This window comes from Leuresthes tenuis, unplaced genomic scaffold (genome assembly GCF_036924035.1).
Source record: "Leuresthes tenuis unplaced genomic scaffold, fLeuTen1.0.hap1 SCAF_12, whole genome shotgun sequence".
Taxonomy (NCBI): Eukaryota; Metazoa; Chordata; class Actinopteri; order Atheriniformes; family Atherinopsidae; genus Leuresthes; species Leuresthes tenuis.
The window spans coordinates 26,152,703-26,296,881 of NW_027325366.1; the positions used below are offsets into that span (position 1 = coordinate 26,152,703).

At 38.4% G+C, this 144,179-nt stretch overlaps 5 protein-coding genes across 7 annotated transcripts; 1 reads left to right on the top strand and 4 right to left on the bottom strand.

The window, feature by feature from the left end:
• Positions 1–54,790: 54,790 nt before the first annotated feature.
• On the bottom strand, positions 54,791–62,172 carry gmppaa (GDP-mannose pyrophosphorylase Aa). The gene is made up of 12 exons (XM_072397288.1): positions 62,044–62,172; positions 61,413–61,510; positions 60,792–60,895; positions 60,455–60,647; positions 60,252–60,311; positions 60,036–60,166; positions 57,720–57,854; positions 57,398–57,495; positions 57,267–57,313; positions 56,993–57,085; positions 56,111–56,279; positions 54,791–55,345 (listed from the first exon to the last, which is right to left on the bottom strand). Exons 1-12 carry the CDS (start codon positions 62,081–62,083, stop codon positions 55,245–55,247), a joined length of 1,269 nt encoding a protein of 422 aa, XP_072253389.1. The 5' UTR covers positions 62,084–62,172; the 3' UTR covers positions 54,791–55,244.
• A 2,318-nt stretch (positions 62,173–64,490) lies between these two features.
• On the bottom strand, positions 64,491–71,119 carry pnkd (PNKD metallo-beta-lactamase domain containing). Its single transcript, XM_072397289.1, has 9 exons — positions 70,959–71,119; positions 70,439–70,554; positions 70,173–70,285; positions 69,594–69,652; positions 69,237–69,329; positions 68,264–68,427; positions 67,382–67,468; positions 67,079–67,194; positions 64,491–65,817 (listed from the first exon to the last, which is right to left on the bottom strand). The coding sequence occupies exons 1-9, from the start codon at positions 71,114–71,116 to the stop codon at positions 65,644–65,646; spliced, it is 1,080 nt and encodes a 359-aa protein (XP_072253390.1). The 5' UTR covers positions 71,117–71,119; the 3' UTR covers positions 64,491–65,643.
• A 637-nt stretch (positions 71,120–71,756) lies between these two features.
• Positions 71,757–77,241, top strand: LOC140319600 (protein lifeguard 3-like). 2 transcript variants are annotated; one of them, XM_072397296.1, is made up of 12 exons: positions 71,757–71,923; positions 72,291–72,567; positions 72,677–72,744; positions 72,863–72,927; positions 73,041–73,094; positions 73,231–73,281; positions 73,377–73,416; positions 73,607–73,644; positions 73,757–73,844; positions 74,195–74,290; positions 74,421–74,474; positions 76,415–77,241. In XM_072397296.1, the coding sequence occupies exons 2-12, from the start codon at positions 72,300–72,302 to the stop codon at positions 76,562–76,564; spliced, it is 972 nt and encodes a 323-aa protein (XP_072253397.1). In that variant the 5' UTR covers positions 71,757–71,923; positions 72,291–72,299; the 3' UTR covers positions 76,565–77,241. The 2 variants fall into 2 exon arrangements, with proteins under 2 accessions (XP_072253397.1, XP_072253396.1); XM_072397295.1 differs by having other exon boundaries at positions 71,757–72,567.
• On the bottom strand, positions 76,988–101,144 carry dars1 (aspartyl-tRNA synthetase 1). Its single transcript, XM_072397294.1, has 18 exons — positions 100,997–101,144; positions 99,223–99,325; positions 97,129–97,158; positions 96,743–96,800; positions 95,131–95,223; positions 93,845–93,947; positions 89,379–89,481; positions 88,634–88,714; positions 86,966–87,025; positions 83,501–83,612; positions 82,045–82,179; positions 80,872–81,019; positions 79,214–79,360; positions 78,873–78,915; positions 78,305–78,385; positions 77,866–77,977; positions 77,628–77,699; positions 76,988–77,510 (listed from the first exon to the last, which is right to left on the bottom strand). Exons 1-18 carry the CDS (start codon positions 101,017–101,019, stop codon positions 77,419–77,421), a joined length of 1,596 nt encoding a protein of 531 aa, XP_072253395.1. The 5' UTR covers positions 101,020–101,144; the 3' UTR covers positions 76,988–77,418.
• Positions 101,145–104,096: 2,952 nt separating this feature from the next.
• cxcr4b (chemokine (C-X-C motif), receptor 4b) lies at positions 104,097–105,987 on the bottom strand. 2 transcript variants are annotated; one of them, XM_072397290.1, is made up of 2 exons: positions 105,885–105,987; positions 104,097–105,715 (listed from the first exon to the last, which is right to left on the bottom strand). In XM_072397290.1, the coding sequence occupies exons 1-2, from the start codon at positions 105,891–105,893 to the stop codon at positions 104,582–104,584; spliced, it is 1,143 nt and encodes a 380-aa protein (XP_072253391.1). In that variant the 5' UTR covers positions 105,894–105,987; the 3' UTR covers positions 104,097–104,581. The 2 variants fall into 2 exon arrangements, with proteins under 2 accessions (XP_072253391.1, XP_072253392.1); XM_072397291.1 differs by having other exon boundaries at positions 104,097–105,660; positions 105,885–105,986.
• Positions 105,988–144,179: the final 38,192 nt, after the last annotated feature.

Sequence of the window (144,179 nt, forward strand, 5' to 3'; positions counted from 1 at the left end):
GAGGCCGCATTGCTTTAATATATGGAGTCAAATTTGCTTACAGACAAAATTAGGAGGAAGAAGAAAAACAAAAGTGGCCACCTTGGCCATATACATAATACAATTGGAAAAAAAGTCTTTAGATAGTGGTTTCAGGTGGGCACATTGTGATTTATCTCTCATGTCAGAGAATACTGGCTGTTTATACTCTGGTGGCAAGAAAAATTGTTCATGCATTCAGGCATATGATGTGTTCACTACACCAAGACCAATTCCATCTGCCATAATGGGTCCATCAACTTCTTTTTAGAATAAGATAAAAAACACCTCAAGCAACCTTAAAAATAAAGCACAACTTCAAAATGTGTAATGAAAAACAACTAGTGGCACCTCTAATTGGCTGCACACATGCTGTGGTTGTGTTTGTTGAGTTCATTGGAACAATTTAATGTAACCCATTAATTTAATAAATGGCAGCTCTTCTGTCACCATGTGGTAGGCTCTATTCAGTTGACATTTTTGCTCAAAGCTAAGGTTGGTGATGAATGTTCAGTTACCCCCGACATGTTTGTTATTGTTATTATTATCGCATTCCTTTTTGTTCTTTTTTTTGTTGCTAGCAACCTTGCTGTGGAGTGTCTGCTTTCACAGGGAAACATGTTGCTTGGGGAACACATTTCTGATAGTATCTCTCATCCCGTAGATCCAAAAGATTGCCGTAATCAACCATTTCTGAAGAACCAGGAAACATTAGAATGTGCATTTGATAAATAAAGTTTATCAATTAGAAATCTAAGTTTTATGCTCAAAGAGAAATGATTCAGTTTTGTATATCTGATAATTACACATTTTCATTTAAAGGTTTTTTTTTAATTTTTAATGTGCAAAATATATTAAAAGTGACTTCAGGACAGAGGTAAGAATTATGTCTGAATACCATAGAAAAACTATCAAAATGCATCTTGATTTTTTTCTTGGACAGCAAGTGTCTACTCTTGTTTGAGCAAGTAGCCTTTATAGCGAGACAGGGAGGATTTTGCCTCCAGGTAGTTAAGGCACTGGTGAATGAACAGGAGGCCCATCACACCATAGCTGCTCTCCTCTGCTTGTCTAAGAGGATTAACCATTGTTTATCCCCACTTCCACCAAGACAGCTTCCACAGCAAGTCAAGTGGCTCTGGGAGCACAGGGAGCATTAGCATACCCTCCTAAAGCCTCTGATTATCTTTCATCATCTCCATACGATGTTTTGTCTTTATAGTATTGTTGTATCGACCGACTGAAAGACTGTGCTGACAAACTTCAAAATAACTACTTTGAAGAAATTGACAACAACAAAGAGACTCAAATAGCCTACAGAAAGATTCAAATTTACGACAATGTGTCATAAAAAGATCAATATGTTGTGAATAAAAAAACTACCGTACACACAAAACTTAAACAAAAGCATTGTATGTCGGGATTTTGTGACTCTTTAGTGTTAAGGCATTTAGTCTGGCATTTTAAATGTCTATATCATGGGAAACATTCAGAATATTTTCTTGTCTGCAGGTAAGTTCTTTCAATCGTAGGATAACATTCAGTTTCTCAATAATCCTACGACTCATTAACAAAATGCTGAAATGGAAGGTATGCAACAATAATGACACCATATAACTTCAAAATATTCCCCAACATTGATGATGACCTCTTAAACTCTGTGTTCGAATGTGCGTTGTTGAAAACATCAATAAATACTTTGACTACTTTGGTAGTGTGTATCAATCCATTCGGAAGAACAGTTCATCCATTATAAATATACAAATCCGAAATGTTATACATCGCACTATGAAGGGATGTCAGCCATAACAACTTATCATATCTAAGGGCTTGTCTGATACAGACTCTGAATACGCTTTATGTCGGGGGAATTTTCAATAAATTAACCGGGAATATACATGAGGAGACAATTCTACTGAGGAAGCACATGTCTTTTAGCTCCAATCCGCTCTCTTTCCTATTAAGCTGTGATTTATGGCTTCATAATGGTAATTGCTGAAGGGCAGCTGCTCCACTGCATGATTCAACTGAGTTTTCAGGGTGTCAACTGCATCACCTGCTGTTCTGCTTGAATCTAGACTTCACAGGTAGCAGGGTTCTGATAAATAGCACCATGCATACAGTCAAGAAACCTGCAGTAAGAAATTACTTCAACTGATGGCAGAGATCACATATCTTCCTCTGTTGCGTGTTATTCATCTAATATGAATCCTGGCCCCCTTATTATTTAGAGACAAAATTAATCAAATTAATGTGTGAGTCCTAATAAGATGCAGGAGATGACTCCCTGCTGTGCAGTGTCATCTTAATACAGATGTACATTCAGAAATGTCTACTAAGACCTATGAAATGAAGTTTGCATTACCTTGCAAAATGCAAGCAAATCAACAGCCCTCATGCCTTAAAATGCTTGACTTGTTTTGCATTTCAAATGCAATCATGGATAATTCTGCTGCAATTTATTTGACTGACAGCATGACGTTGGAGTAATGACTGAGAAAAAGCAGTTCATCATGTCGTCATTTAAGATTCAAAACCAAACAGATAATCCAGAAACACACGATGTACCGGCTTACGTTTCCTTTTTTTCATCCCTGGTATTTTGGTAAGACATACTTTTGAGTGACTTCAACTTATAACCTAAATATGCAGCATTAAAAAATACCTATAAATAACAATAACAACTACCATAAAATGGTTATGTGAAAATATTTAGAGGACAAGTTATGAGATTGTAAGCAGCTACCCTGAAAGTAAAATTCCCTATGAACTCCTTAGTGTGAAACAGTTACGTTTAACTACTGCTCACAACTGACCTGCATTTGAGAGCTGATATCCCTTTTGGGTACAACTTCAGATCATTGCCACAAATTTCCCCCCTTGCAGAGCATTAAAAAAGAAGAGATAAGTGATAGTATAGGTTTTACAGGTCTTTGTAACAAAAAAAAAGTATCCCATGCCATCCCATACAATGTATACCATACAAGACCCGTAAATGTGGGTACTTTTAATTCTGTACATTTATTTCCACAAACACATTATGTGTGGAAACACACAAGAGTGTACAGTTGGCAGGTTATTAGGTGCAGTTAGTTAGTTTCTTTTTCTTTCATTAAATCACGGGGAAAGTGTGCATATTCAAACAGCTTGAAATTGAAATAGTTGCAGTCAGGTTCACTCATCCCAGCATGAGCGTATCAATGCTCTATACTTAGATTGTGACTAATAGCCATAGCTTTGCTTACACAGATTAAAAAGCATAAAGCCTCTGAGCATTAAAAAAAAAAAAAAAAAAGTATTCTGTGGTGAGCGAAAAAAATTCAAAATTTACCGGTGCAGCAGAGTTACGTGAACCAAACCCTGTGATTGCCCTGTCAGATTTTCTTTTCCACTAAATACAATAGATTTCTGAAGTCAACTATCCATTTTGTAATTTTGTATATGTGTATACATATATAAATATGTGTGTATGCATATATAGAAAAGCTTTAACATAATATATTGATTTCCAGACATTGAATAATTATCTTTACTAAAAAACTGACTCGATTCTTCACTGTGTTTCTATAATCATATATTGATGGTATATGCTCGTTTGACACAAAGTAAATCCACAATCTGAACAATGCTCATGCAGTATCCAACTCTTTTTTTTTGTTTCTGTATAGTTCTTCCCCCATATCATGTGTTGAAACTCTGATATTTTCTTGTTTAAAAATAACAATCATTTTGAATTTGATGCTGGCAGCGTGTTTCAAAAAGACACGTTGACAGGTGTATTTTCATCATTGTGTTGCCTCATCTCGCATCATGTCACTTGTTGGATGATTAACAAGAGGAATTGTATAGTAAAAATGAAGTATTTTCCCACTCTGTTTTGATTGACATGGGATTTGAGCTTCTCAACAGTTGGAAGCCTTGTTGTGTTTATTTATTTATTTATTTGTCTTGACACTTGGGCCAGAAAATACCCACTACGATTCATCTTTACATTAGTGTCTCCATCCTGTCTATCTCCATGCAAGGCTGTATATCATATAGGCTATGTGTTCATATGTTGTAAATAAAGTAGAAGTTGTTGGTCCTCAGCTTGTAGCTCTGTTGCTGTTTTATTTTTATTTTTATTTTGTTTGTAGTCCAACCACATCTTTTTTTTGTCTCTGCAGGGTCCTTTGCTTTGAAGTTAGAGTTGATCACTTCTGTTATTTTATCTCTATACAGTTTTTACTGTTTGCAATTCCAACACTGAGTTCACAAAATAAAACATTTATTTTTCTCTCCTTCCCAGACAGTATCGCATTCACTGAAGCTGTGCTTTTTCTACTTTCATTGTCATAACTACTTAGTGTTGGTTCAAATAATGTTTTACATACTATTGACTGGTTAGTTCTCATTCGTTTATGACTAATAATGGGCGTGAAAATCAGAAAGTCTTGAAACTAAACTCCACACTCTTGCACCTGGTCCCTGGACTCTTAGCATGGAGCCAAACTGCTGCAAGAAATACAGGATAGTGTTTGGCAATAGCTGAGTTCCATTGCTCCTCTCTCATTTCTTATTTGAATCTAAAAGAATTAAAAAAGATGAATGGAATTGGTAAGAAAAAAAAATGACTTGACAAAACATTTACACCCTTCTTTGGGGTGGTTTTTGACTGTTTGAAAGAAGAATTCATAGACGCGTCATCGAGGAATGGAAACATCGCCAATCACATCTGACCTGACAAAGATTGAACTGGTGTGACTCATTAGCTGCATCTGTCGTGAGCTTTCAAAAGATAAACTTGGGTGAATATTCCCAGAGATTAAAATAATACTTGTAGAATAACTTTCAGCATTTATCTTTTCTGTTTGTCCATCAGATCGGATGTTTTCCTCCTTGAAGTTTGTTTCCAGTGAAACAAATTTAATTATAACTACTAGCAGTGCAACCTTTAACCCTACCCTTTGATGAGATTATGAAGCCAAGTTTATGAGCTTCAATTCAGACAATGAAAACATGCCTTGTGCCTTTTTTGGAGAATTTCAAAGGATTGCCTCAGATGTGCCATGCTCGTGGATGGAAACCAGCTTCTGTCTTCCTGATATAACCTGCTGTCGTATTACAAATGCTAACTTTTGGACCATGTGCTGATAAACCTGCTCTTGCTTTGCCTGTATGATGCAGTATGATGCAGTATGATGAGTCCATGTGGGGTTTTGATTCATCAAGTACTGTCATCAGTTAAAACTGTCAACAAGTTAAAAACTTGTTGACAGTTTTTAACTTTCATGTCAACCCATTTCAAATTAGCTCCGGCCAAGAGACATGGCAGATATATAAGATCTTGTTTCCATACAATCTTCGATTTGCTTGATAAATTCCAACTTGCATTTGTGAATGCAGCCATTTCCTGTTTGCCTATATTTGTTTTCAGAAATTATCCTAATCCCACACAAAGATTTTCACCAAAGAATCATGTCTGTTTTTGAGGCAGTGTTGCCTGACAGCCCGGAGACCAAAGCCATTTGATATTGGTTTTCACCCTTCTGTTTTGTGTGCAGAACGTGCCTCTGGATTCTCTGAATATTTTATTTTACACTGAATATTGCATGTGATGAAATTTCAAAATTCTTTGCAATGAAAAATGAAATTCTTAAATTGTTGAAACAACATGCTTTTTAACCAGTGAAACAGTGGCTGATACCAAAATTTCATCACGTTACCTTATGCAAAGAGTCGTCTTATGATCATCTTGACTTGTTGTGTAAGTCCTTATATGTGAAAGCTGTTATGCGCTGTGTGAATGGTGCACTTGAAAAACAGGAAGGGCTAAAATGAAGGATGTAAAAGCAGATCCATCTCTGTGTGCTTCTGTACAGTTTCTAGTTTCTATGTCTCATTTTGAACTGCAGTCTACCTTAATGTAGGCCCTCTGATAGACTGTCGACCTGTCCAGGGTGTACCCTGCCTCTTGCCCAATGACAGCTGGGATAGGATCCAGCCACCCCGCCATTCCCTAAAGTGGATTAAGCAGGTAAAGAAAATGGATGGATGGATGGATAAAATAACGTAATTTGTCAATTGGTTTGAACCTTTATCAATAAATCAAATTGTTTTCAGAAAATCTGAACTAATCTACAGTTTGATGCCAACAACACACTCAAACTAAGAATGGAGAGAAACAAAGACAGAAAGAATACAAATAACAGTGTTCTGAAAGATTCTGAGGAGGTGAGGGTGTCAGTATTGGACATAAAAGGAGCATCTGTCTAAGGTATAATCTTTCCAAGCAATGATGGGTCATTGCTTGCTACTCAGTGACAAACAGTTAAAAAATAATATTTATCAAGGCAAAATTTCATTGAACTCAGCACTGCACGAGAAACCATCATGCCACCATGATCAATAAATCCACATGGGTTCAGAGGCACCTTGGAATACCATAGTCATTCGACACTGCATCCACAAATGTAACCTGAAAATGTATTATGCATTGATGAAGTCACTAAATTGAGTTGAAGTTAGTTACTGATGATGAAATAAACTTGGTTTCCTCTTCGACCCGGCTTCCAGAGGACACTCTTTTCAGTTGTGGCAACAGAACGCCATAATTTCCTGTGTATGGTCTAACACTGGAGAATGTACTACATCAAACTAGCAGATAGCCAGGTAATCTTCTTAAACACACATCCAAACTATTCCCAAACAACAGTGCAAACAGCCTGTCATGACCAGTGATGTGCCTGAAGATTTAAAAGGTATCAATGAACAGTTCATTTTATTTTTACACTTGTTCTTGGAATGCCCTTATCACTTAATTAGCAACTTGGACATCAACCCTTTTTTTCACTGCAGGTCAATGTGTTTAACTTTTGCTATCTAAGTACGCTTGATTTTGTGCCATTCTGTATTTGCACACATTCCTTAAATAAAGAGAAACCTTTAGATACCTAAAAACATGTTTGGCATTTTATTTTTGGTGATCAATTCTGAAACTAAGGACTATGTTCTGTGATACAGAATATATACAAAATATTTGCTTCTTTATTTTCTTCTGTCACAGATTACTGCACATGAGAGCGGCTTAACTTAAATAGGAAACATTTTTTAATGAGATCTGCCCTTTGTGGAGTTTAGCTCTGGGAATATCTGTTGATTATTGAACAGCACTGCAGTGGGGAAAAAAATTACTTTTCTGAGGGTAACCTCCTGAAATTCACTCAAAATGCTCGGATAGAGAAATTGACTCTGTATGTCTTCAGACAGGCTCGGTTCATTTAAAATCACACCAAAAGAAAATAAATAAGAAGTGTAGAACAATTTTTGTATCAGTTTGAAATACTCAATACATTCCATAATATTCACTGATGTAAGAAATGTTTGCAAAACAATCACATGTCCAGCCAGGCTCTCATATGAGACTTAGAGTATCAGGAATAGTTCATATTTAGAATGAATGACAATTGTGTTGCTAAATACGTTTCATTATTGACAGAACTACCGATTGGAAATTCTTTTACTGACAATATTTAGACACTCTTCCATCAATGCTGCTCATAAAAACATAGTGGAAGGATATTTGATACATTTAGATTCTATGGGATTAAACCAACACAAACTTACACTGAAAATGCACAATTTGTGTCCATCAGTATCAATCAAATCATGTTTGACCAGATGGATTGACATTTAGAAATTAATCTTTTTTTTTTTTTTAGGGTGTCTAATGATAATTTAACAGCCTGACAAGTACCATAGTGAGACAATGAACTCTTCTTTGGATAAAGTTTAACTCATTTAAATTAATTCGCCAACTTGTTTTTCTTCTTGTTTGCATACAATTAAATCACCAAAAAGTCATGTAAATTAAAAGACGGCTCTATTACTGGAAACAGTGTAAAATTACTCAGCATTTGCAGCCTGAAACTGGTGTCATTTTGGTAACATAAAAGCTAGTTTTTCTGCTGAAAAAACAACAAATTTTGCAACACAGCTGCTGTTTTGTTTTCTCATTTTCTTCTATGTTTGCTTTTGCTGTGTAATTTAAAGTTAGAATTTTCAACTCAATCTAAAGTTACCAGCCAGTTTGACTATCTTGCAGTGGAGCACAGTGCTGGCACCCTTTTGGAGTACCTTGTTAAAAACCTGTTAATTCAACTTCTTTATGATGTTTTATTTAACTTAGCAGGAGAAGAATTTGCATAGGGGGAAGTTGTTGTATTCAAACCTTGCAAAAAATACTTTCAGGGCTCAAATCCACTCTTAAGATCAATCAATTACAAATGAATCACAGTTTGATGTTGAGAACAGATGTAGAGGTGTGTATGCATCTGCTTGGATGGTCTTGTAGCTTATGTTCCAGTACTTGAACAGTACAGTACAGTACATATAAGAAGGAGAATTCAGAGTAAATGTGTATGTGGGAAATACCAGTGTTCACAATAAATGCATAACAAACTGGAGCAAATGCCGGATTTTTAAAAGCTGGAATAAAATTGTGAAAAAGTGATACACTTGAAGAGAAAATAAAAACCCTGACAGTTGCAGCTCATGGTGGATGGCAGCTGTGTAAAAGGAAAAAAAAATACTGTCAAACTGTGAATCTGTGTGTGACAACTCACTTGTCTGAAATAAAGAAATGTGAAACTAAAGTATTGAATTTTGGATGCATCATGTGTCTGTGATTGATTCATTCTTATGAATAATTATCGCAGTTGTGACACATCCGTAGTTTTCATGGTCAATAGATAGTTGTCGTAGGTTCCACAACTTTTTCTGAGTTTTAGGATGCATTTCTTGGTAACCATAAAACTTGACGTATACATAAAATGCAACTATTGAGCTACAGTTAAAAACTTCCATCGTCTCAAAAATATGTCACAGACATAAAGTCAATCTTTTTAGTTGTTTGTATTTATGAGCCAACATTGAAAAGCTGCAGGAAAAAAAAGGCATTTTACGTCATAGGATTTAAGTCATAGAAATGGCTACCAGGCTTAATTTAAAATGGCGTGAGATTTCACATACTTTTTATATATACAAAGAAGCTATATAACACACTGATAAATATGGAAAAGCCCAAGAGGCACAACATTGCCTCTTTAAAAGGAAGATGGGTTCAGAAAAGATTGGTGTAGGAAAAAGTAGAGTATACATGTGGCTTGTGGCTGCTTTTTCAATTTTACCACATGTAGTTTTACGGCATGCACATTTGTTTGAAACTGTGGAAAAAGCTAAATTAACAGATTAAAAAGAGTATTTCATCATGTTACAGGGCTACAGACAGCCCCCCCCCCCCCCCCCCCAAAAAAAAAAAATCACTTCTCTATGCCATACAATGTTAATAAAACGTGACTGCCCCTGACTTTTCTAATACAGAATTTAAGAGCACAGAGTTTGCATTCCTTTGAGATGCTCCCAATGGCATGTTTCCATGGCTTTGCCTTTGGTTGCCGCATTGGGGATTATTATGTGATTATTTACTGACGACCAGAGAGAACAGTCAACAACAACCTGCTCTTAGGAAGGACAAAACGTATCAAAGGAACTGCAAAAAGCAGCTGTTGGACTATGATTCAGGCAAGCTGTCAGGTCAACAACTGAGCAGAGTGACAGTCCCATGATTTTTTTAAATTTTTTGGTAGACTTCCTGTGAAATTGTTCTTAGAAATATGAGTCAAAACAAGCTTTTTTTTTCAGTTGTCAGGTTTGCAAATACTACCGAAAACATGTATGACTGCTTAAAATTCAATCGGATAAGCTAAAACTGTATAGTTATTTTTGTGGATGAATCATGTGCTTCCTCCCTTTCCTTCTATTCCTGTGGTGTAGGTTGAAGACTGCAGCAAGTCCAACGCCCCTCAAGCAGTATTAACAAGTATGGCACGGTGCTGATGTCACCATTTGCTCATGCAATAACAGATATGTCGAGCATAATCACCACGTAAATGTGATACACTTCATGTGTATCATGGGGAATTTATTTATCACCCAGCTCTGATAAAAGACTTTGTACAACCTAGCAGCACCATAGCAAGGGCTCAAATGCATACATACTCTCATGTGTGCTTTATGTCGGGATGGTTGTCCGTCTGTATGCGTCCGCGTATTTAACATTGAGCATAAATGAGACAGGCTATTCAGGAGGGAATTTTTTTAAATTGTATTCTGCCTGAAAAAAACCTATACAATGAACATTGCTTTGTGTTGCTTTGGTTGAGTTTCGTCTCTATTCATTTATTCATATCTTGAGTCATAATTTACCTTGTAAAGTACCAGCCAATTTCAACAAAAACTCATAAATAGAAAATGAGAATTACAATGAATGAATAAAATTTTTGAAAATACGTCACTGTTGTTATTGATGGTGATTACACGAGATGAGACGGAGAAGCTGAAGGTTGCAACCTTCATGCAGGCTACTTGCATTTTAATGTGAGTGTTTGAATGTGATCAAGATATTTACCACTATATTTCCTAACTAATATCCATTAATGATGACATTCAAATCTATAAAGTGGGCCATTTCTCTTACATAGTAAGACCGCCTGGACGAACTCTTTAGGAATCTACTTGTTTTGAGGTTGTTTTCATAGATTTGGTTGCCAATTTCTCTTACAAGATGTGGCAGCACTGCTTTTTATCAGTACCATTTTTACATCTGATTAGCCTGTCTATTTGAAAGGTTTGCTAATTTTCTATTTCGTAAAATAATGTGTTTGTACCTTCGCATGGCCATTTGCTAAATTAAAAAAATCTCCAAAAACATTTTAGGTGCAGCCTGTCAAACATTTGACTCAACTTCCTAATTCTGGTCCTTAAAATAAAATAAATAAAATAAAATAAAAATGGCAAAAAAGCAAGATTTTTACATAAATCATGCCTTGGTTAAGGCTTAAAACACAAGAGGTAATGAAAAAAACAACTAGACTTTATCTTACATATATATATATATATATATATAAAAATTGCTTATTTTGTTTAACTAACAGTAAAAAAAACAAAAAAAAAAACAAAGCTAATTATTTTGTATTAGACCAGGAGAAGACAAGTAGATAAATAAATACATGAATAGAATATAAAAAAACGCTCCAGAGAGAAGTCTTATGTTTCTCTGAGCTTGAAGCCACTGTGCTCTCAGAAAGCACATTCAAATTATACAATATTGAAAAGAAATTACACTTTTTATTGTTTAAATAGCAGAAATAAGAGTCTACTTCATGAAGGTTGTAGAAGTGAATTCAGGACTCGCTTCACCATTAAAATTCACAAGTAAGAAGATCGGCCTTGGGCTAACCTGCAAGCACCACTGGAGGTAAAACTGGGGCAAAGGGCCAGTGTGGTTTTATTGTTTTTCACTGATTCACTTATCATTAATTGAAGTTAAAAAAAATAATAATTTAGGCAAAATGTTGTTGGCTCAAAAGAGAGATCTAATTACTATTCTGTGAATCAGAGATGGATGATTTCCATGGCATAAAAGTTTCATATACAGCACAGCTTCACAAAGCAAAGCAGCAAAACATGAGTCCACCAGCAAAGTCCCAGGCAAAAAGTAGTGGTTATGAGCAGTTTTAGAAGTATCTGCAGTATCTTTGTACTTGGAAGACTGTTTTTGTTCAGTCGAAATCTCTGAGCTAACGACAACAATAGTCTCGTCTAAACCATCAACTTGAGAAGACTGCGCTGCAAAATTGCACCTGTAGAAATATATAACTGAACACAATTGTTATATTAATGCAAATTACAGGTTAGAAAGGAATAAGTAGAAGTCCAGGAGGAGAGCTGTAATGAGTGAGCATATGTCCGTACACGCACCGCTGCTCATGACGCGATCAGTAAAATTAAACTGCGAGTCAATAGACATGATCAAATTGTCTCTAAGCTGACAGGCTCATTTATCAATTAATGACAGGTTCCTTCCTGACATTGCCACCCTCTCAATCTGTTCTGCTGAGTTGCACTGACAGACAGACGTGAGTGTTGTTTAATGAAAGCATCAAGAATTTTCAGCTAGATATTAATAAAACTACATTTTGTCTTCCGTCCCCATGTGTGTAGGAAAGCAGTGATAAAGACAATACACAATACGAAATTCTGTATATTATTATTTTATCTATTTTATTTGTGATGACTGAGCATGAGCCAGTGTCTCAGCCCTTCTTGTTGGGTGTGCTGCAAAATATTAGAAGGGGCAAAATATCAATTAGTAAGCTAAACTGCAAAAGAGCTATGAATTATAGAACAGCCGTAATATTAATTTCTTCCACTTAAAGAAAATTAGATTACCTTCCACTGTGCATCCAGTTTGTACAGCCGAAATTAATTCCTAACCCAAACCAGGTGATGCACAGCTCCAAATAAACAATAGTTATCAAATAATTTACTTACACTCCTTATATCCTAATTAGGGATGTTTACTTTGGCAATAATCATTTTCAATTTCATGCCATTTTAACCTGAAGTTAATTAATACAAGGTTGTTCATTAGCTTGGCTCCAGACCCTACCCTAGCCACTGCACCTGCACTATAATGCAATGCAAATAGGTAGCAGAGGGAAGCATAAGTGCTTTCACATTTTCTTCAAGGAAGTCTCCAATGGAAAAGCCAGAATAGAAAAGACAAAGAAAAACAACCCATTAAAATGTCCACCAACCCACCATCCTTACTGATGGAAATATATAGAGGTATAAAATGTTTAGACGTCTTCTAAAGACAGTTTTCTTTTTTCCACTAAAGATGTCAATTTCAAATGCATCAGAGCATGAAAATGCAAATTTTCATGCTCCAATATTTCCAGACTCACCGCTTCCCCCCTGTGTTATAACATCTTGCAAGTCAAACACAGGTACAATCAGGTGCTTATCAACATTTTAAATTAAATACTCTCCAGAGGGCTGTGGTTGTCCCATGAAAAATAACCCAATTAAAAGAGGCTTGACAAATGACCTCTCTGAAGGTAAAAATAATGAGCAGAGTAGTGCCCTGTAAATAGTTCAACTGAGAAACATAAAAACACTAAGGTTCCATGACTTCAGGCAGCAGTCATCTTGGTTCTGCTCTCAGATGACAAACCAAGAGGTGATCTTACTCTTTCTTATGGCTTTGGCTGTTTTTGTTTCATGACAGATATTACAAGTACTGACAGCTTCAAAAGTGGAACAACATTTTTTGTGCAGACAGCGAGTGTCTCCTATTTTCTGATGGTTTATGCGGAGAGGTTAGAGAATTTTGTCATGCAGCAAAGTATATTTCTGTGAAATATATTTGCCAGGGCAGGTATATGTGGTCAGCAAAGAAAATCAGTTCTATTTTACCAATGATGTTTCTTTTTACATAAAAATTCAAAGAAGGAAATACTTCGTAGAATGCATCTCACCACAGAAAACCCTCATACAACCAGATCTGCTATAGACCCATATTGTCTTTTCTCAAGTAGAAAAATCGCTTCTGCAGAACTGACATTTTTACCCTTTATTGTTAAAAAAGTTGACAACATCAGAGCCCTAACAAGCAGTTTGCAGTTTATAACAACATCAAATTGGCCATGTATATGGCAAGTAGTTGTTCTTACAAGAAACTAACCTTGAGCTGGAAAAAAACAACTGCAGTGGACATCCACAATAGGGAAGTGGAGATAACTCCATGGGAGGATTTACTTCCATCACTGGGAATGTTTGTGATGTCTATATCTGGTAAGTGACATGATATGAATGTATTGTTAGCTAGCATAGGCTGGAAATATCTAGAGAGTCACATCATTCAATTCTTTGCCAGGTCAGACGTGATTCACGAAGTAGTTTACTTTTCACCTTATGTGTATTACATCCTCAAAAAAGGGCAAAAAAACCCTTAAACTTGAACTTTTTCTTCCAAAAATCAAATGTTTTATGGCAAGGTGCATGTTGTTTGCCACTCTGGTAAACAGTCAAGTGATGAGCCTCTTTTGTATGTTGCAGCCATGCATGTCATCAGGGTCTTCATTAACTGAGCAAAGGAGCCCTACTTCCCTTCAAGGCAAATCTTGTTCATAGTCTGAAGCGTGGGGGTGGGGGACCTGTGGTGTTTCACAACCCGTGGCTTCACAGACCATGCTCCCTGATTGATGTTTTTATAACTAAGACCTTGCACTGCTTTCCCCCTGGGCCTTGCCTATGCTTCCTGGCATCAATCACATATCATTTCCATTCTCTCGCCGTCGCCTGACAGAAATACTGTAAAGGTGATCTATGTGCATGTGTGTTAAGTAATTATTAAGTGTCCAGCTACACTAATAAATCACTCCCATCATACCAACACCTTCTTTCTGACCTCTCTCTCCTATGCCCCATTTCCCCCTTGGCACTTCACATTTTGTTCCCTGTTTACTGAAATAACATCAAATCACAATGTAGATACTGTGGCAGGGTCTGTTTCTCTTCCTCTGGAGTTTCAGTTTGTTTCCAGAGGGACATCTAATTACAATGCCTGTAAGCCAGAGAAGACATGTGTATTGGGCATGTTTGAAGGCCTTGGACTGCAGTGGTGTAAATGAAATGGCTGCTATCAATCAAGGCTGTTGTAGATGACTGTAAATAAGGATGTGAGGTGAGTGGTGACCGCTGGGCTCCTCGTCCATTTTAATCCTTCACATTTGCTCCATGACAACGTGTCAGTGTGACCGAGGTCAGGGTACGGGGCAACTCTGACAATGTCCTCATACCACAACATATCCCATTAGCCTTGTAGCTCTGGGTCTGGATCAGGTTGTACAAAGTGACCAGCAAGGGTGAAAAAAGAGATACTGAGACTGAGACTCATCCTGTGTGGAGGTGGCTGGAATAAAATTAGTTTGTGCTTCTTTGTGAAGAGGCTGAGAGTGCATTTGGTGTGGTTTGAATGGATTTCAATGGTGACCCAGTTTTATGGAGAAAAGAAATTAGTATGTCAGTAGAGGTTTCTCAAACTACTTCAGCAGCATAATCATCTTTCTGCTGACCAACTGTATCTTGACTTCAGCAGCAGTCACATTGAGGCTAAATTATGGAAAAGTATGCTCCTCCAGTTCATCTTAAACTTTTCAAACTCATAAGCATCCATACGTGCTTGCGTACATTACTGCTCATCCCTACACAGTGGTCCTTTATAAGTGTCTAACTATAGCAACCTACAATAAATCTCCAAATTACAAGGTTTTATGAATACACGCTCCCTTTGAATTTAACAAGCAATGTGTTTGGATGTACAAGAATGGTCAATGTCACGTCTGTTGATCCAGACCATTGTTTGAACATCTACTGATGGCCAGATTTAGGCAACAAATTACATCAAGAAAAGATCTTCAACAGGACAATTCATGGGCCTCCAGACCAAGAAGTAGTCAAGAAAAAACACTTAAACTGGTCAGAGTCTGGATGTCCATTGATTGTCAGCATTAGTAATGAAAATATATTTGATGAGTCCATAATCTGAACAACCATGGATGAATGTTAGTTTGTAAACGATAAAGGAAAAAATAAAACATGGCAGATAAGGCATATGTGTAAAAGTTCAATCAAAAAATGTGCCATGGCCACATAAATAGAGATAAGATGAGTTTATCAAACTAGTAAAAAAATGACTTCCTATTGTCTTTTTCTTAACCTCTTTTTCCTGACCTTGATGTAAAACATCATGGGGTTAAGGAAAGGTGATAGACTTAGGAAAAGATGCTGAAACAGGAATCTGACCACACTTACACTGAGCTGGGATGAGCACTAAAATATCTGTTCAGTAAATATTCAACAAAAAGTGCTTTAGATATGCTTCATCCAATTCAGTCTTATCATGCTGTTACACAGAGGCTATCTAATCAATAAGAGATAATACAATTTTTTCCTCATTATCAAGATTCGTGTCTAAAAAAACATTTACAAAAGTGAAAGATAAAGCTGTCACAGACTGCTCACTTTCACTGTCCTTTTCTCATATCTATACAAATCAGTTAGTCCTAATGGATGAAAATAATTGAGCATTGCTATTAAAAGGTTGCAGCTGCAAGGAACTGTGGGATGAAATTGTCTCATTTCTTTTATAGAGGATGGTGTGGTATATCCTATGCTAAAGAAGATTGAGGTTTCTTTCCTTTGCATTTAGAGAATTTGAACAGCTCTTGACATGGTTGCCACTTAGTTAAGTCCAGGTCAATTCACTTAGATCCTGTCTGTCCATCAGTCGCTCCATCCTGCCATCAGTCATGAACAAGATCCCAAAATACTTACATTCCTTTGCTTGTGGCAGACACCCATCCTCGACCTGAAAGAAGCATTATCCCTTTTGAAGTTAAGAATCATAGCCTCACACTTTTTGACAGTGCTCCATTCCTGGTTGGAAAATAATGTTTATATGTAAACTCAATCGTGATCTGTGTCTGGAAAAGGATCAGAGTAAAGTGAGCTGTAAAGATCCAGTTTTACGCTCTTCCTGTTAATAGACAGCAGGAGGAGGAGGTATATGGGCCAATGAGTTTGTTGACAGGTTAAAATCACTAAACAAATAGTATATGGTGTTCAACCGGCCTCCAAACTCACCAGACACAAATCTGTGTGATACATGCATAATAAGTTATTGTAATGCAGTTATAGTTGTGATAAAACAACCCTCTTAACTTGCTATGGGTTTTAATAATAACAACAACTTGGATTGTTATTTTGACACTTGCCACCAACCTACATACATTTTCAGACCAGTCACCTACTACGTGGCAACAACACTCCCATACAGTAGCAGCTTACCCCAGCGGGGGGGCTAATGGTTAACAAGTTGTATCTAGTGTAACTAGTCTCCCAACTCCTCAGATACCAATGTGATGGGATCTGAATGTATCTATTGGACGCAAGTCCAATCCACAAAGACCCTACATTAGATGTTCTCTGTCTACACCCTAACTGGGAATACTTATTTTGGCACTGAGGGGGGTGTACTCAGTTTTGATGGTCATAATATTTTGAATTATCATTGTTTCCATTAATATCGACTCCAGATTTATTTTTCTGGTGTTTGTTTCTCCATTTGATTGAAAGGGGAACAGGGGCTAACTAGGAGCCCTTGATAATTTAGGTATAGATCTTCATCACTTTATTGTTGGACTGGTCAGAATGCCCACTAGATTGTAACCACTTAGTTAAAAACATTTAAATTTTTTATTGATTTGTACAAATAAATGCATAAAAAATAATTAGCAGTTTATAGAGTCAGCCATTGGCTGAGCTCGTGTACATTTTGGTAAGCTGCAACGTAGAGACAATTTGTCAGTCTGTTTTTGTGACATTAACATTGCAAAAAGCTGTACAAATAAAGTTAAAAGGGTAGAAGCAAAATTACATGAAGCCTTGTCACCAGTTTGATGTGAGGCTGTGAAAAACAGTTCTGTCTTGCCAAATTCATTGTCAGTCCACAGGTTAGCCAGCCTACAGTTTACATCCCACTTCTCCAGATGGCCAATCTATCCCTGCTGTTGTATCATATCAGCCATAAATGTTTTTCTTGATAATGATGCATTTAAGGGTCTGAAACATTTTAAACATCAACTGAACTTTCTCATGCTATGGGTAGAATCTGAACGCATCTATAAAGTGGCAGAGTTTGTGGAGTCTGCAGTGGAGAGTACCTACTGATAGTCTGATAGTCATCATAGGAGGAACAAACTATGAACTGATGACAAGGTGTTGGGGCATGTGCTAGAAAGAATCTGATCAAGACTGCTCTAACATACAGGATTAAAGGGAGCTGCTGTCTCTAATGTCTCAGTGTTAGACACCACAGTTCTGAGTCACCGTGGCAGTGTGTTGGAGTTATTTTTGGCAGCACGGAAATAATCAGTATATGCAGCGGTGGTCATAATGTTTTCGCTCATCAGTGAATAACCTATATGGGGAAAGTTTATGCAAATATATTTAAATCATATTTAAATTAGATCATCTATTACCATTTTTAAATAAATGGTTCCAGTGCTGGCTCATAGCTGGTGCCAGAGCCAGTTCTAAGCTGATTTCATAAAGAATCAGTGGCCCGAGAGCCCCCACAGAGCCATGCCACGTTAAATGTTTCCTCCAATACACACTAACATCTTTATATCACGAGGCAGATGATGACATTCAAATACCCCAAAATTTTGTAAAAGTAGCTGTATAAATTCAGCTAAAATGGAGGCTGAATGCAGCTCTTTGCAATGCATTTAGTCGTGTTTTCACAGGCTGGACTGCCGATATTAAAACATTAAACAGAGGAACATTTTACAGCTTTTTATTGTTCTCTCTTGAATTGTGCAGATTAAATGCTACACCGGCTCTGGATTTTAAATATGGCAGTTCACAACATTTTAATTGGTCTGGTTGGCCTCCATATCCCTGCTCCCAATTCCCTAAAGAAGTGGTTATTTGTTCTTTTCCCAGTTTAGGGGGAGCTGGAGCCAGTGCTTTGGCAGTCACAACTGAAAGAATGGGTTCAAACTGAGGCTCTAGCTCTGAACCAGAACTTTAAACTCTTTGGTGGAAAAATAACCCTTGAGGTTTTAAGAGAAGTTGTTATGTTGTATTGTGTCTTCATGTCCAAACACATTTGTTATGTTATACATATATGTGCACTGAAAAGCAAGTTTAACAAAGCCACACTTTCTTCTTTACCAACCCAAACTTCTTTTCGGATTGACTTGAATAATACTTGAACAGCAAAAAGGGATTTTTAAAAGAAACATTCTGCGCTGTTATTTGTTGCAAAAGAGCTGAAGAAGCATTTTACTGAACACAGTTTGTTGTTTGATCACTATGTTATGTAGAAGATGTGCAGTGTCCACTATACTGAGCAAGAATTACTGCAAAATCAGTGCCTGTTGCCTGGCCACAATGGCAACTTTGATTCCACTCTAGACCTAAACCCATCACAAAGATCAGGGGGATAATCCTTTTACTCAGACCCCGAGCAACACACCCACCAAGCCTGAGGTAAATCAGACAAATGATTGTCAGGACAGGGAAAGAACAGACAGAGAGAGTCCACATGTCAAAGTGTCCTTGGGCAAGACACAGAATCTCATACTGCACCCAATGTTTTCGTCTGTGTGAGAGTGTATAGTGGTTGAGATAACACTGCTAAAAAAGACTATATGAATGTGTCTGAATGTCAAATGTGGCTTGTAGTGAGAAGCACTTTGAGTGGTCAACAAGACTTGTTGACAGTATACAAATACAGTCCGTTTACCATTTACAGGCAGACAGAAATTCCTTTATCTGTAAGTGGGATCACTATTATATGGTACATCGTACTATCTTACTGATAATGTATTTAAGAGGTTTCATAAATTACATATTTAAAAAAAAACTAAATAGAACTATAGCACGGATTTAACAGTTCAGATACTATTGGTTAATTAGCTATATATACATATTTTCACTTCATTTAATTGTTGATTAAAAAAAAAACACTTGCTCAACATTGCTTGTTCATCTGGACAGTCAGTTGAAATGGAGATAAGCAGCACGTATCAATTTACTTCCATGTTCCATATGTACAAAATCTTAAAAGAAGCATTTGAATAGATCTCTAAAGCTTCATAATCAAATCTTTTTCTTTTTCTTCCTCCAACAGTACATCAACTGTTCCCTAAGAGAATCACAAAGAAATTTTACAATGCTAGCTTTGCTTTAGTTTATAACTTTTGTAAAACTTCAACTTAAAAGCAAAAACAGAATGAAAGCTACTATGGAGGCCTGTCTCTGCAGTGAGTAAGTGCCATCAGTCATGATCTGACGCTGCAAACCATTTCCAGTCCATTATCTCTCTTGCTTACTGCTGCGACTACTAAGGCTACAGTCTCTACCTTGACTCACCTGAGAGGCCTGAACACCTAATCAAGGATATAAATCTACTTCCGAACTGTAGCAGACGAGGTGAACGAAGTGATACTAATAACTCGGAAGACTGAGAGAGCAGGTCATGGTGGAAAGAATGTCGAGCTTCATCTGTCTTATCTCCTGTTTTTGAAAGCTCAACTCAACTCAAAATTGCTCTGTTCTAAAAAAAACTTCCACTATTGATAGTAGAATGGATGGAAGAACTTGTAACATACTGAAATCACTTTGATCCTTTCTAACATTCTCAGTTTGCTTCTTCTATCTGCAAACCTGTAGCTGTAGCTTTCCACTCGCTCTTTGAGACTGGATACACTAAGATACAAGTAGTTGTGATATCAAGACAACACGAGCATCATTTGATCATCAATGTTCTGTACAGAATACAGTGATTTCCACAGCTTAAAAAGAATTGTGAGAAAAGTTTTATTAACACTTGTTAATGTTGTTTGTTTTTTTTTGGATAATTGAAAATTCATGCTGCACTTTGGAGGATTGTTAACATTTTTATGTAGAAATGGTACAACCCAATTATAACCCTTGCATTGAAAAAAAAAAAAAAAAAACAGAAAAAGTTAGTGTGTGGATGTGCTAAAAGAATTTCAAGTTACCATGATTGTACAGAAAAAAACAACTTAAGGAACAACATGAACCACTGAGATGTCAAGCACATATGACATTGTTTTTAATAACTTTAACACACTTAGGGTGTGAAGTTTGCAAATGTGTGCTGTAGGGAAATGCAAGCATCAGACTGAGACTTGCTTTGCTAATACTAAATCTTAAATTACTTTGATCAGTATTAGGGATGAAAAATCTCAATACTGACATCCATAGTAACAACTGGCGTTTGCTTAATTTTATGAAAAAATAGATTAAGATATTACTTCAACTACATATCTAAGAAATTATATGAAGTGCCTCAAGCTGACCAACAATCATCCCAAAATGTGTAATGTTCTGAAGATGCTTCATTACTTACAGTTCACTGTCCTGTGACACTTGAGACGGCATAACCAGAAGTCCTGTCCGTCCAATTACAAATCCAAAGCACTCATCCATTTCAGTTGTTTGGGAACTGTCTGACCCCTCACATGGCTCCTCTATTTCTGACAGTTGACAGATTTTTTAAATGGTTTCTTGTTCCAAATAAAGCAACTTCTTTTCAAGTTCCACAAGGGAGGACATGAAATGACAAGACAAGGGAGACTGGCTCCAAAACTTTGTTTGTGTGCTGTTTCTTCATTTATCACACTCTCTGATTTTCATTTTGCACAGGGAGAGGATGCCGCACACATATTGGGTTATTATATAATACCTAAAAATGGCCATTTTATCTAAGAAAAATGTGAGTTGTTAACATTTTCAGGTATGAACAAATCTGTGCTTGGCTCAGTTTGGGTTGATTTATCTGCTGTTTACTTTTATGGGTAAAAAGTAAGTAGAAGAGGGAAAATGAGAAATTATTATTAAAAAAAATACCATTCCATATACCTTAGCTGGTTATTGAATGTGGACAGGCAAGCATTTAAGCCTCAGAAACAGGCTGTGTTGCTTTTTTTCATGTGGCTCCAGGGTCACAGTTCAGACTTGGCCCCACTCACATAACTGTGCCTGTGTTGGGTTTGCTTTATGAACCATGTGGCTCTAAGTGAAGCCGACTCAGTGTGATCAGTGTGTACTATTTCTACAAGGTAGCTCCTGCTAATGTAGCCTTGGCTGCCTGTAATTGGCTCCTGCTTACTGCCACTGCCTCTACGACCCCTTTGTCTTCATTAACATGAAGAGGATAGCCACCTTTTACAACCAAATGCTATTTGTTCTTCACTTTGCATCCTCCTCTCCTCAACCTCTGTCTACAGAAAAAAAAAGAAAAGAGAACCATTGATTTTCTAAAGCCGCCATTTGATGTAGAATGATTTAGCAGCCCCCACGCCCCTCCCTTGGTATGAACTCTATGCTTGAGCCTGTCCAGAGCAGGGCAGGGCTGAATAACTCAGACTTGCTGATGGATCTGGATGAGACCTTGTCCGCCCTCCTGTCTCCATAGCAGCGGTAATGATGGCAGCAGCGCCAGTTATAGTGCACACCATTGCAGACAGCCATCCATATAGATAAGAGGAACAAATCATAGCTAGTGTCTTTCAGTATAAATGAATGCCCATCCCCTTGAATTACTGAGCCTTATCTACAATTATCAACACACCATGAATGCAAACTCAAACACGAGAAAACAACAGGACCGTCATCAAGTGAGTAATCTGATGCCATGTTGCAGAACATTTACCGGTGTTGGTGTTGCAAGTTTTACAGAGTTTATCACTGTTGATAAAGTCAAAATGATCTTAAGCTCATGAGGCTACAAGACGGAATAAATGTGTTTTGATAAACACGATGATGTAGGAAAAAAAAGAGGAAGGGAAAATATCATGGTCCCCCTGGACGTTAAAGCTGAGAGAGCTTTATCCCTTTTGCTGCTCACCAAACAGTTAAACATCAACTGAAGGTGGGTGCATGGTGATTTTCCAGTTTAAACACAAGGGAAAAGGGAGGAAGCCGTGGAAATAGGCTCTATTCTTTAGTTGTTTAACATTCTGAGCATGTAGCAGCACGGAGATGAGAGCAAGGGGCTCAGAAGATTCAGTTTGGGTTACAGAATGAAACAGCTTCACTGTGTGTATATATAGTAATATAAATGTTGAAGTTGCCCTGTAATAATTAGATAGAGGATGGTTCAGTAGGTTTAATAATATTTTCCAAATCAATTTAGCATGCCTATAAACGAAGCCGACTGCAAGACGGACAATAAGTCATGCAAACCTCATTAGGCTTTTCTTTTGTGAGGGTGCATATCTTGTAGTTATTCCATTTAACTACAACGCAGATTATGTGATAAGGGCTGATTAAAATTCAAAGTTCAGCATAGTCGTGGAAATTGATTTCAAGCAGGGAGCTATTTGCAACATTTAGGTATGCAAGACTTACTTAACTACATGACAAACAGAATCAGTGCACTGGATAAACCAAAATGAAATTCTTAGATTTTAGCCTTTCTTCTATTTTTTCTTTTTTGGACATGCCGTGTCCCCGATGGCTGTTGAATGTAGTGTCATTGGCCCAGTCTATGTATGTGTACTGTAAAGGAGCCGTTCATACATAGTGACTCAGTCTTTTCAGGGCTGAAAAATCTAATCATTGTTATCCCAAATATGACCTAAGGCTTTGTTTAAAAAAGCTTTCTAAAATTTTCTGCTAACCCGTTAAAGGATGATGTACAAAAACATTTTGTGATGATTCTGCTTACACTGTAAATGAATAACCACTATCCACATGTTTATTAACACATATATATGTAGTGATGTATTAGTAAATTTATGGATAGTGGACAGAATTTCGATAAAAATCCATAAAGTTGTCACTGGATTGATCTGTGAATGGCTTTTTTTTGGATCAATTTTTTTTTTTTGGATGAACTCATTCACAGCATAAATATTTTTTTTCAGCACTGAAATCTAAAACATCTCCTTCCTGAGCTCCATTCTTTTACTTTCTGCATCTTTCAGAGAGGTTAGTCTGTGAACTGCAACAAAGAGGAGCAACTTTAGATTGCTGTATGCTGTCCAAATCAGAAATATCTAATTACTGTTTAGTTCGTCAGGTAATGTGAAGGTATTTTTCCAAAGGCTTAAAGACCAAAAGTGCTCAACAAAAAGATATAATGTCAATGCAATTGAAGTTTTATCAAAATGGCATAAATTTGCACATAAAAGGTAAACAGGAAGCTTTTGAAAACTGTGCATGGCAATATTAATGAATGAGATCATCTGTACTTAGTTTTATAGTTTTTTCTGCACAATATTCTCTTGTATTGCCTCTTTCTAGATCTTTCTTATTTTGTATGGATAAGGGCATATAGTCAAAGAACAGTTTTCATAGTTTTGTCTTTAAACAAACTCTCCACTTTGAAAGCTTATTAACCATGGCATTTTATGCTCTTAGTTGTTTACGCAAAGTCTATGTCTGAAATACTCACTGACGATCGTATCTTTTTAACATTTTCTACAAAGTTTATTTCTTCTTTTTTGCCCCCCTTCTGTACTAGGTAGTTAAGATAGATGAGAAACAGATGAAAGCCGGTGTGAAGTTACACACTTTTAAGTAGAAGATGGTGCAACATGAAGTCTACCAGACTAAAGTTGGATCATCTTGTCCTCTTTGCCGCTGTCCTCCTCATCACCCGGAGACTGCTTAAATAAATCAGCTGTCGAAGCATAGCACACTTTGCTGAATCAACCTCTTAAGCCTTTTTTCTTTATTTTGGGCACCTTACTGCACCTTTGCCCACAGGTTTTCTCATTTTATCCATGTTTTAGAGACAAGCACCAGCTGCTTCACTGCAGCCATAATGACCAACTAAATATTTGTATATAAGCTATATAATGCCATTGTCTGTAGAGGGGAAAAACATCAAGAGCAGCCAACCAGGACAATTTCTTTATTGATTTTAGGCATGTCAGTGTCTTAACATCTGCACCCTCAATGCAAATGTTAAGACAATGATTCTCCTGAGGATTTGAGGGAACAGTGTCTTCCCCTCTATCTTTCTTTTTCGACTCTGCCATATGGAGGGGGGAAAAAAATCAAGCAAGCAAGCTCAGATGTAGTGACACACCAGTACGTCTCTGAGTTTGAACACTGTTTGATGTCATAGTGGCATGGAAAGCAGAGCTTTAGTCTGACATAAACATTCTTCTTCTCAATCTGTTCAAGGGTGGTGTGAATAAAAAGAGAAAGTTTGCGTTTGACTCTCAAAGCGCTCATTACTACAGGCAGTGGAACAGTTGGCCTATAATTGATGCAAAATGTGGTGCTGTATTGTTGGACTGGATACAGTCACAGCAATGGCTCTTAAAATAGTTAAATGAAATCTAATATAAAACAAGGACAATGTGTTATCAAAAAGGAATAAATTTAGTTGGCATGTAATTCCACAGAGGTCTTCGAATTTTAAAAACCTAACAAATCTCTATCTGTAAATTTCAAAGTATTGTTGGACAATTTGTTGAATGAAAACTTTTGCTGGGTTCAGTTTCAACATAGTTGATCAGTTGTCTCTTCATGACAGCTGATTTGAAAATACAAATGGGGCTACACAGTTGTTTGCCACCTGATTATCTCTATAAACTGAAATGTGGATCTTTTTTGAAGGACTGCATACACAACTAAATAAACCTCTGCAGTCTTGCAGGTCATATGTGTGGGAGGTTTGTTATCATCTTGGTTAATAACTATCTTACTCAAATCATGTCTTTTCTCTGAGGAACACATTTAAGGCTCTTATTCTGTCAGTGATTTCAGCTTAGATGAGGTCTTCTCAGACCATTACTCTTCCTGAGCTTCTGAATAAAGGCTAAGGAGCTGAAAGCCTCTTGTGCGCTGCCAGGTCTGCTAACTGTACATCTCACTCCATTAACTCTGTCAGCCTGTCCCTGTCTGATCACAGCCACGCACATATGCAGACACATAGATACACACACACACACATATGTATATATATATATATATATATATACACACATGTTGGAGGTTGGAGATGGGCTGTGTCATATAGCTTTGCTTCGCAAATAAGCCAAGGAGGACAACATCATGCCAAAGCAGCTCATTAAACACCATTAGCCTGTCATTTCATCTAAGTGAATCCCTTCTCGATTCCCCTGCTTTGCAAACAGCTTCGGGGTCACAGCTGAAGAAGAAGCAAAAAAAAAGACAAGCACATGAACCAGGGCCACTCAACCTAATGGTGCTTAGGGGACTGACATAGAGGATAATGTGTTGTCAGCGATCAGAGAGCAAGATTTCAATCTAATTATACACTGAGATGAGCAGTGGGCATTGAAGAACAAGTATCTCCTTGATTTAAAAAAAAAGTATTTAACTAAATTGCAATGCAAAATTGATGTGATTTAAGGTATGGAAATAAAAAAGATAGATTAATTTGAAAATAAATGTGTTGGATGAATGTGGTAGTTTAAAGGGAATAAAAACTCTGAGATAAGAAAGGAAGTCAGAGACATAGCACAGCTTGACTTATGCATAAAATATCCAGAGTATGAAGACATACACTGGATATTGAGAGAACTCATTACGTTTACTATGCACCAGGTAGATAAGAATAGGGATTTGTAATGAATGGAAAACATGAAGGTTGTGATGGCTACACAGCTTGAACAGAAATACATCTATAGACCCATATATGAACTTTGCTGATATCCATTTTCCCAGAGAAAAGGAAATTCTTCAATATTTTCCATTTTCTAAAATGACATATTTAAAAAATCCAATTAAGATCATTGGATTATGTTTCTTTCACTACCCACTGATGACTTTTAGGTGACTATAAACATTTCATTACTGTCTTGGTAATTATATCACATTTTTCAGGGATGAATAGACTCAATAAAGGAGACTCAAAATTACAACATTTTACTTGCATACTTAGCATTTATTTAGGCAATAACCTTATAAGGGAGCATTCTGACTCTTTCAAAGATTACAGTGAGGAAAAAGAAATATTCATTTGAGACAAAGTCCAAGTTCATGCTATGATTGCCATAGTTTTGAGCTCTGATACTAGCAAGGGCCAAAAAAGCAAGGTAGGCAAGATGCAAAGTTCTAATCTGAGGGGACTAAAAGGGAACAGTTACATTTGCCTTCTTTAATTCAAAGAATATGAAAATATGATCTGACTGCAATGAATAAAGAATTATAAAGAGCTGATATTCAACCACAATAACAAAACAGCAATTTGTTGGAATACAACATTATTATGTCAACAGAAAATTATGTTAGTTTGTTTTCTCGATGTGTAACTGTTTACTGTAGTAAGCTGTATAAAAAGCCGAATCACACTACATCTTACAGTTTGTTAGATATCGAGGCACTCATACAGGTATGCATAAAGTGTGGAGCACACACTGTAGGAAAACACTCACGGGTAACATGTACACAAATTTGTGCAAATGCCACATTTAGATTAAATCACCAGCTGCATCTACACATTTTGCATCTACACAGCATGTTTGTAATGCTTGTGTCTCTACTGTGTGTCTTAGGAAAGGTTTTGTGTTGTTAGTTTGGTTAAGGCTTAGCTATCTTTGATGGGCACAAGTGAGATATTTAGCATTGTACTTTGCATTTGTATGTACAGTGCATGCACCTCTACTGCTGTTTGTGCTAAATGAGCTTCTGCTGCAACTGGGAATGCCACAAGTGCAAGTTTGCTTCAGAAGGTTCTTATGACGCCATCTTTTCAACAGCAACAAAACTGTGTTGGATTCAGTCTTCACACTTTACAGGAATGTAGTTGAAATCAGTGTTGAATTAAAAAACAGATACTATCCAACTCATCATTACAGGGTTAAGTGCACCAGAAGAAAAGAGGGCCAGAGGCCTCATTCTACTTTACACCACTATGTCATACTGTGCTTTATTTGTTACTGTCCATGTGAGGGATCTTGATCTGCCAGATAAACAGATTTTTTTCTACAAAGTGATCTTAAAACTACTCGTCATCGTTGTTGGAATCCCATTGTAAGATGATGATTTCTTCCTTTGCATTACTACAGGTTTACTGTTTGCCTTGTACATCTTTCTGCTTGTGAAGATTGTTCATTACTCTTTTTCTAAATATACCTGCTTTGTCTTGTGCTTGGCTCCTTTTAACCTGAAACATTACTAAGGAAACTAAATGGATCCTGTATGACTCAGAGCAACACAGAAAATCCTTTGTGGTAAAGTTTATCACGTTGTTAGCATATTTATTTATTTACCTTGACAGACAAGATGAAATGGCACCATTCAAATTTATCTGAAAAGTTTTTGTCTGCTGGCTCATTGCAGACAGGTGTATAAATCAATGACTTCGCAAAGATGGACCAAAGCTTAAGTGGAGACTAAACAGATGATTAATATGCCGCAAGGTTTTTGTAAAGGTCAATTTGGTAAAAATATGCATCAGTTTGAAACAATTACCACCAGTGATCTGGCCCCTACTGCAGAATTATAGTTGCTATGGATACTTGCTGGAAAAGAAATGGTGAAGCTTACCCTGCATGACAACATTTTAAACAAATTCATTACCTGTCTATTTACCTGCAGGTGAAGTGAAATTGAATCCTCCTAAATATTCTGTTGTAGACATTTGTTAGATTGCAGTGTACTATATTTAGAATATATAGTGTCCATGTATATACAAAGAGATGGCTTTGATCCACCTAGTTCTGAAGGTGGGATGAAAATATATTTTTCAAAACAAAGCTAAGATGTATTAAAAACCAATGAGAACTTTTCTTATAATTTTTTAGTTGTAGAAGGCTCAATGACTTTTTGGAAAAGTGCAATATTGATGAGGTTGTAAATTCAACTACTGATTAGGTTTCATAGGGCTCCACAATTGAACTGTCTTGTTAAAGCAAGCCAAGCAAATGTGGAATGATTATGTGTAGCATTTTAATGGCAATTTACTTTTCAATTATGCTTGGAATATGTGAGCGGGAAAGCCAGCTGAGTGAGCTCAAGAGAGGAGGAGATAACCAGCGGGCTAAGAAGAGTTAAGACACCTTGACCTAAACCGTACCGTGAAGACATGGATGTTTTCGATACATCCATTATATCTTTTTATAGAATGAAAGAGATCTATGTAAACTGGAATATTGTAGCTGGTGCATGTGATCCCCATTCACATGTATGGTTCATAGTAGGACGAACAAGTATTTTACAGACTAAAAAACAGTCACGCTTTCATCTGAGTAACACAAAAGCAAAAAACAGACTAAATTGAACAAGAAATAGGTGTATTACTCATCGTAGAGTCATGTAATGGATTAGAGTCTGACATAGAACAGAGGATTGAACGGAGATAATTGCTGGCAGTGAGGGAGCTGAGCAGTGAGGGAGCTGGTGAGGAGGTTTTCATGAACCCATGCTTTGATTTCCACAAAAGATGTGTCTTTTTTTAATGTGATGCAGCCTGAGGGCCCAAAGACGACAACACTCAATATTGCTTTTTGGTTTTGTCCGCTAAATACAGGGATTTCTTCTTATTTGCTGAATCTTTAAAGATACGATTTTCTATAGATGATCCCAAAAGTCTTTTCAGTTTTACTTTGATAGGTTGGTGAAGTCCTCCCAATGTTTATTTATGAGCGACTCAGTCTCTCTGCTATGTTGTCTTTCTCACCTTAAATATTTTACATATTTGTACATTTTGTCATACAGACTTAAAAACATCTAAACTTTTTTTGGAAACATCTTTGTAAAGAATATTTTTGCCCTGTTGTTTCTGGTCTGGTAAACTGGAATGACAAAGAGTCTCTCTGCATTATTGCAAGAATTATTTGGATTTAGTTGGGGCGGATGATCCAAACAAGAGGGGAAAAGGTCACTGAGGATGAAGAGGAGCAATCGGCAACCGGTCTGGAGTCCAATGCTGCTTAGATCGAATAGCAGCCAGCCTGTGATGTGGAGCTGAAGTAAATGCATGAAAAATGAAAGTGCACGTGTACCATGGGAGCTGGTTGATACCATCTCTGACAAAAAAAAAAAAGGTCGGCTCGTTCCCAGAAGACATTAAAATCGTCTCTTAGAAACAGTTTGTGGAACAAACAGACTGGCTGTAGGCACTGGCTGCGGCTGACTGAGATGTTTAAAACCTAAGCCAATTGTAGGAGCAGGCCCTGAAATTATTTTATCTATTTATTTATTTATTCATTTTCAAAGAAAGCTTGAATCCTGTTTTAAAACTACAGGCTGCTATTTGGTGGTGCTGCATGTGCTAACACAAAAGATACACACGAAGAAGACACACCATCTTCTGTATAATGTATAAGATTGTAGCAGCAGACACGCAATGTATTTTTGCTTTAAAACGTCTGAAGACAGAATCTCTAATGTTCAGAGATGTTGGGGCCTGCAGTTGGGGGCTGCTTCACCTCTGCCGCCCACCAAAAGTCCTCTGTCTTTCATTGCAACCTCTCATCTTTATCACTTTCAGCTACTTCCTCAGTCAGCCAGACACTTTTGTTTTCCTTCATCCTTTGTGCTCTTCTGGTATATCAATGGCATGCATGCGTAAACATGGGTTACTGTGGAGACTAAAAACATTTGTGTGATCACATCTGCATTGTGAATACTCTTAATAAATGTCAAAATAATTACATCACCTTTCGAGAGGCAATTAGCACTTTCGGAGGTTAATCATCGGTGCAGAATAAAGAGGAGGAAATTATTCAAGCACATTATTTACTTTAGCTAAGGCTGTGCAGCCAATTTATTGCTCACAGACAGAGATCTCTGGAATCCTCTGAACTAGAACATAACGCTTACACCCTTTATATTTGATACTAAAGGGTATCTTAATTACTCCATGTCACTTGCAGGGAAGAATGTATTCTGTTTGATTGATAAATAGAGTGGCCTCTTACAGTATCTACAGAATCTACAAGTAAAAAAAAACCCTCACTACCTTACATACTTGAACATAGGATGTGCCATGCAACTTATTCCCCTCTAAGCTCAGGGCCACAGAACGTTCTTGAGCAAACCAGTCCTGTACAAGTTTCCCATCTTATTCTGAACACCCTATAGGGAGAAAGTCTTCAACTTATTAAAAAGTTCTAATTTGTCTGCATAATTGTATTAAAACCCATTAAGTGGTGTAGTAGACAAGGATCTCAGGGGTATTAGTACAACTCTTTGTGTATTTTACTGGAAAAATATTGGATGCAGCATTTTCTTAGAGCAATATTTCTAAGATATTTCTGTCATCAATATAATTTACTGCCACTGCTGTTGTCAGTTAAACAGATGTTAATGCAAGGTTGTGACAAACATAACAAAAGCTGGTCCTTTGAGTTGGACGTCCCAGTGCAGTGTCATTGCCTTCTGAGTGAATAGGGTTTTAATTAAACCTCTAGATACAGGAGCCATCAATAAAGTTTTCACAACTTAGTGGCTGCCATGAATTTGAAGAGATTGGTGGTGGTTATTTACACCTTGGGGGCAGAGTTAATCTACCTTGTTGCTTGCAGATCTCTAATCAAATAGAAATAGTTTGTAAATTCCACCGAATAATCCACCCAGCTTTTATGTTGAGGAGTCAGGTAGCGGCCAGAGTGTACACATAGAATAATTGATTAGATAGAGATACTAAGTGTTTCGTAAATAGGAAACTTTGAGTCTTAGTTATTTGATAATGGATGCTTTCAAACTATACATCTATATGTGTGTACATATATACAATGGTGATGCGGTCCTTCAAAATATCATGTCACAAAATAATTAGAAGTGTCATGGTGACTACATCTACTTCTTAAATACATTCAATGGCTACAGTATTTATGTTGGCAGTTAGCCATATTAGCTTAATCTATGCTACCACCACCAGAATGACAAACTTCATCTGTGGTTTGATATGTGAGTATAACCACATTTGTTAAAAACATTTGTTATGTAATTTCCAACAGACTTTTTTAGTGGAAATAGAAAATAGAGACCAAAACTAGAATTGTAAGAAAATTAAGATTTCAGAAGAATATGACTTTCATTGAAGATTTCCATTGAGTTCATGAGACCTTACTAAATCCTGACCATACACACCACATACATTTTGAAAATTAGTTTTTGATGTTTGTCCCTCTGAGCTAAATTTCATAGTCATTTTAATCATTTCAAAGCCTCCCCTATTGCTCATGTTATATTAGATTGAGTTGAAATGTGTACTGGATATCCCTTAAGAGTCATTTAAGAGCATTTCACAGTGATCACAGAAAATGTGAGACCATCTGTCTGACAGCTAAAGCTTAGCTGAAATTTGGCCTTGCTACAAGCTATTGAATAATAAGGTGTGCTGAAGTTTTTTTTCTTTTCAAACACACCCCCTCTGCATTTAAGTTTTTGTCTAACAGATCATAACACAGTGTAATATCTCATGTTGTTCTTAATTAATTTTAAGACCTGGTAAGGACCAAATAAATATATATATATATACATATACGAAAGCACACTCTTTTGGCAGCTGCTCATAATGTTATGGCTGATCGGGGTAAATATATGTATTGTGTTTTAAGATATTTTTTTTCTTTCCATGACTGTACGCAAAAGTAGAATTGTGTAGATATAATGATTAGAAAGCAAATATGGCAAATCTATCCAGTCATATGAACAATTTTTCTTCAATAAAGTTGCTACAGATTTACTCTGTTAATTTGGTGTGACTGAGCTATATCAATGAGTAGACTGAATAGGAGTTTACAGTAAGTTGCCACTCACACAAACATTGTATTGGAGTGGGAATCAGACTTTTCCAGAATGAACATACCCTTTATATGTACGATGAGCTTTAAATGCAAATTCATTTGGCATTTCAGTAATTCCAAGAAATATATTCCTCAGATATTCTACAATAAGATATGGTTATCAAACTATATATATGCTACTTTAATGTCTAGTTATTGTCTTTGTAAAATAAATTTAATACCCAGTTAGCTTCTTAAAAATGTGATTCACATGGTCTGTACTGACTGAGAAGCTACACTACACTACATTCATGCAAATAACATCATTGTCCTCTTGTGAAACCAATCACACCAGGTATAAAAAAAAATATATATATATATATATATATATATATATATATATATATATATGGGCAAAGTCTTTGATTCTTCAACAACGTGTGGTTTGTATGCATATTTCTTGGTTTATTCATATCTCCCAAACAACTGTGAGAGCCTTAAGGCCAAAACCTCTACAGAAGGGATTAAGTTCAAAGGGAACCGAGAAAATTACTCACAGACTCAAAGTCTTCAGCTGTGCAGTGGGCTTCTTAAAGCGACAAGACTTCATCATGTCCCACAGGCACAGAGCTGAACGGTCCTACAGACTTTTCCACCCAAACTGGCCACAGAATGGAAGCTCTGATTTTGTGCCATTGAAGTATTTGAAACTTCTCTTTTTCAATACGCAGCACTTGTGATTTTCTTTGTATGCTCTGCAGGTACATGCCAGATTTCCTAAAGATGTTCAATGTAACAATGAGGAAGATTTTCTGAGAGAATTTATGTTGCAAAAAGTTACAAGAGGAAAGGTATTTTTCAAATGCCACCTTTTCTTTAAGCTTGGTGATATGACAGAACTGAAAATAATACATCATCTTTCTAATGCTGTGGTAGACAAATGGGCTGAGATGCCCAATGAAGGCAAATGTCCAGAGGTTCCCTTGCTGACACAAGAAACGGACAATGTAGAGAGATCTGTTTGGCAAACTACTGCATATTATTTTCTTCGACAAGTGTGACAGTGGTTGATGCAGGGGGTTGACACTGGGTTAGTTTCACCCCAAGCCGCAAACAGATGAATGTGATGTTGTGCTGCTCATAATCATCTGACAAGACTGAAATGGAATAGTGCTTTTATCGGAAAGAGTGGGTGAAGGAGAAAACAAAGATGGAGGGCATTTCCATTTGAATATATTATCTATAAAACCCTAAAAAACCCTTTTTATCAACTATCCATCTCACACAAACAAGAAGCCAAGTTCAAGCCCATGTAGCCCATTATAAAACAAATAAAAGCAAAGTTTGTGCAAAATGGAAGTTAATGTAAGCTCCCATTAAAAGCTCTTCTTTACTTTGAGTGAGAGTGAGCAATCCCTAATGCAACTTGCACTTACTGGTGTTGATGAAGAGGCGATATAGATGTTCACACAATAGACAATTAAATTTAATCTCTTTGCCACAGTGGCAATAAATTTGAGAGGATTCAAAATGTAGTTTTTGAAAGCGCTGGAGCAAAACAAATTTGCATTGTAATTGTCTTCTCAAAAAAACAATGATGGTATAGCTTGTTTGAAATGACTAAAATATATCAGCACAAATCTACAAATGTCTATGTGCATGTGGACTCTATTTTATGGTACATACAGATAGATATGGGCATAATATATGTGCATGTTTATTCCCCAGAGCCAGAATTAGAGGAGTGTAGCGTACACTACACCTCAGTCACTTCTCTTGACAACTATTTTCTTCAACTTTCAAAGCATAAAAAACCCTCTATGGATACAACTATATAAATGAGGTGACCAAGATTGTTCTAGTCAATCAGAAGACCAATTAAAGAACACAGCTCTCATTATAAGTCTTCAGTCCAGAAGGTAATGACTTCACATTATTGTTGGGTTTGATGTTACGTTTTGTTCAGACTATTTTAGTTAGGCTATCCTCGATGTCATTTTGCAAATTGCTTTTGCAAAGCACCAGTTCTGCGTTTAGTTAGTATTTGCCTTATTCTCATGTCACTTAATTCATGTTTTATGTTAAAATTTGTACTATGGTTATCTTCACTTCCTGTTTTGTTTTGTATTTCTTTTTTGCTTTGTATGTTATCTGCCTGTTTATCTCAGCATGGTTTCTTGTTCTGTCAGCTTTATGGATTTAAGTTGGATATTTGTTTTACTGTGTTTGGATTTACATCATTTTTCTTTTGTAAGGCTCAAAGTATCCTTATTTCTAAAAGTGCCAGTCTCCTGCTTTGCCTTTTGTATGTATTTGGGTCCTCTCATAGCCTCAACCTCATGATAATGCATCAAACAGTTCAAGAGTTACTCCCATAAAACCAGATCAACAGGTTGTTCATTCTATGCAGAGTTTACATCTTCTTTAGAACGAAGTGTTACTCATGTCCTAAATTTAAAAAAAAAAAAAATTGGGAAAAATAATTTTATCTGAATATCTTAAACATCATATGTCAACTCTCCACTCACCTCGGACTAGAACTTTGAAGGAGATCCTATACATCTATTGTATTTTCTGGTTATCTGGTTTAACTAAAGCTAAGCTATTCCTATGCTGTGTTACAACTCTGGCAATTAATTCGGTAAGTAAACCCAAGTTTTGCAACTTTGGGTATGTGCATGTTCATGTAAAATGGGTAGAGTTGGCATCAGGTAACCAGTCACAATCATATATAATTGTAGCATGTTGAAAAACAGAGAAAAGAGTATTGAATGGTTTTCTCTAACTAGCTGTTAGCATTCACATGGCCTCTGTCCTCCCTTGCACTCATATTGCCTCCCTTCAGAGTGATCTAGATGCTAGGTCTGGGACCTAACTTGAACCAACTTGAACGTGATAGTTCTCCACCATGCAAAAACGCACCTTAGAGGGTTTTCGATGAGAGAAGTTCTCAAAAGCCCTGTTTGTGACGTAGGTGCTTCACATATCTGTGTCCTCCCCCACCTCTCTGAGCCTAGGCTTTTGTGGAGAATGTACTTTGACTCAGAGCTTTGGATGCAGTTACATTTTTATTTAATTTATCAAAATTTTGAATAAATATTTGCAACAGAGAATAAAGTGTGATGGATGAATTAAATACTAATGCTGCCTACTTCACTTGTTATTGTTGTAATGAAAGTCATCAACAGTAATTCAATGTACACAGACTTTTCCTATTCATTCTGAAATTCCCAAAAGCCCTCCATAATAACTTTTACAGTCCCTTTCAGTGGAAGCTGTTTAGCAGAATAAGTTCCCCTTGAATAATTTACTTTTAGAGCAGTTTAACTTGTGATGTTGCTCTTTAAACAGCACTTTCCATATTGTTAGCTGAGTTTAAAAATTCTCTTTGTTTAAATCATTCCCAATAAAAGGAAAGGATTAAAGGGAATCATGGCGTTATGACTGATTATTGATTTAAATTTCTCTTTAAAAGCATGTCCTTTAACATTTAAAAACCTTTTTTAAGTCAAATCAAGCAAGCGCGCAGGACAAACAGTTTAAAACTTAAACTAAAACTTAAAATAAGTAAAACTTAAAATAACTTGACTTCTGTATCACTTCCATGTTATTTTTTTTGTCCGTCAACTTCTTCACGAACATGGCTATCATATCATCATCTGAAAGATGTCAATCACATACGCTACATGTATTTGCAATGACAATACGTGCAGTTTCATTCTATCATATAATTCATTCAATGTCAAGCTATTAGTGGTTGTGAGCTGACACAGTGGCAGGGTCTGTTGGACAAAAACACAAAATGGAAGAAAATAATCATCTCTAATCTTCTTAGTGTTTGTTTATTACTGCTGTGCCATATGAAAATTAAACTCAGGGTGACAATAGACGTTCATTAAAGAGTGATAATGATTTTTTTTTTATCTCACTCAATTTGAGTTCATACATAATGCTCCAAATTACCCTGAACTAGCAGCAGAGGCAGTTACCTCTTATCATCCTAAACAGAGTAAAAAGAATGTTTTTCTATAATTATTTCACAAAATATTCTGATAGCCAATTAATATTTTCATGTCTGTTTACAATAATGTGCTGATGGATGCAAAACTTGGCTTAAATTACTATAAACCATGAAATATCAAAGGCTTTTTTTCAGAGAAGAGCTTTACTTGAAATTATATATTTATGAAAGTCTCTTAGGAAAAAGGCAACAGAAAGTCTAAGAATGTGAGGCAAGTCCAAATATACCCTTTCTCTAATATGCACAGTGGCAGATTTAAATATAAAATTAATCTTTTGTTTTTAAAAAATGTTGATACAACAATATGTTGAACACCCCTCATTTGCAATATAGCTTATTTTAGATAACAAAACAGTGGTGGAGTATGTGGAGATTTTGCATAGTAATGACATTCCTACCAGAGTATGTGATACTTTTTCATGGTGTGTATTGTAATCTGAGCTTCTCTGTTCTGTGTTGTAGAAGTTAGGCCAGCCTTGTATCAATGTCAGTGCATATCAATAACACCCATGAGTCTGGAGAGGGTAAACTTCCAGGTTTCCCTCCACTGAATAAGCCACATTCTTAAAAACCTTCCATAAAGGGAGGGATAACATCGAATCAACCTTGCACTGGTTTTAACAAGATAGAAAGACCTACAAGCTGTTTGAGGCGCTCCAAGTCAGGTTTTGATTTTATTTTGAGCTGGGATTCTACTACACAATAGTGGTACTGTGTTTAGGTCATATATTTTACCTTTAATATTATACTCATAATTTTTGTAACTTGTGAAGCTGTAATTAATAATATACTGGTATGTGTCCGTGGACACAATTTTGAATCTTCACAAAAATGGCTTTTTGTGAAACTGCCACAAAGAAGTTATTATCGGTTTTAACAAAGGAATATTCATGGTTGTTACACACATGACTGTCATCTACGACACCAAAGCTCATTTCTTTTTTTGGTTGATTAGGTTTGGGCATTAGAAGCTAACTGGTTAGGTTTGGGCATTAGAAGCTAACTGGTTAGGTTTGGCCATTAGAAGCTAACTGGTTAGGTTTGGCCATTAGAAGCTAACTGGTTAGGTTTGGCCATTAGAAACTCGTCAGTCAGGCTAGGCAGTGCAATAAAGACTTGTCTTTATTCACTGCCTAAATTCATCTCTCTGTCTTCAAGAATCAGAGGTCAACAAAGTTGGTCATTTATAAGTTCATTCTGCTGTGTAACTTTGGGCATGTTAGAAATATTTTCTCCTCTGTTATCAAGCTGACCACCAGGCAAAAAATTTGCCAATGGCTGATGGAGTTTTAAAAAAAGAATAGAAACGTTTTGAAACCGTGTTGGTGCTGTGCCACAGGATTACAAGACTGATGATATACAGTTGTTTGAATATACCTCACAAGACACTATTATCTTTTGTAATTTATATGCATACTTGTATTCACTACTACTTCAATACTAATCAGACATCTTACAAAGGAATGGTTACAAAAGACTCGAGTGCTTTTCCTCATTCACTCACCAACCCCACTGGACTTTCCCCTTCCATAATCACTGGAATCAGGCTTTGCAAAGATGACATATTCTTGAAAATGGCCATTCTTCCATAGAAACACAACTAATGAACAGAATGTAAATGTAAAAACACAGAGACCCTCAAAGGGCACTCATCAGCTATGCTTGACCTTGAAAGTCTGTGGCAGTCTAATTTAATCTCTGCATTGTTACCAATCAAGACTGATCGTGTGTCTCGATGTATTGTCGTTATTTGGGTAAACTGTAAATTAAACATAGATAGTGGGTTAAAAAATAACATGTTGACCAATAGTTGGTTACTCAGAAGGAAGCTGTAAGTCATGTAAGAAAAAAAAAAAGGCTACTTCTGGATTTTTCTCTGATGGATCACAGCACATGTAAATAAAGCTGAAATCAAAGAATGTCAACTTTACAGGTGTTGTTTCTGTCAGACAGTTCTGCATCTATCAGCGCAGAGCAGCAAGGAAATGCCTTGAAAGTAGCTGCAGGTTAATGTGTGGTCTTGATTAGCCATTTTTGGGCTGAATTTCAGACCCTTTTGACAACAGAAACAGAAAAATGTATGAATAGGAATGGGAACAGCTTTTTGGGGGAGTTCAGCTGCACACAGGAGTGGTGACAACAAACAGTAAGGAAACAGTACAGAAATGATGCTTTACTGTAGGGAAAAGTCAACATTAGATTGGCAGGAGAAAGTTACATTTGGATTGCTGTAGGTACATTTTTTTTCAACGGAAATACAAGCTTAGAATATATTCTCAACACAGACTTATTTATTTTAGTCCTCAAAAAAGAAAGGACTGTATGATTACAACCTGGTGTCATTTTGTGACTCTGTCAAAGAGGGGTTACCTATGGTGAACATCTAAATGCATTTCCCAAAATTTTTATTGTGTTAAAGGACTACATACTTCACATCAATACAAATGTAGCTCAGACATGAATTATCAACTTTAGAAAGGTATAATTAAGTTTAACTACAAAACCTCTGTTTCTTGATTATCTTTAAGTTTCACAAGCATTCAACTGCATTCTTGGAATTCTAGCTGCTCCCCTTTGTACAGTCAATGTGTTTGCTGTTGATTTAAAACTCATCTAATTAATTATTCAAGGGTATTATTTTCCACACTGAATCCATTTCCTGCATCAGCGGTGCCAGTAATGACTCCCAGAGGATTCTGGAGTGTCATACTTTCACCTCCTTTGCTTATAAGACAGTACCTTCATAATAGTGCAGCAAACAAATTCAAAACACAGATACTCACCTAAATTACCATTAAAACAATGGAGTATTACTATACTACTATTACGATATGAAATCCCATCCTTTGCAGAGTGTATGTTTGTCAGTGTTCAAGATAATTTGAAATAAAGACATGAGTATGACTGCAGTTTTGTGTGACTCATGGCATTCCCAATCCATTCTTAAAGGCTAACTTAGTTCAAGATTTACTTCAGGATCCACTGTATTTTGACTGTCCAGCAACCAATAATTGTTAATATTTGTCATCAATACTGATATCTTTCACTAAATGCCGAGGGATTTGTACTACATGAGCCATTTAACCTCAGGTGGATAGGCCAGAATCACATTAAATTACATTATTACAAGTTATGTGGACTTGTTACTTTATCTATGAGATCAACATCAAACAGAAGAGTTTTAACATCACACACATATAGACAGAGATCCCTTCATTGTAATAAATATATATTTCAAAACTAGTACTTTGAAAAAGTCCATGTGTCAGTATCAACTATTCTTTTATTTAAAAAAAAAACACTGTAAACACGTTTGAACAGTCACCAAAGGTAGAAGCGCCACAGTCATAGACTTAGCCTTAAATGACAAGGTGTGTTTATACTTTTTACTGAGCCACTTGTGGCACTTAATATAGCTCCTTAAGGAGACATTTAAAAATTATTATGGAGTTTGAGAGTGCTAATGTGAGAGTGCAAAAAATACAAATGACAGCTCTTGCTGATTAGCAAAATCATGAGCAATGATTCTGCCAAGCCCATAAAAAGCTTCATTGATATATTAAAATCAGCAGCATTCAGTCATTCAGACACTGGCCATATCAACACAATTTGGACATGCCTATTAAAGTGACAGAAAGAGCCACAATGCATTTACAATATTTATAATTTTTCGATAGATTAAGTTACATTTGACAGTACATCAAATGAAGTACAATGTCAAAGTCTTCATAGAGATAAAGTTTTTTCAAAACAATATAATATAGCCATAAAAGTTCATTATCATGCCAAACTCATTGTGATAATGTAAAACATAGCAGTGGTAAATGGAAACAGCCGAAAAAAATCAATCTATACATTTAAACCTGTTGAAAAGTGGAGGTAATTTTCATAAGTTTAAGTACTACTGTAACAACGTATCAATAATCAGCTCCATGAAATCTTGATTTTTTTTCGCTTTAGCTGAGTTAACAAAGAGTCAATAAAGGTCTGTTGCTTATCTCAAACTTTTTTCACATCAATATTGCTCTATTTGGCCCCTACGATGCTTCCATTATGCCACCATTGCTGACCAAAAAGCTGCAGCTTCGCTCTGTATAAGTAAGTGTTTTCAAATAGCACGCCATGCTTTATCATGCAGTCAGATGAGTGATATTAGCCTCAGTGTTTAGAGAGGTGTGATCCATCGGGCTGGCTCTACATAACACATATTTATTGATTTGGTTTTATGACTTTGATCCCCCCATACAAATAATTATACCTCAATACCTCGCAGACAGAACTGTGAGGTGTAAGAAAAACTCAACAGTCCCACCTGGAATGGTCAGTGACATCCATCTCCAAGCACGCTAAACCTTATAAAACTCAGGCGTCACAGCCTCACGGTGCATGATGTGATAGGTTATGGGTCAATAATTGTCTCTTGCCACTAATTATTTGGAAGCAAATCAACTATAAATTTTCTAATCAGTCAGTCAATCAGTCATATTGTGTATTGCAAGCAATAGAACAACCTACATAGTTGGTAGACTACCATATAGCAGCTGTTGTCTGACTACGTAAAGCCTAAACTTACTTTAAGTATTTTGATTTTCAATTTTCTATTACAGTCAATCAATCAATCAATCAGACTTTATTTATATAGCACTTTTCATACAAGAAAAATGTAGCACAAAGTGTTTTACAAGATAAAAGCAAATAAAACAAAGCAATGAAACCCAAGGCCATATTATACACCAACATATATATGTACAAGTATACATATGCACAGACATACACATACACACATGCATGTATATATATATATATATACATACACACACAAACACGCACACACACACTGACACAGACTGTGTAAAACCAGATAAAGGAATGGAACTAAAAATAAGTAACACAAATAAATAAATAGCAGACTAAAAATAAATAAAAACAAAAACTAAAAGATGTTAATAAAACAAAAAAAGATCAATTCAAAAATAAAAATTTAGAATAAAAAATTTGCACAATCATAAAGACATCAACAACTAAAATTCTACAGTAAATACGCTAAATACACAAACAGACAGAAAATTAAAACATATGACTAAAAGGATAAAATATAATAAAATTATTAATAAATTAATCAAAAGCCAGGCTAAAAAGGTGGGTCTTAAGTTTGCTTTTAAAAGTGTCCACACTTGCAGCTGCTCTCAGGTCTTCAGGAAGGCTGTTCCACAGGCGGGCATCATAATAATGAAAAGCTGATTCACCATGAGTTTTTGATCTAACTTTAGGAATTAATAAAAGATCTCTATCTGAAGACCGGAGAATTCTGGATGGCTCATAAGTTAAAAGCAAATCTGAAAAATCAGAAGGACTAAGACCATTAAGAGCTTTAAAAACCAGTAAAAGAGTTTTAAAATCAATCCTGAAGCACACAGGTAACCAGTGCAGAGACTTTAAAACCGGTGTAACGTGCGCTCTCTTTCTGGTCAGTACCATCTGGTCAGTACTGGTGCAGCTGAGTTTTGAAGTAGCTGTAGTGGTGCAATAGTCTTTTTTGGAAGACCAGAAAGAAGAGCATTGCAGTAGTCAATCCTACAGGTAATAAAAGCATGAATCAATGTCTCTGTGTTGGCTTTAGATAAAAATGAATGCACTTTGGCAATGTCTTTAAGATGATAAAAACCGTTCTTGGTGATTTGTCTAATGTGGTGTTCAAAGGATAGGTCTGAATCGAAGACCACACCTAGATTCTTAACCTTATCTGATGGTTTTAGTGCTAGTGTTTCCAGTTTAAAATTCAGTTTTTCCCTTAGTGCTTCAGGACCAATAACCAGTATCTCCGTTTTGTCCTGGTTGAGCTGTAAAACGTTTTGTGATACTTAATATCCTGAATACAATTAAAAAGGGCATCTATTGGCCCTGTGTTATCACGAGACACGACAACATAAAGCTGTTTATCATCCGCATAACTGTGGAAATTTATGCCATGTCTCCTGATGACATCACCAAGTGGCAGTATGTAGAGGTTAAAAATAAGTGGGTCTAAAATTGAGCCTTGGGGGACACCACAATTCAGTTTATAGCTCATAGATGAACATTCATTAAAACAAAAAACTCTCTGTTGGTGAGATATGATTGAAACCAATTAAAAACAGTACCAGATATACCAAATAGGCTGTGGAGATGATTTAAAAGTATTCCATGGTCAGAAATATCAAAAGCTGCACTTAAGTCTAATAGAACAAGGACTGCAAGTTTTCTCATGTCGAGGGTATGTCTAAGGTCATTCACAACCTTAACAGGTGCAGTCTCTGTATTATGTTTAGCTCTAAAACCAGACTGGAATTTCTCATGGATATTTTTGGAGATAATAAAATCATTCAGCTGATTAAAAACAAGTTTCTCTAAAATCTTACTTAAAAAAGGCAAATTGGATATTGGTCTGTAACTATTGGCGTCTAAAACATCCAAGCCATTTCGCTTCAGAAGGGGCTTTACCAACGCGGCCTTAAAAGGTGAAGGAAAAACACCCATCTGAAGATAATAGTTTTACGATGGTCAATAAATGTCCATCCAGAGAGGCATAAACTGATTTAAAAAAGGGGGTTGGAATGGGATCTAAAAAGCAGGTTGATGGTTTTAGTTGTGGACAAAACTTTCTAGTGTTTCCTCACATACAGACACATGCTCTGAGACCAGGTTCTGGACTGACTGGTGCTGAACGAGATCTGATATGATATTGTTGATTTTGTCTCTGAAATGTACTGCAAATTCCCCACACCTCTCAATGGACGAAAAATTATTTAAATGATGAAAAATAGGATTAACAAGACGGTCGATGGTTGAAAACATCATTTTAGGGTTGATGCTGTTGTTATTGATCAGAACTGAAAAGTAGGACTGCCTTGCATGTTTGATTGCCTTGTTACAGGTGATTAGTTGTTCACGGAAAATTTGATAATGAATGGTTAAGTTAGTCTTTCTCCATTTCCGATCTGCTATACGGCATTTCCTCTTTAGTTGTTTAATTATTTGATCTTTCCAGGGAGGTGTTGGATTTGATTTAATCTTTTTAATGTTTAGTGGGGCAACCGTATCAAGGATTGATTTAAGTTTACTTTTAAATCGCAGGAAGCAGGTAAAATGCTGGATGGGGTATCGTGTAAAAGATTAATAAAATTTGCAGTTACTTCAGGAGTAAGATAGCGCTTCCTCACTATTCCTTCTGCAATATTTTCCTGATTAAAACCATTGACATAAAAAAAGATACAAGAATGATCAGAGATACCTACATCCACAACTGAAGAGATACTGGCATTGAGACCATGAGTTATGATTAAATCTAAAATATGACCTTTGTTATGAGTAGGTTGAGTTACATGTTGGATAAAATTCATACAATTTAGCATATTTGAAAATTCTGAGGCAAGTGAGTCTGATTGATTGTCAATGTAATTAACTGTACTAAACAATAAAATATCTATAGTATGAAAGTTTTTTTTTAATCAGACACACATCATATATGGAAGTATTTACTTAAACTGGATTTCTCACCTGAAGAACCAATCTTCTGAGAAACGCATCAGCTGGCGATGTCTTGATTTTAATCACATGTGCGTTTGTACTGTACGTCTCCCCTCCTGTAGTTCTAAAAAGGCAAAGATGTAAAATTACATCGAAAGCAGCATAACAAACAAAGGGCTTATTTTCACAGACATTTTAAATATGTGATAAGTGAGTCTTTACAAGGCAGAAACACTTCTTACAGTGGTGGATGGTCACCTAACTTCCAATGGTAGATTACTGGGTATTGCATAGGTTCCTGCCGGGAAGAGCAGCTTGGTTATGTTTGCAGATGGGAAGACAAAAGCTGCAGAACTGTAATGTTATCATTGGGTCACTGTCCAACAGGCCTGGTGACAGCAGGCTGTACATGATCAGAGAACAGACAGCAGGACTCTTATATGGGCAAATGGTATGGGTAAGTAACCAGGCAGGGACATGCTGACATTTACTCAGATTGTAGTCACCCACTTTCTGACTTCAGCTAAATTCAATCTAAGTGTGCATCATTAGCCCACATTTACCTGTGCAACCTTTTCTGTTCAACAAAGTACATTGGGCACTAGTTAAGATGATGCTGTCCTCTCAGTCCCTTTGTGTTGTTACATGAAAGAAATAAAAAATAACTGTTTCTTCAACCAGTTAAAAGGCTCACGAAACAAATGCCAACATCAATTTTCTGTCACATTCACAGTCTGCTCACCATGTGAACCCTTGCAGACTTGGGTGGAGAGAACTGACTTCATTATGCTTACAGCTCTCCATGCGATCATCACTAAGCGTAAACTATGATTTGGCCTCTAGCAGTGGGCACTCAAGTTCAGAAAAAAGTTATTAAATAAATAAAACTCTATGCCACTGGAGTACTTTGAAGCCTTCCAACACTGCTCCTTGGTAATTTCTTTGCTAAAGAACTGAGACAATCAAACATTTGCATATGGTGATTAAGTGAGAAAATTAGGTGATTTAATCAGATGCTCTAAACCCAGAAAATCCTCACTCATACACTAAATATTTTTATGAATATAAACAGTAAATCGTTTATTTTGCTACCAATTTAAGGAATGAGCGTGGGTTTGACTTGATAGAAAAACAACTTCAGGTTGATCTCAGCAATGTGATGCAAAATAATACTGCCAACTTGATGTGCCTTTCTCCTGCCAATTGTCTGATATCCAGTTTGTCCTCAGTCCCTTGTCACATGCAGAGTAATCTAACTTGTGAAAGCAAGTATTTTTCTCTCAAGACTGACAATAATTGCAGTGAAGAGGACAATTAACAGCAATGTCAGTTTTGCCACAAATAATGTCTTACACAGATAAACTCCTATTCATTTGAATGAATACGCTCAGTAAATCCACAGTCTTATTACTGCTTGCTGATAATTTTGAGTGTTTTATAAACAATGTTCTGTAAAGCCAGGAGCATAACAGAATGTGCACAGCTGTACCCAGCACCGTGGCACTTTTTTCCCCCAAAATCAACAAGCTTCAGCATGACAAGTCATTACAGAGCAAATATATTTCTATAATTGAGGCAGGATTATAAAAATAGAAAAAAAAGAGAAGACTGGGGAGACACCAGTAATTAAAAACCAGCATGCCTGGATACATGTACTGTCATGGAAGTAGCAGGAGATGGTATAAGTAAAAAAAGAGGTGTGTAAAATGAAAGATAAAACAGGTCTTTCTGCACACAAAGGATCCAGAGCATTCACTAATACCACTGACTCTATTTCCTATTCAGATACCATTATAAAGACTGTGAGGAAATTGGTTGTGGAGACTCAACTATAAGATTTTAAAACGCTCTTCTTCTCTGATGTATCAATTCTCATTTACATCACAGTGGGTAAAATTATGTTATTCATTCAACACACACATGGACTATATCAATGTTGGTATCTATTCCTGCAAATCACTGCATATTGTCAGATATAAGACTCTTTGTATTCTACCCATGAATATTTCACAAAGTTAAGGATCTGCTTTTAGGCTTACGCATGTATGGATTCCAACTTTCTGATCCTCAGCAAAGGTTTAAAGCATCAATAAAAAATGTGCTGTAAATAGTCGTGTGTGTTTTGCTGACCTTACAGCGGTAGAGGCAACATTAGAAGTGCAAAATATCCCCAAATGCTACCCTGCTGCTTATTTACCGAGTGTCACAAAGTCAAACAAATACTGCACAGCTTTTCTCAACACTGTAATCACTGGGGTGGTCACACACACAGACACACAAGACATGGCAGGCTTCAGTGAATACCCACAGTGCCCTCTACTGGGGACACAGAAATGAACCTTTCCCATTCATCTCTTGTCAGGAGTGATATTGAACAGGAGTCCCAGTTTTTGGATGCCATTCATGTCAATAAAAGAAGTAAATTTTCTTATCTGTGATTGAACTGCCTTTTGCCTCAGTCACACTTTAATATAACTACTGTGAAACTGTTAAAATGTCTCATGAATCTCGTTCCCTCTTAAAATCTTTGAATGCTCCTACATTTGGAACATGCATTTTGAAATACTGGATTTTGGGGTTTGTTGTGAATCCGTTTTGAACATGAGGGGGAAAAAAAGAGCACATCAAACACTGCACAGATGTTCTGACTTCACAATGTGTGCTCCAATCTAGCTGAGTATCCAGCTCACTCAGAGCAAAGGATGCTGATGTGTTTGTGAACATAACTATACTTTGACAAGACATCAATATACATAAGACTGTTTTAATGCAGGAGCTGTCTGGCAGCTACTGCCAGCGCAGCAGAAGCAAATACCCCACCCCCTTAGGTCAGGGTATTTCTCAGATGCTTTAATCTTAGATGTACAGAATGTGCAGAATTATGATCTTATGGAAATGATGCAAATAATCACACTGCCGTTCTCCATTAGTATGTGACAGCCTTGCATTATACTATGTTATGCATAGTGTTCTGTCCACCCACCACTAGTGCATTCAGAAAGCAGAGTGATGGTGTGCATGTCTAATAAATATTGCAGGAGGATACATTTGGTCCATCTACCTAACTGCATAAATCAAGAAGCTTTCCAGCCAAACATATTGGGGAGGCTTCACTTGGCTGCATGGCTGCTTGGCCCCTCTCTCCAGAAACTCTCAGTGGTTACCCATAAACATCTGTACCCATAAGTATACCCACATGTTTGTTCACTCCTTCTATGGATTGATCTCTCTGCCACACAACATAAAGGCCAATGAGAAGTAGTAATTGTGGATCTGGTGATTTTCAAATAGCAAACCTGGAAATTTGTGTGGTTTGCAGTCGTGCTCTGTGCCCTCAAATCCCATTATGGATGCTGTTTGAGTAGAGCATTACATTTACATTCTATCATAAAAAGTAGACAGCAATATGAAGAGAAATCAGAAGTATAGCAAAATGCACATAATGCTTTTCTACAATTTAGTCAGGTGAAACATGGTAGAAGCAAAACTATTGCTTTACACTGTACAATTAAAGAACAGACCAATTTCTATTCTGTATTCCTGTTCATTATTTGCTACTTTATAGCTGTAGACTTTAAGTACAATTGGGCTTCTTGAGTATAATTAACATGAGGGCAGGTTCAGAATTTAGTACTCTGTTGGCTTCCTAGCAGCAGTAGATATAGCTGATATCTGCTATCTTTTTATATATATATATATCTGAAGTCTCCACTGGCTAATTTGGACAAAGTCTTAATGCACATGATATATTCTTATGTTTGTCTGTTAGCCAAAACACACGATAAATCAATACGGGAGTAGTTCTGTTCAGTTCTCCTGACTGTGTTTAAAAGACAAATGTGTCCTCTTGCTCTGCTTGCTTTCTTTCTTATAGTGAGCAGAGGGCAACAAATGTGGTTGCAAAAAAACATAGAAATAGATAAATGGAAAAGTCTATAAGAAAAAGGGCTTACTTTTAAGTTGATGTATTAGGATAATGGTCTTAACTATGGTTTCAAGTAAACAGGATTCATTTTATGCCAAGTCCACAAAACAATGAGTGATGCCATTGTTTCATCAATTGAATGTATACAGCCAATGAAGACCCTGAAACCCTTTTGTCCAAACAGTATTGCTGAACTGTAGTCAGATGACACTGAACAGGTGAGTATTAAGATTTGCTGTGGCTGTAGGGAAAGACAGCAGCTTTGTACAATGTTGAAAAATAGCTTTATCTTTGTAAGTTACTATATCATTTACAGCATAAAATCCAAAACACTTCCAGACACCAGCTGTACTCTTACAGCTTTGTTCGCTAATTTCCTCATTTTCGTTGAGCTGATACTAGATCACCGTTTTCTGAGAGTTAAACTGTTTCTAACGGTCCACATCCGCCCATACCACCTGTTTTCTGAAGCACTTGCAGACAGTAATTTGAATGCTAAATTAAAAAAGGTTACTGACAAACAGATGTTCGAACACTGAAGGAAAACAACTGCTCTAATTCTGAAGTAGTCATCCTTCATTTGTTTTTCTAATTACCGCGGCCTACTACTTCCACCATCAGCAAAACAGTTCCAGAGCATCATACTACCACCACCACATAACTGTTGCATTGGACTTCTAAGGGGTTGGATGCCCCACCTCTTACAGTCTATGGTAATTCAAAGCTTAACAGACTACAGACCGTTTGACTGTCAACAGCCTGGTGAGTTTTACATCACTTCCAGTTTGTGGCAAACCTGTATTTTTTATTGTTCCTGGGTCGCTCCTGGCATGCAAACTAACTTCCTCTCAGCTGAGGGTGACAGATTAGGTCTTCTTCCAGACTTTGGCAAAAGTGTCTACAACTTCCCAATGACTTGTAATCACAAACAGTTTCTTTAATTGCAAACTTAGAATCTTAGGCCTTGTTATCAATGGCTCTAATAGATTTTCTTTCCTACATTCCTCTAAATTCCTCTCAGCACCATTATTTAAACGACCATAAATTAAACATATGTTGTAAATGACTCTACCTCAGAAAAAGAAAAGTTCCAACAAATCATTAAGCCTAAATTTAGGGAGCCCAATATTGTCATACCATTTATGTCAATCATGAGTGTGAGAAAAACCTGTGACTAAAACTTTAACTAACTGCTGTTTTGGATTTGACCTGGCACTTCCTGTTATACATAGGCTTTTCGACATTAGCTTGAACGTTTTTTTATTCCTATTCCAGATTTCTCTGACCACCAGCTTTCCTTTCAAAAGTAGCGGGTGATTCAATATTTGATAAAAAACTATACAGTACTCTTATGTTATGGCATTCTGTAGTGTGAAGTAAAGGTAAGAGCTCAAGCACTTAAAGAGCTCCACATTTGCTGTCTTCTTTTCATTCCAGACATTGGGTTTAATCTTGTATTAATAAGTATTTGACTAAAAAGAGAGCAGCAGAGTTTATGGAAGTTCAGTCTACTGAGAAGTGGAACTAAGACTGTTTTCAGTGTAGATATTCTGACTTGGCTGAGCCAATCTGAATTAGACTTGCCAAAATATATAGAGAAAAACAAGTGGAGGTAAAAGACCTTTTACTTTTTATTTTTAAAATTCAGCCACTTGGCATTCATCTCCAGAGCTGTAACTAATGCTACATTTAAAGCCCAATGAAAAGGGTTAACTGTAAAAGTGCGGTCTCAATGACAGCACACAGACTTTTTTTTAATGCTGGTGTCTAGTGGCATGAAGGCATGAATCACAGCAATATTAGTCAAATGTGTGCAAAAATATATAAGCTTTGTCTTCATTTTGCAAAACATTGACTCAATAAGTATGCCCTGCAGAGGTTGAAATGAGCAGTTTGAGATTACACAATGGTGCAAAAATGTACTGTCATACATTATCTGGATAAAAAAAAAAAGTGGTGATTTTTCAACAAACTCAAGCTTTTTCAGTATTAATAGTCAGGTTCAAGAATGGAAAATAGATTCTATTTCAAACATCGTAAAAAAAGTGAAAATATATCTTCTAATTTTGGGGGGTTTTGGATTGCATTGCATTTATCAGTATAAAGTCAGCAAGCAACAGCTCTAACCTCACATTCCAACAGCACACCACATCTGCTGAGTAGGAACAAAATCTCCTGCTTTACACCTCTATGGGGATCTGGCATGCTTTGATGTTGCAGAGTGCAGTTTAGCAAAACATTAGCATTCACTGGTGATGCATGACAGTTGAATGTTATTTTTCCGCACTGCATGAATTTGAGCTGTGAAAGATGTCAGGTTCTATTTGACAGCTCATTTGTCACTCCTGCAGGCTTTTGTTAGTCATCATCCTTTCACTGTCCAAACCAGCAAACGCTCCACCTGCCTGCTAAGGTGGAAACATCCTTGGACCTTCACTTATAGTCTGTCATGCCTCTGCTGCAAGAGCTCCTACACACACTCACAGCAAACAAATTCCACAAGAGCAGATTTTCTTTAATTTCCTCTTTATAATGAATAGAATAATAGATAAATATAATTCTATCAAATAATAAGAACAATTCATTGTGAGGTTAGAGGCAAAATTATAGCTTTCTACTTTACAACAACTGTGTAGACCTGTTTCTGTTCTGCATCCCTGTTTCATGTTTGCTACTTTATAGCTGTAAACTTTAAGTAAAAGTGGGCTATTTGAGTATCATTACCATGAGGGCAGGCTCAGACTTTTGGTAGATTTGGCAGCAGTAGATTCAGCTGATTCAGCTGAGTCTGCTTTCTTGTCTTTTACTCTAACTATATATATATATATATATATATATATATATATATATATATATATATATATATATATGTACAGTATATATGAAGTCTCCACTGGCTAATTTGGACTACAATGTCTTAATGTACATAATATAATCTTGTTTACTTGTTACTAGCCAAACCTCATGACGGCTTAGTCTGGGCATATGGGAATACAGTATGTGCAGTGGGTTAGTTTAATCAAATTCCCAAAGTTCAGTTTGCCTGATTTTAGAGTGCATTTAAAAGACACGTGTGTCCTCTAGCTCTGCCTGCTTTCATTTTGATAGTGAGCAGAGGGACAAGTAAAATGAGAGGAATGCCCCTTTAATTAATCTTAGAGTATATATGTACTGATACCTTAGTGCACCACTGTTTTACTGTTGTACAGGAGTCACGTGGAAAATAAAGAATCTCATGCCTTTATAAACTGACAATTAAAACATCATATGTACAAGCGTGATTCGTCATTAGGTTTATAATTACAGACATAGTCTTATTATAAGAGGCTAAATCATTTAAAAAAGAACAGATCATTTAATTAGCATACAGTAAGTTTGAAAAGCATTTCACACCAACACCATTTTTTTTCTCTGGAAATTACTACTTATTACTAAGATTACCATACTGAACGAGATTAGTTTGCAAAACATTTTTCTTGATGGAAGAAGGTGTAATAAACTGATAACAGAGTTCTGATCACCTCTCATTGCTTATCTTTTTTCCATCATATCTCAGATTAGAGTATCACAAGTGGGGCTGCTGGAGGAGATGCGTTTTGCTTGTGCTCAGAAAAGCCAAGCATTGTTTTCTATGACCGATTCATGGATGACTGGCGAACTGAGAGCACTGAGGACCTCATCACATTAAAACTCCACAGCAATTTAATGGAAGCTTTATGTATTTAGAGTTATCTCAGAAAGATATTTGAAAACAGAAATAATTTGGATGTTTAGCTTAACTACAAAGAAGCTTTTAGTCTCAAAATACAAATACTGCTCATTTTATACAGTCACACAGCACAGTGAATGAATGATTAATGTCGCATTTTCAAAAGGCCTTCTGAAAGCCTTGACAGTCAAGGCTTATGCTCAAGTTTTCCAGGGGTCAATGGCAATAAAAAAAAAGGCTGAACATTGCTCAGTGGCCAGAAATCTGAAGCATATGAGCAGCAAGCTGGACCCACATGACCGTGACCTTAATGTTGCTGGAGGTGAGGCCACATAACTGGATGTCACCCGACAGCAGATCAATGGCTGCTCAACGGATCTCGATAAGTACACAATAAAAAGCTGGGCTCTGACAAAAAGCCCATCATAGAACTCTTTATAGAGAGCATCAGCTGCCAAAATAGATGGAATTTAGAGTATTGAATCCGTATTAATTTATTCAGTAAATGTCATTTCTTTTTCTTTTTTTAATTCATCACTGTTCTGTGAAAAATGTAAATTAGTAAATTGTTGATTAAAATGATTTACTTTTCCCCATCCATTGTTATTCCTTTGTGACAAACATAAACATGTGTGAGGGGTGTTCAGAAGTATTCACTTGGGAGCTTGCTACTTAGCATGTCTGTGCATACTTTGACAGAGTTCATGTAAGCATGACGAGAGGATTTCACCAGCATCAGTTCTGTGCCCTCATTTATTTTTCTCACTGTAGGTTACTTGCTGCGTCTCTGTTTACTGCCCTCGGATCACCTCATCCCTAACAGCTCACTGGAGGCTATTGTTGTAAACAACTACATTCTGGAAACTTTTCAAAGCCTAATGGATTCATTTAGACTTTAGTCATGTTTCATTCACTTGTTGCGCTTTGCTGACTTCCCACTGTTGGGCACGTTCTGTATCACAGCAGTGATTTGTCCCAGGGTGGAATTTGTTTTATAAATGGCTGAAATGGAAATATGTAATGAAAATAAAGGTGGTGAGCACCTACAACATATGCAGTCCAATAGAACAGTTGCTCAAGAAAAACTAGTGTGTGTTAACATTATTTTAAATGGGGGTACACCTGCTAAAGCAAGATGATTGAATCCTTTCCAAGTTGTGTATTTACCCCTCATGCTCCAGGGGCTACAACGAACACAGAACTGGAGTTACATCCAGAAACATCACTGCCACCCAGGGATAAGCAAGCAACGACAACATAAAGGGGGCCATTACAGTGTATCATGCGAGCTAAATTGGACCACAGTTAAGCAAAATGTAGTTTTTGACTGGACTGCTGAGGTTAGTGGCACACAGCAGGACTGACACAGAGCTGCCACCTGCCTTGTGGACATTAAAACTGAGTAATCTCTTCTCTTTTTCTGTTACTTTCAGTGCTTCCAGGTGACATCGCAGTCATCAAACACTACACACGATACAAGGACATGCCCAGTGAAAAGCCAATGTTTGCTCAACCACTAGAATGTCAGTTGTGGCAGCTGTTAGGATTCCAGTGGTGAGTGGCAGGGTTAATGATCTCCCAAACACACAGCAATCAGAATTAAACCACTTCAAGACAAAAAGATTCGGTTTTTTTTCCTCTTCTCAGGGGTCTGGTAGCTGGCACAGACGAACTTACAGCAGTTTTTGTTATACAGCGATCAAGGGTCATTCTTGATAGATCGCGAGTCTTTTCACAAACAAGGGATGTGGGGATACTTAGTGTTACGGAAGTTTTCTTCTACACAATTCTCTGTTTTTTTTTTCTATTCGTTTGATTTAGGTCCTACCCATCAAGAACCAGTTTGAGCCTGACAAACTGGTTCTTGATGGTTAAAGGTTTGCAAAAGCCACTGTCCTCTTCTTTCATTGGGTCTCCAATTTATACTTCAAATGCATTATAAATTCACATGTTAATTTTACATCACTTCTGATCAACCTTTACCTTCTTTTTTCATGATCTCTTTAACCATCCATCACCATATTAGGATGAGACTGCCAGCTTCACATAACTAATAGCAAACACCTGAAAGTAAATTGAAGGTCATCAACAAAATCAAAAATATGTATAGGTATCCTTGTATTGTGTTTAACAATAACTTATTAAACAGCTGTTAACATTGTAAATAAGAGGGCTGTGCCTGCTCTCGCAGCACTCTCATTGAAGATGAGTGTGCACCTGGAGGTTATGTTCCCATCAATGCCAGCGAGGGCCAGAGCGGATAAATACATGGCGGCCACTGCAGTTTCATTTGAAGGGGGAATGAATACAGCTTTAAAAACTTCCACACTGCACTCAAATGGCTGACATTTATACGGTAGATGTTAATGTTTTTTTGTTTTTTTTCACCAGTGTAAAAAGTGCTTAAGTGATATACAAATGGGTGTACTTAAACACTGTGAAAGGGCAGCTTTTTGTTATGCGTTTTCATACTGTTGTGAAGACTAATTTGGCATTTGTCTGTTTTTTAGAAAAATAATTAAGAAAATAATTAAAATAAAACAGTAAGAAACACTGCTCATCTTGTTAGAATATCCCTCTGAGGGACCTACAACCTGGAAGTCATGTTGATATTACTTAGCAATCTACCTAAACATATTTGCAGATATGTCTTTCCACCCATCCGACCCTTATTGGCTTGTCTCGTCATCGTTTACTTTGCCCCGTATATTTGTGAACTTTGCTCCTCAGCAAATCTGCTCAGATTTAAACAGTAACTAATTTCTCTATGAAGCAGAAGGAAAAAAAAACTGGATAATCTTTCAACAACATGTTATTCGGTGACTAAAAACTGACCTGCAAGTTGTAGCCCCACTGTGAACAGTCCTCGTATACATAAATGCTACGTCATTATTGTCATGGTAGGGGAAGGCCTATTTGATCTAATTAATCTTAGGACAATAAGTCTTAGACTTGCTGGCGAGTATCCCACCAAGGGTACAAAAACACTGTAATGGGGGCCTCCAGCAAAGCACCTGAATCTACTCCGAAGAGCACAGTTACATTTAAAGCCTCATATAAACCCACAATAAAGACAAACATTAACATGTTGAGAGACATGATTAAAACACATTATGCAGCTGCTCTATTATAACAATTTACATCACTTCTTAAGAGACACTCTTGTGGCAATAATTTCGACGAAAGTACTGAAGTGATCATGAGTGCTCGAGGGCTTAATAAGCAAATGTTAATCTGCTGTCTAAATAAATTGGAACAGCTTCTCCAGTGATTGCGAGAACACAATTTTAGCATGTACGTCTTGGGGGGGAGGTGGGGGGCACGTTCACGTTTTTTTTTTAAAGGCAACTTTATTTGATTGCAGTATAAATCTGAACCCTGCTGATTTATTTTGATGGTGTTAAATTTTTGAGACCAACAATGAAGCTGCTAAAAGCTTTCAATCAGAGCTCCATAGAAATGATCGTGTGTTAAAATTAACTGCAGTCGTCAACCAGTGATTTTTTATTTTCCAATTACTCCTCTCGTGTTTAAGTAACAAGTCAAGACTGCCGAGAATAACCTTGAAAAGCAGAGCATAGTTGTATAGAAACTTTTTTTTAATAAACATTAGATCCAGCTACATATATTACACTCGTGTCCGCTGTCATTTTACAGTTGAGTTAAGTTGATAAGAGAGAGGAAAAAAACCTCAGGCATAACAGCACTTCAAGGTGAACCAACATGGATGATTAGCTATGCTCTAATGTTGTTGACACCCAATGTTGAATCTAGGCCTGAGGACAAATATATAAAAATTTGTCATTCAAAACAATTTAATGAAGGTTCCATATATTCATTTTTGACATCTTATATACAGTAACTCTGAGGCAGTGCCAGGGATTGGACAGCAGCATCCTTCATCAGTGACAGTTGGAAGACAAACTAGAGAATAATTTGGTTTTTAAAGCTGCGGTTCAGGTCTTTGTGTGGAAGTACAATTGAGTTTAGTATGATCACTTCAGATGGGATGGTCACATTACAACCTGAGGAGAGAAAACAAAGCAGCATTATATGTTGCTGTAATGTATAACTGTACCAATGACAAAGACTTTATGTCTGTTTTAACACTCCCTCTCATTCATGACATACAGGATTATATATATTTATGGTTTGTTAAGAACGAAAAAAAAAGAGTTGTAAAAGCATCAGAACAACAAACATGTTACAAAGAGAAAACTCTGAGTCGTAGACACATTAGGTAACTATGCGAATACATGCGGTAGACCGATTCCAGCATTGGTCTAAAGGAAATCCTTGACTAAACCAAAACACAAGCTCATCAAGTGTACTGTGACACCTCACATACACACATAGATGAAGTGCCAGTTCAGATCCAATTTACTGAGTTAACGCCAGTGTACACGTGAAAAACTACAGCTGCAACTGAAACATACTTGTAGAAAGAGGTATGCAATGCATGCGCACAATGAATCAAGCCTGACATTTGTGCGCTGGGTGCATGGTCTCTGACAAAAAGTCTCACACTCTCTCTCACACACACACACACACACACACACACGAGACGATATTTACTTCACACAAACACGCAGCTTTTTTTCCCCAAACTGGGTAAATTCTGAGTGGGCATTTCCATTTTATGGAACATTAAATTCTATCATTTGAGAGCCCAAAGATTATGTCACATTCCTCCATGACCTCATAATGATGCAAAGAAATTCATAGAACCTGTGACCGTGGGTCCATGCACACGTTTTAAACAGGCACACCGTTTCACAAACAGAGCTTACCAAGAATAGTAATAGAAGGTGTGAGTTTTCCTTCTCTGAAAAGTGTCTCGCTGTCAATCTTTGCAAAGGGATCATTTGGATTTGGGTCACTCGGAGTACCTTCTACTCTGGCCCACTTGCCAATGGTACTGTCCCAGCCAACAATGCTGTTCAAAACGCAGGAATGATCCTGAAAGAAAAACAATATCACAAATATCTTGTGTTAAAGGGCTGCAAAGAATTTATTATCAGATAATTGTGCGATGATTTGTTTCAGATATCCAGTCTGCCCTATAAAATGCTGTTCTAACATCTGAATACGTACTGCACTTTACAACAGCAAGAGCTTTTTTTAAAGTAAGCTCATCTAGGAAAATGTCCTTGCAGTCTTTATGCAATAAAAACCAATAAATCATCAGAAGCATAAATTCATTTTAAATGACCCCCGTCCTCATTCTCACTGGAGAAAAAGGATTAAATCAGACCAGCTTCAAAATCATTTAAACTGACATCTGTGTGCGGTAGAAAGGCGTTTCTGGTAAGACAGATGTGTGATTTCAGTGCTGAACTACTGATAATGTTACAAATGAAATGCAAAGGTGCCACTGAAAGTGAACCGGCAGATCAAATCACCTTCTACTGAATCAGTGTGAGGCTCACTCACTGTGGGCGGAGCTCAGAATTTCCTCCAAGATTGCTCTGATGTAATTCATGATCTAAATCTTGAGGTCTACGATTCAAATTAGTTCGCTTGGTAATGTGGTAAGCAAATGTGTGGCAACACATCAAAATACCAGACAAGAACATGTAATGGAAAAGAACACATACAGATTTACACATACTGCACTGTCCTGTAAGTGATGGGAGAACTTTTTTCCTGTATGAGGTAAATGTTAACCTCACCTGTAGAGTTGCACCGTGGAGAATGATGGATTCTCGAACTCTGACCCCAGCCCCAATAGTAACTCCCGTGCCAATGGAGACATTTGGTCCCAACTACAGAGAAAAAAATAAATAAACACATCAAAATGACAATTAACACACTTCGAATAAACTTGAACCTTCCATTCAGGTGTTAGAACAACTGGTCGACAGCTACCAGTTACACTGTGTAAAGATATCAACAAATGGCGCAACTGCTTTTATTAGTATGACCAAAACATGGAAGAGCTCTTACCATAGCAGTGGAATCAATGTTGGCCGTGGGATGTATATAGACATTACCTAAACAAGAGGAAAGTGGGCATGAACACGCTTGTTTGTGTCACTATGAGAAAGGAGCACAGCTGCAGAGGTTTAATAAACTACCGCTTATTTTGGGTCCTCCCTCCTTATTGGTGGCCAGTCTTTCAGGATGAGTTGTATGATACTGATTGAGGTACAATCGACTGGCATAAATTGCAGACCTGTAAAAAAAGAACAAATATTAACAAAAACACACAATAAAGGACATTCATTATAATCAAAGCAATGATTGACAGTTTGTCTAAATTGGGATGCAACAAGTGAGGCTACGCTCACACGGTGCATCAGACTTTAATGGATTAAGCATTTAGGCAAATACGAATTTAATCAAATGTCTCCCCTCTTCTTCTAGTTGACAGACAAATGCAGAAAGTATTTCACTCACCCTGCAGATTTAATCTGGCTCCAGAAGCTGAGGGTTTTGTACACATAGAGTTTGCCCTGACCTGCTAGGGCAGTGAAAATATCCTGCTCCAACCTGATGGCCTCTGCTCGGTGCCAGCCATTGGTTGGCTCCTCGCTGCAAGAAAAAAATTAAATAAAAAAATAAATAATCAGCCGGTGAACTATGCTGCAAACCTGATCTAGCAAATTCAAATATTGTACAAAATGTGACAGGTTTGAGTGCCTTAATTGTCCACACTGTAGCAGCTGAGGTGATCAAAGTTGGTGTTTGCATTTCTTCTTTTTAAATTTTCTTTTCAAACATTTAAAAAAAACAAAAAAAAAAAACAGATTTGGTCTCCATTTAACATTGTGGTCCATGAGCCATGTGGCTGACATACCACATGATTAAATATGAGCATGTCGGTGATGTCCCTCTGCCATCATGTAACCTCACAACGCCTGCAAGCCTGAGCTGTAATCTCAACCAAACATACATATTTGTATGCAACATCGCTGTTCTTCATGACCTTGTTAACTTTGTGAATACCTTAGTGTTGCTTTTTTTTTTTATTACTCATTAAAAAAAAAAAAACTTTTCCCTGAGCAGCTTCAGTTGCAAGTCAGTTGTGCAAAACAAACAAAGAAAAAACCCGGTAAGAATAATAATAATAATAATGATGCCTTACTATCCAGAATTTGGATTGAGAAAGGAGAGCTAAAAAGCAGATACAGACTTTGATGGTGTCAGTGCAGGGTTGAGACCAAAGATGATTACTTAGTATTAATCCAAAACTTAAGTAGAAGAGTATACATGTTCCATATTAATCAGGGTCTCTGGCATGGTGTATTGTAAGAGCCTAGAGATGAAACAGCATTTTAAATATTGATGAAAAGAATATCTTAAAAGCTTGCACCCATAACCGAAGTTTCACCAAAAAAGGAGGGGATGTGGTTAGAGGCAAAGTAGTCCCTGAGAGACTGCAGTAAAAGTCTTCTCATTTCTATCAAGTATCTCTGATGGGTTCCAGAGTTTCGCTGAATCAGCACCCAGCTGGAATTAAGTGCTATTGATGTTAGCAGGTGAATTATGCATAGCGTGGTTTGTCGTTTTGTAACATATTTAAGGTGTCCTTGGTGTGCTAATTGTGAGGTCAGCTACTCTAAGGTAAGAGTTAAAATACATAAGAAGTGTCGGAGATAGCTTTTGAAAAAATAAATCCATATATCGATCCACTGTGCTGTTTTTAGCTTCTGTGTGAGGCTGCTGGGACTGTGCACATGCATATTTTTTTCTAAGATTCAAAAGAACATCTGGATGTGCAAAGCAAGCAGTTGTGATTTTCAGGACTAACAATTCTCACTGGCTTCTAATGTACAAAGTGTGACAAACTAAATTCTATCCAGTTAAGTTGCTAAAGTTCTGATTATCTTTAACAATAAGAACAGACAAATGTAAAATTCAACAGAACAAGGCACAATATATACACATTTTCCAAGGAGAGAGCTGTATGAGAAGATCACCACACTTAAATATGAGCTGGCAGCCATCGAGCTTAACTGGGAGAGGACTGGAAACTGAACAGACACTAGCTTGAGTGCATCTCACAAACTGCACAATAGCTTAAGTGTAAAATGGGAAATGAATGAATTTTGGACCGTTTCTTAGTTCTAATCGTTTATCCAAAACATCATTGGTTAGATAAATGACGTTTCTGCTGTTTATTGTCCGAACAGATTAATCAAATGAGTCATTTTTGTGTGGAATTTGTCCCCTTAGGACAGAGCCAGGCTAGTTGTTCTGCCCATTTCCAGTCTTGATGTAAAGCAACACTATCAATTTCATGGCTGTAGCTTCATTTTTTAAATCAAACACATATAGGAGATCTGCTCCTCTAACTCAGACACAAAAAGTGAAAATGCATATTGCTCAAAAAGTCAAGCCAGCTAATTAGCCAGAAACTTAATTCTGAAAAAAAAAAAGAAAAAAGAAGAGGTGCATTTGGTGAGAATGAGCATACAAAGAGGACAAAGGACAGGACACATTCACACAGAAGCCTATGCCATCTCACCTTCATCATGGACAATATGGCTACAGCGCACATTATATGCCAAGTGCTCTACAACCACACCGTGCAGCCTAAATGTACCAACTTACCCATCATATGGATATCTGATGATTATATGAGGAAACAGAAAACATGGCATGGAGGAGAAGGGAAGGAAAAAAGACAAATGAAGGAACCAAAGAAATAAGCAAATGGTATTCACATGCATTCCCAGTCATGGACCCCAATGAGGGAGTGAGACAACTTACAGCAACATGTCCTGTTGATTTTTCTGAAAGACGGTTCCGATGTGCTGGAAGATCTCAGGGCTAAAGAGATAAATGCCGCAGTTGATGATGTCACTCACAAACGTGCTCGGCTTTTCCACATAATGCAAGACCTGCACAAAGAGAGGAGCTTTCTATTATGTTAAGGTTCAATAGTAATGAGCGACTATGCATGGAGACAAGAAAATTGTTAAATGCCTCGTTTGTGTCCTCGTTTTCCACAATACAGCCATAATTCATGGACTGCTTCCTGTTCGCCTGAGAAGGAAGGAAAGGTGGAATGATGTTTAAATATCAAAGATCTAATACAGCGGCTTTAATCACTCTAACGGACTAAACAAAACCTTTAACATTTACGACATTTCACAAGCTCTTGACAGTGGCTGCTCCTTAAATCTCACCGTTGTTCCAAGGATGACAAAGCTGTTGGGTTCTCCGTGTTCTTTCTGGAAGCTGAGCATCTCAGTGAGGGGAAATGCCGAACAAACGTCTGCATTCAGGACAAAGAAAGCCTCTGGACTCCCAGAGACAATCTGATCTCTGAAGTGATAGATGCCCCCTCCAGTACCCAGGGCTGCATACTCCTGTAAATATCTGCAGTGAAGAGTCAAGAAGAGTGGCATACCTGAGGTCATTCTGCAAAGTTTGTGCAGAGAAGCAGGGAAAGTGCTTCTCCAGGCACAGGTGACACTTAACTTCAAAGGAGTAAAAACAGCCATTGTTACTCATTTGTAGTACCTGATGGAAATTTTGAACTCCTGCTGTGCATTTAACAGGAACCTGTTCAGTTCTTCGTTTGGCTGATAAAAGCCGATGAGCAAAATCTCCTTCAGATTCGGTACCTGTAAAAAGTTGTCACTTATTAGACTGATCTCATCAGAGGCTGCTGTCTGCAACGGGGAAAAAGATTACCAACTTAGACGATAAGCTGTTTACCATTTCAGCCCACAACTGACTTAATTAAATCACACTTGAAACCAAGCCAAAAAGCATTTGCAGAAAAACATGAGACCACAAAACATAATAATAGTTTGCAATAATTAAGATAGATAAATCTAGAGCTTTTCATTAACATTGAGAATACTTAGTATATAACCATAGAGTGTTTTACTCGTGTTTTGCCATGATTACACAAACTATGCAGCACTGCAAAATTAAGTCTACCACTCTGCAGAGGTATGTTGTTGCTGACCATTTGACGGTTTGTTTTTCTGGTCCAAAAACTGTGAAGGTGGATTGTTTTCTGAGGAGCAGCCCTATACATTCTGATGATGAGGAGGATTGCTTTCTTTAAAATCACAAAACAAGGCTGTACTTGTGTAAACTGTCATTTTACTTTTGCATATTAGTACAACTCACCTTGGCACACGCTTCAATGTGGTGTTGAAGCATGGGAACACCAGCTACTGGAAACAAGGGTTTGGGCACTTCAAATGACAATGGCCTGAACCTCGTGCCTGAAAAGCAATGCAGCAGATTATTCACAAATCAGATTACAATGTGAATCACCCCTTCTCAGGTATCTACTAGTTCCAGCAGAACCCTTTTCTAGATTATATGAGATGTCTTTACAGTATACAATACCTCTGTCTTTAAAAAAAAAAGAAAAAGAAAAGGCATCTAAATGTTTTGTTTTTTTTCAAAGCACTATATGGAGAACTTCCAGCATTTCCCCTCAAAGCATAATGAATAAAGGTGCCATTTAGTTGTTCGGGAGAACATTACATTATTCAAATTATAAGATACTAAATCAAGTGCAACGTATTCCTAAAACTGTTCAGTACATATGCAGAGCTGTTATCAATCCGTTTTCAACATTGGATAAAGCTGTGTTGTTAATTCTTTGTAAGGTGTCCTCGCATTACCGTTGCGCCACGTCAGTCATATAAACAAGTTCAGTCAGTTTGTTAGCATTAGCAGCCTAGCTTCGCTTTAACAACAAACCCATAACTGACTACAGAAACAAAATGACGGTGACATTATTTCTCACCTTTCTGGGGGCCTCCAATTAAAATGACCGCCTTCAACATCTTGTTTGAGAACCTGTTTTTATTACAGAGGAGGCACCAGATAACCACCTGCAGCAGCTGTGTTATATTTTCACATCCACTTCCTACTCGTGACGTCAACGAGATTATCGTAAAAACACGGAGGAAAGATCATTCGGGAGCGGAGTGGAATAAAGGTTCTATCGTTTTTTGTTTGTACGTTGTTGTTTTTTTAGCTTTTAGCAAGAGCACGGACGCTAAATTGCAATTAAATGCACTATGAAGGAAAAATATCGAGTTATAAATTGTTCTTTGAGTTCAAGCTATCAATAAAAAAAAAGTAATTTGGCAGTACTTTTGAGATTACTAGTATGAAAAGTATTGTCAGTATTAACTTTAATGGAAGCCAAACAGATGAAAACCCTAATATCTCATTTCATGGCATTTGGTGGCTTTTTTCATTTTAAAAACTTCCAGGCCTCTAGGCTGTCCAGGGAGGACAATTTTTTGTGTAATTAACACATCATGAGATGACAGCAAAAAGGGATTGCCACCTTGTGAGAATAGCTCAGATTATTCTTTTGCTTTGTTGTTGCCTTGGAGGTGGACATTTTCAAGAGATTAAAAAAAAGAAGGATTTAAAAGGATCTATCAGAAACAAATTAAAACGCACCACCAAGGAACATATTAAACAACATTGATCCATAAACCAAATTAGATAGCTGACATTTATGCTCACATTCTTGTACATAAAAAATATATTTTATAGTTATTTGAAAATTCTATCTTATCTTTATTAATTTTCAGAGGATGGATATGTTATTGTTATGTCCAGAAGAAATGGACTGGCAGTTAAGTATGTAAGCTCCTAACCAGCAAAAGTTATTATGCCTCTGACTGTGTTCAGTGACCTAAAGACCTCACACTAGTATATTAATGTTGTTAGCAAAAGAAAGAACATCGATATTAACTTCACCTTTACCTCTGTTTTGTTCTGAAAAAAGAAGAAGACATTAATCAGAACACAAAGGTTGTGATCCCAGAGCTTTATGTAATGTTTTATTACTGTGCTTTGTCAAGTGAAGCCTCGGTTCATCTCTTTTCCTTCAGAGTATTTTCTGCATCTGCATGAAGTAGTTTATGCTTCTATTTGAACTGAGGAAAGTTATAGTGGTGGGGAAAAATAACTCAGCTGTCAGTTGAGAACACTCATAAAGACAACAAATAACGCAAACACAGCCCTGCCTTCATATTTTCTCATTATAACGTAACCTGAAGTAAAATAGTCTCCTGTGTGGTGATATTCATAACTCAAACATATGCAAATAAGGTGCAGATCTGCATCAAACAGAATAACATTTTAGTCAACAATCACCAAGGGAGAGTGTTTTCCGTTACAGACTCCTGTGCAGGAGTGACAGAGGAGTCTGAGGAGCTTTCAAACCTTTGCCAAAGTATAAACATTTATTTCTTCTTCATTCTTTTCTTTCTGGCCCTTCATCGTCTAAACAGAGGGAGCAGTCTTTTATAGCATCTTTGAACCGCTGTGTTTTTCTCTATCGTATTAGTATATTGATAGGCATGGTTTAGAAACATGCGTATTTACAAAGACCTTTTTTCAAGCATGTAGTTTGAATTCAATCCTAGATTTGTTTGTCTTCTGAACACAGAAGTCAGTGAAAATGATTTATTTTTGCACTTACATTTGTTAAAGACTCAGGTAAATTGAGAAATTACAAGTACAAGTACTTACCTTTTAGTACTTGCTGATACTGAGTACCGATATGAGTACTAATGAAGGCCATTACAGTTCTTACAATTAAACACACTTTATTTTCTTTAGGCACATTCAACCCAAATACAACTGCCCTTTGTGCATTTTATTAATATAAAACTACTCTTACTGCAACATATTGTTTTAACATTTTAACTTTTTTTTAAACACATTGCAGGAAAATTAAGCTCCTGTCACACTATTATCGGTTCTGTAGTGTCGGAACACTTTAATGAATATTGAGTACGAGTCACGCACACATGGTATCGGTGCATCCCTTCTTGGAAGGTTTTGTTAGACCTTTGTAGAAGAAAAAAAATAAGTCCAAATGTTTCTTGAAATGGGGTCTGTAAATGAATCTATAATATAATTGACACACGTGTTTATCTCTGTGCTTAACTGACAGGTTAAAACATACAACAACAAGACAACCATCTTGAAAATTAGACGCGCTGCTTGAGAGTAGCTGATTAATAATCAACCTGTGTGCGTGACGATGAGAAGCCTAAAGATCATGTTTCCCTCATGATCACAATGAGTTCAAAATAAAGTTTCAAAGACTGGTCTTAAAGTTTCAGGGCGTCATGCAAACCATGGGGCTCATCCAAAAAAAAATAAGATGCCAGTCTTTATCACGGCTGAGAATGTCCTTTAATAAGTTGATAATATGCGGAATTTTGGTTTTACAGTTTTTACAGTGGTCATAAAAACATTCCATGAAAATTAATTCCAGTCCGTGCCGTACAGTGTCATGTATTTAAAAGAAAACCAAGTTTCATCACAATCTCACCATCTTTCAACCTCTGCTAGAATTGGAATTCTAAAGGCCACCATAATAGTCCCTTCAACAGCAGTTCAGTTATGTTTAATACATCGCAGCACATTACCAGTCAAAACCTGCACATTTTTTTCAGTTCACATTCTTGTAACAAATTGGAAAAAAAACAACTTAATTATACATGGAAGTGATATCAGATGGCACAAAATTTTAGTTGAGAGGCACAGCAAAGTTCTTTACTTGAAAATATGTTTAGATGTACTGACCCACTTGATAGTTTTCTTTTTGTAAACTATAACACAAATATACATCTATATATCTATAAAGTCTTTTTATTTTAAAACATTCTCATTAACTTCATGCAAAAAGTTTGTTTTTTTTCATAAACTGTGGTACATCCACAAAAAGTATCCAAGAGGATTTTGCGATTATTGTTACCATGACTCTTAAAAATAATAATAAAAAAATTCTAAATCAAACGTTCCAAACATTCGGTCTCTGCTGTCAAAGCATTTTTACAACTATTCAGCAGCCCTGCAAATGTGAAACCAGCCCAGAAATAAAGCCCGCGTACCATAGATTGTCCAAAAAAAGGCTTTTGAAAAGCATTTCCTACTTGACCTAAGAATTTAAACCGTAGAGCAAACTGTACAGTACCAACAGGTTGAACTACTGAAAGTAGAGCGTTGGCTCCTTTTCTCCCTGGGTTTCACAACCCAGAATGAAAAATGTGATTGTACCTATTTGTAAAATAACCCCAAATCATTATCATGAATACTGTAAATCACTAAGGTGCACTACTTTGTACATAAACACAATATCACAGACAACTACAGTACCTGGAGAGGCAAGTGGACTTTTAGTAATGGTATCGAGAAATAATGCAGACGTAATTATCCTCCTAGTGGTCACATTAAGTTGAAAAGAGCTAAAAAATGTCCTAATGCTGATCAGCTTAATATTCAGCTGAGGATTACTCATTCACATCATGGTCCACTGCAGGCGAACCCTCGCCCCGGATCCCTGCTGCTAGTGCAATTCTCTGTACTACTATCTCCTGTTGTACAGGTCTTTGCGTTTCCGTAGCTCTTCCAACACCCGTGCCCTGAACTGGGTCCAGTCCTCATCCTGGAATTGCTGGATCCCCAGAGCCTGATGGAGCTCCACAGACTGGCTCCGCAGGAAAGGGTTATACTGCTTCTCTTCCCCAACAGTGGAGGGACACTGAAAACAGAGTGCCAATGAAGTCAAAAACGGGGCCTTGCTCAAAACCGATGGGCTCAGTCTCTCTTAAGAATATTTTTTTTACATCGTTCATCCAATGGCAGAGAGGCATTATCTGTAGTTAGTTACTCATGCGTCTTATATCAATACAGCTTTGAGCTTCTGCACGTTTCACCCAATTCAGCAGCAAAACACCTCGTTGATGAGAAATCACCCATTACTTCCCCTTTTAAATGCAATTACTTCAATACCGTCTGCAGTGATTGACAAAAAGGATTTATGCAACTCTCCTTTTGAACCACAAAGCTTATTCAAATATGTAGGTAATGAGTATCTATCCACAGTGGAATGTTCAGCAGCAGAGACTGAATGAATGATGAGCCTTTAAACAGCAGACATGTCACGATAGGACGAGCGCAGGCGTAAACGGAAAATATGAATGAGCTCGGAGTGCCATTTAGCTGCTTCAGTTTCAGCTTCAGAGTGCTGGCACTGTGCATGCTGGCTTACCACCACACTGTCACAGCTTACTGGGACACTCTGATACAATGAAGCCATAGTTAATCTTATTAGTAACACCTGTGGTTTCCCTGCTACGGAAAGCCAAAATGTCTGTCTGAAGTGAGATCTGCTTTCCTCTTCCAACAACACTCCCAGAATATAAGCCAGTGATGTTTGGGAAGAAATGTATTGTTTTAAAGCTTCCCTTTTTGGGGATTAAAAACTGGAAATACTTGAAACACAAAACACACACGTCTCTGACAGCAGAAACCAGCTTTAATGGTAGAGATTTACTTATTTTATTTTTTTTAAAACCACAAAGCATTACCTGACCAAGCGGTTAATGGCAGATCAGCTCTAAACTCCTTTCTCACAATGGATCTCTTACTAAAACGCTGTTTGTATTCTTGTTTTTTCTTTTAATGAAAGCATGCACTCTATGCAGAGGAAACAATACTGTTAATCATTTCATACGTTTCGGGAATGGAAGGAGGGCACAAATTTTAAAAACAGCCTCTCGAGTCATTCCGTATTGATAAGAGATAAAAAACTATCTAAATTCTGGATAAGTCCTTCACTGACCTGAGAACCTCTGCACTGTTGCAAACTGTATCTCTGATGAAAGTTGACAGGAAGATGAAGAAGTAAGGGGTAAGAGGGGCTTAGGCTGTGATAAGCCCGTCTTCCCTGGCGCAGGGCAACACGTATCCTTTCTGAGATGGCGTGAGAGGCCCTAACAGCAGTGCTTTATCATTCTTACCGTACAAAGCTTCTGGCCTCGCTGCTGCAGCACCCACTGATATTTGTTTTCTCGGGTAGCGTTGCGTGGCTCAACCTCAGCAGCAAACAGCAAGTTGTCCTCTGCATACTCATGACCTGTCGGATAGAAAAAGAACATAAGAAAGCCCATGAGTACTACTAAAACTAAAAGCTTATACTCATTCAACTCCTTCTTGTGTTTTGACCATAAAGTGATGCATTACAAACTTAAGGTAAAAAAAAAAACAAGCAAAGGAATGAGTATTTAAATCAAACTGAATCACAGCTGAAAAGATTTTCCCACCAGGCCATAAGAGGGTATCGTCACTTAGGGAGCCAACGGTGTCCAGAGATGAAAGCATTGTTGTGGCGGTGCCCTCAAACATCCTCCCTAAAACAATAAGAACAGATTAACAAGTTATTCCAACTGCAAAACAGGTCATCTATGGGTTTTAGATGGTGCCTTATCTGCAAGTCCAGTCTTACATCTTCAAGGGCTTTTTAACTGCTCCTAAGAATTCAATTAAACAGTTTATTTTTTTATTTATTCTTTTTAAATCTGTCCAGTTGGTGGGAAAAAAAATAACACATTTCACACTGTATAGCTGTCTCAAGGGGTAGTATTCCAGTAAAAAGGGAGATAGAAAAAAGGACTTTCAGCTGCATTTGTAAATATGGTTTGATGATTCTATCATTTTGTACACAAAGAACACAAATCACACAAAACAAGGAATTTAAAGACTGTGTTGGAAAAACTTTCAAATGATTTTGTAGTAAATTCTCAAAACCTGTTACTCAAAATCTCTGACAAATAAAGCATTAGAAACCATAACTGCATATCAGTAAAAGTATGGAAGCAATCTGATTACAGTGTATGTTACAGAAATGCTCAACAGTTGAAAAAAAGTTGAAACACTGGAACATGTAAAGAAAAGCAGGAAGCAGTGACTTACAAAACATGCACATTTTGACTTCTCAATTAAGGTTTTGGCCAGTCGCCAATTTTTTCCTCATAAAATAACGCATGTAGATGGTAGACAATAGCTAGTCTCCACAGTATGCAAATAAAAGCCTGCGAAGCCTGACTGTAACCATTCTCATTTCTTAGTTTGACGTTGACAGAAAAACAAAGATTGTTCATACACAAACAAATTGGCACTGTTCACAATTCTACTGCCTAACCCACCACATCCTGAGAGGAACACCAGGTCACCGGAGAAGAGGCTGGAGGGGGCACCGACTGCCTGGCCATCCAGGAGGTAGATCATGTGGCCCACTGTATGTCCAGGAGTGAACAGGGCCTTAAAGTGCATTCGACCAACTGCTACTAAGTCCTTGTGTGAGAGAGGGCTGGGAAGGAAGAAATAAATAAATAAATAAACCAAACTGATCTTAGACCAGTTACAGAGTTTCACAGTACATTGGACATTTGTAGCCGGACCATAAAAAAGGATCTGAAGTTGGTTCAGTTGGTCAGGTCCAGGTGCAGCAATGAAATGTGTCCAAATACTTAGACCAGCTGCCTATTTGAATATTCTGAATAACCTTTCTTTGGTCTAATCAATAGATTTTTTTTCTTCCCTGACAGGATAGGTATATTCCAAGATGACAAGAGGATCCATGGAGCTCAAATTATGAAAGAGAAGTTCAGGAAGCATAGCATTTTCACACAAAGAGTCCAGACCATAACCCCACTGGGAATCTTTGACATTTGCTGGCAAAATACTGGAGCGTGTGATCTTATTTTGGCCCAGTAGTTTATAACCCAGTATAAATAAAAACTACACAAGGGTGAGACAATTACAGAGTAAAAGGAAGAAAGATTAAGAAGTAATAATCATATGTAAAGCCACTGGATTTACTGTGGCAAAACAAATAGTGATTAAATAAAAAAAACATATCTCTTAAAAATTCATTTATCTACTCTAAAACATAAGAGAGTTTTCTGGTAAATTAGTCAACACCAATAAAATGGCTTCCAGCGACCATAGGATGACCCTCGATCTTAGGTCACGATCCCCCGAGACAACACTGAAGTTTATCATACCACGGTAATTTACTGTGAAGTCAGCTGCTATGAGTGCTGACAGAAGGGAACAACACAGGACTCAGTACAGCAAGAGGGAAACTGTGCGTAAGGCTGCACTGCTGGGACTTACTGTGTGAGACCAGGAATGTTATCAGCTGCGTTTCCATACACTCGGCATGAGCTGTGAAGCCTTTTCAGCCACTTGTTTCCCCCACTATGGTCCCTGTGAACCGAACAAAAGGCAGAGGAAAGATGCAGTGATTAATTAAGAACATACACACATTTGAAGCTGACATAAACTTAATACTTCTAAAAAGAGGGCAAAAATGTCTTACATTTAAGATGTCAAACATTCTTACCCACACGGACTTGATCGCATGAAAGAGTTTTACAATCATTTGGCATCTGTAGCCCTACATAAAATCTTAAACACAAACCACACCATAAAAATAAAACAGCAAAGCTATAAGAAATCGATTAAACTCACCAATGCTTGTGTGTGCACAAGATAGCTTCTAACAGAACTCCCTCTTCTTCAAGGGCTGACTGAAAAGTTTCAGTGAGAGCCGTTTAATTTTCAATCACCATTCAAAATCAACAGCTCAGCATACCGGGCTGCAAAACACGGATTGTCGACGCAGCAAAATACTGACGTACTCATTTTTTAGTACCGAGACAATGATTGGCAGTCCATAGACCATAGGAGCTGCGGATAAGTTAGCATGGCACCCAACACTATCCACAACTTTCCTGTCGATATCCACAAAATGTGTATTTGAGTATGGATGAGAGTGGAAAACAACGTAGAGGCCAGCAGCAACAAATACTATTAGCAAATGTGATTAGCACACTTTTGTTTGCCAAGGATATTATAGACATTTACCTGTTCTTTTCATATATATATATATATATATATATATATATATATATATATATATATATATATATATATATATAAAGTCTAATTTGGACATGCACAAGACTTTAAACTACTTTAAACGACATTCTCACATCTAGAGTGCAGATGCGCCTGATTTTACACCAAAGTGACAGCAAAGGCCCTTACCTGAACTATTTGAGGGTCTGCAGGGTCAACTACAACTGCAACACTGGAGGCTGTGTCAATAATAAGGTAGCTGTAGTTGTCAGACAACACTGAAATGGGGATTATTTTTATACCTGTGAACAGACACAGAATATATATATATATATGTATACATTTTCAATAATGTCAATTATTTCAAGATGAGCCACTCAGGACATCAAGGCCTTGCGTGAAAAAATTAACTGATGAATACTGAATAATAAAACCCATGCTTGTGTGCTGCATACCATTGAACTCAACAGGACAAGATATGGAATGTCCGGCAGGGTAATGTTCCCTGGCTTTCCTCATTTGCCTCTTGTAGTACATGTACCCAAGTCTTGTTCGGGTGTAGAGTGTGTACCTGGGAGGAAAACCATCAGGCATGGAATTACTCTGTTTGATAAGATTATTGAGGCTACATGTATCATATTCTGAGGAACACTGAGGTCACTTAAAATGAAGCAGGTCATCTGTTTATTCAATCAAAACAAAACAAAAAAAAGTATTTAAGTCAATATAACTAGCCTTTAGCATACAAAACAAATAAAGCAATAGCCATGATCGGTTTAGGAAAGAATCACTCTCAAGAGTGATGTTTCTGTCTACTACTTTACACACTTTTAAATCACATCTGCTGAATTAGATTTGGTGGGACTGCCCCCAATACAAAAAAAAAGCTATATGTGGCTAAGCTTAGCTTGGGAATTGCTGGTAACACCAAAATTTGTTAGGTTTGTTATTCAAAGCAAGTCATGCTATACTCACGCGATTCGGAACAACGGCTTCTCTGTGCGAGCCATTATCTTACAAAAGAATTTCCTCGAAAATAGCTGTGCGGTTCGCCTGTAGCGTACAAGCAAACATATGAAACAGAAGAGGGATGCAGTGGCCAACAGTGTTACCATCCAGTCAGGAAGCGCCATAGCCACTGAGCAGAGCGTAATGACGTATTCAGCCATATGCCAAACCCGGAAGCGAGATGTTCGCACAAGATTGGATCAGAGGGTGACAGAGGTCTCTTTTGCCGGGTCGTCTTTCAGATTGGATCAACTGGAGGAACACAGCTTCTATTGGCTGTTAGGTTGTTTCCCCAGCAGCCGACTGCCGCACTCGAGTTAACAACCAACTATGAATTTCTATTTTCTGAATAAAAATAAAAAAATATATAAAACAGAAAAAATAAATATTTTCCATTACTTAAGTTATCGATTCTTAAATATCTAAACGTTATTCCTTGGGGTTACAGGTTTATATCTTTTACACAGACAAACATACTACATACATGTACTTTTTTTTAGACTGACTATTTCACCTTTAATAAGCATTTATATTCTCATTTTTGGATTCACATGAGGGTTGTGCATTCTTAAAATGATTCTGTCATGCCCATCTTTAGAATTGGTGTAATAACAGGCTTCTTAAAGTTGATTATATTGTTTTAACAGCATGTATTTGCAAATTATACTGGCCATTTAGATTTTTTATTTATGATAAGTGCTAGACCAACTGAATGTTGATATATGGTAACATATGAACCCAGCATTGTGTTTGTAGGAGACTGAACGGGAGCCAAAGCAACTAGTCTGCATGCTCTCTGAGAAAGAGTAGTGTGAGTTTCAGTGAACATATCCAGTTACAAAGATGACATCTTCCTGTACTGCAAGTCTGCAAACCTCTGAGGAATCAGGACTGAGGTGCACTGTTCTGTCATCGTTGGCTAGAGCCACAAAGTAAGTAACCCTTTCTGGCTGTTTATGTTTAATTTTTTCATGCATGAATTCGGATTGGTTTATAACATGAATTTGAGCCACTGTTCTTATGCGGCCTGCTCTCATTATGTGCTATATTTACAGAACTACACACACAAGACTTTTCAGAGGAAATTATAAACATAACTTTGTTTGAAAAGTGTGTTGTAGCTTTCCCATTAGAATATAAGAACAAGATATTGTTCTGTAATTGAGAAAGAAATGCACAATAATTAGAAGATGGCTAGTCACCATATCCTCTTGTCAACATGTGTCACTTAGCCTCCCATACAATACATATGGAATATAATTCTGATGTAACTGTTTATCTCATCCTCTCTTTATGGAGTCCAGAAAAATGACTTCTAAAACTGACAGTCCTCCGTCTTATGAGGACGCGCTGCATCAACCTAAGTCTGGTAATGACCCCTACCAGCCACAGCATGGCGCCCCTCTTCCTCCTCCTCCTTCTTACAGTCCCAGTCCTGGCATGTGCCACGGCCCGCCTGGCTACTGGGGCCAGGGGGCCGTCTACCCGCAAGCCAGCATGAATCCAGGCCCTGGCTTCTGCCCAACTGGGATGCCCATACCCACTTTGTCTGCAGGAATGTCTGCGTCCAACCCAGGTTTAGAGGACTTTTCACAGGCTTCAATCAATCACTCCATTATTATTATTATATTGTCTGCTAGATCTTATAAAGTTAAAGTATCACTTTGGTAATCCAAATTCTGCAGGAGACATGGATGATTTTTTCAGCACCCAGTGGGAAAACACATCTGTTCGGCATGCCTTCATCAGAAAGGTAAGTGAATTGATCATTCCTGATGCCACATTCAAAGGCACACACACAACGTTGTTCTGTTTCTGAGTGCCACTCTTTCTGTTTGCTCATCTCACCTTTTTGATTTGTTTGTGGACAGGTTTACATGATTTTGACTGTTCAGCTTGCTGTCACTTTTTCGGTTGTTGCGGTCTTTACATTTGTGTAAGTCTCCCTATTCACACCAGTACAACATCCATCTTGCTCCTGAAAATATTCGATGAAGGGCGAGAAGCTATGTACTCCTCAGTGATCAATTATTAACTGTCCTTACACAGTGACCCAGTGAGGCTGTTTGTCATCAAATACCCTGGCATCTACTGGGCATCTTTGTGAGTAACTCTTGAGTAACAACAACTAAATTTAGATAATACAAAGTCATGTTACAAGAAAAAACAGCATCTATCCAGTGCTACTCGTGGCTGTTATATTATACAATGACATTGATGGTGATTTATTTCCCTGTAGGGTGGTTTATTTTTTGGTGTACTGCATCCTCGTCTGCTGCAAAGAGCCAAGGTAAGCAAGGCCTGGCTCTGGATAAGTTTACTGTATAAACATAGATAATTCTCTTATTCACTCATATTAACACATTCCTCTTAAACTTTCTTTAGGAGACGCTTTCCATTGAATCTTGTGCTGCTGGGAATATTTGTAAGTATTGGTCATTGATGTGTGAGTTAAGTGAGGGTCCAGTTAGGGGTCCATGTGGCAACATTAGGTGACGAGTTAGTATTTGAGATGAAGATTGGCAAAGTAAAACAAAATAAAAGCGGCCAGTCAAAAAAAAGGTTAAACAAACTGTTATTTAAGACACTGATTGTTTCTATGTTCTATCCTACAGACTCTTGCCTTGTCTTACATGGCTGGAACCATTTCGAGGTTTGTTTCTGGCTCACATTCAGCGCATTACTAATCTCATACATATATACAGTCTTGATAAGATATGTGTGCATCTCTGTTGCTTTAATCACACGATATGTGTCTCTTACAGCTATTATGAAACAAAAGCAGTGTTTCTTGCCATGGGAATAACAGCGGTAGTGTGCATTGCGGTGACAATCTTCTGCTTCCAAACGAAGGTAGATGGAGATGTAAAGTGTTTCGCTGCAGCTCAGTAGCCTGTGGCTTGTCAGAGGATGTCTTTGTTGTCAGTGTAAAAGAACTCCTTTGTCTCGCATTACAATGGGGCACTGAGTTCCTTTAAATATTTATAACATTTTGGGATAAGATGTGACTCCATCTTCTCTGGCTGATGCAACTCGAGATACATAGTTACATTCTTGGCTTGTACATGACAAATCCAACCCATTTAATTTTTACTTTAAACCTTACTCTGATCCTCTCTCAGCGTCCCCTCATTGCTCCTTCATGTAGCTTGAAGCGTATTAACTTCCCTTTCATCCTGTTAATGGCTTGTTTCTCATCACAGGTGGACTTCACCTCCTGCGGAGGATTTCTCTGTATCGCTGCTGTTTTGCTCATGATCATTGGGATTGTTACAGCCATCGTGCTTTCCTTCCAATATGTGAGAACTCTTTTGTCAAATCCTTTAATTCAGTCTCTCTGTTCATGGTGTGAGCAGCAGCAGCAGCTTTGAAGGGTGTATCTGAGAGAGCAATTTCACATTCAGAAGCCTTTCTTCTGTCACTCAACAGGTCCCTTGGCTGCATATGCTATACGCTGCAATTGGAGCCATCGTTTACACTCTGGTGAGTCTACTCGGACAAAAAAATTAAGGAGAGCATTTCAGCTGGCTATTACAAGGGTGTTGAAAAACAAAAGGGCTAATAGTCTTGAATTACAGAGTAATTTGGAAGACTTGAATAGCATGCTGATAACTTGCTGTTTCTAGCCACAGGCAAGGCGATGCGGAAGACGCTTTATCCACGTTTTTGTTTATGATTTCCCTTTCTTGTCAGCCTCAGATGTACTGTGCTTGGTGTTTTTTATTAGCTTTACAAATCCATACCAGATTAATGAGACAGATGCCAAAGCCAGTTATTAGCACATTTAGGAAAATGAAAAGAAAGAAAAAAGAAAAGTACACTTTCTTTTTCTATAATACATATTCTATAAACCATTTCTATAATACATATGTATATTCTGGCCATTCCCTGGTCCTGACATGAGGTAAATGCAATCTCAGATTAACAACTACCAATGACCTATTAAACAGTTAATATTCATTTCACAAAAACTGAGCCAACATTCAAAAACAGTGTGTGAAAAGCTAAAGTCCACTTTTTTTAATGTTTCTCTAGGAATTAGGAGGGAAAATAGCAGCCAGATGCTAATTTCACAAATCAGTGAATGAGGAACCACAAAAAACCCTGGAGCTATGTCTCAGACTCTACCAGTCTCAGCTTAGGTTTTTCAAGTTGCATCTGAAGAAGACTTCTGGAACAATGTGCTTTAGACAGATGTGGAGATGTTTGATCATAAAGTACAGCACCACCTTTAGAGAAAACCAAACACAGCACATCAGCACAAACACCTCATACCAACTGTTAAGCACAGTGGTGGATGGCTGATGACTTGGGCTTGTGTTGTAGTCACAGTAACTGGACACCAGTCGACTGTAAACTCCTCTGTATACCAAAGTATTCTAGAGTCAAATGTGAGGTCACGTGTTCAGCTAAAACTCGACAGGAAATGATTCATGCAACAGGACAATGATCTCAAACACAGCAGCAAATCTACAAGAGGGTGTCTGAAAAAGAAACGACTCAGTGTGTTGCAGTGGTCCAGTCAAAGTTCAGGCTTCAACCTGATCGAAATGATGTGGTGGGACTTTAAGAGAGCTGTCCATAAACCTCAATGAACTGAAGTAACGTTGTAAAGAAGAGTAGACCAAATTTTCCTCCACAATAATGTGAAAGACTGATAACGTCAGACAGAAATGAATTATTTTAAATTATTGCTAACAAAGATAAGGTGGCCCTACAAGTTATTGCATAATGGGGTGTACTTAGATTTTTACATCGCTTAGAAGACTTTGTTCAATGAATAACAGTGTAATATCACATGATGGGGCCACTTTGGTGACATTTCCACTTCATGTTTAGTTTGAAAAAGAAAGTTTCTCACTGCAGTATTTTTCACACCACATAGTGGCTCACGCCTGTATATCTGAGCTCAACCAATACCTGCTGACAATATACTGATCCAAATTTCGTTAGCAAATGTCAATACAGTAATTATTTAGTAATGGACTGTATCGTATTGAACAGTGCTTAGGGTCCAATCAGCTGTAGCGACCACTCACTGCAGAGCGTCTATCCTGCTTAGTCGCAGTCTCGCAACCCCTTCTGGCACAGACCTGAGCTGAGACGGTGAACATAGACCTCCGTGTCAAAGAACTGCTCAGCCTCACAGTGTCACAGGTCCAGATACAGGTAGAATATATGAACGTATAAAGCTTCATTGAGTTTGTCTCAGTCATATAAAATCCATATTAAATGTCAGGGCAGTAGTTCAGCCAAGTTATGAAGTCAATTTGACCAAACTGATCAAAGACAAACGCAAAGTCACAGATCTGCAGTGTTTAGTTTGAGGATAAGAAGACGGAAAGTATTTCAAGGAGAAGTCAGCTTTTCTGTTTCGTGCCGCCGTGATACAATGAGCTTATTGTCTTTTCACTTTGTTTTAGTTTTTAGTGTACAACACTCAGCTTCTTATTGGGAATCGGGAGCTGGCCATCAGCCCAGAGGAGTACATCTATGGAGCGCTTTCTCTCTACGTTGATATTGTTCAAATCTTCCTCTTTATCCTTCAAATCAGTGGAACCGTAACAGAGTAGACCAGTGCTTAGAAGGCATTTTCTTATCTTAAAGTTGGATTTACAGTAAAGTGCATTAACTAAGAGCAATGTTACACGTGTAAACAAGTGTTTAAAGTCTGAATGCATCCATATCATCAGTGTTGAGATTTTTAACTGTTAATTATTGTATATAGTCTTATTTGTATGTCAGTAACACTGGAGCACTTTGACTGAAGCAGGGTTGTATTTTTTTATGTACCCAAGTATGAATGAGAGAGACACTTCAGCTTTGCGTTATATTTGTGATTTACTATTCGTGTGCATGTTAAGCAATGTAGGAATCTGAACAATAACTTTTACTAAAACTTAACCATAAATGCATCAATTTACAGAGTTATTCCTATGAGTAAAACCTTTTGACCTCATCCCCTCCCAAAATATGAAAACAAAGCATACAAAGTGTTTACTGTCAGTTTTTTTATTTTATTAATTACTTACAAAACAAGTGTAGTTGCAGGCATACTGCTGGACACCACAATCATTAGTCCAACGTCAGTGCTGGTAGTAGGAGGGACTCTGATCTGTATTAATCTATTTTTAATCTCCCTATGTTAAAAACCTCAGACAAACACTGACTCACTGATCAGAAGGTGAATTAGATGTGTTCAGCTTTCCCAAGAACATGAATAACGGCTAATTTCTTCTCTTTATTGTATCTGTTTCGATCAATAAAGTACATCATGCTGTTTCAACTGCTTCGCTCTTATTGGTTAACATCTGGTGGCACTAGCTCCTACACTCTATCTTTCTTGATTGTGGATAAGTAATTTTTTTCCGTGGCCATTATCTGTGTTTGTCCAGTGGGGACCGACTTCGTCCACATAAAGGTCTGCTCAAGGTGTTAGGCGCTTGGGGTCACGTGGGAACATGGAGGTCTGGCGCACATTGTGGAGACCCAGGTAGAGCATGCAGACTCTCTCCAGTCCTATGAAGGATAAGTTTACTCACTTAACGTACTTTTAAAAAGTGATCATTTTTCAAAGGAGTTTCTGTTATTGCACTGCTGTAAGAAACAACAACATGTGACAGATGTATTACTTACCAATGCCACCGCCACCATGTGGAGGAGCTCCAAAGCGGAAGGAGTCGATATATGACTTGATCTTCTCCAAATCTAGTGTTATAAAAGAAAAGTTCACTTATCACTTAGGGCTTTTTGCTTGTTTCTACCAACATTAACAATCAGTGTGCTGCTGTTACAGGTGCCACTCCTCACCCATAGAGAGAGACAAATCCCTAAATTCACTCAGTGCCTTCATGTGAAAACCACTTCATCTTACCAATCTGGTGATGAATGGCTCTTTCGGTCAGCAGCTGAGCATCGTGGACTCTCTGAGCTCCAGACAGGATCTCTTCCCCCCTCATGAACATATCGTAAGAGTTGGAGTATTTCTGCATGAAAAAAAGAAAAGAAAAAAGTTTAAGTATAAGATCATCCTCACATCTGTTTATAAAAGGAGGAAAAAATGTGACTCTGACACAGATTTAGATAGTTAACTTAGATAGTTAACATATCACTACAGCAGCACGTTTTCTTAGGACTTCACAGCTAACTGTGTTCCTAATTAAGTTAAATCTTTCACGTATTCATGTAGCTGCGACACAAGTTACCAGGTCAACCATAAATTAATCTGTAAAAATTCTTCTTACATTCTTCACTTTTATTCTGTCGCTGTGATTGAGAGTTCATGTGTGTTTACGGGTAACTGAGAAACTTACAGGGTTGTTTGGATCGGGCATCGTGTAGAAGGGTCTAACAGACAGTGGGTATTTATCCAGCACGTAGAAGTCAGTATCATACTGTTAAAAAGAACAAAAGATTGATCAACAAACAAGCGCTGTGTCACTGCGTGGACCAATGAAGACACAGGAGCAACAAGCAGCAACGGGCTTAAATAATAATAAAGCACTTTTCCTGTGGATGTAGGCTGCTGTGTGTTGTGCACTACAACTACAGCTCACGGATACATGATTTGACGAGTTTTCTGTTTCTCCTGAAAAGGCCTTGATGACTACAGCAGGGTGTTTTTGCTGCGTGCTGTAATAACAATAAAGGCTATATGGTAGTAGTTTCAGTTCAACGGAGAGAAACATTAAGTCAAAAATTCCCGGTGCCTGATGACTTTATAATGACATCACAGGCGGGCTTTTTGAGAACTCTGCTGAAGCTAAGAAAGAGGCTTTTGTCAACTTTAAACTGACACATTTCCTGCAGTCAACAATGCATCAAGTAATTATCAAATCATTACAATCTGACCTTCAACGACGGAAACATATCTGAACGTACCTTTTCCTTGACAAGACGACCCAGCAGTTTTTCATTGGGTGTACTGCAAAACAAAAACAAGACAGACTTTAAAATAACTCCACTAAAGACACATCTATCATCTCTTTTCTTTAACTGAATGTTGTACATTTCTTTCATGATCTGACCTTTCACACTACGAACACCTCTATTCATGCACCAGCCGTGCTGTAAATTTAAGGAGAACCCCTTTGATCACAAGAATTATTTTCTTATGTGTTAACATCCTCCCTTGACAAACTGTTGACAAAACAAACTTCTGCTTTTATCAGATGAAACCATCTGACAAGATTCAAGCCAAAGCTTGTGTGGTGTATTCTGACCTGAGGTCATCCTCGTCACCCATCTCCACCCCGGCCTCATGCAGCATGGCCACGGCCTCAGTGTACTCCAGCCTCAGAGTAGGCTCCAGGAATTTGAAAGGTTCACTTGGGAACTGCTTGTTCACTGTCTGAATCTCTGTCTGGAAGCTGAAGAAGGAGCGCACACACACATACACACACGTGTCTGTTTGAGAGGACATTACACGGACTTCAGTTCATTACTGCAAACTTAGTACAATCATCCATTTTTCAACAATAATACAATGTCGTTCTGATCTTAGAAGTAGTCCAAACCTTAAAGTTGGTGGAGTTAAATAATGGGGTTTCACTTTTTGTAACAGAGTTCTCACAATTTGAGTTACAAGCAAACACACACTACAACTCGTGGTTTAATGAGAATCACTGTAATGAGAAACAGTCTTACAATAAATGCAGAAGTCTCATAATTTATACTATATAAAAAAAAAAGTCTAATATTCACGATTTTGATATGTTGAATATTGTAACAACAACAGGAGACGATGTGAGATGAAATAAATGCCAGGTCATGCGTGCCTTCGGTGCTGGAACATCAGACAACAGCCCATTCAAAATAGTTTATAAGTCAAAGGGAACAGTCTGGAAAGTCATGAGATGAGAACTGTCAATGTACCCTGATAAAGAGGAACTGCTGTCACAAGCTGAAACTAACCCACCACAGGCATGTGTACAGTATTAGTGGTATATTCACTTTAAAGGAGCTGGTATATAACCTTATTCAGTCCACTGATTCAACTGTGCTCAGGATATTTGCTCTAGATGACGTTAAAGGTCTTTCTTCGTGCCCAGGGAGTTGCAAGAGTTTGAGTTGTTCTCGTCAGTCCAACGCAAAGCCCCTGCTTCTTTTCTCACTGGTGCAGCAAAGCCTAAATATCACTGTCATGCATAGATATGTGAAGCCAGAATTGCTTCAGGCTCCATACATAAAAAGATTCACCCAGCTCCCACAGTATTCAGTCATTAGCTACTGAGGGGCTTCATGCTTGCTGTACTAATTTCCACCACTAGGAGGCAATAAAGCTCCACCATACCATTTTCCCTAAACAGAGTAAGTGCAATTATTTGTTAATCAGTAAAGTGAATACTTAAGGTGAAACGCTAGAGGCAAAACCATGTTTTTGTCATTTTGTCTGACTTCAATAACACATGTTCTTTCAGATTAAAAAAGTTGCACAAAATACACCATTTGGCATTTATTTGACTAGGTTTTGTCAATAGGAGATTCCTTAAATCACCACATATTTCATGAAACGTGTCCTATCAATATACCACATGCAATTTCAGAAAACCTGTCATGCTTGTCTTTGAAAAGAGGCTTGAGAAAATATAGGGAACTTTACAACAAGAATTCTTAAAGGCTGCTTTCTAAAATGATTAGTTTCTATACTAAGTAAGTTTTTACTGATAGATGTTTATCTCTAATATATAAACAAAATGAAAAGATAATTTTGACACGACTTTGTACATTGTCCAGATTTTTGTTCTTATCATTTATAAATAATATGTGCATACTTTGATAGACATCCACCATCTATCATGTAATCACCAGCAGTTTGTCACCCTGACTCAAAGTTTCAGTGCAACTTTGTACGTTTTAAGCTTTACTCTATAAATCTCACTTGTCTCTCAAGCCCTTGAAGATCTGCACCATGGTGTCGGTGATGGAGTCTATCACTTCGTGGTAATGATAGTTGAAGGCCATCTCAATATCCAGACCCACAAACTCCGTCAGGTGACGGTGGGTGTTGGAGTCCTCTGCCCTGAAAACTGACAGGTCAAAACAAGGTAAACAGGAGCAGAAGGGAGGCAGAAGAAAGGTTTCAACACAGCTTTTGGTGAAATGGCTACTCATACAGTGGAACTGTAGTCTGCAGTCCTAGGTGCGCAGCCTGGAAAAAGCATGAAGTGTGCTATTACGGGCACTAGTTTAGTTTTTCAGAGGGTATACATTTGCCTTTCTGCTTTTGTATGGAAACACACAAAGTTTTTATCTGAAACCTCTTGCATCTGACCTTTACATACATTTAAACAAAGTGGGAAAAAAATAAATAATCACGCAACCACATTTCTTCTTTTGTGAAAACGAACAGTTCCCAGGTGGAACGTTACTGGACTCTTTCATATACTGGTTCCATGGATGCGGACTTTAAACAGTCGAGCTTGTGGCTGCAGGGATTTTGAGCTGATCCCAGTTCTCCTGACATACTGAAATCATGTGACTGTAACTAAGGCAGCAATGGTAAGTACAACGGTGCCCAAGAAGCAGCAATTATCTTAAGCCCTTTCATTTCTCTGGTGAAGCTATACAGAAGCAAATAAAACACCTCAGTTTAGTCAATAGGATACTAAATGTGAATCCTTCTTCCAAAAATGTAATTCTATCACAGGTGACAATCACATGCCAGCTATGAATTAGACAATGTGGCAGTTTAAAAAGGATGGCACCGCATAGGAAAACTGCATTAAGTATACAATGATGAAGGCGTTTGCCTAGCTAATCAGATGGTGGCAGTATTTGCTCAGCTGAAGAGCTGGTGGCTCTCTTATTTCAGCATATAAAGCCTTTTACAAGTCCCATTGTGTCACTAACAAATGAAGCTAAGACCACAGTAAAAGCAACAGAGAGAAGTCTGTTAAGCTTTAACAACCTTAAACATATTTGGAGCCATTTTTAAATGTGTCACCTCAGTTAATAGGGTCTCCATTTTTCATTATGCCCAAGCTGCTCATTTTGCTGTCTTGCTGTAAGTACTTTGCCAACATATGAAGGGACAGATGGGAGACATCCTTACCTGGACCCACACAAAAGACCTTGTCAAAGTCAGCACAGATGCACATCTGCTTGTAGAGCTGAGGGGACTGGGCCAGGTAGGCGCTGGTTTTAAAGTAAGACACCGTGAAGACGTTTGCACCACCTTCACTGGCAGCTGGAAGAGGACAAAGACCACTTTTAGGAATGATGGGATATATCACTGCCCCAAAGCACAAACTCACATTTACAGCTAAGAATGTTCAGAAATAGGTTTAAAAACCTTGGCCCATCCCACACATCACCTGTTCATTAGAAGTTTGGGGTGTTTGGTCAGTTTAACCAACAAACAGTCACTCTTTATTTGCACAATAAAGACAGAAATCGTTGTCTTTAACCTTCATCAGTTGCGTACTGACGGTTTATGAGAGCAGACAAAAACAGATCACATCATTAAATAGGAGGGAGTGGTCTTGCGTGACACATCTGCAGTTCCCTTTTTGACACACGTCATCAGGGTTATATCTGATATTCTCATGTCAGGGTGGGGGTTCACGCGCTTCACAATGTATACACTGTGGGGTGGGTGTTGGCATGCAGGAAGATGTGGTTTTACAAAAAGTACACAATGTTGTTTCACAGTTTCCGCCTGAAGAAAAAGAGCGGCACTTTTAAATCTCGCTGAAGCCACGATCATTGGTTCCTTCGGAAAAGAGGAAGTGAGAAAGACACTGTTCTTTTCAAAAATGACGACCACGTGGGAGCCTGAAGACTGCAGTATGTGACTTATGTGCTTTAACATCATATTAACACAGTACTGATTGTTTGAAAATGAGTTCAAACGAATAATTTTAGATCTAATTTTGTTCCTATTATACATTTAACAATGTATCCATCATCAGCAACAGCTAGTTCAATGAGATTGCTCTAGGCCTGGAACAGTACATTTCAGCAGAGGTTGATTAATTCTCACTCTAAAGCGGTCTCTTTTTGCACCCCATGTAGAGAAAGTAACAGCAGGAAAAGAGACACGATTCAAGGAAAAAGAACCCTGAACAGCATTGGGAAGATTTCTTTTATCTGAATTGTAAGTTTTTCTTTTAATTTCCTTCTTCAGTAAAGTGAGCTGAGCTCTTTTGGAATAATCTCAAGGAAAGCCTGTGGGAATGTCAAAGCACAGTAGCTGATGAGAGAGCTGGTGAATTTGCCGAACTCCCAGTGGGCTGGATTATTGACTCTGACTACGTATTGGTTTTAAACCATTTGTGAGCTTCAAATGAACTTCAAATTCGTGATATGAATTTGTAGTCCAGAACCACGCCTGTAGAGGAAGTCAGCCTTACAACTGTCACACAGTGACTCACAGGACAGCTGTGAGGGGGCAGAATGGGGGAAAAAAAAAGAATAAATTGGGCCTCTACCGAAACCTCTTATATATATAAAGAAAAAAAGAAATAGTCTCACATAAAAGGAACAACGTGACAGCAAGTATGTTTTACCTGATATTATTTTAGGCGTCTGGATCTCCACAAAACCCTTTTTGGTGAGAGTGTCTCTGAAAAGCTGGCACACTCCTGACTGCAGACGAAAGATGGCCTGGCTGGTGGTTGTCTTAGTGAGGAAACACACACACAAACACAGAAGGCCATCACCACACATGGAGTGATTCATTAGATTCATTTCACAATCCTAACAGATGTGCAAAAACAAGACTGACAGTTTGTTTTGATTCTTTTTTTCACGCACCTCCCGTCTGCACGAAGGCTGAAACATTTATTTGCTGGCAAGGGCGAGACACACATTCAAGCCCAGCAAGAGCCCCAGGAACTTAAAACCCGTCATTATCAATGTAAATGCTGAAGGCAATGCAGGGAGTAAAATGTCTCAAAGTGAATCAGGAGATCACAGTAAAAACCAAACTCCAAAGAAAAAAAAAGCCCAGAAGTGTAATGGTTAGGCGACAAAGCATGTCGAAAAATTAAAAACATCTTGTCAAAATTCTACTGACTCATTTCCAAAGTTTTTCACAGTTTACCAGTTTTTACCTCCAGTTATTATGCATCAAAATGACGACAGAGCTTGATCTCTCTGTCCCATTTATACTGCTTCACCAATGCTAAAGAGGCTTTGCCTGATTAACTGCTGGCAGAAGGGAGAAGTGATAAACACTGGAAAGCTTGGTACTCGGCAGACAATGCTCCAGGGCTGTCTGGCTGTAATCTGAATCTTCAACAAAAAGAAGAAGTGATAAAAATTCTAAAAATTTTCCCTATCAAGAACACTTTTACCAACACCTCTGCAAATCTTTCGACCACAACATCTATGACTCATTGGTATCAGGCATTGCACATTGGGCTGTGCCCCATGTTATACCTGGGAAAATCAGCTCAAAGTGAGTCGGAGTAAGATAGTGTACAAAGCTTCGAAAGCACTTCCTGTTTACAGCACGTCTGCTATGAGTAGGTGTGATGGAGGATGGGTAGGTAGCTGAAACTGGCATGTCTTTTGATGGTTTGGTCCTATAACGTATACCTGATCATGGCATAGCTGTCAGCCGCAAACTGCCATGCTTTGAAAGTCACCTGCGGTGATGATACACCACAGTCAGGTTTCAAATCCCCTTAAAGTTGAATTTTTTTGCCAGGGCTCGATTGACACACCTATATAACCAAAAAGGGGTTTAGTCGTAGCTGATCATGGAATGTTGGGAAATTAAAAACATTTTTTAACGACGTAAACAAGAAATATGAGATTACAGCAGAGATAAAGTTGAACGGATTAATCTCCTCAACTGCTTTTCAAGGATACACGTCTCATTTCTGATGAATTACTTCATCGGCACTCAAGAAATGCAGAATACTTGAGCTAGTCGTGATGTGCACATCAGGTGGATGGCCGGAGTATCTGTCCTGAGCACTTTGTATGACTACATTACTATGTACATGTTTATGTTTATGTTCATCCACTTCCTGACACCTCAAAGCAAAAATATTGCACCCTGAACTTCACTACTTTTATTTGACATCTTTGGATAAGAGGAAATGTCTTTTTACGCCCGTTCTTTTTGCCCATCTTCAGAATAATTTCACTTCAGCTTTTATCTATTTATAGTCTCAACTCAGAGGCTTCACCCGTTTCATTTCAACTGTCTGACCACCCCTCAGACTTGTCTGGTGAACCTGTACATTTCTCAGAATTGACCAGAGTAGAAACAAAAAAAAAATGAGAGGTTAAACCTCCAGCTTTTGTTGGAAAATGATTGATCTTGCACATGCTGTCCCAGGGATGAAAAAGAGATGCCTCCATATGCTGCATCAGGTCTGAATGGCCTAATAATAGCCTGAAGAGGTCTTTAGCATAGCATCAAGCAGGGGGACCAACACTTTTACTTTCATATTAAAACTGTTAGCTTCTTTTTGAAGAGTAGAATTTTGGGGGGAGTTTACATTACAGTACTGCTCCATCTTCAGCAAAGAGTATGAATGCTTCTACCACTGGAAACCTGCCTGTTACACATCATACTTCTTTGCATTTGTCCAGTTGGCTCCAATTTTCAAGCTCGACTTTAAGCTTGCACTTTCCCAATTCATTTGATTGAAGATATTTTAATCAAGTTACAGAACATAGACACTGATAAAACATTTCAGAAGAACGGAGACAAAGAAACACAAACCCATCTATGTCACAGCAGCTGAAAAACAGCAGCTGAACCACTTTAAGTTCCTCAGAATCGATAAGAAAAATTTTGAAAAGTTCAACTCCCCAAGAACAATAGAAAAGATCTTAACTGAAAGCATCACTCACTGACATGAGATGTGCCCGACCAAGACAGAAAAACTCTGCAACAGGGGATTAAACCTCATCATCAACATCATCTCACAGTGATAGCACTGAGGCGAAATGTCTGTGTGAGAGAGTATAAAAAACCCTGCTGCTATCCGAAGTCCTACTGATGTGTCCGCTTCAGTATCACTAGAAAACAGAGCAGTCTATATCCCCAGGCTGTGAGAAGAAATAGTAGTGGAATGTTCTGAGATTATTCTGAACATCCCAACAATGATTCTTTAATTCAATCCTCAATTGTCTCGATCAACAAATGTCCAGATGTTTTGCAAAAACTAAATGAGCACATGTGAACTGTTCCACTGGGTCTTTGTGTGGAGCACCTGATGTTTAAGTATGGTATAAGGGGAGTTTCATAGGAACTAAATTATTATTAGAGGGATTTTATAGGTCCCTCTTGGAGTGTTTGTCTGCCAGTGTGGGAACCACTTTATAGCTTCAGTGGACTCTTAAGTGCAAAGCTGATGACAGACCCTCATCTGGGAGCTCAAAGTGCACTGTGCTCCAGAAGCAGGTGTTGTTGTGGGGCTTGTGAGCTTCGTGGACCTGTGCTGTGGTGTTTGGTGCCTTCCTGTCAGCCACATCACCCATATATATGAAAACAAAGACACACTTTGTGGCTCTGTACCTTCTGCTGCTCGCATAGGTTTAGCACATCTCCCACACAGTAACAGCTCCCTAAATCACAGACACTTTCACTTCATGAGTCGCAGGCCTTTGTTCTGTTTATCTTCTTTTTTTTTGTTTTAAGGCTGTCTGCTTTCTGTTTAATGTAAAACAAAAATACTTTCCATTCCTCCTGCAATTGCTTCATCTTTTCTTTTGTGAAACCCTGAAATACACTGCATAAAGAAGTTGCAAAAGTTTCCTATTTTAACATAATGGAACATTGAGACATTAAGTTATTTTTATCAAGGTATTTGAAAACTTGTTTTGCATTACATATGTCAATCTTTCGATAAACCTGTGAATACGTGATCAGTTTAAACAGGTAAGGCTTCAAATATTTAAACTAAGAGTTTTTTGCCCTCATAATGTGTAACTGAAAACAGGAGATAAATAAAATGCAGGCTCTGATCCACACGCCCACATGGTTTTCTAAAGCTCTGCTGGCAACTTACCCTGAGATCAATCACCCTGTTGTCCAGTTTGGTGTCCTGGTTAACAGTGGCTCTGCCTTCCTGAGAGAAAACCAAGAACATCCTCACATCACCAAAAAATTCTAACACCAGGACATTTTTTCAAAAGATTTTAACTGCTCATCTGCTGTTCTTTAAACATCTCTGAAATCTTTCCAAATCTCACAAAGCAAGAAAATATAACATAAGGTGCATTTCTGAGTGGTGCAATTTGCAAATATGCTATTTCACAAAGGTGTCACACTGCTAACAGCTGTTCCACGCAGTAACAATTACAGAGTCAGCTGCCGCAAGATAAACAACAAAACATCTGGATTCTGAGACAACAGGGACCCAGTAAAGAAAAGAGGGGGAAAAAAACAAAAGAAATGAAAAAGTAAATGTTTCATCACAGGAGGAACCACTGCTTCCAGGGTCATGGATGTCAGGCTTCCTTGGAGGATCCACTGGGGTTTGAGCTAATAGCCTGCTTAGCCACATCCTGCTCCAAACAGCCCCATGCAGAGGGACAAAATGTTAGACTGGCAGACGGTTAAATAGACAGGGCTGTTGAGGCTTGTGTCTCTGGGGATGGCAGGTGCTACTACAAGTGTGTGACTGGCATGCTGAATCCCCCCCAGAAAACACCTGAGTTGCTGCTGCAGCTGCAGAGATGAGCATACAGACAAACACAGGCGGGCTGACAGGGATATGGCGAGATTTGTATTTTCTCATTAGAAGTAATATGATAATATATAAACGGGATACGCTGGCTGGGAACCTGTCCTGGGAGAACTGTGCTTCTCGTCCCACGTCAACAGGCTTCAGCCTCCTGTGACCCTCTACAAGACAAGGCGATGAAGGCTGAAGAAAACACATGCAGCTACAGCTGAAGAAAAATAACTGTTGGCAGGTGACATTTCACTTACTGGATCCTTTACACATTAACAATAACACGACTAAAGCAGGAGCACCTTCCAGAAAGTTCCTTCTGACATAAAGACATAAAGTCTTCTGAAGTAGCTTTACAGAAAAGAATAAAGGAAATAGTAAAGAATAAACTCTTAAACTGAACAATCGATCGCACCCTTATTGAAGTGAATTGCTGCTAAGGCAACGATTTACACCCAACAACAGAAGCCTCAACCGCTAATAACACTTTAACTGTGGCTGGGGAAAAAAAAATTGCTTTTTAAATGCTTCATGATTCTCTAAAATGACTCCGCATCAGAGCTCGATTCTTTCATTTTAAAGAACTCCCAAAACGCTGGCTCCGATAAACAGGGTGTGATGAAATAACCATCTGCATTGAGAGGGGTGAGTAGAACGAGGAATTTAGATTTAATTACTCGATCTGCGAGTCTGCCAAAAACACAGATCTCTGTTGCCCTTAGTATTCAGATCAAGTAGGACTTGACTGTTTATCATTTAATTGTCACAGCATGTTCAGACCAAACATATCTGCGAATACTCACCACATCCTCAAACCCAGTGACAGTCAGCCAATGTTACTCTTCATTTTTAAGTTAAGCAAACTGCACAGTCATGTTTTGGTGAGCTGATCTTGAGCCGTCTGGGCTGAGCTCTCAATCACCAAACGAATGCTCAACATGTCCCTCAATCTTTGTATTTAGGAACTTGGATGACACGTGCCCTCTTCTCCATCCTCACCTCTTCTCCTTCTCCATCAGGCCTGACAGCATCCTCCAGCTGCAGGGGGAGACGAGGCTCTGCCTGGCTGATGACGAAAATCTGACCGGAGAAAAAACAAAAAGAACACCAAAATCAAACGTGTGACAATAGTTTCTTATTAGACATTCAGATAACGGAAACTTCTCAGACTCCACATACAGATAAAGTCAAAGTGAAAGAGAGTGAGCTTCATCTGTTAAAGCCCCACCTGGATGTGAGACACTGTCTGTAACTGACAACAACGTCAATCTGTCAAGTTTCTGTGCTGCTGCTAACAATCATGTACATTTGCTGTTTCTCATGTTGCTGGTATTTTAGCAGGTTTATGGTGAAAGTAGACTGCCTGATATTTGATATGTCACATTTTTTGTCTAGCACCTATAACATTGGATGAATTTTATACAATGAACACAGCAAGTACAGAGTCAGCAGCCCATAAATGATCACAACCTCTGTTGAGCAAAGAGCCTAAAGGAGGAATGAAATGTTAAGTGCATTGTGATGCAGAAGTTTGTCTGTCTGCATGGGACCCGTGTGTTTCCCATGAGAGCAGACGTGTACCTGCCTGAAAGATATGAATTGTGGATGCCCCAGCATCTGGACGTTTAAGTGGAGCCAGGCAAAAAGCACAACTTTGTATCTTTATTTATGCATAAAAGGGAATTGTGGTTCATTAGAAGGGAGTGTTTAATCTTCTGTGTGATGCTGGTGAAGGTAAGCTAACCCTCTCAACATGGAGCTCCACGTCCTGCTGGGAACAGCTCTCGATCTTCTGCCCCACTTTCCTCACCACCGCCTCCACGTCTATGATGCTCTCCTTGGTGATGCTGAAAGAGTGTAAGCAACAAACAGCACTTAGCAAACAAACTCATACGTTTGCATCAAAACCCCATCCCAGTTCAACTCTGATCCACGCTCACAGGCAAGCTTTTACATTTTTCATGGCGTAATGTGCAGAGGCCGGCGTAGCATATGGGTGAGGGATTTTTGAATGGGTGCTTTTTCAGTTAGCCCAAAAATAACAGTGATGCAATCACATTTGCTGACAGAGGAAAGGGGTTAGTCGAGGTTTTCAGAACAAAACCACTATCCTGTTTTCCCTGCTCCAATCAACAGGCTGCAACAAAATGTCTTACAATTTTCACACGTTATTTTAGAAGAGCTATCACGGAGTTGCAACTGCCAAGTCTGAGAAAGAAAGAAAGAAATACACAATTACACTACAATTCTAGCCATTCCAAATGATTCTTTAAAGGGTGCTTATTTCACTTTTTGTTTTAAGAAAAATATCATCTCGTTGGACGTAAGTACGAAAGCTCCTATTTGATTACACCCGTGAATCAGAAACAACTAATGTAGAGGTAAATGAGAGGATTCGTCATGGTAATTTGCATAACCACAATTTCCAGATTGGTTTTACTGTTTTCTATCAGTCCCAAAGGGTGTATTAAACAGAAGCAGTTGAGCTTTAGGTGTATTTGTGAGCTTTGAGAAAACACTGCATCACGCTGCAGCTCGTGGGAAGTACCCAACTCTACAGCAATAACCGATAGTGACAGCAGTGGTGAGAATTTCCCCCAACACATTAAAATGAAAGTAAACTAAAGAATACGCAGGGGAAATGTTTTTAATTTCATTACCACAGGCTTTAAAAAGAATGCACCCTTTCTCTAGTCAGGCTCCAAGCTGAAACTCTGAGTATCACCCAGGATGAGAGGAACACCACCCACTGCCAAACAGTGCAAGGCCAGATGGGAAGCCTGCTGTAATCCGTCACTCATCCTCATTAAAAAGCAGTAATGAGGGACTGAACAGCGAGACACTGCTGCCCCTTCAGCCCCACGACAGCTGCCACCACAGTCCTTCCCATCTAATAGATCAGTAAAATAAATAAATCTACACATTAATAACCACCGATGCTGGGCCCCAAAGACGGCTGGTGACAACACATTGAGCTCACACTGAGAGAAAGACACTGAAATTTGACAATATCACTAGAAGATGAGACATATGAGACAGAGAGAGGAGAGTGACAGTCAGTGACCCAGGAAAAACACGATGGTGATATCAGCAGCCCTGCATCCAAAGTGGTCTTCATTTGTGTCAAATATAAAAGTGTTTAAAAGTTCAAATATGACTGTAATAAAGTGCCTAAACCACAGGGTCTCGACCGGTTAACATAGGAAACAGGTAGTCGAAAGGATTAGATCAGGTTTTTCAAAGATATAATGAATGCTTTCCCCTACACTGTTGATTTCAGCCCAAGATGTTCACAATCATAAACTACAGTGATCATATAATAGACAAAACATTTGCCTAAACCAGCCTCTGAATATAAAATCTATACGACTTCTGACAGACTGCTCACTAATCAATAAAACTAATAAAGCTCACTTAGCAAAACTAAGTAAGCAGAACTCATGTGCAGTAAGGTTCAATCAACCTTTCATGAGTCATAGAGGCGCTGTGGTTTGGAGCAGAATAACTCGATGAATGACAACGGTTTTACACAAACTGCACGTCAAACCCAGTCCTCTCAGAAACTCAAGCAGAATGAAGGTTGAAGAATGATCACTTCAACTGTGTGTGAGAAGAGGAGGATTTGGACATACTATACAAAAAAGCAGACTTCCCCCAACATATCATCTCTGTCTTCAACATGATTAAGAGAGGATTTCCTCTTAATCCAGGGCCTCACTCAGCTTGTCAATCATTGCACTAAAGTGTGTGAAACTAGATGAGGGACACCAAGCCACAGGAACTGGGGGTGTCACCTGTTCTTACTGATAAATACAAAAAGACATTTTGACAACAGCAACTATGTGCGTTACACTATGTTAACTGCAGCGTGACTTTGTTGTTTTTTAGTTTTGATATAGGACAGTGTTGTCTTGGCAACCGTGACATCACTTTCACTTGATCTGTCGTTAGGTGTAAAGTTTTGCAATGCAATGTAACTGCCCTGTTGCAAGATTTAACAAGCAGATTGAGGAACTGCTGTCCATATAAGATGTGAGCTCAGGTGGCTGTAGCTCAGGAGGAAGAGCAGTTGCCCACCAATCGGAAGGTCTGTGGTTCGACTCTGGCTTCCTTGGGCAAGACACTGAACCCCACGTTGCCTCCCGATGTATCCATCGGGGTACGAATGTGTGTATGAATGATTAGAGCACGTAGTTATTTTTTAAGACGTGAGTGGGTGAATGTGGCATGTAGTGTTAGAAGCGCTTTGAGTGGTCAGTTAGACTAGAAAAGCGCTATACAAGTACAAGTCCATTTACCATTTACCCACCAGCTCTTATTAGGTGAGAAACTTAACACATAGCTATGTGTTAAGTGCAATTTTGCAGCAATACAGCTGAACCTGAAAAAGAGGAACTGTGCCACAGTGAACGGTTTGGGACAAACAGGGGTCAGGTTGTTCAGGCAGTTAAGGTCAAGAGTCTACTGACCCGCTGTGGCCTCGACATCAGTAGAAACATGTTTGCTTTTGGGACAAGTTTCCTGAAAACTTGAAAATACTGCAACAATCTACCATGAAGCACCTGCAGGGTTTAACATGAACATGATATGATATATACAGACGTGGGCAGTCAAACACTTTTTACAGACCCGTTTTACACTGAAGCCAAAAATAGCCATGTTTGATATTTCAGCTGTTTAGCAAAACAGGTTCATGTTACAGTTATCTAAGATTATCTAAGATACGGTCTAAGATTTATGGGTTATTTGTGCAGTATATACATTTTCATAAGCCATCTGTACGGTGAGGTGTTGTCCAATCCAATCTGCTGCACTTGGCTGAGTCAGTTTACCCATAAACAAACACTAGTAATGCAGTGCCATTGGAAACCATACATGCCCAAACCATTACACCACCTCCAAGTGTTTTTACAGATTACAGTAAACAAAGTTTTTCTAGTGCCGGTTAATCTCAACGTCATATGACCAAAAGAAGCTTCTGTGCTTTAATTCCTTGTTCATTTTACAACTTTTAAGTTGAATACACTTTGGTAAAAAGATAAAGCAAAAATTGTGTCAGCAGCCACGTATTTCCAGCCGTAACTGTGTCTACAACACAGACAGGAGGGAGCATCGGCATTAACTTTCTTCCAAGTCTTGCATTTTCAAAAAAGCACAGACATCGACATTTTTCTTTTCATGCATTATATATTCTTTGAAATAAAACAGGCTGTTTTTGGAAACACTATTTTGCTGCTCATTTCAAAGCAGACAGGGGAGCTGGGGAGAGAGGCACAGGTTAGAGTTAAGGTTTCAGGGCCTGCTGAGTGTGTGAAGCAACTATCTGGAACAGATATGGAGACTAACACATTTCAAAACCCTGCTCTGTTTGTACCAGAGCGTTCAGTCAAATCATTTTCTGTCAACTTTTCATAGGATTTTCCTGAAGAATGGCAAAACATGCAAAGCTTGGGAGACATTTACGAGCCCCTAACAGTGTGTGCCACTGAGCAGTTTCAAACTGCACTCATTGCTGAAATCTCTGCATTGCTTAAGCTCAGGACTAACTGCCGTTTTGGTGTGGCCGATTACAGTTGTGGGCGTTACCTTCGCCTAATTTGGCAACATCGACAGAGAATCCATTTAATGCATGATAATTACGGTATTCCACGTTTAATTCACTAAACACTGGGTGTACTGCAAAACAAATGCTTGTTTTGAAATCAGTGCTCTGCATATTTCATGCATTGCATCATAACGTTTTTCTATGTCAATTTAAACTCCCATTAGAGTTCCTTAAAAAAAAAACGAGGTCTCTTGTGAACATTTAATGTCGGCCTAAAGCAGCATTATTTATATTATTATATTTATTTATTATATAGCACCTCTCCATTCCCTTTAATATAGAGCATATCAGCAGAAAGTTGCATTCATTTATAGACTGCCATATAGCTGCTAACATGACTAATGATGCTTGGCACTTAAGTATGCCCTCCTCCTCCGATCCGTGCTGCTGTATCTGCCATCTCCACAGGAAGTGCTCCATTAAAACACTGCTGTATTCCACCCTGTTAAAAGCCAGCTTTGGCTGTCAAGAGAAAAATGATTGATTTGCCCTCCCTCCCCCTTTCCTCAGAATGTGTGAAAATGGATCAGTGGACGATTAGGGCACTGCTTTTTCCCACCATTGTTTTTGCTACGTCTGACAGGAAAAACAGTCTCTGTACTCACTTTGCTGCAAACTTGACCATCTGCTTGCTGGCACGATCTCCCACTGCGACCAGCGCTTGCACGTTGAACTGCTGCTGACGCAGGACCAAGAAGCATTGCTTCCCTGGAAGCAAAGCAGCAACAATAGATAGTGCACGCTTAAGAAGTTTGTCACAACAAAACCCTGGGCACTCTGTTTGAAGCAAAGTTTTTGAGCAACTTCACATGAAGAAGGTGTCCTGCAGCTGCAAGGATCAGGTAGTGTCAAACATTTGTGAACAGAGCCTTGTGTTTGAAGAGCACTGTGTGGAGAAGGTGTGATTGTTACCTTCCTATCAAACACGTTAACACACACACACACCTAGGAGGAGTGTAAACAAGCAAGCCAACAAAAACTCAGAGCAGCAGATAGCAGGACCACCCAGATACTTTGAAGTTTGCTGCCTGTGAGAATGAGGAGGATGGTCGAGATAATAGCAATGCCAAAATCCCACCAACAGATGCACCTCATCCCACACCAAATCAGGATGTTGTTCTGCTCTCACGGACATCCTACAGCGAGCACAGAGAATGAAAACACAAGTAAATAGGAAGTGACTCTTGACTCTGGAAGTTATCCTGAGAGGAAATGGCAAAAAGACTATTATTGTTAGGGCCTCAGTTTATTTGTAATTACAGTTTTACCACAGTAGACAAAAATGTGAGGTGTTTCAGTAGAGGTGTAATAATCAGGCAAAGCTCAGTGGGGTCTTTGTATTCAAACAGAGAGGCTTCATGGCTGCCAGAAGCTGGAACCGAGAGAGGACAGGTTACCTGATCTTCCAGTTGGCAGTGACATGCCAGCTTGATAATGATATGAGAAACACCCCTGGGTTGTCAAAACTGCTTGACAAGGAGACACTGAAAAAAACTGCTTTGCAAGTGCACTCAATCCTAAAATGTGGTTAAGTCGCTTATCAAATTCTACTTTTTTCTGGGTCTGTTTGGTGTATGATGTAACAATCGCAGTATCCAGTTCTTTTTTTTTTTTACAGTGCTGGACAAAAAGAGAGTGATGTCACTTATTGAAATCTTAAGAAGTCCATCGACACCAAGTCAGAGTCAGCTGGTGGTGCTGTTTGATCTTTAAGTGGAAGGAGAGTGGGGGAGAAATGGCCCAAAGGCAGATGTTTTAGACTGTTGAGTGTAGCACATCAGGGATTAGAACAGAGGGCATCTCATCTTGGCCGTTTGTATCGTTCACAGAGCAGAAAGTCTCTATAAGACAAAAAAAGTGAACAAAAGGCTTGGGGGTTGGATGATCTCACCTTTGGCTCGGCTGGTGTGGACTCGAGCACGCAACCAGATCAGCTGGTCAGCTTTCTCAGGAGTCAGGTCTTGGACCCGCACCAACATCCTGTCTGGCTCACACAGACACAAACACACACACACACACACACACACGCACACAAATATTTACAATTATTTCAAAGAACTTTCTTCCCCCATTTCCCCACTTGTGAGCCTTATTATCTTCCCCTCGTACTCCCAAAGGCAGAGAGAAACAAGAATAAGCACGAATGTGCTTGCGTAGAAGCAAGCACAATAAAATGATCAAATTACAGGCATGCCTAATAAATAAGACACACTAGGAGGCCTGCTGAAAGCTGTCTAAAACTCAGCTATTCTCTTTGGGCTTTATGACAAATTGACTTTAGTTTCACCTGTATCACTCTGAGGCATGCTTACTTCTTATTATCAGCAGGCAGGAGAGGCAGACACAGAGGCTACACTGGAGAAAACAGAGACGCCCCTTTGGCTGAGTATTCTCTGTCAACCCACATGAAAGAGCTCAAAGTCCCCCCCCCCATCCCATCCCTGTGGCTGAGCTTGGCATGCAGGTAAGGGAGGCCCCACTTTGTCTGCTGCCACTGGAGCTGAAAGAGTAAACGCGACAGATGGACGACATCAACAGGTCCGTCTGCTGCCTTACTCATCGGGGAGTTCTGAAACATTACTAGTTAGAGCAATTATCACTGACATCTGTGAATTTATGACGAAAGGTAACAACAAAAGAATCTTTCGTGATACTAATCAGTTGTAATCGTGTTGAATCTGAACTTTTGACAGCCAGACCATGGATATCTTCCTGTACTAAAACAGGTTTCACTGTAAATAAGTCTTAACTAATTGTACAAATGCATGCTCAACCTGTTTTTTACAACAACCACTCTAAACCATGTGCGACGGTATCGAAATTGCTGACGTACTGTTTTCTCATGTCTAAAAGCAATACGAGGAAAGTGTGCAGCTTAGATGTGATCTCCTGGGGCGATCTAGAACTTTCTCACCATACTATGGCACCCAACGTCTTTTTAAACACTGGTCCCGTTAAATAATTCCCTAATCCATCAGCACTTCTGATACACTTCTGAATAACAAATGCATAAAAATTAAAATACACTGCAGTATGTTTCAGCAAAGATATCAACGTCTTGCAAGCATCACGATTGACAGGAAGCCGAGCGTTCTGCAGAATGCAGATAAGACTTGAAATCTGACTTAAAATGATGTGAGAAGAAAAACCACGAAAATCATTCCAGTCTTTCCATTTGCTGCATGTGTTGTATCATCTCTCTCGGTTAATCTGTTTTTTTCACACTTTGTGATAAGGAATAACTACATTCTTCTGAAATGCTGTTTTCCTTCAGTTTGAAGCAGTGCTTGTCAGTGGTGAAGACATCAAATAGCAGGAGAACAAACATAACCATAAAAAAAATTTGACCTGGTTGATGTATGTCCATGGATATGAAAATACAGACAAATGTAATTCCCTTTGTTTGAACTAACACCATGTTCATTTTCATTGCCCTTCTACTCCTTTTTTCCAGTTATCAGTGTGTGTGTGGGCTTGTGAATTAGGGTGACTGCCATACTAACCCAGCTTTTGTTGTGACTGAATCATAGCTGATGCACCATATCGGTCCTTGGCAAAGTCCTTAGAGAATGGGAATAAAAAAGCAAAGCACATCTATTAGCACGTGCACAACAGCTCTCTCCTGTTTTCAGGGCAAGTTCTGCTTCTTTGATTTCACAAGTGTCAGACGTCTGTCTGTCTACTACACCTGAGATAAGGGACAAACTGAAAAGATAATGACTTATCACAATCTTAGGAAAAAGCTGTAGAGCAGAAAAAGGGAATGCAGAGTCATGCATGCAGGTAACTGAGTACAAATTCCTCTAACAGTGGGAAGGCAGTCGTAGACTCAAAGGAGCAGGGAGCTGGTCTGAGAGGATGAGTGTTGTGATCTGTTGGGGATACTTACATCTTCCTCCGTGCTTTGTTGTTCAGCCGCCTAAAACACAAAAAGGCGACAGAGATGTTACGGAGTGTTGCAAATAGATAGTCCTCTTGTTATTTCCAGGCCATTAAATCCAAAAGCAAAAACTGCTTCAAAACATCCCTCTTCAAATGGAGACTTGTTTTGCTACAACAGTTGTGTAAATTGTTTTTTTTTTTTTAGTTTTTTTTTTTTATCTCGTCTTATCAGGGATTTGAATAAAATCAATAAATCACAACTCAGTCCAAGAGCCGAGCCTTAGATCCCTCGAATGCCCAGCTCTTCTACACATTCCTCCAACACATCACAGACAATGAGTAATGGCAGCAGGAGATATTGCTATGTAACAGAAACAGTGTAAGTGGACAGATATTCTTTATCACTGCACTGACTTGTAGGCAAATGACTCCCAGAGTGCAATGAGATCGAGTCTTGGCAATGCTACAGTTCCATTTTCTATGCAAATTGATATTGGTGTGCGGAAATGGTTGGTGGCAGTGGAGTGGATTGGAATCACCCATCCTTGATATGATAATCCAGTCACATGATGGATGATATTGCAGCCTATGATCAACTGGATATGGACCAGCTATAGCCATAAAGCGACCGAGCCACATCGGTCCTAAAAGAAGTGACAAGTGTTTGTAGAATAAGTGCAGAGCTGAAACTAACACTCACTCAATAAACATTCAACTCAGCTTTCAGGTCTTCCCTGAGGCATTGCTCACTATACCACGCTGATGTCGGCAGCAGGAGTCTGTGGAGCTGACAGCCACAGCACCTGCTTCCTCCATGAAACAATCCTGACTGGATGAATTCAGCTGGAAGAATGTGCACTGCTTTCACCCCTCAAAGTACAAGACTCCTTTTTATAAGATCCTCCTCCTGTACTATGCAGATTTCAAATTAAAGTTATGCCCTCTGAAAATATTTTGTTCAGGTTCACTGCTTTCATCAGTGAAGGTGCAGTAGAAGAATACATAGTGAGGGTGAACAGGACTGAACTCTAAGTTCTCCTCAGAAAAACTGAACGAGATCTCATTGAAGATGAAACCGGCAGCAATCAAATGCTACAAATCCAAATTTGCTACTACTTCCCGTTCTCCATGAGCCACCACAAAACACATAACTGTAAAACTTACAGCAGGCCTTAGTGTGAAAACCCATGTTAGCGTTATGAAAGGCTGACTGAATATATGGAATCACAAACTGATCACTCTGACCTGTAAAATCAGATTTTATAGATCATATGATAATAAGTAGGACTTCCTTAGGGGGTGAAAGGTGGACCCCGTTAAAGGGCAGATCTTCAGACTCACCTTTTTAATCGTAGCTCGGAATATTTTCAGTTAGAGGCACCAGTTTTACAAGCGAAAAGTTGGGGGGGGGGATAATAATATCCCTTAATATTATTATTACCTCTTGTGCAAACTTTAGTAGCACTTTGATGCAACTTTTTTTTCCATACTAACTGCAGACACATTGATAAGAAACACTGACGTGCACTTTTACTTTGAATGAAAAACAACATGTGTGATGTCATTGGGTATTATGTAATTATGCTAAACTGGCAACAGCTCCTCATGCTTCGATTAGTAGAATGAAACAGTGTTCAGCCTGCATATCTGTGTGCTGGGGACTGTTTCCAGTCTGCCAGACGGATGGTGGCATTAAGGAGTTTCTCAAAAAAAAAAATCTTTGTTGTTTTAAGAACTGGAAAAATGTCTCGACTCTTTAGTGAATGATGTAAACACGTGTCCTCAACATCTGTAAATGCAAAACTGTTTCAATTAGTGTAATCTCAACTATGTGGAATGGTTGTAACGTCATGTTAACTGCATGCACTCTCAGTCAAGAAAAAAATAGCACTTTGTTTGGGTCAAAATAAACACAGCCAAAATGACAGGAATACTTGAACAATGGACACTTTTGCCCCCCTGTCAGCTTACCAACCCTGCTGGGCCCACAATGCCCACCAGCACTGCACGTCACAGTCTAAAGCAGCTGTAGAAGGGGCGGCGGATGTGAGACATCAAAATAGAGGTTTGGGAAAAAAAACCAAAAAACAGCACGACTGACCAGCTTGGCTTGTTTCTCAGCTTTCTTTGCAGCTTTCTCTGCTTCCTTCTGCTGTTTCTTCAGGCCTTTCTTTGACTGAGCCTGCTGCTCCTCCTCCGTCGCACTGAAACAGGAGGAAACACACAACATAAACATGAAAGACTCCCATTTCTTCTGCATCCCACCAGGAAGTAGTTGACCGCCTGGGAAAATTAATTCTAAGCCATCACCACCTTCAGCTTTTAAGTCTGCACTACCTTTAATCCTATTGTTCTAAATGACGGCAGGGTAAAAGAAAGGGTAAGAGTTTGGGTAGCAGATAAAACTGAGATGTCAGAAAGAAAGATTAGCTAAATAAACACTACGTTTGAGAGAACGTCAGCCTTAGAGACAAACTAATGCTCTAACGCAGTTTGTGGAGGTTGTAGATTATCAAATTATGATAACAGTTTTGTTTCATCTAAAAATGTAGGTGTTTTTATTTGCTACATAAAGCAAACACAATGTACAATGTTGGTGCTGATAAGCACGTGGCATTTGCCAAAGATTGTGGCAGCGACAGGGTAGTGGACTCCATACTCCTTTGGTTGTAAAAAAAATAAGGCCACAATACAGCACACAAGACAGCGGAATGAGTTTATAAAAGAAGATTACTTTGTTCTCATGTGTAACGGTTCTCTTTCTGAATGCTGATTTTAAATGTATTTCATTAGAAATCATGTCTTTGGAACTGAATGGAAATGGTTTATGCTGACCCACATTGGGGATGAGTCTGTGGATTACACAGAAGTTGATAAGCCTTTAGTTTTGGTCAAAGAATATAAGGCGGTAAAAGCTGAAGCAGCAATAAACCAGCAGGGCAAAGACTAAATATATATAACAGGATGAACTTTGCACTTAGGTATTAACTGCTACAGTTGTGTGCTAAGATTGCAGGTGAATGAATAAGCACTGTTTGGCTTCCAAAACACCAGGTGTCTCGACCTGAAGGAAGCCCATGAAGACTGTGGGAGCTGCCCCTGTTTAGTCAAAGGAAATAACAAGGACCAAAGGACAACTATGAATAGAAATAGAGCCTAAACAAGAACTAAAATCAAAACATATTATGATTTCCAGGGGAGGACTTCAGACCACAATTGCACTTCCTCTATTGCCAAATGTGAGGCTGACACCACTTTTCCAACAACCAAGTCAGTCTGTGACATAGATGTTCATAAAATACCTACATCGTACAAATTCGGCGCAGATAAATGCTCATGTGTCACAAAGTAAAACCTGCTTAGCTTACTGCACCTGTCAGTTAACTATGTTAAGCTGGCACATGTTCAGAGGATGCAGCAAGGGGCTGTTACACTTTGACAGACATTATTGGTTCCCTTTCACCGATTACATTACCCAGATTACGCTTATATCATTAAGACATATGTAACACATCAAATCACGATCCCTGTTTAACTCCACTATTAACTGTAAACGTGGTTCAAAACTGACAGGCTCTATCGGGAATGTGCACTGACAAAATCCTACAAGTGAAGTTTCCCAGACCGAAGGTGAATTGTTGTCTTTTGACTGCTTCATCTTGTGCTTTGTGGTATATTTCTAACTTTTTACACGTGCTTTCCATACGGTTCGAAGTTTAAAACACATTCAATTCAACTGTCAGATGATGCAATCTACGGCATGTAAAAGCAATGCATGCTAGCTGCTATCGGTGCTAGCACCGATCCGAAGTGGACGTCCCGGAGCAGCTATGACACCTGAGGCACTGCAGACACAACTTTGACCCCATTCTTACCCCTGGACTTCCTCCTTCGTCATGTCGATCTGTATTCTTGGAAAACTAGCAAAATATTTTTCTCAGCTGTCTGCAGGTGAGACGAACCGTATCAGCTGTTCATAGCATGGACACGAACAGGAAAGACCTGTTTTGTCGAAGCACTAACTACCGGATGCTTGGAATTCCGGCTAGAAACGATTTACAGACTGCAGTTCCGACTGAATTATATTTGTCCGGCAGCTGGACAGAGTAGACAAAACAGGCCAACTGTAAAAACATAACCTTCGGGAATTACCTTCGGGAGGTGTGCTCAGGGTAGGCATATCGTTCCAAAACTGAGGCTGTTCTGCCATTTCAGAACTAAATGATAGATACTCTTCCATTCTGGAAATGTCATAAAACTACTGTCAATTTACAACGCTTTTCCTTTATGTATTTTTGTGAGAATTTAATTTTCTTGTATGGCCAAATTAAACTCATTAACTAAAAAAGGTCTATCTATCCGTCTGTCTGCCTGTCCTCACATATTTTGACAAAAGTTGGTGCAATCTATGTCAAGCTCACGAACCTGAATAAGTGCTGAGCTTGCAGTGGTTCTTACGAGGGGTAATGTTACTATAGGGATCATTTCTTGCTCTGTGTTCTGTGAGTTTGGGGTTATGACGGAGCTTCAGTTACTCACGTTGCTCGTCATTATCATCTGTGACGTACCCGATGATGTTACTGTCATCGGTTAAACTGTAAATTGTGCTCTAAATAATCCTATTTTGATTATCTTATATATTAAAAAACCTTTTATTATACTCACAATTATTATAAGAGTGACTAAGTACTGCAGTCTGTGATAAAATAGTCAAATTTCGATCTCATCATCAAATAAATGAGCATAGCCCATCAAAGACAAAATAAAAACAACAGTACTAATAAAAACAAATAACATGAACTCAAGTGGCCACCGTGTGTGGGGGTATTTACATCCACATGAACAATAAAAGTGTGAAATTACTTTGACACCCTTGGTTGAGTGCACTAAGTGCATCCAGGTATCCATTGACCTTTGCAGAAATGGTTAGGCACAGCAAGTGATGGTGGTTTGAATACAGTTGGGGTGTCATCAAAGCCTTTCTCAAGCTGTTGGCTACAGGAGCTCCTGATGCAGGAAACAGCCTTCCTGCCGCTCACTTTCCAACTGAAACAACTTAACCTTTAGTGGAGCATGTCACTGCACAAAGGGAGCATATGCTATCTGTTTTTCCTTTAATCTGAAGCTTGCCTTCAAAACTATCTCTGTTTTTTTCTGACCCAGTAACTCTTATATTTTTTTAGCTTACCTACACATCAACAATTGAACTATGCTGGTTGGGCAGTTTGCATAAAAACACAGTTTGAAACTCAGCATCAGCATGCGCAGCGGTAATGAATTACCAGTAAGAACAACTTCCTGCTAATTTCAATAGCTTTAGCCAGTCAGCCATGAAATGACGCTTTGCTCCTAAATGTTGGAACATACCTACAGAATTTTATTTTAACCAAAATATCAGACGTGAAAAGAGTCAGATTTTTGTGGTGTCAGATGGTCTAAAATTACATTCTAACAAAATTAGAGAAGTTAAAATTTGAGAAAAGAAAAACATCCAAAAGCTGTTTCCACAATGGAGGCAACAATGGAGATGTACGCTGTTGAACTTTTTTTCCCCTTCGCATTGAGAGGATAAGTGTTTTGATAATGAATGAAAAGGACCCTTCTTGTGTTCAAGATTTAATTCTAAACATAGCTGAATATCTTAAATGTATGTTCTCTAGTGGGCTCAATGACAACTGGGATAGACTGCAGAGTCTAGCTCCCCCATGTCCCTGAATTTGATCAAGCTGGTCTAGAAAATGAATGGATGGATGTTGCATAGTGTGTTGAAATGATCCAATCGTGTAATTGCTCAAGCTTTTTACAAAATTATTCTTTAGCACAAACCCATCCTCCCTTCGCAAAACCTGCAATTATTGATTTATTTTATACTTTTAAATTCACATGTGGTTTTCTTTTTGATGAAATAAAACCAGTCCATCCAAAAGTGAGGCAAATGAAGACCTGTAGAAGCATAGCAAAGGCGGAATTGAATATTTCTCTCTGCACAGGCTGAGGCACCCAAGCTTTTATGCTAATTCAGGATCATTTGGGTACATTTCCAACTGAAAAAGCACCTCTTGTTTTATGCTTTTTCACTGTGAGAGAGCAGTATCCCTAAACAGCCAATAACCTTGTGGCTTAATGGGAGCACTTTACACCCTTTTTTGCATGTAAAGACATGGAAATGTATCTCCACTGGAGTTTTAAATGACTGACTGCGGTGCATTGTACAGAGGCCATTTGATGGCTTCATTCTTCTTGACATCTATTGTTGTCTGCTTCCTTTGGTCTCCAACTTGAACATCATTCTGTCACCAGTCCACTCAGATTAAATCTTTAGTGTATACTGCAAATAAAAAGCCCACAGAAAGATTGATGTGGGTATGTGTTCAAAATGTATAATTTTCATGTCTTATCTTGATAGTGTCTTGTTCATGTGGACATCGCATGAATTCTAACAAAAGACAATGCCTGACCATTTGCATCTCCAGACTTTTTAACAAGAGTTCTAAATTTTGGTTTTGCAATATAGTTAATAGCCTAATTGACCCACTGACCCATTGAATGAGGTGAATGAGGGTATTACTTGTTTACATGCCAAAGATAATAAAGGCAGTATATCTTGCAAACTGCAAAGAAAGAGCAGAAGACGGGAAAGAACCTAACATGCTAATTTCTTTGTTACAGAGCCATATGGGTGTTAATCTTAAGAGAAGATTTTACCTTTTGTGTCATGTCTGCTTAAGATGTAAAGTGCACAGATGTTCTTGCAATTACAGGGGCTGTCTACTCAGTCCTCCTGCTTTTCAGCCAGTTCAGGTGGTGACATTTGTGACTCCCCACTCCTCCACCACCACCCAAGACGCAGACACACACACACACACACCCGCCCACTCTGGGAGGGGGCGGAGTTGGTAAAAAAAAGTATTCCACACTATATTTATGAGAAGCACTCAAATACTTTTATTTTTTTTACATTAAAAAACATAAAAGTTTAAAAAAAGCAGCTTGCGTTTTCTTTATTTTACAAACATCCAGTGTGAATGACAGCAATAAATAACAACTTTCAGAGAATCACACAACTTAAGTGCGAACACGTAAAATGCTACAAACTATGTACAGGGCTTCCAAAAGCAGCTATCAGCCCAGAAAATGGCAAAGGACAGTATGTGGCTGAGCTTTGGTGTAGCATCATGCTGTAAGATAACAGGTATAAAAGATCTTGATTGTAAAGTTGAACGAATGGAAATGAGGCACTGCCTAAGTCTTCTTTGAGAAACAAAAAAACATAGAAAATTGCTACAAAAATCTTCAAAAAAGCAAACAATTGGAGTTTTCAAGGCATACAAATAAAACGTGTAAAAAAATCTTTATTTTACATCTATACAAAATGTAGTAAGTTCTTTGAAATTAAAGCTTAAGGTTATTTTCTCTTTCCTGAGAGTATCAAAGACACAGACTCTGAAGTTGACCATGAGTTAACTCGACAAAACACTTGAAGACTCTGACTCGGTTGACACAGATGAAATTGGCCCTCGCTTTTTGTTCATGAGAGTCGCTTTCTGGCTTGATCTGCTGCTGTTAGTCAGTGCACTCTTGGCTGTTTTCTTAAACTTCACCCCCAGAAATGCATAGAGGATGGGATTTAAGCAGCAGTGAAAATAGGCCAGTGCCTCAGTGATAGAAATCCACTTCTCTACTGCTTGCTGAAGCTCACATGTGGAGGGAACAACATTCAGCATTATGAGGGTGTCCAAAAAGATGCCAATGCAGTAGGGCAGCCAACAAATGAAAAAACACAGGATGAGGATGACTGTGGTCTTCAGCGCTTTCTTCTTCAGCGACTTGCCCTTGGAGCCTTGCGACAGCTTGGCAATGATGATGCAGTAGCAGATGAGAATGACCAAGCCGGGCAGGATGAAGCCCACAAGGATATGCTGGAAACGGAAAACAACTGTCCATATGAGACTGTTTTCCGCTGGGTAGATGCGCTGGCAGATAGTCCTGCAGTCTGGTGTCTCTATACTGTCATTCATGAAGAGGAAATCTGGGGATCTTATGTTCTGCACCCGGGCAAAGACCAGGTCAGGTACAGTCAGAATGGCAGCAGGCAGCCACACACCCACATAAATCACTCTGTTTGCAAGCAGCTTTCTTGTAGCTTGGCTGTTGGTCGCCCGTACAACAGCTAGATATCTGTCTAAGCTGATAAAGGCCAGGATCAAGACGCTGCTGTACAGGTTGACAGTGTAGATCATATGCACAGACACACAGAGGAAGCCTCCAAAGTACCAGGTTTTTGCTGCATCCACGGCCCAGAAGGGCAGCGTGACAACGAACAACAGGTCAGCCACAGAGAGATGGAGCCGGTACTTATCCGTCATCGTGTTGACTTTCTTCTGGTAGCCCATGACAACAACAACCAATCCATTTCCAACTATCCCCAGGATAAATATTATTCCGTAAACTGCTGGGAGGAAGATTTTGTTGAAGTCACTGCTGAGCGCTCTGCCACATGGCTCCTCGAAAACAAAGTCCGGAAAGTCTCCAGACTCATCTGAGATGTTGTCAGTATTATTGTCAAAAAATGTCATATCATATGACATGTCCAGCTGAAAAGAGCAGAACATGGAATTACAATAAAGAAAACAGCTGATATGTATGCAAATGTTTATATCATAAAAAATAAATAAATGAGAAGAGTAAAGCACAGCTTGAGAATGTTCTCATATATTTGAACTAAGCAACCTCAAGTAATTTCGTTATAAATACAAGACTCACCTCATCCATGTTTACTACTCGTGGTCCGCGCAAGTTTAGGAGCAGGGAGCGTGCGTTTGCATGTGAAGCATTCAGGGCGATCTATTGAATCTGCTGGCATACAGACCTATAAGTACCGCTGGCGCCCTGTCCCTCCCCCCCACGGGAGGAGGAGCAGTTCTATACGGTCCGTCTCCAAACTGTGCTTGTGGTAGGGGTGGCACTTTGTGAAACTTTGTTTTCAGAAAAAAAAAAAAAACGGGCATCTGTTATGTAAGTGCGTTAAATAACGTTCGAACCTGATATAAACGTCGCGGCTTCGCTATGGACTTGTGAAAACTTATCATCATTTAATATGCTTGAAGTTTGCATTTTTATTTCTGTTTTATTTATTTATAGATTCCTTTATATGCAGCCAATCATTTTTTTGGCTACATCTGTGTTGATTTATCATGTAATAAGAACTTATGATTCTATGATAGGCTACATTTTTTTTAAAATCTTAATATTACTGCAATAAAATAAAGAAACACAAACAGAACATAAGTGTAATATGACTATAAAGGAGACACCACAATATCTCAAAAGATGCCTCTTCAGAGAAGTTATAGCAAAACATGGCAAGTTTAGGATTACAAAGTTTTCTTCAGGAAACATCATCAGCTACGCAGCCTCACTTTTTGAATTTCCCTCCTTTACCCTTCATGAGGAAAAGGCTTACATTGAGACTGGCCATTCAGGGTCCCCTCCCAGCCTTTGATTTTTTTTACAATTCCTTTTACAGCTGTGTCTGGTGACAGTTTTCATCATCGCATGCCTGAATCTGTCCACACCTTTTCCCTCATTCTGTCACTTCTAAACTGCTGTTATGTCTGAGCTTACAAGTGCTAAATGACTCCCCCAGTGGATTTAAAAAGAACCTCACAACCAGTAATGTGGGACTTCTGTCAAACAGCTTTTCGAGCCACAGTGTGTTGAACATCTATTCTCTCACGCGTTTACCGCTGCTCTCTTGATTTCAGTTAAGTTAGTGATGACAGCGCCAGGCACCACACAACTCCCCGCCCTCCTCTCAGACGTTGCTATTTGAAACTCAAGGTCCTCCACGAGGCATGCAAATGCTACTTCATGTATTTGATATATGAGAGCAGTGATAGATTCAGTGAGTTTTGCGTCATTGATCTCCTACTTGTGTTAAAGAGAGATTGGGGATGTTATATGCATCTGTTACTGGTAATGGTAGATTCTATATTAGACAGAACAGCACTGAAAACATATCAAGTGGTTATTCCTCAGTGAGAGTTGGGAGCATGAAGGTATGATTTAGTGATGAAAATAACTCTATTAGAGGTGCAGTAGATCTTTAAATTCATGCCAGGGCTTCATAGCTGAGTTGCAAAACATCAGCAGTGAGCTGCTGTGTATTTCAGAGCATAAGATCCATATCAAAATAGGGGAGTTATGATGAGTCATGATGGTGGAATCATAAAAAAAGTTTACTTGTTATTAATAGATTAGGTGAAATCTGTTACATTGTATTGTGACTTTGTGACTTGCTTTACATAGAAGTACTGGACATCTCTGACTATGCAAACGCTCCAGTGCAAAAACACAGACATGTTTTATACAGTGATCCATTGTCATGTTTCTTCCTCAAATGACTTGTAATTGTTCTCACTTTTTTGTCATATTCCAAACCCCCCCTGGCATGACAGAAGCATTTTCACTTTCTTTTTAATGACGTTCACTGTTTGATTTGCCAGTATGGGGTTCACAATGATGTTCTGATTGCAGAGTAGAAAACAATCAAATCAAAATGAATCAGAAGCTTTGTGATCATTTCTTTAAAATAATGTCAAAAAACACCCAAGACTTAATAAAATTATATTGAGCAACAATTCAGCTTTTGATTACATTTTATTCACACACCACTGGATATAAATGAAAGTGATAAGTGTGTGCTTAGGCTTATCAAAGTGGTTGGCTTAATCCTGTGTGTTTCGTCCACAGATCTCCCTGCAGCGGGACTCCTAAGGAGAGCAAACTCAGGGAATCATCTGCCCAGAGAAAGGCTACTGTATGGGTATGATGCTCTTATCAACGCCATTCAGACACAGGCAGTTGCTGTGTTATCTGTCGGCAAGCAGGGCCTCTACATTTCATCTGAATCACACACAGCATTTCAGTTTTTGCATTCTCCAAATCACTTTCATTACAGAAGGGGAATTCCAATGACTCACTTTTTGAGGTTGACCTCAAAATTAGCATTTCTGAAGCATTTTCATGTTTTACAAACTACAAATATGGCTTAAATACCCCAAAGGCTGTTTGTCAATTCCAGATGTATGTGCATCAAATGTGAGGCGGTAATTTTGCAATGATGTAGTGCAAATGGAAAGTATTGCATCAAGGGAAAATTTCAACAGAGAAATGTCTTAATTCTTAATCTTTGGTGACACAAACATCCTGCAAGTTCGTTTATTTGTATTACATTAGGTGATTTTTGAAATTTTAATGGATTCAGTTATCCCTTTCATAACAAATTCAAGTTCATTTTATTTCTTAATTTGTGTCCTACATTGTAGCCTTGATTTAAAAAAAGTCATCAGACATAAATAGTGCACTGGAATCAAATCTTCTTTTGCAATTTACATTTTCAAAATTGGTAAACCCTGTGAGCACATAGAGCACACAAAGCTTATCATTTGGTTGAATTTCGACAAAACAGATTTCTCTCCACATAAAAAAATTGTGCTTTTTTTTTCTTTTACCTCCAGCAGTATACCTGCAGCGTCCCATGTCAGCAAGAGGATTCAGATTGCTATCGGCCCAGAATACTTAAGATTTGGTTGCCACTTCGAATACAAATCACAAGAAGTGTGAAAGGCATCGAAAGAGCCTCTTGAGTGAAGAATGGCTATTGAAATGAGGCAGGAGAATCCCAGCGAGATAAAGAGAGGAATGAGCAGCACTGTTCGGTCAACACCAGCCCTCCAGTTCCAACTCATCCCAGCAACTCCTCAGCAAGTCAGCACGAGATCATTTTTCATAATGATAGCCTACTCAGATAACACTTTCACAGTTTTTAAAATCACAACACAGAAAATAACAGGTAGCCTTTGTTAGTGAGGTTGATTTTGGGTGTTGCCCGTAGATGCACTGAAGTGTTTGGGTAACTCAAATACCTTTAATCTCATGTCTGAGTACTGAAAAGAAGTCTCTGCAAATGTTTTTTAACCCCATAACAAGAACTGCATGAGCTTGCAAAACCACTCTGAAGACATTTGTGTGATCTTTGCTTGGTGCCCCAGAAACATTCTGGCTTATCGTTCCATCAGATATGGTTACCCTCATATTATTACTTGCACAGTCAGAGTATTATAATCTATTTGACACATACAGTAGACAGTGTGTTATGGAATTTGTTATGTTGATATAAGGACTGAAGTGTGAACATAGCTGATTTTAAATGACTTCAAATGATCTGAATTCAACCCTGCATGTTTGTGCATACTTTGCTCATTATTCACCTTGGAATGCATAACTTCATTATCTTTCAATCAGTCAAGGTTCTGTCAGGCTGCTTTTGTTTTTCTGTCTGTACGGTCGCTGTGTCTGCTCGAGGGAGAAGATTGGCTGAGGGGGCGTGTGATGAGCGGTGGCTCTGGACCAAGATGAGTGATCCATCCTTCACACGCTCAGTGCCTTTGTTTGGGTTTTCTCTCATTTTAAGACAAGACACATCAAGCCTCACAGAAGAAAACATGACAGCAGAAAAAAAAATGCTCATAATGCACAAGCTAAAATAGACTTTAATCTTGAATGAGGATACTGCACAGCAGTGACCGTGTACTCACGGAGGCCATTATTCTTATCCGTATGACATGAAGCAACTGTTGCCGACAGGAATTTTTTTTTATTGTCGACACAAAGAAATTTTAATGACTAGAAATCCACATAGAAAAAAAATATTTGTAAAAGCATCCGGTCTGCTTGCTGTCTATATTTGGGCTCATATAAAGGGCTTGAATTTGAACAATAGAGCCACTTTAAAGACAAAGCTTTCTCCTTATCTTTGGACTTCACCCTCTTAAACTTCCTATTTTTCTGTGGGGTTGAATGTGTTGTTGGCCCTTTTCAAAACTTGGTTCTTGATCCCAGTGAAGTTCACAATACATTGAAGAATTCTGAGCTGTGCAAAAGCCTCAGTAACATGATGGAAATGATATTCAAATCACAACATTTACATTAAAACCGACAATTATCATGCTTTTTTGAGAAAATTTGCATCTATATCAAAAAGTTAGATTGAAGCCCCTCCTTTGCACTGGATTACTTTAGAATCCTAAAAAAATGTTAATATGATATTTTCCTTCAGTGGCCCTACTCCATAAGCCACTGATCTGACTTGTTCCACAAGTGGAAGCAGGCGGCTCTTTAGCCCCAAACTTTTTTTACAGTGATTAACCAGAATCTGCACGGTGATTAGCACTGTTGCCTAACAGCAAGAGGGTTCCAGGTTCAACTCCCAGCTGGGGCCTTTCTGTGTGGAGTTTGCATGTTCTCTCCCTGTATGTGTGGGTTATCTCCTGGTACTCCTGCTTCCTCCCACTGTCCACAAACATGCATGTTAGGTTAATTCAGTGTTTCTCAATTCCGGTCCTCGTGACCCACCGCCCTGCATGTTTTCGATGTTTCCCTCCTTCACCACACCTGATTCATATGAATGGCTCCTTCTCAGGCCACTGCAGAGCTTGATGACGAGCTGATCATTTGAATCAGATGTGGTGGAGGAGGGAAACATCAAAAACATGCAGGGCAGTGGGTCATGAGGACCAGAATTGAGAAACACAACCCAGTGCCCTAATTGGTGTTTCTAAAATTGTCCTTAGGAGTGAGTGTGAGCGTGTGTGGTTGTTTGTCTCTGTGTGGCCCTGAGATGGACTAGCAACCTGTCCAGGGTGTACCCCGCGACCCGACCGATGGATTAAGCGGGTATAGAAAATGGATGGATAACCAGAATCATGCTGCTGCCTGTCATGACATGGAGTTCCTGCAGCATTTGACACAAGGGCATGAACCAGTAAAAACTGAAATGTGTGACACTGCCCTCAAGCAGTTAGGAGAGAAATTTATCCACGTGGCACCGATCCAAGGCAAGTCACAAGGCTGCTTGAGAAATGCAGCTAGTTGTTGCAAAGGAAGGGTGTTTTCTATGAGTCCATGATAAATGCAACCAGGCTTGCCTTACCTTCCTCACCAACGTCTCCATTGTGGTTTTATCTTGCAACAGTATTAAAACAGTGGTTAAACGGTCTCCTGTGACTTATATATATCTGTGATAAGTATATATGTAATTATCAAAAGCAATGCAAATGTGTATGTTTTAGATGTGTATGTCTATGATTTGAATGTGGTCATTTGCTTGGCAGTTTAGATCCTGCTCCTTTACTGCTTTCTTTTGAAAGACACAAGGTGATATAACTGGCAGTGCCTCAGCCCATCAGAGAGCTGCAATAATAGGAATTTAAATCATTGTTTTGAAAGATCTTTCAGACTTACTATTTTCTCCAGGCACTGGGTGATCCCTCTACTGCATTTGTATACAACAGAAGTTATATCACAGTGAGAGTTGATCACAGTGAGAGTTCTTTCAGGCGCTCTGCGGGTGGAGGTCCTCCATCTGGCCTGTGTGCACTATGGAGACTCAAATGTGAACAGAGGCCCAGCTCAGCCCCGATCACCTCAGATAACAGAGACAATAGGCCAGATGACAGTAGATAAGCTTTTCAGAGTCAAGTGACCACAGGAGGGAAAAAGGGGAATGAACCTGCTGCCAATCCAGACTGTTGTCTACCAAAATTGCTTCTACTACGACTCTGAAAATCAAAAGCTTTAAAGGAGAATCTTGATAATGATATGTCATAAGCAGACTATATAAGAAACACAGGCCAACACAAAAACGAGTAGTATTCTTACCATTACTATTTTTTACCCCTCATGCTCTGACACTGAAATGGAACTTATGCAGACCACTGGTGACCACTTTTTGACACAAATTTCAAAGTGTTGCATCAGAAAAGGTTGACAGAAACTGCAGCTTTTGTAAAAAAAAAGATATGCAAAATACAGATAAGCAAAAAAAGAAATCAACACATTTTTTCTGTGTTCAAGTGGTTTATGCCTTATACTAAAGGAGGTGATGGGCTACATTACACATGAACATTTCTATGAATTAGTCCCAACTTTGAAAGTTAATCTCACTATATGATGAATACATGATGCATCTTTTCCATTCTTGCAGTGATACATGGTGAATCTGGCATGAGTTAATTTGCAGTTGAAAAATTAAGAATCCTAAAGATCCTTTCCATTTTTCTTACCTTTATGCTCAAGGAGATTTTCTTTTTCACCCATTATTGACCTTTCCATGTTCTACTGCATCACAATACAATGAAACATTACCTGTTTGCCCCCTGCTGATAACACCCTGAAACCTTCATTCATTTGTTCCAAACCAGTTAATAAAAAACAGACACAACAAACTTGCAAAACAAACCAGGTGTGAGAACTGCGTTTAAGTTGTGTCTATTTGCCAAATTATTCTACTTTGCAAATGTGAAGGACCTAGAAATAGGTCTTCCTATGTACAGTATAATTTCCTACTTTCGATATGCATATCAAGTCAAATATACCTGGAGTGGACAATCATCATTCCTGACAGAGAACAGCCGGGCCAGTGTTTTGGTTAGAAAAAAAAGAAAAAAACCACACTGATGATAATTTTGCCTCCTTGTTCTACTTTCTACTCAGGTGAATATGAAGCCTCAGGAATGCAACAGAACAGATGGATGCTCTCTCTCCACCTGATGTTGGCGAAGGCGGTTGAGACCACGCAGACTAGCTGAACAACTCTTTTTAATTCACATTCACAATTAGAAGCATTTAGAAAATGAACTGTATAATGATGCGATTAGGGTCTGAAAAGCTCAGGTTCTAAAGAAATGAAAGGTGCTGTATGGTGACGCCGAGCAAAATGTGAAATTAACAAAATGAATGGATGTTTTCAGAAAGACTAATCAGAGTTACTCAAGAAGAGATGATGACTATTATCGTAGAATGTCACATTGTCAAAGCATTGACAAATCTCAAAATGTTCTTCAAATACCATTTGAAAATGAATAATTAAACAAGATTATAAAAAGACATTTAATATAGGAGCTATGCTTTGATAGTCTTTGAACAGTAAATAACCCAATCCCCGCTGAGAATAATGATCTGGAATTGTTCGTGACAAATTTGACTTACTGCCGTTCAGTAAAAAACACACACATTCAAGGTGCACAAATTAATTCTACATGAAATGAGGCTTCTGATATACTCACTGTAGTTAATTAGAATAAGATAATGTAGCCCAATCGGTTTTATTCCGTTCAGTTCAGTTTTATGTTTCTTGCACAAAATTCCAACAAATGCAATCTCAAGGCTCATGAAATATACTGTTTAGTTCAAGCACATTATGATTCTGTTTATTATAATCAAGCTAGAATCCAGCTAAATCAAAATTCAAACGAGTCTGATTCTTTTAATGTCAATTAAAAAGAAAAGTTACCTTACTAAGGAAAACAACAGATTGCATTGAAACTTCTCCTCAATTCATTCCCATGTCCTAAGCATCCACAAGATGACAGTGGAGAGGAAAATTCCCTATTTAACAGGAAGAATCCTCCATCCAAACCAGACTCAGGAGAGACAGTCGTCTGCCTCAACAGGGTTAAGTCAATGACAAAAATAATGTCACATTTACATGGAAAGAAAAGACTGCAGTGTTGGGGAGGGAGTTAAGTGCATCATGGGAGGTCTCCCAGCACTTCAGGCCTAAAGCAGCATAACTATGGGGTGTTTCAGGGTCACGCAAGCCTTCCCTAACTATGAATTTTTATCAAAAAGGAAAGTTCTAAGCCTAATCTTAAAGGTAAAGAGGGTGTCTGCTTCCCGACCCCAAACTGGCAGATGATTCCACAAGAGGGGCCTGATAATTGAAGGTTCTGTTATCACAGCCTATGTCTGAATGAGTTGGATGTATTCATTTCACATATTTAAATTCAATGTGTGACATTGTAACTTGATTACTCAATTAATTTGCCAGTAGAGGAATTTTCTCAACACTGAAGTTTGTGAAGAACAAAAGAAGAAAGTAGAATCTCAGTTTAATTTACTCTTTTCTTTCAGCCATAGTTAGTTAGAGTTAGTCATAAAAAATACCCCCTTGAGTCTAGATAAAAACAAAAACCTGGTTAAGGTTAAGGGAAAATACAGATGTTTGCAGGTTTTCTTCCTTGTTCAAACAACAAGAAATGAGGAATGTTATAGTCTTACAACTTTGGTCTTTATTGTGACAGTATTACGTTTTGGACAAGTTGATGGACGTACCTCTCACACATTTTGCTGCAGAGACTGGGCTGAATAAATAAATAGTACACTATCTAGACCACAGTCAAACAATATACCTTCTTTAAACTTGAATAAGGCCTTATTTATACCTTATGAAGGCCTACTCACAAAAACTACATAATAGTAAGAACTAAAGTGTTAATTTAGTCACCGTCCTCCACATTCTTTTCAGCACACCATTTTAACCTCTCAGAGACTGTGTGTGTAAAACCCATTGCCTTTGGCAGTTTGCTTTTACTGCTGATATATTGCACCATTCAACATTAGAAAAGCAACACTAATTCAACTTATCATTAAACCACAGTGACAGAAAACTGACAAGCTGGATTCACACGTATGAGCATCTTTGTCTCATGACACTAGGCTCTGGTCTGGAGCGAGTGTCCGGCACCAGACCAGAACCAAGCACTGGTGAAAGAACATATATCAGCCATGGCCAGAGCGATGCTTTGCCGCCCCTGTGGTGCCTCCCTGTCTGAAAGATGACACCATCTACTCCGACTGCCTGCGGCTAACAGAAAACGTATTTTTATTTTTTTCTTCCTATAGTCTCCAGGAAGGAACATTAGGTAGTAAAATGTAAAATTTTGTTTTTGCTCTCAGTTTGTGAGTCACATGTGTTAGTCATGGTCTGATGATCAGACTGGAGCCTCTCGTGGATGTGAAGCAATTCAGGTTGTGTGTCAACTTTTTATTTCACCTTGAGTTGAAACAGGTACACTCATATTTTGCTCCTACACTGGTGATGCAGGGAAACGTGTGGAAACAAAACGAGTTCTTCATCTGAAATGGATATAATTTCAGAGAGAGTCAGCATAACGTGTTTGAAAGGAGTCATGAACTATTTGTACTCGTGCTTGCATGGAGGCAAGCAGGGAGTGCCCCTGTGAATTAAAAAAATGTTTAGCTAAACAAACCAGCCCTCAGTGCTCCCTTAGCCCTGTGATAGAGTTTCCTGCTTAAACCAACTCTTCAGCTGAATCCTGGAGGCACTCGCTTGAGACCAGCGCCCCTTTGTACTCAGCTGCCTTTGGGTTTATTTTCACTGCACAATTGAATTCTTTACTTTGCTAAAGGCTGCAAAGACTGTAGATGCCTCCGCTGATACATGGTCCTGCCCCCCCCTCCATCACTGCCCATATCTCTGAGGATTATTGTGTTTTTGTGTAAACAAAGATGTGGGGTAAATAATATATCTGGATTTTCTATGCCTACACAAGCATCCGGTCCTCTGACTTAGATTATTTAGCAGGGCTGTACTTTGGAGTTGTTTATGACAGGATACAGGACGGACTGGCAGTGGTCAATTTGTTAGTACACCACTAGTGCTTCATTTCCACAGGAAGCCTTATTGGGCAGAATATGACAGGTGCTGCTTGCTTTGAATCTAATTTCAGCTGGAAATTTATGTTTACCCTCTTTACACATCTTGAAACTATAAAGTGATATCCCCTCAGTCTCAACAGACTCATTAGGCCAAAACACACTCTCCTCTTACAGGCATTCAAACAGGAAATATCCATGAATGAATTAGACACAGCAGGTCAACACTGAGCTTGAAGAGCAGGATGTGATGAAGTGGTGCCTCTCTGAGGAGAGACAGGGGGCTTTCAGGCCTCAGGTGGTTGATAGCTCCTCTGAACTCATACTGTTTAGACTGATTATTATCTGTCAAGCAGCGAGACACTTAGATATTTGCTTTGAGCTGTGGTGGCCAGAGAGGATACCCCCCCAGGCATCTGGTAGAATGTGTCATTATCAGGAGTGTCAACAAAGCTTCTGGGTTATCATCAATAACATCTGGATGACAGTGGGTGCAGTGTGTGTATTTCGGCTAGCGCCATTCCTCACTGTGAATCACTGTTTACTTTTGTTTAGATAAGCTTTTGTATTTTGAAGTGTTCATTGGACACATTAAACTGGTAACCTCCTTGCCATGCTTGTTCCACATGCTCATCTTGAAGTCTTTGTTTTTATTTTGTCCCCATCTTCTGTTACCAAGCACTCACACTTCTGCAGAGGTGTTGCTGCTATGATACAGCACAACCACATACTAAACTGTGCTGAGAGGTATCTCATGACAGATTTTTCCTGATAAATGTTCGGTTTTCGTTTCTGTTCTTTTCTTTATCAAGTTTCATACAAATAGCAGGTGTAAAGTACATCAGTTCCTGTGCATCTCAAGGGTTTCCCTGAAGTGCTCACATGTGAAAGTCTTTGTAAACTGCTTGAAAGTAGAATCACTGCTGTTGCATCAGAAAGCAACAAATAGCTGACTTTACAAACTAACAACATCCGATAAAACATAAATAGTTTTACCAAGCATCAATATCACTTTATCTGTTATATGAGTGTAATGTTTACAATATGGAAGAACATTCAAATCATTTTTACCTCAACCAAAGGCAACAATGAAGAGTTTTAGAAAAGGAATTAATTTAAAAATGATAAAAAGTTCTGTGAAAAAGAAAGCACACTCACTTTGAATTTCAATGGTTTACATACCAGGACATATGAAAATATTCTGATCTTCTGGTCCTTACCAAGTACAAGACATAACTCAGATGGACAACACACATGATAGTTTACACTGTTTCAATAATGATTTCGCATAGAACCAAGGCAAAAGGCATGAGTGTGAAAAACTAACATTAGTTTGCAGACCCACCTTTAGTAGCAACAAGTTGAAGGTTTCTGTTAGACGGTATCAGTCTTTCAAATCATTGTGGAGGAATTTTGGCCCACGCTTCTTTACTTTTTCTTTGCTTCAGTTAATTGAGGCTCGTGGACAATAGTTTATGTACAGCCCTCTTAAGGTCCCACCACAGCATTTTAATCAATTGGTGGTCTTTGACTGGACCTTTGGAACACCTTGATTCTTTTCAGTCACTCTGTTGTAGATTTGTTAGTCTTTGGAATTATTGTCCTAATGCATTACCAAATTTTAGCCAAGCTTTAGCTGACAGATGACTCTTGAATATATTTGCATGTAGAAGAGTTCATAGTCAACTCAATGACTGCAAGTTGTCCAAGTCCTGTGGCTACAAAACTAGCCCAAATCATCAGCCCACTACTACTGTGCTTGACAGATGGCTTGAGGTGTTTGTACTGATATGGTTTGTTTGGGTTTCTCCAAGCGTGGTGCTGTGCATTATGACACAACATGTTCACTTTGGTCCCTTTTAGTCCAAATGACATTGTTCCTGAAGTCTTGTCTTTTATGGTCTTGTCAGTTGAAACTTTGTAAATCTAAGTCATGCCGCATTGTTTTGTTGTTTTTTTTTACGGAGAAAAAGCTTTCCCCTGGTAACCCTTTTAAGAAGTCATGCTTGTTTGGTTGCTTTTTAATTTCACTGTCATGCATTTAAACATTTAACATGCTACCTCAAGCATATATAGATGGCTTCTACTTACTACTGCTTTTCCATTTTGGCTTGGATTTTTTAAAATATGTCATGTGTTCTTGTTGATCTTTTTAAAATGTCCTGACGTGCAAAATCATAGAAATTAAGAAAGGGTGTACTTTCTTTTGACTGTAGTTTGCAAATGCAGTTTAACTTATACAGTGTGGAAATGATTGTTTTTTGATTCTACTGATATTCCTGATGGGAAAATGATCTGATTTCCTCTTCCACGACTGCCAACAGGCTGTTCCCAGCTCTCTTTGTTTGTTATGCTCAATGCAAAAATATAGGAAATGGACAGAAAGAAATATCTTCTAGTCAGTGGAGTTGGCTTTGTGAAACCTCTCTGCTGTTTATGCGTCACTTTTGAATTTCACTCCGAAGATGCAATTAAGCTCTGTGTGTAGGAGGAGAAGGTGTATAACCCAGCTGGGGCCACGCTTTCATTGTGGAAAAGCAGTAGAATATCAGGTAGCATTTTGCCTCTCTCCCCAAAATCATTGTCTTCTTAATGATTGCAATGGAAACAATTGCTGTAACAAATTTTAATGTTAGTTAAGAAGCAACAGTGCAGGACAGGGGGGACAGTTGGCAGCAGCAATTCACTTTTTGTTCCACTCTGTGAATCAACAATTCATTTCCAGCCGATTAATACAAAAGGGAATTGTTAGCAGCAAGTCCAGCCTGTCCACTTACAGTTTCCTGATTGAACCCTCTGGACAGCCATTGCTCAATCATGGCTCACCTCTATGGCAGAGGGCATGGACGGCAGCTTTCACATTCACTTCAAATCAAATCAATATGTGATCCATCATGGGCCTCTTGCCTTCAGGGCAACTTTGGATCTGTAAGAACTACTCTCTGTGGTATCTACAAGCTGCTTATGTCTTGGATTGATATGTGTGTATGTGTGCATTTGTGTATGTGTGTGCAGGATAATAGAGTTAAAGAGGGAGCCCCATCCCCCTTGGGAGCTCTCCATCTGGTTTTATATGTTTTCTGACATAATAAGGTGACTTTGACATATATATATATATATATATATTTTAGCAGATGTTGAGACACAATGCTACAGAGGATGTTTTTAGTATTGTGACATACAAAACCTTGGTAAGAAAAAAACTTCCCATTTCTGCAGATTGTGTTATAAATGATCTGATATCCAAAATTGCGAAAACTGAAGCTGACAAGATTATTTTAGACTCTAATCAGGATTGATTTCCTTTCCAACTGTGAAACAGCAAAAAACACAAACCCAAGCATGGCACATGTAGGCCCATACTGAACAGTTGGAGCGATGTTTAGTCAAATTCTGCACCCATTATTTGAGCCAAATACACCTTTGGTCATTGTGGCCAGTATGTCATTGTTTTTCACCCTATCTATTCACAGAGCTTATTGCCAGAGTGTATAAATTTTGTTTGGCTGTTTATATAAACACGTTTGATGCTGAATTTTGTGGTGAGGATGATTCTTCCATGAAGTCAAGATGTACCCTAACTCTACGTCGCATGTAGGTTCATTTTTATTTTTGGATTTAAAAAAGCCCCACACATGCCTATGCTTTCGCTCAGCCATTCTCATCCCATCAAACTAACTGCCATAGCTCTGTGTGTCTGAAGAAGGGGCGCGTTGATACGGCCGTAGTTCCCCCCAGAGGCAGAAGGAGATGTAAGTTAGCCCCTGCCAGCCGGTGGGGAATAGATCCTGTAAATAGTGAAATAACTTCTACTTTGAAAAAGTACCTGTAACACAAAATTAGTGTAGATTTGTGAAAGTTTCCATACTTTTAATGAAGGATTGATCCTAAAACGGACATGTTTGGGATTGCAAATATTGATACTTCATCAATAGTATCGATCTACACACTATTTTTTTGGCTTATTTTATTTTCAAGCACTCCATGTTACCTGTAGAGACTTGTCGAGCTATATGAAGATATAAATTCATATGTGCTTGGTGGGCATAAGTTATTTTCAACTGTAGGAGTTTAGACTGCTGCCTCGAGAACAAACTTTTGCAAGCCAATGTACTCTGAGTGGTTCTCTCATAAGTTTTGAGAGGTTTCATCGTAGGTTCAGAGAGAAGTAGGTTCTCATGGAAAAATGAAGGATGATGATATTGGTTTTCAGAATACCTCTAAAGTCCTGTGTTTTGCTTGTGCCTTCTTTTGGTTGAAAAAGTGTAGACATGGCACTTCAGTCACATGCAACTCTGAGACATTTCATCTGAATAGACAAAGAAATGAGTTCCTCTTTTCTGCGGAGAAAGTCAAAGGGTAAGTTAACATGTGACATCAGCTGAGGTCAAGGTTATGACATACAGTATATGGGAGGTGTTACTGAAAATATCACAGTCAGTCAATTTTTGTTATTAGTTTAACAAACTTATAATGTTCCAGAAATACAGTGTAAGGGTTAATAATAGAGTTAATATTAATGTTTAGTTTTATTGAGTGCAAGGTACATTCAATGAAAAAGTTTATACTTGAATAAAGGAAAGTTTTTATTTTATTTTATTCCTTCCTATTCAGATTCCTGAACTTCTGTCCTTTACCAATGAGACCCTGCCTCTCTAAGGTGCAATTATCATACCCATTATGTTGCCAGTCTTGCCAGTTAATTGCCCTGTTGCCAATTAACCTAATTAGTTGTAACATGTTTCTCCAGCTGTTTCTTTTTAATACCTCTTATTGTTCCAACCTTTTATTGCCCTCATCTTAACTCTTTTGAGAAGTGATGCAGTCATTAAACTCAAGATGAGCTAATAGTTTTCATACTTTTTATTATTGATTAGTTTTCTTTGCTCAAATGTGAATAAAACATTTGCTCATGAGATTTGAAAATCATTGTAAAGTGTTTTTATTTACATTTTACACAATGTCTAAACCTTTTTGGAATTGGATTTGTAGTTGCTGAGAGGAACATTTAAATATACGTTTCCACAAAAACAATGTATTATATGACCGTGTGAAGATGATGTGCAAAGGGTTGCTGGTAGTGACCTGCTAAGAATGATTACCTCAATCTGCAGCTCCCCTTGGCTTATAGAAACTCTCTAACGAGTTTCAGCTCATTCCTTAACTGTCTGGACCACAACTGTGCACTTACTCTGCTCTCACAGTGTTGCACATGTTAATTACTCAGCTTTAGATGTGCTGGTGGATATTCTGAATCTTTTGAGACAGGCAGGCCTGCAGTTTCCCTCTACTCCCAGGATCCATGCTAAGCTTGGCTAATTGCCCTTTGGCTCCAGCTCCATAATTAAGGAGCAGACACGGGGTAGTATTGATCCTCTCTTTTGTTTTTCATCAGAAAGCAAATGAGCATGTTTCCCAAAATGTCAAACCTTTCTTTGTGTACAACTCTGGTTAATTTCTGACTTTATTACTTGCAATTACAATTAAAATGTTTCCAGTTTTATTCATGTTAACTTGGGAATTCAATCACACTTTCTAATTTTAACGATTGATATTCAGCAGGATCCTAAGTCATAGACAGGATCACAGGCAGTGATGGCATCACTTGCAGTGGTAAACACAGGGGAGACGTTCCTCTGCACCTGTAACCTGATCTTCCTCACCTTTCTCTTTTCCAGACTTTTTATTAGCCTTTCTCACCTAACACCGTCTGTAATTTCCAAAAGGGCCTCACTAATGGTGACTCATATAACCCCCAACATGTTTTACCTTTTCCTTCCTGGCATCATACACAATTATTTTTTTTTTCACTTCTCCTTTTCTCATCCTGCATGATTCATTAGATTTACAGAGTTTGAATGCCTGGCGGCTGGCTGCCATCATAATAGGTTGAGAGAGATTGTTTCTTTCATCATCAAGTTTCTAAATTGTCTTTGGGGCTTTTCTATCTCTCCTACATGGATAATGATAGTGGACCGGCTGTGTAACACTGAGGCAGCTACATGTCATAAATCAAGATTTTAAAAGGATCTGTTTTACACTCGCTCGTATAATCTATATCTCCAAGAACTGCCTGTGTCTCTTTGGCTCTGTAATGTGTTTTCATGTAAGATTCTTATATCTGAAGTTTTTAACAGTTTTTAATCAAACCAAAACTTACCAATGGCCATGTTGAATTTAGTTCACTGACCTCCATTTTCTTTAACATATAATCAGATAATCTTTTTAACTTAAGGCAAATGTCTGAACAAAGTCTTTTCCAAACACACGCTCCACCTCTAAAATATGTGAAACATAAATCCAAAGCAAAATTTTTTGGCAATGCCTATGAGTTTTTGTCCATGCAGGCCCATTTTCCCCTGCCTTGATAATTAAATGATAGTGTTGTAGTGCTGCATATCTATTTTACTGCAGCCTTTTTTGTCTAGTTCCAACACATCTTAACTCCTTGTGTGCAAGGAAACACTCCAACTCACTGTTCGGTGAGGTGAATGAGTAGGAGAAACAAACAGAAAATAAGTGACAAATGAAAACAAGTTGCTTACGTCAGACTGGTAAAGGGAACAAAGTGAACTTTTAGTGAACCTGTTTGTCTTGCTTTGGTTTCTGCCAGTTTTATCACACGTACACACAAAAAAACCACTCCACTCTGCCCTCACTTCCCCTCTCTCATGACTGACAACCCCCCTGATAGATGCCACAGATGTCCACAAAGAGATCAATAACCTCCCACACCTCCACCCCCACTCTGCCATGCATCATAAGACATTGTAGTGGCCACATTCTGTCCGAGTCGCACTTCCCTTATCTCAGATTGCGTGAGAGGTTTGAAAAGATGAACTGGCTCTTGTTTTTGTCTGCTCACGCTGCCATCCTGGCGTCAGACTGTGTCAAAACACCAGCTCTCACTTGTCGACACAGCCACGGAGAGTGTTGTCATGACTACTGATGCAATTAACGTGTCTTCATGTCTCAGCCAGATGACTTTTTGATATGTTACAATAAAAATTTTAAAAAAGAAAAGAAAGAAAGAAAGAAAGAAAAACGGAAAAAAAGCAACAGGTGATTTAGACATCAGCACTTCAGCTATTGTGCCAGTGCTTTGGAAATAAACAGACCAGCCTTCTCAGATAAACCACAGTTTTCTGTCACAGCTGTGAAGTGGTTGCAGAGACTGTCTGTTTGTTGTCTGACAGCAAAAGGCAGCAAATGAATTTTTAACGTCTGAAAAGTCCTGCTCATTAGCAGACTCCTCTGATCTGGTCATTGTGCTGCTGCTACTGAAGGCAGATGGCCCTCCTGCAGTAATGGGGGAGGGTGTGTGTGTTGTGTGTTAGTATTTATGTTTCTTTGTCTGCCTTTATATGTATGTGCCCTTGGGCGTGTCCTGTCTGTGTGCAAACGATGTGTTCAATTTGTCTCTTTTTGTGTTTGTGTTTGTGAAAAAAAAAAAAAGGATCACCAGTTTCCAACAGGAAATCCACTTTATTTCAGACATTGTATTTGATTCTCCAAACTGGTATAATCTGTCAAGACAAACTCACTCTTTCTTTTTCTAATTTTAGATAAGAAATAAGAGGCCAATAAGAAGAAGTGCTGTTAACACATCGACAGATGTTTTTTTTGTTGCTGTTGTTTTTCTTTTTAAAAAAGTAAGCCTTGCGTGGTGATTATAAGAATAAAGACAGTTTTGTGGGATTCAGAGTGGGCGGGTAGGCACAAGTTGCAGAGAACTAAATGGCAGGGCATCTCACCATGAATGTGAATACCTTACAAGCACCGAGCCCAGTGTGTGCTTTGTTGCTGCAGACAATACAGAACTGACAGCACATCTGGCATCATAGCAGGGCCCCGATGTTTGTCTCCCCCGCCGGGAAATGCTCTCTGCACCATTAGCTGCTCAGTAGGCGGGAAAAGACCAGCTACAGTGCTGTCCTGCTGTCAGTCACTCGTGATGCATCACTTAGCACACTCTGACCATATTCTTACCACAGTGGATGAAAGAGCTATATCCATCTGCAGCATGCATTTCTTCCTTTGAGTTGGCCTTATGGCAGAACTGCTGTAATTCCTCCACTGCCACCTAAAGAGGTTTACACCAAACTGTTCTACAAGTGTAGTCCATCTTTACTTCTACTTCTGTATCTATTCAGGAAATCTCTTTTAGGCCAGCAACTGTTTTACGAATTACATATGCAGTGTAAGATCAGAACAGGAAGCGTCAGTCACATGAAACAATTATCGCACAAAAGGACAGAAATTAGAAAAAAACAAAAAGCTACCAAAACAGAGTACAAAGATCAGGATGTGCCAAATGGTCAAATCTGATAAAAACAGACCTTCCCACCTTGACACCAAGTACTTGAAACTTGCTGGTGCCCTGAAGCACATGTGTCAAACGTGTCTCTGGTGAGACACTTTTTCTATTCAGCTGAAATTGAAATTGAACTGATTGAAAGTGCCTAAAGAAAATACCAGTTTTTTATTTTATTCTCAACCAAAGGTCAGTGTCCAAGCTGAAAGCTTCATGAGACAGAAAGCACATTTTCTGTCTTTAGACAGTGGTAAATTTAAATGATTTTAGATCTCAGTGATCTCACCAGCTCATCCTTATAAATCATCTTAAAGACTCCAGGGACCAGCAATACCTACTTCTTAACTCACAGACAGGACTTCCTTTGGTAAAATAGAAAATCTTTCCTCCTCAACTGCTCAGTCGAGTTCATCAAGGACCTATTTGGGACCAATCTTATCGACATTGTATATGCCTCCCTTAGGCTACATTTACCCCCAAATATAATATCTCATTTAATTGTTATGCAGATGACACACAAATCTATCTGCCCTTAAATTTTGAGGACTCCACAGTGCTCATTTCTATCCAAAACTGAAGGTGAAATGCTGGATGATTCCTAACTGTCTTCAGGTCTTCAGACGGAAGTAGTTATTTTTGCCCCCCCCCCCCCCCCTCCCCTAATCCCTGGTAGGTTTAGCAAGTCTCTTAGAGGCAATGTCATTCAATCTTCAAAGCCAAGCCAGGAATTTGGGATTTGATTCTGATCTCAAATTTGACAGACAGATACATTCTGGGGTAAAAGTTTGTCTTTTTTCCAATTAAGGACCATTGCTCAACTGATATCCATCCTTTCCAATAGTAGCGTGAAGACAGTTGTTACAGCCTGTATCACCTCAAGGTTGGATTATTGTAACATCTAGTCTCCTTTAGCCTTTCTGCAACTTGTTAAGAAATTCAGCAGTCAGACTTCTAAGTGGTAACAGATAAAGACAAACCATCCCTTCGGTTCTTACCTCTCATTTCTGGTGCCTGATTAAATACAGAATTGATATTAAAACTCTTTTTTTTATGTTTTTAAAGTTTGACATGGTTTGGCATCTGAGTATATTTCTGAGCTCCTCTGCCCTCTCTCTAACTCCAGACCTCTTAGATCCTATGAGAAAATGCTGTTAGCTGCTCCCCGGTCAAGGTTAGTCATAAGGGAGCTCATGCATATGCAGTGGCAGCTCCAAAGCTTTGTAAAAGCCTTCCACTGTCATTTAAATGTACCTTCTCCACTGACTGTTTTAAGATACAACTGAAGACATATTTGATCTTTTTGGCCTTTAACTGCATTTAACACTCTTAGCACTTTTTTAAACACTCTTGGTATTTTAATTTTATGTATTTTTTATCAGGTTTTACTTGGTGTTGTCTCTTTGCTCTTAGATGCTGTTAATCTGACTTTGCTTATAGTTTAGTTTTCTTTTCCTGTTTATGTTATTATTCTGTACAGTGCTTTGGTCAGCTATAGTTAAATGAGCTTTATAAATAAATTTGATTTGATTTACAAATAAACTCATTTTTAGTGTTAGTCAGACCAAAATCCCACTTTTATAATGCATGTAAACATGTTAATCAAGTCAAACTCAGATGAAATCAAGCTTTTAAAAACCAGACTAACCGGATAATGCAAATAGAGATCGAAACACTCCTGCATTTATACGCTTAACTAGACTCAAATTGGGCTTGGCGCTCTATACATGCTCCAAATTTCCATCTTTTTCAAATTTTAGGTAAAGGAAGTTTGGTGATAAATAATAATACAGCCAAATTCCCAATAAAGCTGCTGTCATTCACACATTTTTGTTTCTTTTGTCAAATGGCTAAATGTATCAGAAATTTGGGCTGAAAGGCCATTTATTAAGATATAATTTCCAGACCGTCGCTCCGCTCAAATAAAATCTTGCTAATTTCAGCATCATTAGACAAAATTACTTTTCAAGTAACTTAAAGACAACGTCAGTGCAGTGAATTCAGCTATATTAATGTGTATGATGATTATTCACAGTGAAAGTTAGAGGTGACAGAATGTCTTGAACTCTTACTAACGCTTGCTGAGGCCACACGTGGTAGCAAAAAAAAGGCCCGCTGTAAGCATAGCTTAACTCAAGGATTCATGTAGAAATACAAGATGCTCTTTTAAGTCAAGTGTGTTTCCTGAGTAGGATGGGTCCTTCGAAGAGGTGCACTCTCCTAGGGGTAGGAAAGACTCCATATTACTCTCTTTTTCTCGTATTCAGAAAAATCACACAAAAGAAATGGTCCCAGAATCAATTACGACCAACAAACAACAGCTGAAAAACTGACCTTACTCTTAAATATAGTAGCTGTTAGCTGGGCATAGTCATTATGATTTAAATTAAAGAAAGTGTTTATACCACTGGAACATCAAATGGGCTGTTTTTTTTAATTGCTCATTAAGCCAGAAATACAATTAATATCGCAACCTTTCAAAGTTTCACAGTTTGGGACCTCTGGGTTAATTGAGAACTAATCCAGAATTAGGCCGATGTGTTTCTCTGTCAAATTTGTTGTTAAGGACCCTTCACACAAACAAACAAGCCTGACCTCACAGTGAAAAAGGGCAAGGAGAGTTGTGTGACCTCTCCCCTGACTCTGTGTTTGTTTAGTGAATTCCAACTCGTTAAAACCCAACAAGCTAAGAGCCACAGAGGACTGACAGTGAGTGGGTAAAGTGAACTGCAAGTAATGGCTTAAAGGACAAAACATTTGTACAATGACTTTCTTTAGTTGTTGGTCTACTTAAACAATGACTGCAACAGAGCAGTCGTTACCTGACTCAGAGCTGAAGTTTGCTAGATGATTAGGAGTCGGTGCACAGGCTGAGTGAGTGCTGCTTTAATTTTGAAAACCTTACAGCAGCTACATCAGAATTTACGGAGCAATTTGGAAGGGTGATGTGAACAAAACTCGGCAGCTACGGCCTTATTAAAATTATTAAGGCGTCCTGAGGTTGATATTGCACATTATTACTGAAATAGCTGGAAAAATGCAATAATATTAGGTAACATCATGAAATATGTTTGACAGTTAGCAAGCTCCTCACCTCTGCTGCAGTTTTACCATCCCAGCATACAGATTTTATAGCATGAAACCCAACATTGTGCTGTCACTATTCTCACCAAAGTAGCTGAATTTATTGGCCAGTAAATTTTGTTATATGCTTCCCTCCAGAAGCTTCCGGGTTTCCACATGTGACATCAGCAACATAAATAAGTGCTAGTGTGACCCCTGCAAGTCTATTATATCTCATACTGGTTAAATAAGACAGATCAGGGTCAGATATGCTAGTTTGGACCACCTGTGATAAAATTATAGGCCTTTGAAATATGGCGGCCTCACTTTTCATAAAGTGTTAAAACACACACACACAGACACACACGAAAAACACTTCTGCAAACAGCTCATGACTTTGCCTGTTGGAGAAAACAGTCACAGGTTGTGTTTTTGTTTATTAATAACTCTATGTTATTTCTCTCTTTCTATGAATAGAGGACAAACAGTGCTAAAGACATAAAGCTGCCTTGGGTGGTAATTTATTGCTTAACCTTGTGTTGTAAAAGGGAATCCTGTCTGTGTTAGTGACCTCCTTGCAGTGACTTTCCACTGTAGCAATGATTACAAATAGAATGGAGTTTTTTCCTCATCACAAGTAGAGTGAAATAAGGGCAGTTAAGACCATAAAAACAAAATCCACCAGATGGTGCTCATCGCTTCCTCATTTGACTTATTCTCAGCTTTCGTATAATCTTTTATTAATTACAATGCAAGGATCACTCTCACCTTGCAATCTTCCTTCCTGTGCGCTTACTCTTGAATTGGAGACGACCGTTACTATCAGTGTTCCTTTTTTCCTGGGTCTACATGTCTGCTTTAATGACTTATTGATGGACGACTGCCTTTCATCTGAGTGGGGCTTTTTTGCCCACTCGAGTGTCCGGCGTTCCCATGTCTAAGGTTTCGCTCTGGACTTTCTCCTTTTTGATCATCCCCCAGTCTTTTTCAATCTATTTCAAGTGAAATAAGCCCACATACCACCTCCCTGCTGCAGTGCCTCTTTGAATTCTCTGCGAGGATAAATGTGTTGAAAAGAAAGGGGCTCAAGGAAGGCTGACAAGCTTGTGTTACCGGAGAGAGATTTACATGGGGCCATAAAAGCCAGGGTGAAAGGAGAGGAGATATAGCCCATATTAAAGGGTCAGTATGTGGGGACGGAGAGGTAAACTGACCCAGCCAGGATAAAGACCGGACAGCCCACACACACCACCTGCACGGTCTCCCACTCACACCCTGCCCTCTGGTCGAGGACTTCTAGGCTTTGGTGATCCACCCCCACCCCACCCAACTATCCTCTGTCTCTCACTCACTTTGCTGTCTTCTGTTTCCTTTAGAGGAGGATTCAGGCTCCATATGATTTTATCTTTCTCTACAGCACATAAATCACAAAGAGAAATGGTACCAACTCTACCCCTGATGCTTAGCTTGTGCCTTGAAGCCATGTCAAGGCTGAGCAGTCCTTTGACACCCAGTATCCCCATGTGGGCCGGCATGGATGAATCCCAGGGTACCTCACTGCCAGAAGAAACAATAGAAACCTTGTAATATTGTGAGTGAGAGCCCATGGGTTATCAAGAGAGGGGAAAGGCGTTCAGTTCTGAGATGTTTATGAGACGCCTTGGGAGGCAAATCCATCATTGCAGAGAGAACAATTTATGTCCAATGTGAGATAGTTACTGACATCCACAATTCTGCAAAGAGAGTTTCTTGGTTTTAGTGTGCTGCATTGGTTAGCCACTGCAAAGGCCATTATTGTAGCTGTTTATTCTGCTCATGAGTAGATGATTACAAGCTGCTTAGTGGAATGATTTCAATATCAAGCGTCAGAAGAGAAATGCGTGTGACACAGTCTGCTGAGCAAACCACTTCCTCAAATGTGGAGAACATGTTGTACTCTCCACAACACTGTGGTTGTTATTCAATGAAGGGAACTATTTCTGGCTATCTGTGTAGTTTGTGATGTTATGATCATGCATGAAGCGTTAAAAAAACACTTCCATCACAATTGTTACACAAATGATGCCCAGTTTGAATGATAAATAAAGAACATTTAGGCTACAGTCTAAAAGGTAGCTTTACCACCAAAATTCCACAGCTTGCAAACTACAACACCTTTAAAAGCATTTAGGTGTGTATCTCACATCAGCAACAACCAGCATGTAAAGGGAGGCTATTAGACATTGCCACCATGAGCCTTTAAGTTCAAATATGAACTCTGAGCAAAACGTTATGCCTTTTTTTTTTGTTTGTTTTCTTGTACAGATATTTAGAAGCAATCAGATCAAGTGCTAATGAAACATGACAAATAAAGAGACAGCACAGCTAGGTGCAAGGGCCATCTAGTGGAAACATGTGCGTCATTACACAGATGAATTGATCCACAGATTACACTCTCGCATTCAATTATTTTTCCTTTATAAACACAGTTTCATGTGAATGACCACTCAAATTTGGGCATTCATTACATCTGATAACCCCACTTATGTGATTTCTGAAAAGTAATGATAATATGTTTCACATTGAGAAAATAGTCCCTTTGTTGTGCCTGTCCATTGTTGTCTACTGGGTCCAATAATTTCCATTAAGGCATAAACACGATAATGGCTTCTTTATACTGGTCCTATTGATGAATCAATTATACGTGCCTCCTGGGCACAATATCACTTGACAAAACAAACAAACAAACAAATAAAACATTGGGGAACTAATGTGATTACAATAGGAAGGTTTTACACATACATTGGGCTTGTGATGGACAATTTAAAGACAATAAATGGTAGCTTAAGTTCCCACTGACACACTAACTTGTCCAAAGTTGAATACAAAAGACTTGGATGCTTCTTATGCGCTCTGCCTTGGAGTAATACAACATGTCCATTACTTATAAGTCATTGTCTGTCGAGACAATGGAATAAACTGATTGTAAATAATGCTGTCAAGTTCAGTTTTGGAACTGTCTCAGGTGATGAGCACAGTGAGTTTCAGCTCCCCATCATTTTCACTTTTACTAAAGAACTTTTAAGCTTCAATTTATACATAGTATATTCACTGTGTATTCAGATTATTCACTGGAGAGACGGTATCAATAAAAACTGCTGACTGTGGGCTTGTGAATGACCCGGCATGAGCAAGAGCAGGACCTGGAAGTTAAAGTTAGCACTGAATAATTAAAATATATGTCTTTGATGTTGTATGCATCACAAACTACATATCATTTAACTCTATTGCCCTAGGGGTGAAGATAACTCTCAGCTTGATGCCATAAAACCTGGAATGATGACTCTGCATGGCGAGCTGGCTGGAACTAAATGACAGGAGAAAAGTATTAAGTATAAAAGTATAGATGATTATTGGATAGATGTAACTTTAAATATGTTTTTCTTTTTCAGATTATGGTTAGAATCTTACATGTAACGTCAGCTTATCAAAATAACATGAAAAAGAGATGGTTTCTGCTGAGAACTGTCTGCACCAATATTAGAAAGCTCACTCCCAAATGTTGATAAATTCAAGAGATAAATCTGGAGTGAGACAGCACATGTCCCTCATTTGATTACCATTAGCTTAATTTGTCTGGGATGGGTAGATATGTGCACTATGTCTCTTCAAAAGAATGATGCATATAACATTTGCAAATGCTCACCGTATAAAGTTTGTACTTTTTTTTGTATGGTGAGCAAGGTAGCTACCATATTATAAAAGTCTGCAAATCTCAGAAAGTCATGTTTTATTCTTAGTAGGATATAGACAACCAATCAGTTGTTAAGAGAGAGATGTTTTTCTGCTTAGTAAAAAAATTATTAGCTGTTCTAGTGTTTGATGGCAGAAGCATGTCTTAAAAAAGTTATAGATAGGACAACAGTAGAATGAAAAAGTAAGTGGTACTAAAAAGACAACTGTAGGAACACGTTGCAACTAATTAAGCTAATGAGCAACGAGTCAGTAACATTTTTCGGTAAAAATGATTGCATGGGCTCAGGAACACTTCCAGAATTCATTATCTGTGAGCACAGTTCACTGTTCCATCCACAAATGCTGGTTGAAGCTCCATCATGCAAAGAACAAATCATATGTGAACATGATTCAGAAACACTGCCGCCTTCTCTGGGCTAAGGCACATTTAAAATGGACTGAGGCAAAGTGGAAAACTGTTCTGTTGTAAAAAAAATCGAAATCTGAAATTATTTTTGGAAATCATGGATGTCACGTCCTCCACATTAAAGAGGAGCAAGACCCTTCAGCTTGTTATCAGCTCTTAGTACTAAAGCCTGCATTTCTGATGGTATGGGGGTGCATTAGCGCCTTTGGAACTGGCAACTTTCACACTTGAAAAGACACCATCATTGCTGAAAGGAATGATGGTGTCTGTCTTCTTCAGGGAGGGCCTTGGGGGTAATGAAGCTTAGTGTGCTTCAACCATGGCACGAGTTTAAGACCAACATGCCTTTCATCAATGGCTGGATTTAGGCAATAACATTACTTGGTCGGGGTCAGAAAATGATCATGGATCCTACTTTTTACATCACGGCCATCGCCTTCATGGATGCCATTCTGCTGGCTGCTGAAAATACAACATGATATTCTGTCACTTTCTGGTTGGCTTTAGAAAGTGATATCACTTGGTTAAGCTTAAATAAAAAATATATGGGTTGGGTAAGAAATCATTCATTGTTAGGCTTAAAAAAAAACGTTTTTACAGCACCACTATGCTTGCCAATTTTATCCTTCACATTGCTTTTTTTAAAAACGTATCGACCATACATGACCTACATGCAAAATAGCTAAATGCATATGTTCTTTTCTGTCACTGTATAGGATAAAGCCACTGTATTCCTGTCTTTGCAAATGAGTTTTGCTCAGACTGAATGTAGTTTGCATCATGAGAAAGCTTAGGATATAACTATCATGTCATTGAGAAGACAAGCATAACAGGGAGTTCTGTTTTTCACCATCTCCATGGCTTGGCAAAAACCTGAAACTATTTGGCTTAAACTTAAACCAGATGGGTGTTAAAATGAGCACTTCTCGTGCTCCATGTTTGCAGTCTTCTGTATATTCGCCCCTGTCTCCAGGCCTTATACTTGTCTGGCTCTCTGCATTAGTTCCCCAGAGCTTTCCAGGCTTAGTTAATCAGGATAAACAAAATGGAAGTCTTTCTTCCTGCTTTCGTCTACATTGTTTGAGAATTGAGATTATTCAATTGCATTTGTTTAGCAGTACCTGGCTGCTACTTGACTAATCCTTATTGGAGCAGAAAGAGGTGACTTATTTTTTTTCCCACACTGTCCCTGCATTTTTGCTTTTTGTTATATTAGTTATATTGCTTAATATGTCCTGTTTTGTTTAAATCTGGATAACTTTAAGTAAATATTTCCTGATACATTTGAATCGTAAGAGAGTGAACTTTCTTTTTTACGACTGCATAGTTGCAGACTGCATTCAACATTTGGACAATGGAGTGCAGTGAGTGGAATTCCAGCTTAAGGGAAAAAAAAACAAAAACACAGACACGGTTTTCAGCACATGATGATGAAGTATTACCCAGCTCCATTAGAAACATCAACAAACACTAAGCGGCTACTGTAAGCACCATTGATACACAGTGTAATCCAAACAGTTTTCCAGCCTGATTCATTAAAGCATTTATTCTCGTTTCCACAAACAGCTACGTGTTTATCTGCCACAATTGAGATAAAGCTCTCTCATTTTATTCAGCATCCAGGAGGACTAAATACTTTAAGTATATAATGACCCTTACATTCATGATTATTTACGTCCCTCATTCACTGAAAGGACAAGAGAACAGGTTGGATTAACTCATCAATCTCTTGGTACAGGCAGTTTGTCCTAGGAAAATAGCTTCACACAAATCACTGTTAACGCAGATTGTTTCTCCTAATGTCAGCAAAGCTATTTAGCAGACGATTCTCTCACCACACAGTTTTGTAACTGTTATACAGGCCTTTAAATCACACTATCAACATTTAAATCAGCTGTTGGTGAAACAGAGCTCATTTTTCTCAGTCTAAACCATGTCTGGGCACTGCTGCGATTCTCTTGACTGCCATAAAGTCTCTACAAGGAGAGGAAAGTGATGGAGACAGGGCTGGAGGAGCCCCAGGAGCATTTATTTGAATGAAATGGAAAAGTGACATGTATATGCCAAAGTGACTTAGTCGTAACGTGTCAGAGTTTGCTGGGCAAAAAGGCTTCCATCGAGAGAACGACTCTCACCTGAAATCTTTGGACTGCGATATCACCGTTTTAATTTTCATACATGATTAATTAAAGTTGGATGTCTTGACACGACATAGCTTTAATGGCTCCACTCCTTTCCGCATGGATTGAGATGCTCTTAATAGTGTTGAGGATTGAATCGGGCAGGTCTGGAGTACTGTGAGCTGGGATATTGGGAACAAATTGACAAGGCCGTCTATTCTGTCTTACTCCCCATTTAGAGCAGAATGATCCAGACCAGCTGGCTGGCAGCCAATTTATCTTGGTGGAGATGAGAATGTGAGGGAAGATCCTGCTGAAAGTAGAGGACATCCTGAGATGTGATGAGCCCAACTGAGAGATAACTTTACTCTTCTTATTCAATGTTGTTTTCTATAAAATTATGATACAAGAAAAAATGTGATACAAGTAAGGAATTATGTTTTCTGTATTACAAAGCTATGATGTGTCGTGTTGTAATACCAATTATATCTTTAGTAGTTAGCCTAAACACTTTTTTATCAGTTTTTCTAATCACAATATCCACTGACAGCTTGAAGCATGATAATGGTTTTTAAGACACAGAAGCACATAATTACTGTTAGAAGAAGATAAGTGCAAGAAATCATTATACACCTTTAAAAAAAACTGATAATCAACCAAGACATCATATGTCTGTTCCATTCAGGATGACTACAACTGCATGGCAAGTCCAGTGATGAAGGATAAGCAGTGAGAGGAGAACAACACAGCTCAAAAGTATACTGCCTACTGCCACAAAGTTTTTGTCACTCTCAGTGTTGTTCAAATTGATATAGCTCACAGTAAATCATTCCTGCAGTGTTTACACTGCTGGTGTTGGCAGTGTTTGTTTAGGTAATTTACCGGGGTCATTTGTCTCTGCACAAAAGCTACAAACAGAGAGAGAGCTAAGCTTGCTTGCATGGACACTGGCTTAAAAGAGCTGCGACTGGACTAATAGCAGGAACATTAGCTCACTAAAAACTGAAAAGAACTCTGCAAGCTCACTGATGAAAGAGTTCTAACAATTACTTTTTTTTTGCTCTCCTGCACTTGTAAGCATCTGGAAAGTAGAGACTCCCTATGGTCCAGTGTATGGAACCATGTGTCTTATACTATCAGTATAGTCCGTAGATGGTCCCCCACCCCTTTAGTCTGGAGGATGTAGCTTTCATGACTTTCAAAAAGACCTCTAAGAGTCTCTGTGTCTCTAAGGTGCTAATTTTATACCCAGTCATGTTACTGCCCTCTTGTCAATTTACCTAATTTGATGTTCATGTAGCTGTTTCTATTTAATACCACTAAACTATATTTGTAACATGTTGGAGCCATCCTATTCAGAATTGATCAAAATTTGATATGTTCCACTGCAAATAAAATATTGTTCAAGGATGTAAATTTTTTCTTTACTTAGGGACTTCAAATTATTTTAAGATTTTCATCATAAACAAGGGATCATGAACATCAAAGGGTTGAAAAGGGTTGTAAAAACAACAACTAGGGGTAGCGTGTACATTCCAATTTTTACAATCTTACACCAAAGTTGATGACACTGAAAAGTTTTGTAAATCCGCACATCAAGCCAATCAACAACAGTAATGGGTCTGTCCTGTACCCTGCAAACTGAAACATCTAATACCCATGAAACATAAGAAGACGATATAAAGAAAGCAGTGTTTTCAGGTAGTTGTTTTCTCGGTTGATAAAGTACTTAAGAAATTGCTGTTGAGAGTAACAATAGAGGTCAGACAGGCCACAAAACTCCAAATAACTTATAGAAAGATTTAACCAGTTCAAAAACCCTGGCGCAGTGTTCTACTCGGAGGCCATACTATCACAATTACCCACATAGTAGTCAAAAGGAGCAAATCTTTTTTGTATCATCGCTACAAAATTCATGTCATTTTGCAAATGAACATCAAAACATACACCAAACTCTGCTCTTATCTGATCTTATCTTATCTTATCTTATCTTATCTTATCTTATCTTATCTTATCTTATCTTATCTTATCTTATCTTATCTTATCTTATCTTATCTTATCTTATCTTATCTTATCTTATCTTATCTTATCTTATCTTATCATCTTAAACTACAACTTCATTTAATTATGAAAGTTGATTTATCATACTATGAGCTTGTTTAGCAGCTTAAAGAGAAGACATTTATTTGATTAGATACCAGCAGATTGGAAGTAAACATCACTATCTATATAAATGCAAGAACCTCACTGTCTAGATATACCAAAACATTATAAATTTGTGGCTAGACCTCAGAAGCAGTGTGGCCCAAGAATTTCACCGAATTAAAAACCTTCAGCAGAAAGAATGGATATAAATTGCACAAAAAAGAACAAAAATACCTCTGCTTAGGTAGTACCATTAGATGCACAAACTTTTGCTCCTAGGATTCTTCTTTTCTATTATTACTTGTGAAAAAAAAGAGAAGAAAATTAAATATTTGAAATAGTGAAATGAATGTTCATCTTCAACATCAAGCATTGCAGAGCTCTGTGTATCTTCTACTCACTAGTGTACAGGTTGTGGTGTGGTGATGCTGACTTTATGTTAAGTTGTCACAGCAAAGATATCTAAAACAAAATTCAAAACAACGCAAATACTATCAGAATGACAGTCAAGGAAAAAAATGCACAAACATTCAAAAATCTTTAGTCGTGACATGTGTCATAATGTGTCAAGTCAGTCATTCACAAAGCCCTTCAAATAAACTGTTACCAAACAGTTTGCCCCCAGATCTGTCCTTAATGTGCACAGAATGTTCACCCTCCAACTAAGTAAAAAAAACACAGCATGTTTAAACACTTGCACTGCAAGGGTAACACATGCTATGCACAGGAAAAGCTGCCCCATCAACACTGCCTTTTGTTTATTTGGCTTTTGAATAGGAACAGCATTGCCGACCATACATATTCATAAGAGGTAAGTGCACACACTCTGTGCCAATAGCCATCTAATTAAACTTCATTAAGTGTGTTTGAAGAACAATCACAGTTTGCCTTTCAGATATTGAGAGGATTACAGATGGAACATTTGGCCTGAGGATCCTAGTAGAGGTAAAGTCAGTGGATCACTATATAATTGAAATTCATCCTACAGTATGTGGACAGTTAATTTGACTACAAAATGAATAAACCAACTGACTGACTGGTATCCCTATCCATGGGTTATATTGTTTAAAATAAATTAAGAAAAACATTAGCATTTTCTTTTATAAATTACTATAAAACAACTATAAATTGTTGCATGAAAAGGAATTTTTTTTCTCCATCAGTATACTGCATGCTAGTGTAACTGTAAGCAATGAGTCAAGCTTACAACTGCACTAACATTAAGGTGAACAGGGCTGGTATAGCCTGCAGGTGTACAGTACTGTGCAAGCAAAAGAGGGAAGACTTTAAGAATCATTCAGTGAACAATTTGGAGAACAACCACAAGAATGAAACAATATTTTAAGGTGTTCAGGAGACAACTTGTAACACACAGAATCAGTCAGAAACTAATCCAGTGATTTCAGGAGTATTACGTAAGCAATATGAGTGTGTAAAGGCCTTAAAGCCTTCATGCAATACAGTGCAAGGAGTTCTTCAAGTATCCTTTTCGTTTGTTGTTACAAAGCAAAGCAACTCCATCATCAAAATTATCTTAGATCTCCTGGTTGGTTTCCTCTTGCATGCTTATATTGTTGCTCCCTGGTGATTTCCATCTCCTGGCTTGGCCCTGTTGAGCAGTGAGGCTTCATATGCAGGAGTTGTTTGTTTTCTGAATCTTAACAATGGCCTGCCACTCATCACTGCTGATCAGAGTACTGAATGAGCTTTTCCTTCCCGCCTGTATCGCCAAGTTTGATTTCCATCTCCCCAGGCTATTACAGTTCATTTGGGTGCCTACAAGGGAAACAGCACTGCCCTACTTCTCAGGCTCTGTGCCTCCGTTAAAGGGTAGACACAACATATCCATAACAAGTCCGTTCAATCTGTTTTATTTTACTCTATTTAGTATCTTTGGCTCCAAGTCTGGTTCCAGTTTGGATGCTGAATAAAAATCTGAAAAAAGGATTCTCTTTTTCAGCAAATTATGACAAAGACACAAAAGAGACACTCAAAATATGAGCATTTCTATCTTTGCAGACAGTGTTATGAGTTTGTGCTTCAACACCAAGGAGTATTAAAATGCCACGTTCATAGATTAAGAAGTTGATATGCAGAGACGAAAACTCAGCTGAGGCGCAGTGGGCTAGATGCTTGTCATAAAGCTGATGCTATAAACCACAAAGAGTGAAGCTGTTTCTGTTTAATCACAAAAGGTATATGTCTTTTCTTTGTTCCACTGGCGCTGGTTTGTTCCAAGATATCTTTTTCAACTATCTTTCCCCATCTTCTCCCCAGTGTACATTTCTGCTTTGTTCACCAAAGTGCTGTTGGCCTTCATGCATGGGAAATCAATGATGCTGTTTGGAGTCTATATGAGTTTATCTTTGTGCCATGATATTAGCAGCCCTCTTACCTGCCCCTTCATTGTAATCATCTTTCATTTTCAGAATCTACCGCCATTTGTTAATGGCATCAGATTAATCAATGTTGTTTAGAAATTCAGCAGGTAGGTTGCAAAATCCTTCCTGATAAATCATGCAGTCTACCAGCTCTACAGGATCTCCAGATATGCATCCACTCATGATGGTTTTGCTGTCGGACAAAGTGGGAGGGGCTGGACTGGCTGCATTGGAGGCAAATGTGACATTTAATTAATCTGGACAGCTTCCAACAACCTCTGAGAGGTCCACTCTGGCTCATCTCTCGCCCCATGAGAATTAGAGTGCGTGTTGGCCAAACTGTCACTTTTCAACACATCTCTCTGTGCGGACAGTCACACTCTTTAACCTCAGCCCTGTCAGCCTGGCTCACTGCCAGATTCCCACAGCCTCATGCCGATGGAAAGCAACAAGATCTTTAGTGAAAAGGGGAAACAACTCATTTTTTATTTCCCCCCACCCCAGAAGAACTTGTTGTTGATTGTGTTTATTTTGTGCAGACAAGAGTGATGTGTATGTGAATTTACCTTTTTACTTCATTGTTCAGTTTGATTGACTCATACTGAGCATAGCCTATTTCCTTTGTCCTTTATAGATCAATCCAATTACAGGGAAAAGAGAAAAAGACTCCATCTATATTACAATCCCAGAAAATCCCTCTCAGTCTTGCACCACTGCTAGCAGCACATCTTATTGCAAGACTCTAATTTTGGAGATTGACTTTACTGAGGTCAAAAGATAGGGATGTCAGTGTATACCTCACATATGAATTGTCAAACCTGAAGGGAAAACTCTATAACTAGAATGCCATTAAGTACCTCAGGTTCATGTTGCCTGGCAACAAAGAGTCTCAAAGAAGATTTGAATGCAGCTCAGACACGACTAAATGAAAAGCTGCTTGAGGTAAATATCTGCCTTGGCTTCGTCTTCTATGTGATGTTTTCTAATTATAAGGCAGCTGGGCTGCCGAGTATAGAAAATGCCGGATGTATTAAACCAGAAAGCTTGGCTAATCTCTCCACCTCACCTTAGTCGTTCATGATGGAGCAACTTTGCTTCATCTCACACAGTGTGGTTTAGGTGATGAGCTGTTTGTTTAGGATGCTTAATTAGTATTGTCTAATTACCCTCATCAGCATGTGATGCTCCACTTTCACCAGCAAACTTGGCATCCTTATTTTCTGGCCTCTCTTAAGCAAAACAAAAAAGTTATTGAATGTGCGGGAAGATGCAATGTATAGGAGGTTTCTGTGTCAGTGCATCCATCATTACAGAACAAACACTGTATTTAGACCCAATTGCACAGAGGCTGCCAAACTGATTATAAGGGGAGATTATTCTATGACTGAACAAGCACACAAGAAGCCTCAATCAGCTTACAATAACAAGGAAAATACATTATTTGCTTACAAGCAATGGAAAAATATACAAAGGATAATTTCAGGTGATGAAATACTGAGAAAACCATCCTCATATACAGACACACACAAGTTTCTCCACCCCCTCACTTATTCCCACATTCTTATCCACAGTGACAGATCACCTACAGCTGCATGCAGAGTGTACCACCCTCCCCCAGTTGAGCTGCCCAGAGCGTTATTACACTCAGCGATCTTTTCTGCCAAGCACGATGCTGCTTGTTTTACCTCCTGCATTGTAGACAGACCAGTCATTAATTCCTCAACTTGTGCTCATTGATCGAATTAGTATGTAAGCTTCATGGTGCTGTATGCCACGTTAGGCTAAAAGTTTGATTTCCACTTGAGCACAACGGAACTGAATCCAAACATTGTAATGGAATAGAAATGGCACCCACACATTACTCCCTCTTTGATTAGTCCTCTTTTTTCGGTGAACGAAAAGAGGAGTACATCTGACAAGCTTCTGCTGCCAGGGCTTCATTTGACTCCATAAATTTGGAAGCAATACAAAGGAAGTATAGCGTTCTGACGAACACTGTCTAGAAATCTCTGAAATGGTGCCAGTGTAATTTATTATCATATTATATAATTATCTGTCTTTCTTCTTGTTCTGTGGATGAGGGCAGCAGGTAACGCTTGGTCAGCAGAAGACTGGGCAGCCAGCACTTGTGTCAGATAGCATCTTAATGCTTCTGGTCTCCGTCTGCCTGTCCTTTATTATATCTTACCTCCAATTTGTCCATAGGATCTTATCTACATTTCCATTAGCCTCTGGCTGAGGCTTTGCCATGATTACTAATTGGATGTTCAGGCCAGACTGAGTCCACTGTCTATTTCTGTGACTAAGGTCTCCATGCTCTTTCCTATTAGTTACCTCATAACATGAAATCCACTGTGGTAATGTGTACAGAGAAAAGATGGGGCAGAAAGTATGCATTATCACAGCTTTTGCTGTTCTATATCTCCCCAGGCTTTAGTTGTGTCTCTATTAAGAAATTGAGAATATGTTTGTCAACAGCTTTGCCGTAACACGTCTTTTCACTCACTGAACTAGCATGTAATTGAACCAAATGAATTACAACTATAACCGTGAATGCAGGGCTTTTGATGTCAATGTCCAATTGCCCATCTTTATCAAAATTCTTTGAATTTGTGTTCAGAAAAAAAGTACCAAAAGAATTCCTTTAATAAGGGCATTTTGGCTTAGTGGTGAGGAACGCCTGCAAACTAAAGGTTACTGAAAGAGGACGGTCAAGGTAATCCCTGTTTTCTTCCAAATTGCATTTTTTTTAAGTGTTAAAATTTTTCTTACTTTCTGCACGGCATAATAATGCAAAGCTTGTTTACCTTGCTGGAATAGGGGCATCTTAATGATGCTGTTTCACAGCTGCCCACTAGATGGCACAATATCATATATTTCCATTATGCAGCAGTAGCAGAGGAGGGGCTGCTCTCAGTTCAGTGACAGAAGCCTATATCCACACGAGAAACTGCAATCCAATTTAGAACCTTTAGAGTACAGCTAACTTAGTTTATCCAATTTTACTTGTGGATGAAGAATCATTCCTGTCACCATATGGGCTCAATCATAACCAGACCTCACTATAACAAAAAAAAAAAGAAGCTAAATCCTCTGATCTTTATTGCATTGGACAACTGATGAGTCAGTTTTTCTTTCATGTCAGCCACAGATTGAGATGCTTTGCTTTTATGCTATTTTGTTAAAGGTTTAGTGTGTGCAGCAGAGAGGGGAGGGGGCGTTCCCAGCTGTTGCTTTAACAGGCCAGCGAGCACACTGCAGGAGTAATGCAGGTAAAGTCAGGCATTTCACACAGAAGCCACACTCTTATACACTCCTCTCTCTGCAGGCCAACTGGTTAATTGATGCGATATCTGGAACAAACTGCCACTAAACTGCCCTCAAACTCTGATTTTCAGCTTTGACAAAATGATATCATACATGTCAGAGAGTTAGGCATTCACAGAAGTTTGGAGCTGATTCTTCTTTGACTGGCACTGACGCAGGGCATCTTGTCAAGTTCTTTTGGCTCAACATGTGTCCTGTGATTATTTCTATGCCAGATGTGTTAAATAATGAGCAGAAAGCAGATGTTTCATGGCTGCTGATAGATTTAGTGGCTGAATCTATTTGGCAGACAGGGAGGATGTGATCGGGAACGAAATCTTTCAAGTGAATTAAATTTCAAAGAATGACCAATATATGAAAAATTCCTAATGTCAGGAAAGTTCCACGTCTGTTGTAGCCAAAAGTCCTCCAAATGATACCATCACGAAGATAATTTGTTCAGACCTTTAAATGCAACCTATAACATCATCCACATCAGAGCAGATGTCCTTTTCAAATGTTTCCTTTAATAAGACCTGATAATAAAACCTGATAATCCAAGTCAGTCAATTCAGTTATATTTATATAGCGCCAACGTATAACAAATGTCAACTCAAGGCACTTAAATAATATAGTCCAACTAATGCCAATTGGAGTTCAATTCATTGTAATCATAATCCAATGAAATCCAATTAATTAATTTAAAAATAATCCAATTCATTCATATAGAGCCAATTCAAAAACAATCTCCTAGCTAAGGAAACCAACAGATTGCACCGAAATTTCTCTTCAGTTCAATCTCCCGTCCTGAGCATGCCTGAGGCGACTGTGGAAAGAAGAAACTCCCTTTTAACAGGAAGAAACCTCTAGCAGAATCAGACTCAGGAAGGGTGGCCATCCGCCTTGACCAGCTGGGGTTTGAGAAGACAAAAAAGTGGGGAAAAAAACGCCATTCAAAGGATACCTGTTGGAACAAGGAAACACAAGTTGATGACCACAATAATGTCACATGCACATAATATCATTTGAGAAATTAAAAGGGGGGGAAAGGGGATAAAAATGAGGAAAGATGTGACAGATGAGGTCCCCCAGCAGTCTAAGCCTAAAGCAGTTTAACTACGGGATGTTTCAGGATCACCTGAGCCATCCCTAACTATAAGCTTTATCAAAAAGTTTTAAGCCTAGTCTTAAAAGTTTAAAAGTAGAAAGGGTGTCTTCTTCCCGGACATTTACTGGCAGCTTATTCCACAAGAGAGGGGCCTGATAACTGAAGGCTCTGCCTCCCATTCTAATTTTAGAAACTCTGGGAACCACAAGTAAACCTGCAGTTTGGGAGCGAAGTGCTCTGTTAGGAAAATAGCTTACAGTGAGATCTTTAAGATATGATGGAGCTCGGTCATTAAGAGCTTTATATGTGAGGAGAAGAATCTTAAATTCTATTCTGAATTTAAGAGGGAGCCAATGAAGAGAAGCTAAAACTGGAGATACATGATCTCTCCTGTTAGTTCTCATCAGAACTCTGGCTGCAGCATTTTAGATCAGCTGGAGGCTTTTCAGAGAATATGTGGGACAGCCCAATAATAAAGAATTACAGTTGTCCAATCTTGAAGTAACAAATGCATGGACTAGTTTCTCTGAGATAAGGGGGTATGAGGGTTGGGTGTCGTGGAAAATTGGCAGCTCCTTCAATCATTCATGAGTTTGTGACACAAGTTTGTGACACAAACATAGCATCACAGACCGTCACCTTCGTGGAAGTCATGTTTACATTTCGCATGCAGTTGCTCTAACAACCACTGGAGTTTTGCCTGCTATTTGGGTGCATAATTTAGCAGAGGACAGTCTCACTGTTGATGAGTACATTTTTTCTTCATAAGAAAGTTTATGAATGCTATGTTCACAGTTTGTCTGCTCATTTTTATTGAATTTACCTGCAGGTAAGATCTCTGAGACTATGAAACCATGAGTGGAGTTAATGGGATGAATGAGAATCCCTGTGTATATTTTGTGACATGTACCATGTATTAGCAACAGAGGAATTGTCAATAAAAAATAATGCAATCTCCCAGACCTATTTTAAGAATGATGCAACGATTGCCATGATACATTCATTCCAGTTATTATAAGGAACAGAGCAGTAGTTTCATAGTGTTCCAAACATCCATTTGTCCTTGAAATCATGAATAAATGTATTTTCATATTGTAAGACATTTCTATCAAATATAATAGAAATTTGGTGAAATTTAACTAGTTTTGTCTGACATGTTCTGACTACTAAATTTATGTAGAATTTTTTTCATTTTTTTAGAACTGTTTAGTTTGGTAGATTTGTATTATTACACCAATTCTATTGTTAGATGGCAATAGTTTGTTTCAAAGTGAAGATCAATGTTTTTTTTCACACTCACTCACTCACACACTTGTGCACATTTACACTTAAACAGGCAGATGTTTGTTCCAACTGAGATTGGATTGGAATTTACTTTGCCAGCTGATGACATCCATCAGCATCCTCCCACTCTCTCCCCTTATCTTCTCATTTGCTCCTTTTCCTGTCTTCAAATGTGTCTGGCAATATTTCACTGTTATATCCAGCAATTATACAGGTTTCGTGCTGGAATCTGGGGAGGCACATTCCAGTCTGCAGGTGTCTTCCTGCACCATCTCAGCCAGCCCATGCGTTATTTCAAATAATTAGAAGATAATACCCTTTCCCCACCTCAGCTCTGACAGATTATCTGCTTCTGTTGTGCTGTCAAATCTACACAGTTGACTCTAATATCTTCTATGCTGTTTGGCTTAGCTCTGGCTTCAAATGGTCTAAATGTCCTTTTCTCAGCATTTGCTTACATAAGACAATGCTAGATGTATTTGCTCCCACCTATGGAAATCAAACCAAGCCAAGAGCCATGATTATACTTCTATTATATTTTTTTATTGCAATGAATTGATTACTTATGTATTCATTTACAATATATATTCATACAATTTATATAAGTTCTGTGATGTTGCTCTCTTGGTCCCAGATTTTGATTCAGTCACAGCTGAGGTTTGAAGTTGATAATCCAAGAA

Coding starts and splice junctions, on each gene's coding strand:
- gmppaa (XM_072397288.1), bottom strand. CDS start 62,083: ATGTTGAAGGCGGTCATTTTAATTGGAGGCCCCCAGAAAG. Junction 60,896..61,412: donor ACATTGAAGCGTGTGCCAAG/GTGAGTTGTACT, acceptor AACTTTTTACAG/GTACCGAATCTGAAGGAGAT. Junction 57,855..60,035: donor AATCAACAGGACATGTTGCT/GTAAGTTGTCTC, acceptor TTTTTCTTGCAG/CGAGGAGCCAACCAATGGCT.
- pnkd (XM_072397289.1), bottom strand. CDS start 71,116: ATGGCGCTTCCTGACTGGATGGTAACACTGTTGGCCACTGCATCCCTC. Junction 69,653..70,172: donor CAGACCCTCAAATAGTTCAG/GTAAGGGCCTTT, acceptor GAAACTTTTCAG/TCAGCCCTTGAAGAAGAGGG. Junction 67,195..67,381: donor CGATACCCTCTTATGGCCTG/GTGGGAAAATCT, acceptor TCTATCCGACAG/GTCATGAGTATGCAGAGGAC.
- LOC140319600 (XM_072397295.1), top strand. CDS start 72,285: ATGGAGTCCAGAAAAATGACTTCTAAAACTGACAGTCCTCCGTCTTAT. Junction 72,568..72,676: donor AATGTCTGCGTCCAACCCAG/GTTTAGAGGACT, acceptor CAAATTCTGCAG/GAGACATGGATGATTTTTTC. Junction 73,095..73,230: donor GGCATCTACTGGGCATCTTT/GTGAGTAACTCT, acceptor ATTTCCCTGTAG/GGTGGTTTATTTTTTGGTGT.
- dars1 (XM_072397294.1), bottom strand. CDS start 101,019: ATGACGAAGGAGGAAGTCCAGGG. Junction 96,801..97,128: donor AACAAAGCACGGAGGAAGAT/GTAAGTATCCCC, acceptor CCATTCTCTAAG/GACTTTGCCAAGGACCGATA. Junction 83,613..86,965: donor ACAGGGTGATTGATCTCAGG/GTAAGTTGCCAG, acceptor TTCCTCACTAAG/ACAACCACCAGCCAGGCCAT.